The sequence below is a fragment of the Varanus komodoensis genome, unplaced genomic scaffold (genome assembly GCF_004798865.1).
Source record: "Varanus komodoensis strain SLA01 unplaced genomic scaffold, ASM479886v1 scaffold99, whole genome shotgun sequence".
In the NCBI taxonomy this organism is placed as follows: domain Eukaryota; kingdom Metazoa; phylum Chordata; class Lepidosauria; order Squamata; family Varanidae; genus Varanus; species Varanus komodoensis.
The window spans coordinates 485,161-616,434 of NW_025336676.1; the positions used below are offsets into that span (position 1 = coordinate 485,161).

General features: G+C 51.3%; 4 protein-coding genes across 7 annotated transcripts in view; 2 read left to right on the forward strand and 2 right to left on the reverse strand.

Moving 5' to 3' along the window:
* The window catches only part of LOC123017619 (retinal homeobox protein Rx1-like), a 12,733-nt gene extending 12,372 nt beyond the window's left edge, over positions 1-361 (forward strand). Inside the window, 2 exon segments of the mRNA XM_044419095.1 lie at positions 1-216; positions 218-361. The exon segment at positions 1-216 is cut by the window's left edge and continues 81 nt beyond it. Coding sequence (XP_044275030.1) covers positions 1-216; positions 218-361 — 360 coding nt within the window.
* A 6,994-nt stretch (positions 362-7,355) lies between these two features.
* On the reverse strand, positions 7,356-24,582 carry LOC123017606 (receptor expression-enhancing protein 6-like). Its single transcript, XM_044419064.1, has 5 exons — positions 24,468-24,582; positions 13,689-13,782; positions 12,687-12,825; positions 10,034-10,202; positions 7,356-8,235 (listed from the first exon to the last, which is right to left on the reverse strand). The coding sequence occupies exons 1-5, from the start codon at positions 24,580-24,582 to the stop codon at positions 8,213-8,215; spliced, it is 540 nt and encodes a 179-aa protein (XP_044274999.1). The 3' UTR covers positions 7,356-8,212.
* Positions 24,583-26,865: 2,283 nt separating this feature from the next.
* On the forward strand, positions 26,866-44,702 carry PCSK4 (proprotein convertase subtilisin/kexin type 4). Its single transcript, XM_044419058.1, has 15 exons — positions 26,866-27,048; positions 29,059-29,160; positions 30,530-30,625; positions 30,989-31,117; positions 31,981-32,057; positions 32,251-32,339; positions 33,117-33,289; positions 34,028-34,240; positions 36,369-36,469; positions 37,776-37,879; positions 38,870-38,987; positions 40,877-41,059; positions 42,851-42,975; positions 43,606-43,725; positions 44,188-44,702. Exons 1-15 carry the CDS (start codon positions 26,866-26,868, stop codon positions 44,700-44,702), a joined length of 2,328 nt encoding a protein of 775 aa, XP_044274993.1.
* A 7,723-nt stretch (positions 44,703-52,425) lies between these two features.
* Positions 52,426-103,904, reverse strand: CERS4 (ceramide synthase 4). 4 transcript variants are annotated; one of them, XM_044419084.1, is made up of 12 exons: positions 103,813-103,892; positions 97,840-97,967; positions 73,727-73,900; positions 66,614-66,731; positions 64,677-64,795; positions 62,056-62,113; positions 61,596-61,646; positions 59,400-59,492; positions 58,535-58,663; positions 56,684-56,790; positions 55,568-55,724; positions 52,426-53,008 (listed from the first exon to the last, which is right to left on the reverse strand). In XM_044419084.1, the coding sequence occupies exons 3-12, from the start codon at positions 73,897-73,899 to the stop codon at positions 52,748-52,750; spliced, it is 1,266 nt and encodes a 421-aa protein (XP_044275019.1). In that variant the 5' UTR covers position 73,900; positions 97,840-97,967; positions 103,813-103,892; the 3' UTR covers positions 52,426-52,747. The 4 variants fall into 4 exon arrangements, with proteins under 4 accessions (XP_044275019.1, XP_044275021.1, XP_044275020.1 ...); XM_044419086.1 differs by having other exon boundaries at positions 97,840-97,970; XM_044419085.1 differs by having other exon boundaries at positions 97,840-98,019.
* Between the last annotated feature and the right edge of the window lie 27,370 nt (positions 103,905-131,274).

The window sequence follows — 131,274 nt, forward strand, 5'->3', positions numbered from 1 at the left end:
ATGCTGTCCTTCAACCGGCCGCCCATCGCAGCCAACCTCGGGCCGATCGGCAACTCGCTCCCCTTGGACCCATGGCTTGCATCGCCCATCTCCAGCGCCACCACGGTGCACAGCATCCCGGGGTTCATGGGCCCCACGCAAGCCCTCCAGCCCGCCTACGCCGGGCACTCCTTCCTCAACAGCCCACCTGCCCTGCCCCAGGGCATGCAGCCGATGCCCCCCCCCAGCGTACCAGTGTGCCACGTTTGTGGACAAGTACCCCCTGGAGGAGATCGACCAGCGCAGCTCAAGCATTGCCTCTCTGCGGATGAAGGCCAAGGAGCACATCCAGACCATTGACAAGACCTGGCAGCCCATCTGAGTGCATACTGGGTCGCCACACCATCCTGGATGCCAGCAGGGAGGCAGGTAGGGGAGGGCAGGTGCACCAGATGAGCCTCACAGATGCCTCTTAGCTTCTCTCACCCCAGCTGTGGTGATGCCAACGTGGCCCATGGCACACCACAAACCCCATTCCCATGTTAATTGAGGTCCTGGCTAGAAGGTGGGTCTCCATGAGTGGTTTGCGGGTGCTTTGCCATTCACAAGGGGATAGTTTCAGAAAAAGGTGCGGGGTTGATCTCTTTTCTCAGAGATGGCCTCTTTCACTCTGAAGGATGGGGTGTGCCATGCATGGGATTAGAGGAAACCCATGCTGCATAGCAAGTCCTTCCTTGCATGGGGTGGGGGGGACAAACATGTGCAAAATTAAGCCAAAGGCTCTTCTGCACCCTCTGAAAAGTTCTCTTCCATTTCAAAGTAAAGAAATGGAAGGAATTTAGGTTGTGATGGTGACACTGCAAAATGGGACCAGGGCATGGTTGGCATCATTTAGGCATCATTCCAAGTCACTGGTCCTCATGAAGCCAAGTCACTGGTCCTCATGGAGAACGGGTCTGACACCAGCCCCACCAGTTTCTTGCAGGGGAATAAAAATGCAAATAATTGAATGGACCAAATTGACAGCCCCTAGGATGCCAGGGACTTTTGTATTCCGTTGATACATTTTTGTGTGCGTTTCAGTTGCTTGCCTCTTTCTTGGGTAGCTGCGTCTCTCCTCTGTTCTTTTGTCCTCAAATTACTCTGTGGTATGATTTCTAGATAGATGGCAGAGTTGAACCGACAGGAAAGAAAGAAAGAAAGAAAGAAAGAAAGAAAGAAAGAAAGAAAGAAAGAAGGAAAGAGGCCAAAAGATTTAGTTTCTCTGAGACTATCTTATTTTGTCAGGCTTTTCTGTTTTTCACCCAGGTCCTGTTAGAAAACAGTCCTGGGTCTCCTGATAAAACACACCCAGAATCTGTCCAGGGGTTAAAAAATGAACCACATCCAGGTAAAATGGGAACCCTTTAAAAGTTTCTCTAAGTTCCAGGGCACAAGGATGCCTCATTAGCAGGGCTGGGAAAGGTTCTGGGGATTTCTGCTGCTCTGAGCACATCAGTCTTCCTCCCCAGGTGGCATGCACTCCAACCCACAGGATCCTCGGCCAACGTAGCCAGGTGGGGTGGCGGGAGCTGTGTGCCAGCGCTTGTTAGTGCGGAGGGAAAACCTGTCCAGCCCGGGGACAGGAGCCTTTCCCGGGCGAACGTGGAACGAAGGAGGGACCAACATCTTGTGCGCTTAAGAAATGAAGACATGGGGATCCCTCGCCGCGAAACGGGTCCCACCTGCCGGCTCGGCGGCCGCTTATCATCCGCGGAGCTGGGCTGCGCGCGGGGAGAAGAGCGCAGAGGGCTGGATCTTCGGGGAAGGCGCGGACTGGCAACGCTAGGGCTGCGGGAGTCCCCGTGAGCCTTTCCTTTCCTTTCCACGGGCTGCGGGGAGGGTGAAGCAGAACCGGTAATCAGAACCGGTGAGGACCCAGATGTGATACAGGGACACCCACGTGCCAGTTTATTTTTCTCCAAATTTAACAGCGACCGGTATGGACCTGCGTTCCTTTGAGGGTGAGGGATTGTCTGCCACTAAGGGCCGCCCCTGCCCCTTCTGTGTCTGGACTGCACCTTGAGGCACACCGAACAGTTTCCCATTGTCAGAAGCTTTCCTTCCATGGCTGCTTTGCCCCAGCTTCACAGGCGTGCGTCAGACCCAATTTCATTTTGCGCGCATGGTTGCCCCCCAACAACCCCCCCCCCGCGGACCCCCTGTCCCAGTAGCTGGGATTGCTGTCCTGGAATGGATGCCTGCCTGTGAAGGTTCGCCACCCAACCTGTCATCTGGAGGGAGGCAGAAAGCCTTCACAGCTGCCTGCTGTGATGGTGGGGGGCAAGGGGAGGCGAGGGGGTGGGCAAGGGGAGAGCATGGCTGAAGCCGCAAGAGTCGCTTTTTTAAAAATGGGGCTGAGTCCCAAGCGATGCCCAGATTCCATTCTGGGGGACCCTCACCGTGGTAAAGTCAGGCCGAGGTGCCCAGGTTAAACCTTGAAGTTCAATTCTGCTCGCTCCTGTTCCCGAATGTGCACACCTCTCCTCTGCCCCATTGGGTGAAGTGTATATTTTGATGTGCACACTTTTAAAATAGCACACACCCAAATTTGCAGTGCTGCCATTCACTAACACATTAACGTGCTTATGCTTCTTCAGACTCTGTGTTCTTAAAACCCACCTTTTCTGAACTGTTAGGTTTTCAGGTGCAATCACCATGCTTGGGAAAATGTGAAAAAACATGTTTGCTTAAAATGCTTTTTTTTTTTTTTTTTGCTTTAAAAGTGCTTTTGGGATTGTAAACAGGGCAGTTGCTGATACTTAATGAAACTTAATGATACTTAATAAAAATTTTCTGCTTCTTTTACACAAAAAATGGGGCTTGAAAACAGAAGTTTCTTTTGCAGGGGGGATCCCTTTCCAGAAATGGAAGACTTCAGCCCAGTTCCAGGGTGTTAAAGTGATCTCAAAATGTTCTGCCGGGGAAACATGGGTTGGGCAGAGCAGTGAAGTCTGGAATACTATTCAGTTTGGGGAGCAGTAGAATGGGAAACACCAACTGCCACAAATGGAAGTTTTTGGGAAAACCCAGATGTTCCCCCGTTCTAAGAGCAGACTCTCATTCTTTGAAAGAAGCTGTTGCACATCCCCTCTAAAAACAGGGTTGCTTGAAGGTTGTGGCACTTGGTGGGAGGGTGTAGCATCTGCCCTCTTCTTGGCCGCTGGGACAAAATTAGTATCACGCCCAACCGAAAGTTAGTTTCCTGCAACCACAGTAGCACCAAAGCCAGGCTGTTCACATCGCAGCTCTCCTTGCCAAGGGTCAGTGTCGCTGGGCGTCTGCCACGCTTGGTGTGGAGAGCCCCCCACCCCCAATGGCTGGAGTCTGTGTTCTCTCCTCTCCGAGAACACAGGTAGAAAGAGGAGCGTGGAGCTGAAAGCAGCCCTTATTTAAGGGACATATTTGAAGAAAGAAGCTTCCAGGCCATTATTTCTCAAGTTCTTCCGATCAAGCTGAAGAGGTAAAAGCCGGGCGTGGCTTCATGAAACCGTCCCAGCCTTTGGACACTGGGGAAGTTTGCTGCATTGCCCTATTCAGCCTTTAGAATGCTCCTTGCCATGCCTACAGGACACGAGCATTTATCTTTGTAATATTTTAAGCACGGATTTCCCACTGTGAAAGGAAGATGGAAAATCCATTTACGGTGACAAAGTGGTTGATTAGGTAGATAAATTAAAAGAGTGGGCACATCTGGCAATATCATGGGCTGCACAACCAAATGAAACCACCATGCACACGGCCAAGGCATCAGTTTAAAAGGTGCATTGTGCTGCCCCAGCGAGCCAGTCTAGGCAATCCAGACCTTCTGGCATCCAATAGACTCGAAATGGGCGCTTTTGTTGAAGAGGAGACATCAGCGCGACAAAGCAGGACCTCTCGACTGGGCGTTTTGTGGTGGTTCCCAAGTGGTCCAAAGAGGTTGGGGGATCCTTGCCTTACCTGGTCAGGGACCGAGGGCCTGCCTCTTGATAGCTGTATCCGGAAAAGTTGGGGACCGCGCTTCATGAGCCTTGGAGACATGGGCTAAACCAGACACCCATGCCCCATTCCCCTCCACTCCCCGCTTCCCACCCCACTGCCAATCACTTGGGGGTTTTGCAGTTTGCATACTTTCTCACTCACCCCCATTCCGAAATCCTCACCAAACACTTGCGAGCGGCAGGAAGGGCTTTAAGCTCCAGTTTGGTGGGATTCGGGGCCAAAAGGTGCAACAGCCCCCGCCCCCCCCCCCTCGCAACACACACGCTTGAATTCCGCCCTTGGGCAGTGAGAAGGGAGCTGCTGTGCGGGGGTGGGGGGGGGGTTGACCATGGACGCTCCAAAACCTGGAGCTGGCAGTGGCAGGCTGAGGAAGGAGCACCCAGACCAGCTCCGAGACTGTCACACTGCCCTCACATCTAAATCCGACAGCCCCAGGGCCCTCCTCCTCTCCCCTTTTTCCTCACAACAGCCCTTTGGGGTAGGCTAGGGCTGGCCCCAGGGCAGTGCAAATAGCTTGCATTTAAGTCCTTCCCAGCTGCCCCTCTTTCAGGGAACAGAAGGTAATGCACACATTCATTTGACCTTCACGACAACCCTGCGAGGTTGGTTAGGCTGTGGGACTCGGATGGGTTCAACATGCTGCGGCCCTGGCCGAGCGGCGGCAATTCGAACGCGGGTCTCTCAAGCCGCAGTCAGATCCCAATTCTGTCCTGTCCTGGCTCACGCCTCTTGTCCAACACGGCTCGGGAAGTGGAGGTACGCTTGGCTGGCCAAGGAGCGCGGCCTCTTGAGCAACGGCCGTGTCCGACCCTTGGCCACTGGATGGATCGTAGCTTTCCACACCTGTCTCACACTGCTTCCTTCAAGAACCCGAGGCGTGTTTTGGCAGCAAAAAAGGCGGAAGACTCCCACGCGCCCTCGGTCTGTCTCGGGGAAACGCGCGGGGCGAGCGCCCGGCTCTGCGCTGCGCTGGAACGGAGGGCGCAAGGGAAGCCCCGAGGAACGCGGCCGCGGGGAATCGCCTCCCTCCGGCTGCTGGCCTTGACGGTTCTCCGATTTACCCGCCCCTGCGGGAGACGACCCCGGGGCGCAAGCGCGCACGCTCTGATCGGTTTTGGCCGCGCCTCGCGCCGTCTTCTCTATGCTCCGTGTCGGCTGGAAGCTGCATCCTGCAGCAGATCCCCCGGTCTGCTGGGCCCTTGCCGGGCTACCCAGACAAGTCCTCGAGCAAGCTCGGTCCGCCTTCCTTGCCCAAGCGCACTGGCTCTGCACGCACGGCCCCTACCCTAAATCTGCCGAAAGATAGCGCAGGGGGTGGGGCCCTTTCCAAACCACTTGAGGTCCCTGCTGATCGTTCTGGGTTCAAGCACCGGTTCGGACAGGCAAGTACAAGCCATGGGCAAGATCACTTCTCTGCCCGGGACTGTGCCAGTTAAGGAATACGGGGCTTAGATGGGTCAGTGGGCCTGACCTGGCATAAATCTGCCTTCTACCACCTCATTTAAATCAGACCCAGATTCAGAACCATAAGGTCTAGAACCTTGCCTTACCTGGAACAGAAGAGCCAGTGCTCAGGGGTACGTACAGTCTGTTAGCCTTTCCCAAACTGCTTGCTCTCCAAGTGCTTGTTCCAGCTTCCCCAGACAGCCATGCTCAGCGAACGATCCCAGCCCTAGCTGATCTCCAGGTACAGCCAGCGGGAGGAAAGGCAGGGCTGGCCGAATCCAAGTCTGGCTCCTTTTGAAGCCACTTCTCCACTGCCTTGCTCAGGCTGCTGACTTGTCCAGTGAGGCTGGGCAGCTATGAAGAGGAAGCCAATGGGAATCGGACTCCACCGGGTCACCACAGCCTCTGCCTGTGTTACTTGCATTTGCCAGACAAGAAGGCAGGATGCAGTCATGTTGCAAGCCAAGGCGATGATAGCACAGAGTCAACCACTCTCCCAAGGAAAACTTGGGACAACCGAGGTTCGGTCTGGGCAGTCCTGCTGGGGCAATGCTAGAGATACAAGGGCCAGGAAGGCTTTAGCTGTGACTGGCCACTCCGGCAGCTGAAGATGCTCCCCAGGACAGGTGGACAACTACCCCAGTGCAGAGATGTGGGCGGAAGCTGGAAAAGAGGACTTCACTTTTCCTCTTCCCTCCATCCTCCTCCTTCCTTGCATGCTCCCCTGGCTGGCTCAGCCACCTGTCTATCACCAACACCAGCAGAATTATCCCCCTGCCCAACACCTTTTATTCCATTTCTTTAAGAACAGGCTCTTTATTTAATCCTGCATAATCCCAGCTAATTTAAAATAAGTCTCAGTAAAGTTTGTATTTGTTTTAAATAAGAGAACCCACATACTGGATTTGACCCCCTCCCAGCTCAGTGGACTGTTTTGTGGTATTATGAAGCAGTTTGCTTTCTTCACACCGTTTTTTCAAATGGGCTGGGACAGAAGTGCAGAAATGGGGCACTTCCAGAGCATGCAATTCCCACCACCTCTTCCTTCACCAAAGGGAGCACCCCCACTCGGGATGGCCCAAGCAGGCCGTCAAGTCCACCGGGCGGGCCCTGTTGATACAGCAATTAAAAGCGCCTCCGAGACTAACCCCAGGTAGTTCTTCATAGGCCTTTACAAGGCCATTCTGCTCTGGCACGCCTGGGAAGATATGCAAGCTGTGTTCAGATGCCGGAGAGGACTGGGACAGTGCTGGGCCAACGGGGTCACCACCAGCAGCAACCCGCAAGCTTCCAGATTCAGCACTCCAAAACAACCCCCCTCCCTGCACACACACCCTGCAAGGTGGGGAAACCCTGCTGAACCCACCTCAGGTTGCTTTCCTGAAGGTCTCTTTCTCTGCAGTTGAGCGGGGGCTGATGGGGAACAATTTACGAGCACCCCCCTCTCTCTGGTTCATTAGCAACCCAGGTGTTTGGGACTTCCATGCCCAGAATCCTTCTCCACTGGCCATTCCAGCTGAAGCTTGGTGAGTGTTGGGGGCCGAAACATCTGAAGGGCAAGTTTGAAAAAGGCCGAGCTGCAGCCAGGGAGTGGCAGCCACCTTCCAAGCTCAGATCTGGAGCAGAGGAAGTGGCTCTCCGCCAGTCCCTGGCTGCACTGTGAGCAACACCAAACCCTGTGCCACGAGCAATGCTTGCCTCCAATGGCAAACAAGGGGAGGGGACAATTTTGTCACTTCAGCATCCCATGGAGGAGGCTGTAAGACAAACAGGAATGGGGGACTACAATCCCCAGCATCCCAACCCTTAGCCCTGCTGGCTGGGGTTGATTGGAGTTGTAGTTCAGAATGCCTAGAAGGCACTGGGGAAGGAATCCATTTGCCCCCTGTGTGTGTGTGTGTGTGTGTGTGTAAATATGTAAGATTTTTAATTCTTCAACTTTATAAAGTTTCAGTTCATACTTGAGGAAGAGACGGTTCCATGACATTTGATGAAATTTCCCTCACTCCACTCCCAGGGGAGGATGGTTACCCTGACTTCAAGAAGCTGAATTTTCTCAAGGAGGAAAAGAAGGTCCAGTCACAACAGACAAATGGAAAACATCTTCTTGCGACCCCATTTCCTTGTGGGGGAAAAGCACTCAAGCTTTACACAGCCCGCACACGAACCGTGTGGGTCGCCTCAAACTACGTGGGTGTGAAAAGATCCTCTCACCTGAGGCGGACCAAACGCACCCCTTGGGACATTTCCCCTTTCCTTGCAAGGCTCTGCTCTGCAAACAAAGCCAAGCCAAGCCGAGCCTCCCTGCCATCCCAGTATTTGCCGGGTTTTGCTCAGCCCTGCAGGTTCCCTGCCCCCCACCCCCCGTGCCCTTAGCTGGAAGTAGCGCAGATCACGGCCTCCACCACGACTTCACTGCCTGGGAGAGAAGCTGGCTTGGGGGCTGCTGCCCCAGCTGATGGCAGGCAAGCAGGCAGGCAAGGTTCTGCACAGAGTGCGATGCAGCGAGAGAGCCCCCTGCTGCAGCTCCCAAGCAGCACAAGGCCATCTTCAGGTATGGGCAACCAAATCACTGGTGCGCAGTGTGCCGTGGGGAGGTAAAAACAGGGAGGGGGTGGGGGGAAGAGAGAGAGAGAGAGCGCGTGCACGAGGAAGAGATTTCCAAAGGCTCCAAGAGTGGCAGGAAAAATAATAATCCACAATGGAAGTTCTCTTTTTCCTCAGCAGTTAACACAGGGGCCACTCAGTTCTCGATGAAAAGTGCTCATTTGGTGACTTCCTGGGACACTGCAAAAGCAAGAGGAGGACATATGGTTACAAGAAAGCTTGCTCTGAGCTGGGACAGGCGCATTCGCACCCTCCCAAGAGCCACCACATGGAGGTTTTCCGTTGTTCAACAGAGACGGCAATAATAGCCCACCTTTGCACCTGTCTGGGAGGCTGCTGGCGGCCAAACGGCACCACACCCGCCTTGCATGCAGAAGGTGGGTGAGCACCTTCCCGTGGAGCTGGGGAAGGTCTCCTTGGTCTGAAAGCCTGGAGGGGCCCAGGACGCCCATCCGCTCCAGGCTGGTGGACACATGTGGAATTTGGAGAGAAAGCCGCAAGCTCCTTCACAAAATGGCCCGCCCCCCCCGTCATGGGGGCGGGTCAGCCCAGTCACAAAATACCTGCTTCCCAGAAGTTCACACTGGTGAGGTTGAAAGAAAAGTAATGTTCCCGAGAACCTAAACAAAAGTGGGGGTGTGGGGCTGAACCCCAAAATGCAAAATGCCTTCAGGGACCCAGCTGCGAATAACCACACTCTGACAGCATTATTCATTATTATTGCAGCTCTGCAGTTGTTAAAGTACCTTAAATAATGCCACTGTTGAGACTGCAGGGATAAAGCAGAGCCTGCCTTGCTGTTCCCCACAAAGAATGGGGCTGGGGCGGCCCAGGAAGGCAGGAGCCCCAGAACTGCCCTGGAGGGACCCTCGCTGAAGCACAGGGGGCCTGAGTGCGGCCAAGGCAGCCTCCGCGGCACCCCACAATGGATCCCTCCACATTTCCTGCCTCCTGCCACCTCCCCGTGCACCTCTGCCTGAAAGTTTTCTTCTGAAATCGCATGCCTCTTCCCCCAGTCCAGACTGCCCTTTTGAAAATTGGGGCATCCTGCCAAAGCACAAACGGAGGCGCCCGCACCCGTGCCATGCAAACTCGCCCCTGCCCACCTGTGTGTTGTTTTCCCTGAGCTCCAGATCTTGCCAGGCACGATCCACCATGCCCAGCTTGCAGAGACTGGATCTCAGCCTTCTCCTTTCCTCCTCTGAGTAAGCCCTGGCTAGAAACACCCATTTGCCTTGGTTTTAGCTTGTGGCTGCTTGAATACGTGATGGCAGCACTTGTTACGTTACTAGAGAATTCCTTGCACAGTGGACAAGAAGGAGCTGCACGCAGAGTTTTTGGTACCCTGTCCAGAGGCTTTTAGTATTGGGACAGCATTTAAAATTGCTAAATAAATAAATAAGAGCCATGGAAGGAAAAAAAGAACCCTGCAGAAGGAATACTAAGAGGGTGCCAAGAAGCAAAAGAACCAGGCGTCCAGGGTGTTTGTAGCGGGACTGGGAGGAACCCAGAGGAATTTGTCCCTCTCATGTTCACCGACGCCCTCCCATGCTTGGACTCCTGCCTCACAAAGTGAGCTGAACCAAGAGGAAGCCTGCAAGGCTCACATGACAAGCCATCTTCTTCCGCATCAGGCGGTGAGGACGGGGTGGGGAGGGGCGCTGCTTGCAGGCACATGGGGCTCCAGGGGGTTGGACTCAGGACTGCTGCAAACAGACTAGAGTCCAGGGAGCCGAGCTTGGGGATTCCTGCCCCGGGTGGATTCCCCACAGAACTCTCCTGTGTGGCACAAGGATGGGAGAAGGGAGAAAGCGCCCGTTTTCAGGCAAAAGTACCTGTCTGGTTCCAGGCTGACCTGTTTGCCCCCCTTCCCGCCCCAGGCCACGCCCCAGTTCACACCCCCAGAACTTCCCCGAACGTTGTGGCCAAGTGTGTGGCCAGAACCCCACACCCCGCCCACCCGCCTGCCCCAGCCTACCATCCTGGGATGCCATGGAGGCAGCGCCAGCAGCCCGGGCACTCAGGTCGTTGAGGACGCCGTCCACGGTCTGGTGGTGCTTGAGGAACCAGGGGCGGATGAGGCTGCGGTAGAGCACACGGGAGCCATTCCACGGGAAGGGAGTCATGCACCACAGCAGGAAGACGCACTGGGCGGGGGAGGCAGTTCCGGAGAGGTCAGTGCCACGGCGGACGCTTGAAGTCCTGCGCCTCGACCCCCTCCCGTATGAACCGGCCTGACTGTAGACACTCCAGTGGGATGGCTCCAGCTGGCATTCAGGGCAGGCTGTCGCCCACGGAGTCAGCAGGGCCTGGTGATGGAGGGCTGGCCTGGGGCTTGGGAGGCCCAGGTTCTCGTATGCACGCAGCCATGAAGCTAGCCAAGAGACTAGGGCCAGCCCTGGACTCTCAGCCAGGCCTACCTCACAGGGCTGTTGTGAGCATACAGTGGAATGGAAAGGAGTGTTATGCAAGCTGCCTTTATTTCCTTGCGAGAAAAAAGGGCAGGATGCAAACATAATCCAGAAATTAATACGGTTATACGGCAGCTGCATCTAAGCGCCATCGGTCTGCTTCACTCTGAGTATCCATCCTGCGGATAAGCCACCCTCCCACCCTACTTCTTAAAGGTCTATTTCATTCTGTTATTAATGTGCAAGAGATAATATAATACACACTAGAAACAGCAAGAAAGCTTTTAGCGCTTCAGCAAGTGCCGCACTTCCTTCCCTTGGTATGAGCTTTTGCAGACGCTGGACTCTTCACCAGGTGCTGTGCCAAACTCACACTAGCCGATCTCCCGACACATGTGTTGTGGGGGAGATGTGACCCCAGGATCCAAACCCCAGTGTGGCCTCCAGCCCCTCTGAAATATGGTGGGTCCACTTAATATACTTCTCAGGAAGGGGTGAAGGAGCGAAACTAGCTTGTTTCCAAACGAACAAGCACCACTAGGCCCAGGCAGCCCCGTCAACAACAGGATGACAGCACATTTTGGTTTTATTTGGATTATCTTACCCCTCTTGGAGTGGTGAGCATGGCCTGGGGTCTAAGTGATTCCCCACCAGTCTCCTGGATATCGCCCACCCTGATGTGGCAGCAAGAGCCTGAATCTCCATTCAGCTCCCTCCCTGGTGCAATTTAGCATTTATTATTAACAATATGTCTCTCCGTGCTGTCAGGAAGCAATCCTGTAGCCCCTTGAACAGTGTGTGGGGCTGCAGGATACTTCAGATTCCCAGATCCAATATCACAGACAGCTCTGCAGCCTCAGAGATGGGGATCAGTGCTCTGAACCCCCATTTCCCCCTCACAGCTGGTGTAAAGAACCACACAGGTCAGAAAAGAAGCTTCAGAGACAGGTAAAAGGGGCTGTTGAGGTGGTTTGTGGGGGGAGTGTGGAAGCCAGGAGATGAGCCATCCAGGTAACACCCCCCCCACCCCACACCAGGGAAATCTATGCCAGAGAAAATACATCTGTTCATCCTAAAGGGCTGTAAAACTGGCGTTGTTTTCACTGCAACAGTCTAAACGGCTGCGGTTTCTCTGGAGAATCTAACTGGGGGCTTCAGTGAACCCTTCCTCCCAAAGTGTCCATATTCCCATGGAAAAGCACTCCAAGCAGGCAGGCCCTCTCTTGCGAGGCAAGTGAAGAAACGAACTTAACAGTGATGTGGTCTATCTAAAAGGGGCAACAGTCACAGTTCGCATAGGATTCTAGAACAGAGCTGGAAGGGGCCAGCGGGTCCAAGACCCTGCCCAGGGCAGGCGCCAGTGCAACCATCCCTCCCAGAGGCCTGTCCAGCTGCATCCTGAATGCCTCCAGTGGGAGAGCCCGCCACCTCCCTGGGTCTCGGTTCCAGTGCTGCAATGCTCTAAGAGTCAGGAAAACCTTCCTGATACCTAGCTCCGACCTGGTTTGCTGCAACTTGAGTTCACTGCTTCTGTCCTACTCTGTCGGACAATCAAGAAGAGCGGTTGCCCTTCCTCCTTGTGTCAGCCTTTGAGCTCCTTGTCACCACATCTCCCCTCAGTCTTCTCCTCTTAAAGCTGGACTTGCCCACTTCTCTCAATCTCTCCCCATAGGGCTTGTTTCCAGATGCGGCATCATCCCTGTTGCCCTCCTCTGGACCCTCTCCAATTTTCTGTATCTTTCTTCAGCTTTGGTGCCCAGAACTGGATGCAGGACTGTAGATGAAGCCTAACCAGTGCTGAGTAAAGGGGAACCAGCAGTTCTCATGACTTGGCGGTGCTGTTAATGCATTTAAAAAGGGCATTTGCCCCTTTGGTGGCTGCATCGCATCATTGGCTCACATTTACGAGTAGCATGTTGTTCACAACAGCTCCAAAGTCTTTCTTATCTGCAGCACTATTGAGCCAAGCATTCCCCTTCATCTAGTGACGAATGTGGTTTCTGCTCTCTGAGGTGGAGGACCTGGCCCTTGTTCCTACTGAATTTCATTCTGCTGCTTTCAGCCTAGTGATCATAATGGAAGAGAGCAAGCGCATCCATGAGTCAAGACTCACTGTGTACCTGGCCCTGGTATAAGCCAATGAATGGGGGCCAGGCATGAGCAAAACAGCAAAATATTTTTGTCAACTACCTCCTCTGATTTTGTTTTGTTCTGTTTTACCTTGCTGATGTAGTAGAAGGGGAACCAGTAGAGGAAGGTGTCGGAGAAGAACTCGGCAACGCTGAAGATGCCGTAGACCACCCAGTAGGTCAACCAGAGGGTGTCATCCTCTTTGCTGGGGCTCTCGATGGCCTTCATGCTGGAGGGGGCAACGGAGGGAAGAGCAGGGCACAAATCAGCCAGATCACCGATTGCCCCTCTCTGCTTAACCTCAGTCCTTGCCTCAGAGAAGAAAATGCATCTTCCCACCCAGCAGCACTGAACCTGGTAGTCGTGCAAATTATGTCAGGCTGGCTTGGCCTGAAATGGGCAAAGGGGACCCCTTTGACTGGCAAAGAACCCCCCCTTGGGAGGCAGAGCGGCCAGGCCAGCATTGATTACAGCTACGGTTCAACAGGACAGCTTGGACTCTCCTCGGGGGGTGACGCTGGGGGGAACCATAACGAGGCGTGTCTATAACTCATGGCTGGGCCTATGAGCCGTGCATCACAATCTTCCCCAACCACCCACACATGCAAAAGACCCCTCCCTCCACCAGTGGCATGAACTCCTTATCAGACTGGCACAACCCTGCTTGAAATAGGACGGCCTTCCCTTTGCAACCAGGAAGGAAGTCAAGACACATCCTTTTAACCTGGCTTTTAAAAAGTGCGGTTATGGAATTTTTCCAATTTAAAAAAATCCAATTATTCTGAACTTTTTGTAAGCTGCTTTGGTTGGTGCCAGGGAGGCTGCATAGAAATTCATCCCATCAGCCCATCACTAAACCCATAATAAATCTGCTCTTCTTACCCTTTTCCTCTCGGTACTGCCAACATGGACAGTCTTAGGGAGCTCACCCCAAGCCAGACGGGTTGGCTGACAATTCCCATCATCCCCAGCAAGTGTGGTCATGGCTGGTGAAGGAGTTGCTGTCCAGACAATCTGGAGAGCCCAAGTTGCAGATGGCAGGTTCAGACAGAGGTCAAAGCAGGAAATCTCAGTCCCCAGAGGGCTACTTACGAGGCATATGCTGGATAGACGAAGCTGATGAGGTCGCAAACCAGGGATGTGCCATATCCAAGCATCAGGTAGAGTGTCAGGGAAACAATGGAACCTGCACGCAAGGAAGAGCCCAGTCAATCTGAGAACAGATACTCATGGCCAGATTCCCACTAGCAGCAATTCCGTGACAAGACGAGCAGGGACCACGTAGCCTATGTTTTCCTATCTGCCCCTCCTCCATCAAATTAACTCTTTTTTTTTTTTTTTGCTACTCAGTCATAGCTTTTAATGGTAAGATCGCAGTCTACATGTTTAAATCAGGATTCCGTCCCAACTGCTGATGTACATTATATGCAAGTCCCGTGCAAGAGGCTCGCGCTGGGACAGGACGTATACGCACACATCATTGAGCGAGACGGTAGCCACTCACAAAGTCTTCAGCGAACTAGACAGAAGTCCTCCAGAACTTCTGCCATGGTTTTCTTTTCTTGCTTTACAAAATCCTCAGGATGATGCCTTATGTACTCTGAAATCTCTCTGTCTCCCCTAGTATGTACATAAGTGGCTTGTTTAACAAGGCAGTGGCCAATATAAAAGCCCACTGATGCCCGCAGAATTTGACGATGAACACCCACAGCCGGATAGGCCTCCTGTTGAGGCCGTTCTCGATCAGGGCGCCAGTCCAGCCATGAAGGCCATCCAGACCGAGGCGAAGCTGAATGGCGGCACAGAGGAGGACAAGGGGTCCCCACAGAGCTGCATGAAGTCGCGGTGGTGGCACAAACTCCCACAGTCTGACCACGGTTCCCATCAAATTAACTCTTTATTTGCAAGAACAGAGGTGATCCTAGAAGCTCTGGCAACAAGCCTTTGCACCCAAAATAACCACCACGGTAATGGATGCGTGTGCATCTCTGTCCAGCCACGCCGTACTGCCAGGTCCATGAAAAGCCTGGCAGGTGTGCTAATGGGGCCATGGGGGGCAGCTGTTCTGCTTTTGGATTGCATTATACCCTACAAGCTTCCACAGGTTGAAACATGCAGTAACATGCTCAGCCACTGGATGGCGGGCATCCCAGGCCAGTACACTGCTTTGCAGCCCATTCCCCCCCACCCAGTTTCTTCAGGACAGACCCCTTCCCTACGGAGCCACATTTACAGCCCTCTTTTTTCCCTCCTGGAAGAATGAAAAATGAAATAGGGAAGCAAGAAGGATTATGTAAGTCATCTTGGGGTGCTTGTGGGAAGAAGGGCAGGATGCCTACAAAGCAAGTGGCCCAAACACACGACATGGCAGCCCCCAGGTGACCTGGCTACTTGTCCACTTTCTCTGCCCCAGGAAGTCCCCTTATATACTCCTTCCTGCCCAGCAGGAGCCAAAGAGCAGCCTGAGTGGGTGGAGTCACTCCAGAAGGCTCCTCCCCAGGGAGGCACAGTGCTGGAGCTCACCACAAAGGGCGGTGCTCAGTTGTTCTTCTCTCTATACAGAGTGGCTGCAGTGCAGAGAGTCACCACAGGGGGCAGCATCCCCAACACAGAAGTCCTTTCTCTATCCAGCATCGCACCCACCTACCGGCTTCCTCCCACAGAAGTTCACACCACAGTAACCCATGGGGCGAGGTGCTGCCAAGATGCAGAGGACACCAGGGAAAGCAGGAGAGGTGTAGTTTTTAAAAGTTTATTCTTGCATTTATGCCCCACCCTTTTTTCCTTTTGATAGGGACCCAAAGTAGCTTACATAATCTCTGTCCTCTTTTATCCTCACAGCAGCCCTGCAATGTAGGCCAGGCTTAGAGTACATGACTTACTCAGTCACCCAGTGAGCTTCATGCCAAAAGTGGGGACAAGAACCCGGATCTCCCAAGCCCCCATCCAGCACTGTCCCACCACACTACCTGGCTTTTTAGAGGTGCAGGGAGGCATGAGCAGAGCCAGCTGGAGCCGGGGATCAGACTAGATGGCCTGGGAGGACTCTTCTGACTCGCTCTGTTTCTATGTCATCACTCAGAAAAGGTGGGTACAACATGTCTCTTTCTTTGGAAGTTTGGGAACCCACCTACCCACTTGTTATTGCCCTCAGTGCAAAAATACAGGAATTTTTAGTCAGCTTTAGATTTTTAGTGAGCTGCAAAATCAGCTGACCACCGAGTGGAAATGCACAAGCGGAGCTATGCATGTTTGCCTTCCGGCAGTTCTTGGGCAGATGATAAATGCCATAAATGGACATAATGTTCAACACAGGCCAAATGTAAATATCACTCACCCTAAAACACTCTTAATTACCAATGCAATGTCACAGGTATGGCTACTGCTGTTTTCTCCTGCAAATGACATTTTAAAATCTCAACCTGTTCCCATCCTGAACATGAAAAGAACTGACAATTTAAATACATTTCAAAAAGGAACAGAAATGAAATTCTCCCCCATCTGCACCAGTCAAATTCAACAGGTGCAGTTATTCTTGCAGGAAGAGCCAGTGCTGGCTGGGGCCTGGTAGTACAGTGTGCCTTCAGCCAGCCCAGCTACACCCGCCTCTGGGCAAGGACAGCCTGGCGTCAGTATTCTGGTACTCTCGTAAACTGGACTATTGCAATGCCTGCTCTGTGGGGCTGTCCTTGAAGACAGTTTGGGATGGCGGCTTGTGCAAAATGTTGCAGCCAGAGGAACAACAGGGATCAGACCATCTGATCACGTAACACCAATTGTGGTCCACTTGCACTGGTTGCCTCTATATTTCTGGGCATAATTCAAGATAGTGCTTGCAACCTATAAATCCCTCTATGGTTTGGGGCCACAATGCCTGACGAAATGCCTCGACCAGCTGCAGTCTACCTGGACACTACACTCTTTGCCTGAATGCCACTTCCACGAAAGGCTTAGTTGGTGGCAACAAGGAGAAACAGGCCTTCTCTGTGGTAGCCCGCAAATTCTGGAAGGATTCACACTGAGGCCTGCCTGGCACCATCTTCATGAAATTTAGAGGCATGGGAATATTGTCAGTTATTTTAGTAAGCCCAGCAGTATGACTGGTATGGGTTAAGATATTAACACTTGCTTTTAAAATGTACAAAGTGATTTTACAATGTTTCTACTGTTGTTTATGTTGCATATTGCATTTATTCATTGTTGCTCACTTCCAGAGAGCTTAGAATATGGGGTGGCTTGGAATAAAGTGAATAAGCATGAGGGGAAAAAGTGGGGCCGCCATGAATGTGACCGAGCATTACAGGCATTCGAAGTAGACCTTGCACTGCTTAGCATCCAAAGCTCCCGTGGGTGAACTGGATCACTGGGGGCTTGCTGACCAAATGGTCCCATGCCCAGCTGCGTGTGTGCCCAAAATGCACAACAGGGGAAGCTTTCTTTTAAAAGATTTGTTCTTCAGAATAGTTGCTGGCCAACGAGTCACTCCAGCTGTCACCCTGAGCAGTCCTTGGAGGCCCTTTTCATATTGATCATGAAAGGGTTAGGCAGTTAACACTTTTCAGTAGGTTACAGAAGTGAAAACTTAGAATAGCGTGATCTTTCCCACTTGGATACCAAAGCAGAAAGAAGAGGCTGGGAAGGAGGATGAGGTGGGTTGGTGTGAGTTGCCCTTGTTTGTGCTGCTGTTATCTTGAGAATCAAATGGCCCTCTCTGGAATGGGACTTGGTTAAGTTCAGCTCCATTTCAAGGATGCATGAAATGAGTTTCTCTCTGGCTGAGCTATGCGCCAATGATTACATGATTTTACCAAGGAAAGTTATACCTATTGATCATCAGGCTAGTTTTTCATTCAGTTTTTAAAAATTAAATTAAAATCCCAAGGTGTGGAAAATGGAAGTTATTTACAAACATCACTAAATACTGACCAAGAATGAACTGAACCGAAATTCTCACTGTCCCTTTGTTCAACCGCGTCCTCTCGCCTTGTCTTTTCCCTGTCTTGCATCAGCTCCAACTGCCCCTTTTCAAACGGTCCCCCTCCATTCCAAACCCTCCCACCCTCCAAAGGCTCAAACACTGGTCCCCTAAAGTGGGAAACCTTCAGGTGCTGTCAGAAAATTCACATCATGCCAAGGAAAGGCCAAACTGGGGCACAGGTTCGCATGAAATCGGCACATGTTAATTTACATGTGGAGAAGCAAATTTAGAAATATTTCATTTTAAATGGAAAGGAGTCTCACCCTCAGGGGGAAAAGTCTGACCAGGCGAGCTGTCACATCTCTGCTCTCCAAATACTGTGAGTGGGTGATGAATAACTTAAGACAAATGCACCCAAGGTCCTTTTGCAAGCCTGCTATTTCCCTTCCCTTCCCTTCCCCTCCCCTTTCTCCCCAATCCCACATCCTTTAGTGGTTTCTGAAATTCCGAGTCAGTGTCATCCTGACTGAAAGGCTGAATGTCTCTAAGACACTGCTCCTGGCAGAAGCAAACTGCAGCTAAAAGATACTTGTATTTCTGGCCCTGTCCCTTTGCCTTTGACCCTGCCCATCACTAGACCGTGGTCCCTAGCACCTCCACAGCTGAAGCAGGCCGATGAGCTGAAGCAGGCCCAGCACCCCATATGAGGCCAGCGACGCTGACTCGGAGCCCTCTGGGTTTGTCGGCCACGAGTTCCACCTTGGGGGTCCCACATGAGAAAAAGTCTGTCTGAACCTGAGTTGCGTGTAATTGGCTCTCTCACTTCATGGCAAGGTCCTAGATTTTATTTTGTTGACCATGTATGAACAGCATGCCTTTTCGCGGCATAGTGGTTAGAGTAAATGCCTAGGACTCAGGAGACCTGCTTCATTAGGCCACGAAGCCCTCTGGGTGACTTTGGGCCAGCTACTGACCCTCAGCTTAACTCACAGGGCTATTTTGAGGATAAAGACCAAGAAAGCTGCTTTGGGTTCTTTGAAAGAGGGGGAAAAGGGGATATCCTCCCAACTGGGAAGGCCAGGCTGAGACTGAATGGGCTAATGAAAAACTTGGACCAGATATGTTAATCTCCAGTGGCTGGGGAAGATGGAAAGTGGAGTCCAACACATCTGGAGAGTGCAGATGGGGGAATGCCGCTCACATCTGCTACGGAGAGAGAGCTGTGCGGGACTGGAAAGGCGGAAGGAAGTTTGTGCCGCATCAGCCACTGGAGTCAGGAAGGAGCGGGGAGACCTTCCTGCAGAGACCCATCCCTGGTTGAGGTTCTGACGTGCATCAGGTTGTCCCCATCTTACGTTGAACCTGTCGACGAACAAGGACCCTTCGCAACAGCCTGCCCCCACAGCACTCCTCTGCTCCCGCAAGCTCAGGGCTCCGCCTTCCGATATGGGAGAACTGAGCCGCCCCAACATTTGCTCTTGGTCCCCTCCGCCTTCAACATCCTCCAGTGCCAGGGCCCGCTCGCGATGTGCCCAGCGCACGGCTGCCTCAGGTTCGTCACTTCGGCTTCCAGGAAAGTCCCGCCTGGCTTTGATCCAGGCCCTGGTTCATGTTCCTCTCAGTCCAGGGTATGCGCAAAGCTCTCCTCCAGCATCGTGTGGCAGGAGCACACACGTCCCACCGGTCAGCTTTCTCCACTGCCCTCCTTTCACACCCATGCGCTGTGACTGGGAACGCAATCGTGTGCATGATCTTGGCCTTGGTCCCCAGCAAACGGTCTTGTCCTTGAGGATCTTTTCTAGTCCCTTCACTGCTGTCCTTCCCAGCCTCAGCCTTCTTCGAATTTCTGGGCTGAAGTCTCCACTGAATGCATGACTAAGCCAATGAATTCAAGGGACCTGAAAACCAAAGTCCAGGCCAGCATGCCTGGTGCAAAGGCCGGTGTGAGCCAGGCCAGAGGAATCCTGGGAACTTGGCTTCCCATTATTTCACCATTACAAAGAGGAGGAGGAAGGGAGAGCAGGGTGGGTTCTGGAATGAAGCACTGGATCTTCGTAAAAGGAAATAAAGCAAACCTTTTCTTGCTTTTTAAGCACAAACTGTGTTCACAGGAGCGAAGAGGAAGGTGAGTCCCCTCCCTCCTATCTGAATCCTTTCCAAGGAGTGTCTTTCAATGACAGATTTTAATCTCATTCCATGACCATTAACAGCATTCACGACGGTCCTCCTGGATCAACCAGAGACCTCATGGCATCATCATTGAACCCTGTGCTATGCGAAGGAGGTGGTCACCCTTTTGGGTTCCCAGATTATGAGACAGGGAGAAAAATGTCTCCCTTTCCTCACACCTGGCATCACTCTGTGCACCCTGATTACACCTCCTTTCATTCATTTGTTCATTTCATTTTTTATACCGCCCAATAGCTGAGACTCCTGGGACATAGAAACATAGAAACAGAGCGAGTCAGAAGGGGTCTCCCGGGCCTTCTAGTCGGACCCCCGGCTCCAGCTGGCTCTGCTCATGCAATCCCAACATGTGCTTGTCCAATCTTTCCTTGAATGCCCCCACTGATCCCCCCCACCTGCTGAGGAAGCCCATGCCATTTCCTAGGGGTCCTAACCATCAGAAAGTACTTCCTGACATCCAACCGGAAGCCTGGTTCCTTGTGCTTTGCTCCACTGGAACACATCCTGCCATCCTCTGCAGGGAAGAACAGGTCATGGCCCTCCTCCACATGACATCCCCTCACATACATATAAGTTGCTAAAAGATTCCCTTGGAGTCTCCTCTTCTCCAGGCTGAAAAGACTCAGCTCCCTCTATCGCTCCGTGTATGTCATCCCCCACAACTCGGCTACCATTCTCATGACCTTGCACTGCACTGAACCAATTCTAACTTGGCTGTGTCTCTCCTATAATGTGGTGCCCAGAACTGGACACAGTCCTCCAGTTGTGGGTGCACCAGAGTCATGTGAAGCAGTATTAACACCTCCCTAGATCTGGAAGCCACGCTTCTGTGTATACATTCAAGGGCAGTGTTTGCCCTCTTAACTACCACGTCACACTGCTGGCTCATGTTTAACTGCTACCAACAAGTACCTGCTGCCTCCATCACTTCCAGGAAGTGACAGGACCCAGCTGCGACTCCCGAGTGCATCTCCTAACTAGTAACAGGAAGGTCGAACTCTCCCATTGTAACCGTGTCCCTTCCCTGGGATATCCTTCGGAGCATCGTCCGGGGTCTCAAGTTGACCCGGTGGGTAATAACATACCCCCCACTATCAGCTCCCACCCCGTCTAGACCCATCAGTCATACGCAGATCGCCTCCACTGGGTCCGCTTCTACCCGCCCCCATCGCTCTGCACCCTATCCCTTCCCTGTCATATAGCAGAGCCCCCCCTTCCCCTCCTGTCCTTCCTAAACAGAGTCTATCCCTCTACGCTGACATTCCAGCCCCGCTTTGCATCCGCACCATGTTTCCGTGATCCTCTCTAGGTCATACCCACCTGTTCCCAGGAGAGCCTCTGGCTCCTAGGACTGGTGTATGTATATCACAGCTCTTTCCCATGAACCCCCTTGCCTGGCTCCCCCAGTTTCCTTCCTCCCTGGCACTGCAAGGACACTCCGTGCAGTAGCCATGCCAGCCCCTGCAGTCCCTATATTGCCCCACCCCTGAGACCTTGATCTAGTTCTGTCATCTGATCAATCTCAACTGGTTTCTGGGCTCCTGGGGGTTCCCTCCCCCCCCCCCCATCAGTTTAACTTGGCAAGAATGAGGTGGACAGCAGTCCTGGGTTATGACTTGCCAGCCACTTTCTTCATTCACAGGTATTCTGAATAGGCTGAAATGGAGGCAGGGGAGGAGCTTCAGTCCAGAGCAGGGGCGGGAAACTTGGGGAGTGCTGGGGCCACCTTCTAACCCCTCCCAAGCAGGCCTCGCCAGGGACAAGACTCCTGCCTGCAGCAAGAAATGAAAGAAAGAAGCAAAGTGGATTTGCCGCTCACGCTACGGTGGCTACTTCAGTTTGGAAGGGGCCCCACGTGATCTGCACATTGCCTGGCCCTGCTCTAGCTTGGTGGAAACGGGCTAGCTTGGCTTCTCATACCAATATTGCGTCTCTTGCACATTTGGTTCCTGCCTGAGCCACCCAATCTCAGCAGGTTCCCACAGCTCTCCATCCCAGGGTGGATCTCAGGTGACCCTTAGTGCCCCTGCAAAGGATTTCAAACTTCCTTATGGGCAGGTCTCAGCGCCCCTCAAGTTCCAGCCCCACCAAGCTGGGACCTTTACATGCCCAAACAGGGTTCTGTGATCCCAAGAGTGGGCCTCCACAGGAGCAGCAGGAGAAGTTTGGGAGAGCACCATTCCCCCGAGGAGGTCAGGTGGGTGGTGCAGTCAACCAAGCCTGAGCATGGCATCTCATGAGACTCCACTGCCCAAACCTCACACGATTCCTCTGGCAGCAGATGGCAGCTTCACTGCCCGCTGCACCAATATCCTTTTGCTAGGCTACCTCCAACAGGCAGGAACAAGCAGTGGGGAACAGTCAGAAGAGAGAAGTGAATAACTTCAAAGAAGGGGCACAACTGGCTGAGGGAAGCTGCGCAAGAGCCTCCACAAGCTCGGTGGTTGCAACACGGTTTCTCTGCGGCAAACCAGACAGACTAGTTTAGGATCAGCAGCCCCACAGGCAAAGACGCTGTCTTCAGTCGTCCTCATTGGCGTGGAGAGCATGGAGCCCAGTTGGGCCACTGTCAGATAATGCCAGGCCATTTTGAGCTAAGAGCAGTGACTTGAACTGGCTTTTCCCCACAGTTGCCTTTCCAGCATCCCCGGCTTTCTGCAGTTCCCCTCCCATTATAAATGTTTCTTTCCCATTACTGGAAAGCTCCCATATTCCAGCAAGGTGCCCTAGGGATGCAAGCCCCATTCACGTGCAGGGAAATGAGCATGCCCCATGCAGAGAGTCTCTGATGGAGGGACCTGGGGGGCACAGAGAGAGAATTCAGTGGGAGGGAAGAAAGTGGAAGCAGCAGCAGCAGGATGAGTTTGGGGACGAGCAGCACAAGTGCTTCACCACGGACTTTTCCCATATTATACTTACATTACATTTCCAACCTGCCTGCCTTTCTCTGGCAAGGAACCCCTGTAACAAGGTTACATTTAATCCTCACAACAACCCTGTGAAGTAGGTTACGCTGACAGCCTGTGCTTGGCCTTAAGGATGAGCGAGGACTAACTGCTATGCCACATCGGCTCTACACCATGTCTTAGGTACTAACAAATATGTTTCCACAGCAATAGTCCTGGAGGTAATTCATGGAGAAATGGCATGTGTGAAAAGTGCCTTTGCTAACTGGGGTACTCAAAGGAGCAGAGGACAGGTATATAGCAGGTACTGGGGGCACCTGGGCAGGTCTGCTAGTCAAGCTTAGCCACGAATATGCTTCAGCTGGCTGACTGGTCACGGCATGATGCACAGTGCATTCAACAGATGACTGGTCTCAGGGACTGGTTTCTTCCCACTCCCTGCAGCTGGTTCTGGCACCCCTCCCAGAATCCTCTGCAGCAGAATCAGACCTGTCTCCCCTTCCTCACTCTAGGAGCTCTCCTGTTATGTTCACTGCCAAAGAATCAGGGCACAATTTTATCTATTTATACACTTATTAATAGGCCATCTACTGCTGAGGCCTTAGATGGCCGGGTCCCTTCCCTTCCCTTCCCTCCTTGGCCCACTGGAAATTGCAAACTTTGTTTCACAGCTGGGTAAGTGTGCACTGAGGATTATCTGATACAAGTGCTCTGCCTGCACTTGTATCAGATAATAGAACCTGACTCCCTATAGGCTAGTTTGCTCAAAGCTAAAGGGCAAGTGGTGTGCAAGGAAAGCATGGGCACCGAAAAGGGGGGTGGCAAAAAATACCACCGAAGATGGGCCCTGCTCACCCAGGGTCCTTGCATGTAAAGGGGGGGCGCTTTGCCAGGCTGGCGGGGGGGGGGGCACACATGGCTCCCTCCTTGAAAAACCTTGGATCCAGGAAGAGGGGGAGCTGGCTGCAGTGGAAGACAGATAAGCAAGTGGCTGGGAAAGGAAAGGAAGAGGGAAGGACCTATTTTTCCAACCCTGATAATGTATGCATGGAATCCCTCCAATGGATACTCCTCCCCCCCACAAAAAATCAACCACCCTTTACACTCATGTAAATTGTACAAGGGATTGGGGCAGCAATGTTGTCACTGTTTGTATGAATGTTACACCACTCCAGCTTCCATGACTATGACTAAAACACCAAACCGAACGAAAAGAACCTGAAGCAGCACCCCAGCTACTTACAATCTAAAAATAGACAGTGCAGCTAATGGCCACTACTCTAAGCTGCAGGATTCCCAGCAGCTTAGGATGCCCGGGCCAGATCTTGACCCAGCCTTCCCCCTCACTGCAATTTTTTTTTTAAATTAAAAGAGTAATTTTAATAATACATTGAAAATGAATTAATAATAAAAATGAAAGTAAATATACTGTCAAAGATATGTTCACAAAATGTAGCAATTTCAGTCATAAATTTAAAGTCCCTATAATATTTTTAAGTTTAGTAGGTTTTAATAACAATAATTCAACTTTTAAAAGACCCTTGCACCTGCAAGGATTAACTCATATAAAACTTTTGAACAGCCAAAAACAATTCAAAGAAAAGGATAATGAAAGGAAGAATAAAGAATGAATCAACCAAATTAAAACAAAAATAGAAATGAAAAGCAGGCCTGCCTCCTATTTGAGAATATTAAGACTCCAATTGTTTTCTCTCCTTACTTCTGAGTAGACTCGGCTTGCAGCGCTAAAGTTTTGCCGGTCATCTAGTCACCACCTCAACGAAACATCACATTTAAAAGTGCCTCTGAGCATGGGCAGAGTCCTCGAAGACATGTCCGAGTCCAGAGGAGGCAACCCACCTGTGGCCAGGTAAAACCGCTTGACGCCCGTGAAGTTCTCCAGGCAGCCCAGCAGGTCGCCCAACCAGCCGGGCTCGTCCAACAAGGCCTGGAAGCGGCCCCGCTCGGAGCCCATGGCGAGCACGGGCCACGGAAAGAACCGAACCAACCAGTCCGCGACCTCTACGCGCCGAGCGCTTAGCGAAGGGGCGGAGCTACCAGGTGGGTAGACCCCGCTTCCTGGGACATGGGGCCAATGGGGAGCGGCGGCGGGGCCGCAGGTAGCGAAGACGTTGTCACGGCAGGCGGCTGCGGGCAGGTGCGCTCTGGAGGCCACGTGGAAAGGGGAGGAGGAAGGAGCGGTTTGTCTGCCTGCCAGCCGGGAGGCCAGCGCGGGAGCTCTTCCTCGGGGAATCTTCCCAAGCCTCGGAGCGCCAGAGCCTGCTGCTTTTTAGATCTATGCGGGCCTTCTTTTGGAATTAAAATTTGTTTTCCAATTTTTAAGGTTTCCTTTTAAACATAAATTAAAACAATACAATTAATATAGTAACAATACATATAATTGAACATTATTAATAAACATAGTTAAACAATACATCAATGTTAGTGCTACCTCCACCAGCACCAACAACTCTAGTTGCTTAATCAAAGATCATTTATTCATTCAGGTTATCCCACTTCATTATTCTTGTAATGAAGAATACACCCCCTTTCTTTTATTAAAACATATTCAGGTCTCCAAATATTTTCAAATTTGTTTTCACTTACCAAACCTTTTTCCATTTAATATCACAAATTAACTTATCATTAATAGCTATATTCTCAACTTCTTCATACCGGTCAACTATATGATATTCACCTTTTATTTTCTAATTCCTTGCTATCATTTATCTTACTGCTCTTAATAAATTTATCATCAATTCTTTAGTATTTTGTCCCATCTGTGCTCTAAATAATGGCAATAATGCTAATCCAGGATCAACTGCAATATTTAAATTCAATATTTTACTAAAGTCTTTAAAGAACCTTTCCCAAAACCTATCCCAAAGCACCTTTATATGTTTGGTTCCTTTTATATATAGTAAGGTTTCCTTTTAAAAGTGTCTTTTTAACATGGTGTTGTGTGTGTGAGCTGGGGCGGGGGGATCTTTTCTATTTTGAATAATGCTCATGGGTTTTATCTTATTCCTTATGTTCCAAGTTGCCTTTCTTCCTGCAAGGAACCCAAAGGCTGCTCACAACACCTTCTCCTCCTCTCCAGTTTAATCCTCACAACAACCCTGGCAGGTAAGTTAGGCTGAGAGTCAGTGAGTGATGAAAGCTGCACCGTAAGTTCCACAGGCAAGTGAAAACCAGGACTCAGATCCCCTAAGCCTCCATCTAGGACTCCAGCCAGTACCCCTCAATCAGTGTTGTGGAAAGCACAAGGCAATCTCTGCCCAAAGGATTGTGAGCAAAAAGACACAACATGCAAGGAAAACAGGAGGAGGAGGGAAGAGGGAAAACATTAAGATCTTCACATCATGTCTCAATGGCAGCCATGAAATCAGGTTATACTTATTTTATAGCTGGTGCAAAGCAGAATGTCTGACAAGTACTAGGGAGATGCAGGTGCAGCTCCCCAGTCAGCCACCAAAGCCAGAGGGCAACCTGGCACCAACCTCTTAGTCTTAGACCACACTACCTTGCAGGGTTCTTCTGAGGAGAAAACGAAGGACCATGATGGAAACTCTGCATGCCAAAATGAGTTTCAGAGATGAAAGGGCTTTCTATCTTTAGAGTAAATAAGTAAAGATAAATTCATTCAAGCTTGGAGCATGGTAGTTTGGAAAAATAATTTTTGTTGTGAGGAGTTTTCAGATCTAAATGCAACAAACATCTGCTTTGATTTTATGGTATACATTTTTATTTTACAATTTTATGATATACAAATATTCTACAGATAAATGTGTGTCTCCGTATGTTGCATGCTTCTCTCTTTGTAGGCACATGGTTTCTTTCACATGTTTTTAAGGTTTTAACCTCGGTAAGCCACCAGGAGAGCTTCGCCCCCTGGGAGGTATAGAAACGAAGTAAATGAAATTGTGCAAAAATCAAAAGAAACACGTGGTTTTAGTGTTATAAACGAATGCACAATTAATACCTCCTGGTCGCTGCCGCGGGAAAACCGCAATTCCCAGGAGGCCTCGCGGGACAGCCAGCTGTTCCCGCAGCGGCGCGCCTGCGCACTGCCCCGCGGGATGCGTAGTCCCCCGCCGGCTTCCCGTTGCCGTGGCGACCGCGCGTCCTCCGAGCACGCCGCGCGCAGGCCGGGCGGGCGTGGCGCGAAAATTGAGGGCGCGGGTCGGGGCGTGGGTGCGAGGGCGCGCTCGCCTATAAGGGCCGGCGCGCTGCCGCGGCGCCCCGGCGACGAGCGACCATGTGGTGCGGGGCGGCGGCGGCGGCTAGTCTGCTCTTGCTGCTGGTCCTGCTGTGGGGCCGGTCGTGCTGCGAGCGCGCGAAGCCGCCTGTCTACCTGAGCAGCTGGGCAGTGCACGTGCCCGCCGGGACGCAGGAGGCGCGGCGCCTGGCCAGGAGGCACGGGCTGCAATATGTGGGCCAGGTGAGGGAGGGGAGCGGCCGCCCACTACCGTTGCTGCGGAGCAACAGGTGCAGGGGCTCGTCTGAGCAAGGACGGGGAGCTTGGCTCCTTTCGCGCCTCTTCAAACCTGACTAAGCTGCCTCTGTACATAGGCAGAGTGCCTTTTTCAAGTTCAGAACAGGAGGCACAGTGCCCGAAGCGCAGGCACGGGTGTTCTACCAGGGCCAGGTGAGGGAGAGGAGAGACAAGCCCCAAAACCTGTTGGAGGAGCAACAGGTGGGGGGCTCACCTGAGCAAGGAAAGGGCGTGTCTGAGAACGTATGGGGAACAGCCTGGCCAAGCTTGCTCTACCGTTTCGTTTCTGTATTCCTTTAAAAAGCCTGACTGGGTAGCATCTGAGGATATAATAAATGCCTCCCATAAAAATAAAAACAGACTGCTTGGGGCATTTTTCTGAACTCACATGGTCTCTTCTCTGTTCATATGCCTCATTTTCCAAAGAGGGATGATCGTAGGAGGCAGAGTCTTTTAAAAAGCCCCCTCCAGCCCCACACACTGGCTTTAGGGCATATGTACATTAGCAAATACAAACTTGTACTTTTTTGCCCTGTGGGCCTTTTCAGTACCTAACCTGTCCCTGCCCACAGGCTAGCTTTTTGCATGGAGAAGGAACAACTGGGTGGAATGCAGTTGCATCCCCTTCTGGTGTTTCAGGATGAGGGCAGTTTTCAGAGTTGTGGGATTGCCGCTCTGCCTGTGCATTTTAACCTTGCATCCCCGCTGAATTCCAGGCCCTACCCAGGACTTGTGATTGGAACCCAGAGCACATCTGTAGTGAACATACATTTCTGGTTCCCTGTGCTGCAAGTGCTCTTCCTTCAGCATTTGAATTGAGAGAGACTGTATGTATATTTTTGCACAGGCATATTGGTAATAAGATGGTTATTCTTACTGGTTGATATGGCCGATGCACTGTGGGTTAGGAACCCATTGCTGCAAACCCAGCTCAGCCCCACGTTGTCCTTATTTGGGTGTGGAACCTCTGAGCCCCAGGGCTGAAGTCACATGAAATGTGCTTGGGAGCCTCATTCCCATGGCGGGTGGAAGAGGATGAAGCTGAACAGATGCCTATTATAGGTTCAAACCCTTGCTGCTAATGGCTAAGCCTTAGGAGAGGCATTTCAGCCATTTCAAATGTGTGTGTGTGGGGGGGGGGGTAGCACAAAGAAGCCCCCAAGCAGCTGGTGGTTGGGGTAAGGCAGGCAGGGCTAAAGGAAGGGGCATTTGGAGACCCCTGGGGGGTTGGGCCTTGCCTCCTGCTTTTAATGGCATTTTTAGAACCTTTAATAGTTTAAAAGTCCCCCTCCTCCCTGATTTTCAGCTTGGTGTTGCACACAATGCACCAATTGGCAGGGCTGCACTTCTGTAATGCCTTTTTCCTTTAAAAGATTTATGCTTCACTCAGCTCATCAACCCAGGGAGGGCAGCTTCAGGTTATTAAGAGTGTGCCTATTAAATATACATCCTGTCAAGAAAGTTCCAAATAGCCAATCACCCGCCAGCACTCTTAGCCACTGGCCACGCTGGCTCCTCCTTTGCAGAGTCTGCTGGGACAGCTGCAACAGAATAAACCAGTGAAGAACGACAACTCATGAAAAGCTATTCCAGGGAGCTGGGAGTGGCTACTGCCTTCAGAAAGCAAACCCATTCTTCCAAATTCCCCCTTTTGCTGTTCCTCTTCTCTCATCCAGCCTTTTAAAAAGACGTCTTCGTGAAGTGTGGACCTATCTTCCCCGTCTTTTCTTCAGGGCTCGCGGCAGGGAGTGCTGATGTGCCCATGGATGCCTCTCTCAGTGCCCATCTGGGATTGCTGTTTTAAGGGGTCTTTAAAAGTCTGCTGAGCATAAAAGAGCCATTTTTATGAATGGGCAAGCCATTTTGTGAAAGCACTCTCTTACGATTTGCTAGCAGACCCAAAGGTCTGGGGAAGCCTGCTCTGAAACCCCATGCTCCTTCCTTCTGCCCTTGCAGGTAATTGACGGGCAGCCTTACTACCACCTGAGGCACAGAGGCACCAGCAAGTCTCTGAGGCGGCACATGGGTTGGCATAGACGCCTGAAGAGAGAGCCACAGGTCAGTTCATAGAACCCCAGACTTGGGGTGGGCAGCTTAGGGGCCCTCTAGTCCAGCCCCCTCCTCAATGCAGGCCAGACCAGAGTGAGAACCAGCCCCTGCAAGGCCCACAGCAAGCACAAGTTGAGTTAGTGGTCCTGCTTCCAAACTGTTCGGTCAGGAAGAATCGCTCTGAAAGCATCTGAAGTCCATTCAGACAGGCCTGCTCTGCTGTCCTTAGCCATTTTCTCTGAGACACAAGGACTGTTTCCTGTTGTGGAGAGCGCTGATGCTTTCCCCCACCACTGCTTGGTCATTTGCTGTCTGGGCTATGCAATACCGGCTTTCTCCAACCATATCTCAGAGGGCTTTTAGTAATTTATTTACCAGTATTCCCGCCCTCCAAATCCCCAGCCAAAAGAAGGCTCTCATAGCATCCAAACGCATAAGCAGTAAAAGAAATCCAGGCCCTGCCTACAAACTTTCAATCCAAAAAGACACAACAGGCAAGGAAAAGGGAATGAAGAGGGAAGAGGGGGAAATTAATTCTTTTGGCAGCTGGAGGGGCCGATTTCTCCCCTTCTGCTCAATTTCCTTGCTGCCGACTCCTCGCTGTCCTCCACTGAACCACTGGCAAAACCAGTGTTGGGCACAAAGGAGGCACAATCCTTTGTTTTATAGTTTTTTAAATGTTTGCCATTGTTATTACGTTTTTATTGCTTTTTGTTGTGGTTTTATCTTTTCAACAAAACAAATCACTGCATTGGTTTTTATTGTGTGTTTGGTTGCTTCTGTCCTGGAAGGTGGCCAAGAAATGTTCTAACTTATAGTACAAAGTCTGACAACTGCCAGTATGCCACAGCCAGCCTTTCTCGCCCAAAATCCTGTTTGCAGAGCAGCTGCCTGCAGGAAGCCCTCCAGCAGGGCATGAACGCACACTGCCTCTGATCCTGGAACCATCAGGACTAGCCACCATGATAGCCTTCTCCTCCTCCAGGAATTTGTCCAGTCCCCCTTTAAAGCCCCCTGCAATTGGTGGCTGCCACAATGTCTCAAGGAAGCGAGTTCCAGAATTTAGTTATGCACTGGATGAAGAATGTCCAGTGAGCCGTGCAGAGACTCGGAGTCAGTGGACTGCCTAGAAGTATCCCAAATAAATAAAGTCTCCCCTTTCTGGGTCCTGCATTGTCCCACCAATTGCCTCAAGAGATGACCCTGTGAGCTGAGAAAGCTGGTCCCCCGAGGAACCCGTTGGGCAGACTTGGAGAAATCCGGACCCGTTTGCCTCCATTGCAGCTTCTAGTTGGTCTGCATATGTGGAGAGTGCTGGGTTGGCTAAGGTGAACAGAGCAAGGGGGAAAAGGTGTGCTGATGTGCCTTTTGGCTTTAGATCACCTGGTTTGAGCAGCAGACGCTGAAGAAGAGGCAGAAGCGGGAGATCTCGGCAGTCCCCACTGACCCATGGTTCCGCAAGCAATGGTACCTGGTGAGTGATGGCAGGGAAGGAAGGCCCGGGGGTGGAACAGGGCAGGTAGGAGTGGGTTCAGAAAGGGTAGACCAGGAGGCCGGAGCATCCGGGGATGAGCTTGCTGACCCCCCCCCCCCCCCCCCCCACACACACACAGTACTTGGAGAGATAGGTTTCAGTTGGCTGAGGCTTTCTGGGAAAGACCCGTGACTCCTCCCAGGAAAAGACCACAGCCCCTTCTGCCAAAACTCTGTCCCTTCACGGGCCCATTTTCTAGATGTGCGAATAAGCTTTCCTTTCCTTTTCTTGCCTCTCGCGGCTCTTCAAGCGATGGGGAAGGGAGAAGCAGTGTCTCCCAGAGTGCCGCTTTTTCTGTTGCAGAACGACGACGTGCTTCCAGACCTCAATGTGCTCAGTGTGTGGAGCCAGGGCTACACAGGTGCTGGGGTGGTCGTGAGCGTTCTGGATGACGGGATTGAGCGAGACCATCCTGACCTTGTGGCAAACTATGTATGTAGAAATGGGGCCTGGTATCTGGGGGGCACAGGTCTGAGGCCTGTAGAACAGCAGTGCCCAGTTGCTTTCAGAAAGTACTTGGGGGCTTTATTCCAGTGGAGGGCAGGCCCAAGAAGAAAGTGTGGGGCTAGGGATAGAAGATGTCCCAAAATTAAGGACAGCTGAACCGGCGTGGTGGTTAGAGTGTGGTACTGGGGTTCAGGAGATCTGGGTTCGACTCCCTCCTGCACCCCACAGAGTTCAGTGGGTGACTTGACTTAGTGCCAGCCTGTGACCTTCAGATTTGCTTGCCTCTCAGGGTGGTTGTGAGGATAAAAGGGTAAGCTGTCCTGGGATCCTGGCAGGAAAAAGGGTGGGGTGCATATATGACATGCACATACAGAGAGGCTCTGTTGTGGTCCAGTAGGCGTGCCTCGAATTGGTGGGTTCAAAAGTAGGCTTTGACTGGTTGTTGAGTCCTGTGGCAGAGGGATGTGTTCAACTGGGTTGTCTCGGGGTTGGTTGCCTACCCTTTTCCGGAGGCTTTTAAGCACTGGCAGGGCAGCCACCTGAGGGCTGGTTTCTGAGGCCACGTTTATCACATGTGGATGGGGTGGGGCTGCATGACCTTTGCCCCGGGAGTCTTTGATTCCACTTTAGCTACCTTGTACCGTCATCGATTCTTTGGCTTTGCTGCTGTGAACCTCGGCACCTTCAGCTTGGCTTCACAAAGCAGTGCCATAAAACATCCCAGAGATACAGACATGTGGGATTTGCCAGGTTCCTCTGTACATCAGTGGGTCTGCTTTGAACCGAGTTTTCTTCGCTCTGGAGAGGAGTGCTCGTGACCATTCCCAGTCTGTGTGTTTCGCTTTCAGGATCCCAAGGCAAGTTACGACTTCAATGACAACGATCCGGACCCCCAGCCACACTACACCATTGAGGAGGAGAATAGGTAAGTTTTCCTAGTTATGAGAGTTTCAGAAAAACAAAACCATGGAAAAGAATTTGATTTGAATGTATCAGTTATCCACATAAACATAGGTGGACCAGCGATGTTGGACTAGATCCAATCCTGTTTTTACATTGTTCCTACAACTTCCAGCATCCCAGGAGCCACTGCCCCATTGCTCTGTGTTTCTTTCCAGGCATGGGACACGCTGTGCTGGAGAAGTGGCCGCTACAGCCAACAATGATTTCTGTGGCGCCGGCATTGCTTACCGGGCGAAAGTTGGGGGCAAGTAAACTTTTTCCCTTTCCAGGAAAGCCTGGCCTGTTTCATACTTAGGGAAAATGCAGGGTGTGTGTTCAGGGAAATAGCTGGAGCAGGTCAGAAATCCAGATTGTCTCTCTGAGGTTTGAGAATCCAGGTGAGGAAGGGTTCCGGGTTCCGGGTTCCGCACGGAGCTTCAACATGCCAGCCGGTGCTGCAGTATTCACCTGAACAGACCTTGTGGGCAGCACATCCTTCTTGCTGGCTCTTCCGCCCCTGCAGGCGTTAACAAGTCTGACAGCCAGTCTAATTTGCTCAGGATTATCTCTGGAGGGGGACAAACCCCTGGCTGAGGCTGGAGCCTGCACTCCTGTGTAAATTCTCCTCAGCAAGTCTGACCAATGGCCAGACTTGCTGGAAAGCAGGACGACTTGCCCTTGATGGCAAATAGTGTCCCTGTTCCAAGCACCCCCCCCCCCAACATGGCAGCCACCATGGCATGGTGCGTGGGGCAGGGGCCCGGGAAAAGTGGCGTCAGTGCTCAGCTCATTTCCAGGCTCCTATTTGCAAGGTGCTCTGGGGCCTCTTCTGCCTGAAGGGAACACAGGGTAAGGACTATCTTCCGGGAATGCAGGTGGGGCTGAATTAGACCAGGATGAGGGTCTGCTGCAGCCAGGGAGGACTGGGGGTTGGTGTCACCAGAAGGGGAGTGTGTCCTCAGAAACCAACATGGCGACCCCTGCCTCTTCCATCCTTCCTCCCCTCCGCCTTGCCTTCCTTCTTTCTTTCTCCCCCCTGCAGGAGTAAGAATGCTGGACGGTATTGTGACCGATATTGTGGAGGCCCGGTCCCTGAGCCTGCAGCCTCAACATATTCACATCTACAGTGCCAGCTGGGGCCCTGAGGATGATGGGAAAACAGTAGATGGCCCTGGATTTCTGGCCATGGAAGCCTTCCACAGGGGCATCACCACTGTAAGCTCAACCTCCCTGGCCCAGAGCACACCTGTTCTGAAGGAACAATGGGACAGTTTTCTTGGACTCTCCAGTTGTGACTTCCCTTGTTCGCCTTTTAAGGCTGAACCAAAGTTCAAAATGTGTGGCTCAAAACTAGGGTGAAAATAAAGGAAGGGAGAATTTTGTCATTGTTTCAAGGGGGAAGTTATTTCAGCACTCTTTAGGGGCTTAAAAAAACCCAAACCCCAACTCCTCAAAAGGGAATATTTCTGTCCTGGGAAGCTGCCATTCTCTGCTCCCAACCCATGTTCCTTGTCGTGGTGCCCAGCAAGTGGAGGGGGGCATGCAGGTTCCCGGGCTTGGTGGGATTAGGCTGACCCTGAAGTGCGTTGGGGGTTAGGGCTCGGGGCAAATGGAGTGCACCACTACTGCTAATGTTTGGTCTGTGACTTCCACTAGCCTGCCCCTCACCCTCCCAGGAAAATTCACCACCTTGGAAGCTGTCTTTAGAAGGCAATTAGGCAAATGCACACAGATGTGGCTGGAAAGTGCTGTTTCATGCCCTGTGTTGGAGGCAGTGTAGCAGGGAACACTGGGTGGGGGGGGGGTTGTTGTGCTCTTCTCCAGCCAGTGGGCCTCTGGTGGACTGGAGGGCCATTTTGGGTAGGGAGTAGGGCTCCGGCACAGTGCACCTCCTCTCCCCACCACCCTCTCATTGCTAGCTGGGGCTGGTCCTCACGTCTACCTCCGCCACAGGGCCGCGGAGGGCTGGGCTCCCTCTTCGTCTGGGCCTCAGGAAATGGCGGCCTGCGTCACGACAACTGCAACTTGGACGGCTATGCCAACAGCATCTACACCTTGTCCGTGGGCAGCAGCACCCAGAGTGGCCGGGTGCCCTGGTACACCGAGGCCTGCGCCTCCATCCTCACCACGACCTACAGCAGCGGCTCAAAGGGCGAGCAGCAAATTGTGAGGCCTGCTTCTGTGCACTCGGATTACGGCTCCGGGAGAGCTGGGCTGGATCAGCCAAAGGCTGGCCCCTCACTTTCCAAAGGTGGCTGACCGGGGGTCCAGCAGGAAGGCTGTAAGCCGGGCATGAGGCCAGAAGCCCTCCGCCACTCCTCGCCCAGCCTTGTGTTTCCCTAGGAAGTCTGCTCCTGTGTGCGGAGGTTCTGCTTGACTTTCGCAGCCAATTGTCTTCCACAGAGCTCTGTCAGAGGCTCCCAGCATAACTGCCAGAAATTGACACGTGGGGGTCTTGCAGGCTTTTCCATATCCAGGATAAGTTGCTACCAGTTCCAGGGAGCCCAGGTGGGAGGGAGGCGCTTCACTCCCATAGGTGGTCTGGCCTCATCCAGTCCAGCTCTGTTCTCATGCAGGAGTGCAGAAACTCTTTCAATCCCAGGGCGTATTTCTGTTTTGCGGGGACAAAATACCAGTATGTTGTATTGGAAAGCTCTTACTGGCTTAAGCCTTAGGCATTTTGACCTTTTAGGGTACAGGGGTCAAAAGCTGGAAAGGCATTGAACGAGTGCTGTTCAGTGGGAAAGACAGTGTGGCCATCTGGAGAAAGCCCCTCAGGATGGATTGCAGCCCCAGGAGGGCTGGGTGTGCCACCCCAGGCCTGAGTTTCTGCACCCCTGTTCTTAAGTGATTTAGTACTGCCATCTGCTGGAGGTGAAGGGAATAACCATGATGGCTTGTCAGGCACTAAAGGGTGGTTCCACTTGTTTTCCGAATGTAGACTTGGTATTTTGCATGTGTCACTTTTAAGTGCTTTGGATCCCCCTGCGGTTGGTGTGTGCATGTAGAAAGTGTTTTAACTATGCTTGTGCTGGGTCACAGACCAGTGACCATGCAGGTAAGCGGTTTTACCATGGTGTTTATTGTGTCATAGATTAGTAGGCTTGGAAGGGGCTGGGAGGCCGTCCCTGGTATCACAGGACACTAATTCCCATTCAGATGATGGTCCAATCCTGTCTCTTGTGAGCCTGGGATCCTGGAATGTGAAGTGGTTTTTCCCCCTCCATGGGGTGCGGGGGCAGATCTTCTAACTGGAAGATCCCTGAGCAGTAAGCACTGGATCAGCTACAATTTCCAACTCAGTGTAGCTTGAGAAGAGCAGCAAGAACTGCTCCCAACCATTTGTGTGCAGGGAAAATGCATTCTGTTCAGCTCCGGAACACAAGGACCAGTCCCTTGGCTCTGAGCTTTTTAAAGATTTGGAGTATGTGGCTTTTTGTGGTTGGACTGTGGTGGGTGGACCTTGGGGCAGGAGTTTTAAGTAAAAAACCAAAGTAGATCCCATGTCCCTGGTGTGTCCTGGGTCTCAACAAGACTCATTTCTGTCTTGTAAACAGGAAAAACAGCACAACGTCCGAGCATCTACCAAATGTTTGCTAGCTGGGGGAAATGGGGGGAGCCAAAGAAGGAGGGTGACCCTTTAAGAAACCTTGAGTTGGCTGCCAGGTGCATCAGATCTAGGTTTCCCTGCGCCAGTTGGAAATGAAACTCCTGCTGCCAAGAGCATGATTGATAGAATTCCCCCTCCCACCCAAATCCTCTGCTCTTTGACACCTGTGAGCAGTAAGGAGGATTTTTGCCTTTTCCCAAGTTACAGCACTTTAAAAATGCTCACACTGTATATGCCTTGAGATGCAAAAACAAACCAACCAGCCTGCATAGTCCTTTTGGGCCAGAGCCACCAGGAAGGCTCCATCCCAGCAGAACTCGGCAGATTTTCAAACGCCGGGTATTCCTTCATTCTCACCACCCTTTCCCATTTAACAGCTCTGAGGAAATACGTCTCTTTACTTCCTTTTGTCTTGTATGTTTCCTCCAGGAAGTCACATTGCTGAAGGAGGGATGAGGCCATGGTACATAGTTGCTGAGCATGTGCTGACTGGAGGAAGGGCAAGGGTAGTCAGGAACTGAGAACTAGATGCCCAGAGATTTGAAGTGGGGAGGACAACACGACCTGCATCACAGGACTTGCTGGGAAGGGAGACACGAAAGTCACAATGAACAGAAAGAGGAGGTGTCCTGAGGAAGAGGATCACTTGCTTTTAGCTGATTAATGCGCCTTGTTCCTTTCTAGGTGACCACTGACCTGCATCACAGTTGCACCAGCCGGCACACAGGCACCTCTGCCTCGGCCCCCTTGGTAGCCGGCATGATTGCTCTCGCGTTGGAGGCCAAGTAAGAACGGGGACCTCACAGCGGTCGTCTGTTCACACACTCTTGCAATGGCCCCTTTCAAAATTCCTTTCTTTTTCCCCCCTTCTTTTCCCTACTCCAAAGGAACAAGTTCCTAGTCCTCACAGTGGGAAAGAGGCTTGAAAACTGTTCAGCAGGAGCTGGATCTTGTACTGTATCTTGCAAAGCCAGTGGAGAGATGGAAGGTGCTGCAGGGGTACTGACTGGAAGACCTGCCTGGCCAATTTCCATTTCCATACTTGTTTGATCAACTGTCAGATTCCTTGCTTTAACAAACTCTGTCTTCAAGTAGTTGGCAGAATCAAATTCGATACAAGCTTAAGAGCCAGTGTGGTGCAGTGGTTAAAGCAGGGGGCTAGGATTCAGAAGATCTGGGTTCTAGTCCCTGCTTGGCTGTGATTGCTATTGTAAACCGTCTTGAGATTTTTATAAGAAAATATAGGCGGTATAGAAAATTTTAAAATATATAAGCTTCACTGGGTGGCTTTGGGCCATTCAGACTCTTAGCCCAAACTGCCTCACTTGTTGTGCGGGCATGATTGAATAGCGGAGGAGTCCTGTTATTAATCTTACTTCTTTTGGGCTTCCCGGGCACTTGTGCATTATGTAAGCTGCCTTGAGGGTAAAAAGGTGGAATCTGAATGTGATTAACTCATCCTTTAAACCCTAAAGCGAAGTAGCCCAGTAAATCCACATTTTCAGGGTCCTTCCCCCCACCCCCTCCGTGGCAGCTTTGCACCAGTGCAGAGTGCAAAGTTTGGGCCCAGAAGGGCACCTGACTTTCACAGGCCCCAAGAAGCCCTCTCAGTGGGCTGGGGAGCTCCCCAGAACAGTGGGCCAATGGTACGGAGCACTGCTGCATGAGAAGAAAGGGAGGCACGGTGGATAAAAGCACCCTCACTCACACACATACACACACACGTGTGATGCACACACCAGCTTGTGCTCACAGGAGTGGCTCCGCAGGTGGGCAGGCTGCATTGAAAGGGCAGTTCCACCCCCACCCCCCATCCCCGGGGACCTGAGGAAGCTCGTTTCAGCCTCACTGGAGAGCCGAGTGGCCAGGGGGCAGCAGTGGGGCAGAAACAGGCCTGGTGGGGGGGGGGGGCACCCAGCGACTGGGGAGGAAGCAGGCTCCTGTCCCTTCCCAGGACCTTCTTCCTCTTTGCCTGGCCAGGGCTCCTGGGAGGTGCCAGAGCACCGCACGTGGGGCAGCAGAGGCTGGTGGCCTGCCCGCTTTTCGCTCCAGAACTGACCAGTCCTCTTGCTCCAATTGCCTCCTTTTCAGCCCCAAACTGACCTGGCGCGACATGCAGCACCTTGTGGTTAGGGCTTCGCACCCTGCCCACCTGCAGGCGGATGACTGGGCTGTCAACGGCGTAGGACGCAAAGGTAGGCGGCTGAATCAGGGAAGGGCTGTATCACCTTGAGGTGGTAGAGGCTGCTCTGACCTGCACCTGGTATTTCGCAGCTGACTGGTTTTCACTGGAGTTGTTTGCCCACCATTGCAGCTTGCAGTTTGGTGCATCCATGTCTGCCAGAACCATTCCAAATCCTTGTTACAAGAACACCCAGGAAAGGGCTTTGCGGGGTCTGTTTTCTGGGGAGGGCAGAGTTCTGAAGAATTAAAGTGTCCAGGGTACATTTTGTAACTTTTCCTTCTTTGCAGGGGTACAGACACATGGAAAATAGAGCTTGTATCTGAAGCAGCATCCATCTCCCTGTAAAGTTACAGCCTGTGCCTACCCACCCCCCAAAAAAGCAGCAGGACCTCTGTAAATCCCCAAGGAGGGTGCTTGCAAGGTTTCTCTCCAGAGCCTGTTTCTGACTGAAATCGGAAGCACACTGTCCTTGGAATTGCGGCTTCCCTGGCCTGCAGCTCCTAGGAAGAGCCGTAACCTTAAACCCACCCATAATCCATATCTGTGTTTAGCAGAATGGCTCAGTTGTTCCATTGTAAGGCATATTTGTATTTCCCAAAATTCAATGGATTTTCAGCAGAGACAACTCAGACCTACAGAGTCCTTACTTTGGACATAATTGGGGTGGTGGTGGGGCAGGGGGGAGGAATACTTTCATACATGCCAACTCTGAATGGTATTTTTTTATTTGAAGTATTTTATCCTAGTCCATAATTTAAAAAAAATGCTTCTGGAGTTGATTACACTTAAATCTGTAAACCAAGTCTGTTCCTGGCTGCAAACATACAGTTAAAGGACACCACAGCAGAGGAAAGATAGCAGAGGAGGGTAGAAGGAAAGAAATGAGCAGGGCAGCTGGAGCTGGCTCACAGCTTGCTCATCTTGCTCAGCATCCCCACTGTTCTCTGCAATTACAGGCGGGAGCATCTCTCTCTCTCCTGTGCGTTTTGTTTCCTTTCAGTGAGCCACTACTATGGGTACGGACTCTTAAATGCAGCAATGCTGGTGGATCTGGCCAAGAAGTGGGACACAACGAAGCCTCAGAAGAAGTGTTACATCAAGGCCATTCACAAGCCACTGTAAGAGAGGCAGCAGGGGAAGGAGGTTCCCATGTCAGTGGGGCTGTGTAGCTACACGGGGTCTTAGCCTGAACTTTTAAGTACCCATCCACACTGGGTGAGGGTGACATCGAGCTAGGCAGACACATGTCTGTGCATGCACATGGAGCCTTTCTGCTCACATGGGTGCACACGCCTGCCCAGATCAAGCAATCGAACTGACTCCCATGAGAAGATGGCTTTAAAGTGTGGGGGAAACCACCTCAAGGAGGAGAGGGTGTCCATCAACTGTCTTCTCTGACAGCTGCAGGGAGACTCCAGATTTGGGGACAGCTCACCTGTGAATAAGAGCTGATGGAGAGCAACTGAAGGGCATATGCCCCATGTTTGGGGTGCCCTGGAATCGCAGGCCCATCAGCAGTACACGAGACGGGCTGGCCACATTCTTCTTTGCATCGTTGTAAAGCAGGCATACAAAATCGCTCAGCTCAAGGGCCAGGTTCCATTTTGGAAGAACTCTTTCTGGGGGAGAGGCTTTGCTGTGGGGGTGGAACCAAAGGGAAAAAAAGGGGTGCGGTCAAAATACAAAAGGAAGCCCAGTGTGTTTTAGCACTTCCTACCAGTAGCTAAACTGCTCATTCAGCGTTTTAGAATGGGAAGACAAAAGTGTACCACACCTGACAGACCATTGGCAATTGAGGGAAAGGCGTGAAAAGGAGCACCCCCTTGAAATGCCTGGGCAGCTCCCTTTGGAGGAGAGAAAAGTGGAGCTTTAAGGTGTCTGTGTCATCTTTTGATCTGTTTGGAACAGCTGAGCATAGCAGAAGTAAGGAGTAGCTCTTTCACCTACTCCAGCCCGCCAGCCCCTCAAGCCCTCTTTCTAAAATGCTCAGTGAGTGGATTCATAGCCAGAAGTGTGGCTTCTAGATTGAGAGGGGTATTACTGCCACTCTATACGACTCTGGTGCGCCCACAACTGGAGTATTGTGCTCAGTTTTGGGCCCCTCGTTACAGGAAGGATATAGCCAGGTTGGAGTCAGTGCAGCGTAGGGCCACAAGGTTGGTGACCGGTTTGCAGGGGAAGCCGTATGAGGCGAGATTGAGGGAACTGGGTCTCTTCAGCCTGGAGGAGACTCAGAGGGGATCTGTTGGCGACATACAGGTATGTGAGGGGGTGTCACACGGAGGTGGGTAGAGACCTGTTCTTCCCTGAAGAGGAAGGCAGGACGCGCTCCAACGGAGCAAAGCTCAGGGAACCCAGGTTCCATTTGGATGCCAGGAAGCACTTCCTGAAAGTTAGGATCCCAAGGGTATGGAATGGGCTTCCACGGGAAGTGGTTGAGGTCCCATCAGTGAAGGTGTTCAAGGATAGGCTCATGACATGCACATGGCAGGCATGTCATGAGCAGAGCCAGCTGGAGCCAGAGGTCAGACTAGATGGTGTGGGAGGCCCCTTCTGACTCTCTCTGTTTCTATGAAATTCTGCCCAAGTGCTTTTTCTGATCTGCTTGGATTTGTAAGGTGTACGCAGTCCGAAGGTATGGCAACCCAAAGGCCTGGCATGTCCCTTACATTAAAGCAATGCCTCTGTTGGCTGTTTTGTGGGAACCCAAGAAGCCCTGAAGGGGGGATTTGGTCTCCACAGTGGTTTGGAAAGTGCAGCTCCTTTTATAGTGGAATAAAAAATTAAGCTACTTCTTGTTCTGAGTTTCAAGTAGAGCATGAGGTCCAGCAAGACCCTGCCCCTTGCCTGGTGTGAGTTGATACAGGTGAGAAAGGACACCCCATGGACAAACGCTGGCTGTCTAACCCAAGCTGACCAAAATCCACAGACCCCAGGGCTCCACTGCATACAGCGTCTGCATTTTGGTCCTCCTTTGCAAACTATCCTTTTCCGGGGTTTGTGGCAGGCGTCTTGGCTCAAAGTTTGTGATCACAGAAAATGTCACGTCTGCCTGCTGTGGGAAGAGCCGGAGCATCCGTGCACTGGAGCATGTCCAGGTCCAGCTCTCGCTCCGTTACAGCCGGAGGGGAGACCTCATCCTCACGTTGACCAGCCCTATGGGGACCAAGTCCACCCTGGTGGATATCCGGTAAGTTCCTAATTTTTATCTCTACATTGCCTAGCAGCCAAAAGTGCTCTGGGCAGCTTAGAGCTGTTCATACAAGACACTATTAAATAGCAATTGCAAACAATCAGTTGAAACAAATATCTAAGACAGCTTCATCTAACCAGCCTTGTTAAAATAGCTGGCACAACTGCCCCTTGTATGTTGTTTAGAGCTGCTAAATGCCTCGGCTTGGGGCCGCCTTCACCAGCTCGGGAAGAGTAGTGCTGCTGGTGCCAGGTCACTCCCAGCTGTGTGGGCAGCATGTGTGTTTATGCAAAACTGTAAGTAGGAATGGAAAAACCGCGGTTTCCATCCTCTGTTTTTCTCCCAGTGCCAGTTTGCGAAACTGGGAAAGGGAAAATCCATGGATTTTCCTCTGCTGTGACCTCCTGGAATCTCTGCTTGGCTTCCTCTTCTCAGATGGAGGAAGAACCTTTGGGGAGTTGGAGGGCAGCCCTGGCAGGGGAGCTGCATCCTCCACCGGCACTCCTAAAACCCTGCACCTGCTTCCAGTGCCCCAGTCTCCCGAGAGGCTTTCTTGGATTGTGCTCAGAAGCAACATGCTGCTGTCCCTACAGGCGAGGCATGGGTCTTGGAGTCTCTGCAGTGGGTGCAGGGGAACCCCGCTCTCTGCCCTGGGGAGCTCTGGCTGGGGAGGGCACTCTGGCAAGCCCATCCATGCAGTGAGAGAGAACTGTGGGTCTGCGACCTGTGAATTGTGTGTGTGGAGGCTTGTCTGTGTGGCAGAAGGGAAACCTTTCCGTGGGGCGACTGACCGACCCAGATAGAAGTCTTGGGGTTATGGCGGTCAGCTGGTTGAAGAAGTGAGCCCCGCACGCAGCTGCTGTGAAAAAGTCAATCCCCGGTTAGGCAGAATGAACTAGAAAAGTCAGCAAAGACAGAACAATCCCCATACAAATCTCCAGGGCAGCCACGGTTGGAAGACCGTACAGTTCCGATCAGAACCTTGGAAAGAATGTGGAGAGGTTGGGAAAAGTGCAGCTTGGATGAGCAGGGGCTGGACTGACCCCTCCATGGAGAAAGGTCACAGTGGCTGGGATTGTTCAGCTGAGAGAAAGGGCAAGCGAGGTGATCAGTGCAGAATTATGCAGGGAGCAGAGACAATGGACAGGGGACTGGTGCTCTTCCATGAGCCTGCAGGAGTCATCCCGTGAGCTGAACGGCGGTGCAACTGGACAGAGAAGGCAGGACAGCTGCACCCAGCACATGGCTAAACTATGGAATTTGCTTCCTTGCCCCCAATTTTGACCCTTTGGCTCTATAATCCTGGGGAGAAAAATGTCCCTCTGTCCACACCATATGCAATTTTCGTGCACCACTCCGATCACGCATGACCCCTTCACTCCCTTTCTTCCAGGCTAAAAAGCCCCAGGCCCTGGGACCTGTCAGTCACTTGGGTTGCCCTCTGGGTAGTTTGGCCTCGTGGACACATGGTCGTGTCCTGGCAAACGTGGAAGTGCAGCCCATGCCCCAGGGAATGTCCAAGAGGGCAGGCGGCTGGGCGATCCCGTCAGCAGACTGGTCCCAGCAAGGCCTTTGCTAAGCACAGGGATCCCGACGGCCCATTCGGGGTCAAGCCGCAGTGGGAACAGTTTTGCAGCATGGCAGGGAATGATGTGTGGTGACTGGGGAACCTCTTTCCACCCAGCTCAGGGAGGGGGAAGCGGCTGCAGACCCAGAAGTCCCACTGCTGCAGCCCCACTGCCCCTGCAGATGCCGCTTCAAAGCAGTGCCCCTGTCTTTGCCCACCAGGCCTTTTGACACCAGTGACCGGGGCTACAGGGACTGGACTTTCATGTCCACGCACTTCTGGGATGAGGACCCGAGGGGTATCTGGACTCTCCTGTTTGAGAACAAAGGGGACCCGTTCAACAGTGGTAAGCTCATGGCCGCCTCAGCTGCGGGGGCGTCAGTCTCTCTCCACCTTCAGCGGCTTTCCAGCAACATGGTCAAAAACCCTAAGCCGTCCTCATCTTTGGATTGCTCATGCCTGTCACCTGCAGAACCAGGGAGACGGACAAAGAGCCTGAGCGTTCTTTGAGCAGTAAAATGGACAAGCTGCCCTTAGCCACCATTCCCAATAACTGTGCTGACCCTGCTTTATGCGGGCTAGATGTAATGGATCACAGTTCCCAAAATCCCACTGTGGAAAGTACCAAATGCGCATTGGTTGGGCAAAAAGAGGAAGTTGATATGGTCACCTGGGGAACCCTGCCAGATGGCTGCTGGATGATGCTGTGAGTTGCAGTGACAATGACTTCTTTTTGTCTTAACATGCATAGGATTGTATCCTAATGTCCATTTGTCCTGTTGTTCACCAAAGAATGGCTCTCAGAGCAGTTTGCAAGTATTCAGTAGCTAAACAGTCCCTGCCTGCAGATTTGCAGTCTAAGGAATAGAGGAGGAGGAGGAGGACGACAGACACAACACCCAAGGAACAAGGGATGGGGAGGGAAGAGGAAAAATGAAGTCAATTTGATTTTGCCTTCTTCTGCCACCTTCTGAAGGATTCCTTGACAGCCTTGTGTTCAAACTGTATGGGACAGAGGAAGACATGATGGCAAGAAACATCAATGCCCCTGTGGTGGGTGAGTGCATGAGGCGAGACGCTGACGGGACATGCCAAGGTATGTTTCTTGAGGGCTATGTTCCATGCATTTGCCATGGCGGTCTCCTTTTGATGGTCAAGCAGGCTGCAGGGCTTCCTAAGAAGGGACGTTGCAAAGGCCAGAGAGAAAAAATGCAGGATCTCCTCAGGGTGAGGAGCCTCAGGCCAGGGAAGGGGGTGCGATTCTGACCCTCTGAGGTTGCCCATCTCTGGATTAGGCTAAATGTACCAGGGCTGGAAGTAGCTCCTGTGAAGTAGCCTTGATGTGTGGAGGCTCCGGGTTGGGAAAGGGAGAAACAGAGCGGCCTCTGGGTGTGTGAGGGTCACAGACACTCAAGTGTAGCAGGGCAGTTTGTTCCAGGCTTGGGAGGTCACTGTCCTTCCCTTCAGTGGATTTTGGACCCAGGACAAGCGCCCCCTGACAGGGCGCAGCATATCCTGCCTGACTCATGCTAACCTCCCTCGCCTCCCATCCTCCCAGGATGCACCAGCCCCTTCTATGCGTTCCAGAACCGCTGCCTCTACTACTGCCCACCCAGGTATTACAGCGTCTCCCGACCTGCCCCTGGCCACGACGGGGCCATCCGCACCTGCGCCGCTTGTGACTCGTCTTGCTACACCTGCCAGGGGGGGACGGCCCACAACTGCACCTCCTGCCCAGCCTTCAGCACCTACAACAAGCGGGCCCACGTCTGCTCCCAGCAGCCTTTCTACGCCTTCCTGCCTCACCTCTTTGCCCAGGGCCACTGGCAGCTTCTCATCCTGGCCCTGCTTGCTGCGTTCTGTGTGTGCCCAATCTTCTGCGGCCTTTTCTATGCGCTTTACCGCTGGGTAGCTCTCAGGGTTGCTTTGCAGAAGCAGGCAAGAATGCGAACTGACACCGAGGCTGCTGGCCTGGAGCTGCTGGACCAGCAGCAGCTAGGAGCTGGCGACAGCTTGAGGGACCACCTGCAGAGATCTGTTCCAGCACCCGAATCCAAAAAGCCCACATCCTGAATCACTTGAACTGCACTTCCACTTTAGCAATATTGGTTGTTGGTTGCACAATGAATCCTGGTTTGCTTGTCTATGCACAAAAACCATTGACCAACCCTCGTTCCTTGTCTTGTTTGCAGTTCAGGTTTGTCAAGCTTCTGGTCCTCATAGTTTGGAGTACTGGGCTGATTTCAGCAGGCTGCAGGGCCATCTTGCGGGCTTGAGGCAGGGGCTGGCCCAGCCCTACTGGGAGATGGCTGCCTCCCCGGCCCACGTGTTGTCGATGAACAACCAGCGCAACCCCCTTTTAGTCCACGGACCAGATGAGGAGCTCCCAGTGGACGTGTTCCAGTGGCAGGTAGCTCTCCTGTACCATCCCAGTGTTTTGCTTAACACCATAATGCAGTCTTAGCTGAAGCATTTGAGCCTTTTCAGGAACTGGATGGAGCTGCACGAAAGCTGGGAAGCCTTCCAGTGATCAGTGGCGGGAGGAAAGATGTGGGGCCTGTGGCAAGGGGCATGGCTATTTGGGGCACTCCCCCCGCCCCGCAGGACTGGGCTGGGACCCTCCTTGACCCTGAGTTTCTGCAGCCCTGCTAGACCCAGTTCCTCAGGAGTAAAGTTTTGAGCACGCATGTACAGGACTGCGCCCTAGACTGATCCATCCATGGCTTAGCTTGACTATCATGAGCCCTGTGGAGGTCTAGCCCCACATCGTGTTCCTGGCAGCAGCCTCTGCATGCTTCCCATGCCCCACTGGGTAACGCACAAGTGTGGCCTGAAGGCAAAGCCCCCTCATGGTTTGCATCCTGTGTGTCCCAATATTCACAGCTGCCCTTCTAAAAGTACATCCGGTGGGAGATATCCATGTTCCCGGAGAATTTTCTCTGCTGGGGGGAAGTGACGTTCAGTGTTCCTCACTTGCACCCTTTCACTTTTGGATTTAACACCCCCAGCTGACTGTGTCCAGCTCTGCAAAGTGTTTTGTGATTTTTTTTTTCAAACCCTGCATGGAATTTCAGGTGTTCCATACCCTGTCGGGAAAAGAGTGGCAGTTTATGCATCTCCTGTGCTTTTAGTTCCATGTACTTCCTAAAATAGCCTTCTCAATGTATTGGGGTTCCATTCCCAGCAATCTGTTGATAGGAAGAGCGTGAAGCTCTTATATCCTGGCATTTGCAGCCCCATCCCTGTTGGTGAAAGCACCCCTCGTGGTCCACCCCATCTAAGACTGAGATGTGGTCCTTGAGTTTTGCTTGAATTTGGTCCTCGGGTTAAAAGGTTCTCCATCTTGAGACAGGCAGACATTCCATACGTGGGCACACAAGTGGCAGGCGAGAGTGATGTGCTTGTTCGTAAAGCCATGCAGGCAGGTCTCTGGAAAGCCTATTTGAAACAAATTGCTCATCTCAGTCTGTCTGAAAGTCTTTGCTTCAGAGAGCCCCCCCACCCCGCCTGCCCACAGCCTCTTTCAAGACGGTTCCCTTTGTTGGAGTTGATTGCTCCATCATCTTTCAAGGTCAGCCAGTCTGAGTGTTGGTGCGGAGGTGGCACAAGCATCCCTCTCCAGAGGAGATGAAAAGGAAGCCAAATGCCAGCCGATAGAGGCAGAAGAGGTTGTAGGCGGTTGGGAAGGTCAGGTCCAAGTCGCAGCTGCAGCCAGCTCTGCAGAAGGGCAGCAAGGCCCAGTAGCGGCATTTGTGTGGCAAAGGAGGGAGGGGAAGCGCAGGCTGAGCATCCCAGTGGAGATGGCGTGCAGGCTGCTGTTGTAAGTCGGCATGGTTGGGAACCTGCCAGGAGCCCAGATGCCCGACGGGTCCCTCTGACAAGAGCTCTCTGGAGCTGCTTCTCCTCTTCACCCCTGCTCCCTGCCCCTCACTTCGACCCCAAGTGAAGGGCTTCTTTCAATGGGAGCACAGGGCTGGAAAAGTGCAGAAGGAGCAACACAAATGATCCGGGGGCGGGAGCAACTCCCCCTGTGGGAAAGGAGACCACTTCCTGGACAGCTTAGCTTAGACAAAGGGGAGGAAGGGGAGGCAGCCTGGAGGGGCACAGAACCATGCCTGGTTCTCCAGATATTGTGGGAGCCCGGATGCCCCTGGTTGCCACCATCTGGCATCACTGTCAGGTTCGATGCTAGGAGCCCATCAACCATGGAGCCCGGAAGCTCGCTGGCTGACCGTGGGGCAGTTGTGGCCACCTCTCAGGCCAGCCAACCTCACAGGACTGCTGTGAGGACAAGACAGTGAGCGTCAGTGGTGGAGCCCAAATCCACACTGTGCGAGGAGCAGCAGAGGGGGGCATTCAGCTCCCCGGGGCCACCTGAGAGCCATCCTGCAACAGCTGAAGGGCTGCCCTGCAGAGGACAGTCCATCCTACCTGGCACAAGCTGTGCTCACATAATGCCAGGAAGTCCATATGTGACCACATGTGATCCAAAGCAAAAGGAGAGGAGCATGCGGTCCACACTGGTAGCTGAATCAGCCTCCCTTGGCCAGAAGAAGTAGGCCCACTGGGTGAACAGAAAGTCAATTTCCAGAAGACTTTGACACCCATATTCAGATCACTAGATGCCCACTTACGCCTTCAGAGTCCCATTTTTAAACACTTCTCTAAAGATATTTAGATGCCTTTCAGGTGGACAGAAGGTAGATCACCAGAAGATCTTTAGATGACCATCTTTAGATACCTTATGAAAGATATTTAGATGCCTATCAGGTGGGCAGAACTCTAGATGCTCATCAACTCTAAAGATGCCCATCCAAAGATCTTTAGATGGCCATTTAGACTTTCAGATTCCTGTTGGGTGGGCAAATCTTAAGTCCTTTCAGCCCCTTAAGTCCTTTTGGGATGACCGTCCAAAGAGCTTCAGGTGCCCATGTTTCTGTGCCCATCAGGAGGGGAGAAGGTAGATCTATAAATGTTTGACTTCAATTTCCAGCATTTCTGACCATTAGGCATGCTGGTAGGAAATAATGGTGGGAGCTGAAGTCCACAGTTTCTCCAAATCTACCTCCTGCCCACACTTGGGTCTCCATAGCTTGCTGATCTGAGGGTCACCAGGCATAAGCAAAGGAGATGTCCATCCCTCATCATCTCACCTTCCAATGGAAAAGAGCCTCACAAGTACTGGAATGCGGCACAGGTGTTCCTGAGAGAGGAAGGTGCCATCACCACCACACTGAAGGTGAAGGTGAGGGTGACAAACCGGGCAACAGAGTCCATGACAAATGACTGTTGGAGCTGAAAGGACTGAGAGCAGGTGCACAAGGGGTCCGGGTACAAGATGGAGATGGCCCTCAATGCGATGCTACAGGAAGGAGACAGAGCTTCAGTTTTCTGAGGACCTAGTTGGACATTCCCTGGAGGACACCTGGTCCTGGGTGACTAGCAGGGGCTGATGAGCTGATCTGGCACTGATGGTGACACCTTGTCCTTTGGGTCCTGTGCGATTTGGGTCAGAGTTGAGAAGATACCCTGGGAGCCATAAGAAGGTAGTCCAGCCTTCCACGATGGGCTGCTCCTTGGTGGGTCGGACTGCAACTCCCAGAAGGCCCAGACAATATGGCTGCCACTCCCTCTTGTAGATTTTTGGACTACAGGTCCCAACATTGCACCTTTAGATGGGCTAATGATCTGGCTGGGTACTACACAGCTTTATACGCTCCTATCCTAACCAGACCTTTATTTGGAACCCTGAGAACTGGAATCTTAGCTTTATTAAGGAGTAGAAACTAGCATAGGGCCAGACCTCTTGCCTTGCCTGCAGGAGGCCCTGAGTTCAAATTCCAGCATCTCCTGGGATAGGGATGGAAAAGACTTCTACCTGGAAACCTGGAGAGCACAACCAATCTGTGAACACTCAGTGCTGATGATGGGTACAATGGCATGCCTGAAGCCAGGGCTGGGGGTGAGGAGGCCCGGGGACGGTTTGTTTGGTCTCTTCCAAGCCTTCGGATGCTGCAAAATGCGCACCGTGCGCACTCTCCGCTCCCCACAGCTGTGGAGGCAGCTCCATTCTTGAGAACGGAAGAACATGAGCACAGCTGTGCTGAACTGGCCGCAGGGGTCGGTCCCACCTGAAATCTGCTCGGCCAAACAGCCACGTGCAGGAAGCCCCACCATGGTCCCCAGCACACAGCCTCTGATCCTGGAGGCAGCCTATAGCCACCAGGCAACCAGCCAGCCTTCCCCTCCAGAAAGTTGCCCATTTCCCTTCCAAAGCCATCCAGATGGGCATCCCTGAATCCCATCATTTAACTCAGCAGAAGGCTTTCCTTGGATCTGCCCTCAGTCCCCACCCTCTGCCGCATTTGCTGGCCTCCTTCCATAGGACGGGAGAGGGAGCACACCTTCTTTCTGCGTGGAGCCTTGCTTGGTGCACCTCTTGTTGATGGTGGGACATGTGCCCTGCCTTGCCCAAATGGGCACATGAAGGTGCTATACCCGCTCCAAAACCCATCATGACAAAAGGGGGGGCCAGCCTACCCCATACATCGCTTGATTCATCTTTTCTTGCCAGAAAGCACATGCACATAGAAGTACCTTGAAACTAAGCAAGGGTAGCAAGGATCTGTTGGCGACATGCAGGTATGTGAGGGGGTGTCACATGGAGACGGGCAGAGACCTGTTCTCCCCTGCAGAGGAAGGCAGGATGTGCTCCAACGGAGCCAAGCTCAGGGAACCCAGGTTCCATTTGGATGCCAGGAAGCACTTCCCGACAGTTAGGACCCCGAGGGTGTGGAATGGGCTTCCATGGGAGATCATTGAGGCCCCATCGGTGCGGGTGCTCACATCCAGGCTGGACGTCCACATGGTGGGCATGTCGTGAGCGGAGCAGGCCGGTGCTGGAGGTCAGACTAGATGGCCTGGGAGACCCCTTCTGACTCGCTCTGTTTCTATGTACCCAAGTTTTGCATTTTTCCTCCTCCCTCCCAATTATTTTTCCTTTCGTGTTCTGTCTTTTAGGCATAAGCCCAAGGGCAGGAACTGTGCTGTTATTATTAATCTTTGAACGTCTTTTTTGGCTGAAGGGTAGGATAAACAATCCTGAGAATATGTTCAGGGGCATGTTCCATGCCATAGGACATTCCCATTTGTGAACCCTGAAGTACACATTTTGGCTAGTAGCCATTGGCCAGTGTGCACCAACTCCCTTTTATCACAGCATGACTTCTGGGATGGGGGGCTAGCCCCATGTTAGCTTCAGCATGTTGTGTGCGCACATATTGAATAAGAACATCATGATCTTGTCAGTAGAAAAAACCCTTTAATTTTGCCTTCTTGGAAAAGCAATCAGTTCTCCCAGTAGTACAATTTTGTAAAGATGAGTATTAGTCTCCTAGGAAATAAATAAGTCAACCAACCAACCAGTCTTTCTTTGAAGCGATCACAAAAGCTGGTGCAGCGTTTCATCCTGTGAGTTCACTGGAAATGATGTACTTTTTGTAATATGTGGTTACATACATTCACCAACACAGAACAGTATCTGGTATTTTTTGGGAGGAAAACAAAACCTGCTGGGAAACGGTGCGAAGGACGGTTGACATGTAGTAGCAGTCAGCACTTGACCATTCTGTAAACAGCATCTTGTAAATTTTCCATGACATCTCTGTCACCCCTCCAGCATTTCTTAACACAGCTGAAATGTATTTATTATCTTTATATCCCTTTTCCTCTTTAAAGGAACTCAGAGTGACTTACATAATTCCCCTCTTCTTAGTCATATCCTCACAGCAACCCTGTGAGGTAGGTTGGGCTGAGAGTCTGTGCCTGGCCCAAAGTCACTCAATGAGTTCCATGGCTGAGAGGGGACTTGAACCGGGATCACCCGAGTCCCAGTCCTGTGCTCTTAACCACTACACCACACTGCCTTTTGTGACATGATGCCCAAAGCATGTACCTGGGATGAGATACAGAGAGATGGCCAGACAGTGGCATGTTTCACTGAGCCCTGGAATTTCCAGTTTAATGAAAAAAAATCCTACATGCTCACTTTGGAGCCACGAACAACTGAACACGCCCAATATATTTTGGAGCCCGAGATGAGTCACCTGGATGGCAACTGCCCCTTAATAATTCACACTGGGAGATTCCCCTGTATAGGCCTGGCTGATACGAATGGGGTGCTTTTTCTTACTGTGGCCACTGCAGGAAACGGGGTGGGGACCTTGGTGGACCATGTCTCAGCATTAAGTCATAAGCATGGCATTAAGCTGCAAGAGTGAATGTAGGCTTCCCCCGTCAGCCTCCTGGACACGGAGGATCCATCCCCATCATGCTCAGCTTTGGTCTTCCCATTCAGGGATCAGCTGTCCCTTGTTGGAAACAGGATATTGGGCTCACCTTGATCATGTTTGATCTGGTGCACCTTCCAGGAGACCAGAAATGGACTACTCTGCCCATTTCGACCTTTCCCACCTGAAATTCATTCCTTTCTGCCTAAGTTTGATATAAGTATTTTTTACAGTCAATTCATGCCTATTTGTTTCTCTCAATATATGTGTTTTAATGCAGTTTTGGTGATGTACACAAGAAATTTCCTCTTATGGGATGCATTTTTGTAATGTTATTTTCACAAAATGATTTGTTTCTGCACATATTTTTCCATGAAAACATTTTTGTACCAGTTTTGGATTGGGGAAGTTGCAAAATTTGGAGATATGCAAATGCAAAAGGATGTTTTCATTTGCATGTTGCATACCCAAGCAGGTATCCTCTAGATGTTTGTGACTACAACTCCCACTGTTCCAGAACATGGGCCATGCTGGCTGGGGCTGATAGGAATTGAAGTACAAAACATGTGAAGAATACCAGATTGAAGGAAGCTGGCAAATTCATCCCGGAACGGTGAATGAGGCAGTGTTCTTATCAAAATGCAAAGCAAAGACACTGCCTCCTGTCTTTGAGGCCATCCTGGTGGGTTTGGACCAGGCCTGGATCTTATTCAGGCCTTCCATAGCACTCCAAACTGCCACCTAAAGCAGCCCAAATATGTTAAAAAGAGCAAGTGCAGGCTGCATTTTCTAAAAAACGAATCAGGCTCATGGGGTGTATGGAGAGAGCAAAAGCAACTCCATCATCTCCATTTCTCACAAACAAAACCTTCTGTTGCTTCAGGGTCTTTTGCAGAGATGATGGGGCAATCTAGTTAAAATAGGGAACAGCAAACTGATGGGTTTTGTGTTTTGGAATCAGTTATTGTTGCTGCCTCCAGCAGCTGGTTGAGGTGCTGTCCAGGTCACTGGGGCGTGCCACAACGGGAAAGCTGAAACCACAACTGGAATGGGGCCCACCCCAGTCCTCACCTGGGAGAAGGTGCCGTTTCCCCAGCTTTTCAGGCATGGGGGTGGGCTAGCAGGGCAACCTGTCTCCAGGCCAGTGGCCCACTCAACAACTGATTGTGCTTCCCACAAAATAGGCCACTAAAAATTAACTGGCACGTCCTCCTGCCTCCTCCCCCTCCCCCATCATGTTCCAGAGAGAAGCAAGCAGCTCGCTTGCATCCCAGGTGGGATTGGAGCTGCAAGCACCCAGCAAGCCTTCAAACAGCACCCACTGACTTCTGGGTCTGGCCCCTCTCTGTGAATCCCACACCCTGCTCTCCCAACAACTGTGCCACTTTAAGACGTGTCCCCTCGGCAACCAAAACGGAGCCTCTGCCCTTTCCGTGGGCATCATTGTCTTCCAGTTTTGCCTTTCCCTCCCTCCCTCCTCCCTCCCGCCCTCTGCCCCACCCACCCACATTCTCCCAGATTTGTGAACTGGAATTGCTTGCATTTGCATGTCCACTTCTGGCTTTTGGGCTGCTGGAAAACCCAACCGACCAAACCATCCCAGTGATTATTTGATGGGCACTGTGTGTTCAGCCTGGATCAGGGCCAGACGACAAAGACAGGTGCCATGGTCCTCATTCTTCAGGATTCATCTTGCTGCCCCTCCGCTCCCTCAACCTCAAGACAGTAGGAGTAACAGTGACTATAACAGGCTCCAAAACAGCACAATCTCAGGTTTGGCTTAGCTGTTCCTGCGGGGAGCCAGGAGGCTCAAGTCGTGCCCTTCCAGCACTACGAGCAGCAAGCTTGCGGCGCAGGCGCCGTCGGGAGTGCAATGCAGTTGGTGGAGCCCACTGGAGTGGCCTCGCTTTGGTGCGCCTGCTGGCCAGCCGGTGTCAGCCACTCATCTACAGCGGGGCGTCTGGGCCGAGCGCTGCTGTTGCGGCCAGGCTCACGGCGGAGGGTCCCGTTTCTCTTGGCTTCCTTCTGCTGCCCTGAATCCTCCTCACTCTTCTCGCTTTCCTCCAGGTCACTCCTCAGATCCCTCTCCATCTGCAAGAGAAAACAAATGCCCGACACTTTGGCAGCTGGTTCCTCTTGTGGCTGCCCTCCCTCGCCCCCACATGCATCCCACCGCTCGCTGGAAAAACCAGGGGAGAGGAAGTCAAGTGGATCTTGGGGCCAGTGGCCAGGAGGCCATCCAGATCCCTGCCCACTGGGAGTGTCCTGGGAGTATGCCACTGTCCCCCAGGCCAGAATGCTCAGGGTGGTCTTAGGATGGGAGATGAAATCAGAGATTCAGCTACCCACACATGGGCTGGCGAAATGCACCTTCCAGCTCTGGCAGGTGTCAAGTCCTTCATGGCTGAGCCCTGGAGGAGGCGCCATCTCCCACACAGTTTGTGCCCAACCAACCAGGGCCTGTCAGAACCTTAGGCAGCTTCAGGGCTCCGTCTACTGGTTAAAGGCCTGAATAACAGCCCTGGGGGTTGCAGGATTGGACCGTACTGCAGCCATCAGATATGAGCCACACCTGGGAGCCCTGAGAGAAGAGCTGTATAAGAATGGGCTCTTCCTTCTAGCACTGCCTCAACAATGCAGGGCTCCTGACTTGAGCGACACTTCTGTTCCTATGCAACTCCTTGCCTGATAGCCCTGCATTCTGGGCCTGCCCTGCGCCTGCGCCTGGACCTGGACCTTGCTCCTGCGCCTGTGCCTGCACCTGCGCTTGCTCCAAAGGTGCCCTCTCCTTGTATGGGCCTGTAACTCCTGGTTTGTGCTCATCTGCTATCAGCTTGGAATTCAGATTGGACATTGCCTAATACTTTGGATTAAGGTGTCTGGGTCCTGCTGCTCAGAAGTTTAACCTGCTGCCACATCCTGAGTGCTCAGTTTGCTGAGACTGCACTCTGCACCCTGACCCAGGCAGTCATGAGTACAGACTTCAGCAATGCTATTCAAGCCCTGCTCCAGTTTGCTTCTGCTCCAGTTAGCTGCAGCCCTGCTATCTGTTTGCTCCTGCCCTGCTCCAGTTTGCTCCTACCTTTGCTCTGGCCCTGCTCCAGTTTACTCCTGCTCCAGTTTGCTCCAGTTCCTGCCCTGCTCCAGCCCTGCTGTTTGCTCCTGCCCTGCTCCAGTTTGCTCCTACCTTTCTAGCAGGAAGACTGCTCAAGAGGTCAAACCCAGTTGTGTTTCACTTCAAACTAGGAAACTTCTCAAAAATTAGGGAACTCGCAAAGAAGATGCTGAAGAGGGAGATCAAGAATAGACTTCTGAATAGAACGGAATCATCTCTAAGCATGTTGAGATTACTCAGGAACACTCTAATAGAGGCACAAAGAACCTGAATCCCACAAGTGAGACTGCTGTGAAAAAGGCAAACTCCAGGCTAGGCATAGTTAGGAAGGGAACGGAAAATAGACGTGCCAAGATCCTACTTTCCCTGTATAAATCCTGGCTGCAGCAACACTTAGAGTATTGTGCTCTGTTCTAGTTGCCTTGCCTGAAAAAGGACGTTACTGAGTTGGAAAAGATACAAAAAAGGCAATGAAAATGGGCAGGGGCTGGAGCAGCTGCCCTGTGAGGAATGGCTGCAAAAACCAGGATTGTTCTGCTTAAAAAGAAAGCAAGGAAGGGGAGACAGGACAGAGAGGTTTAAAATTACCCACAGAGTGGAGAAAGTGGGGGAGGAGTCATTTTCTCCCTCTCTCAGGGCACTGAAACCCAGGGTCATCCCATGAAGCTGACTGGTAGACGGTTTAGAAGGAAGTTCTTTCGCAGTGCATAGTTAAGACTGTGAAATTTGCTGCCTGGGTGTCATTAACCCGGGTTGGGCCTTCTCTGCAGTGGCGCCGATTGTGGAACGCGCTCCCCAGAGAGGTTTGCCTGGCGCCATCTTTATGCCCCCTTCGGTGCCAGGCAAAGACCATTTTATTCAGCCATCATTTTAAGCATTGGGGGATTTAAATGGTTTTAACATCAACAGCTGCATTTGTTGGGGTTATGAATGCTATTTATCATTTTGTTATTTACTGCCTTAATAATTGTAACTATTACTGTTTTATTGTAATTATTATTGTTTTAATTATTGTAAGCCATCCCGAGACATTTTTCCATATCAAATGGGGTAAAAATCGTATTTATTTATGTGTTTATTTATGTATTTATTAAATAAATAAATAAATAAATAAATGGTGACTGGGGAGCTTCACAAGGGAGGAGGCTGCCTGGACTGGATGGACCTTGGCTCTGATCCAAAGTGCCTTCTCTTGAGTTCTAACACAGGTCAGGGTGTGCCAAGCAGCACAGCTTTCCCTGGTGGCCAGGCGGAGCAGGCAGCCCGGTCCTCTTGCGAGTCCTTGCAGGTTCGGTTTCAGTCCTGGTGGTGCATGCGGGGATTGGGACCCGGCAAATGGGGAAGCTAGGGAAAGGGGTGCAAAAGGCCCCTTCCATCACTTGAGTGATGTGCATGAGTGCAAATGAAACCAAGAATCAGCAATGAGAGGTGGCTTGGACAATTTGCAAATGTTCTGGGGGAGCTGCACACTTACAACCATCATCTCAAGCAGGGCACTGGCGAGGAAAAGCAATCCTCAGAACTTCTGTCCTTACCGTGCCGCACTGCGAGAATTTATAAACCATGTGAATTATGAGGCCCGACCAGAAGACGTGGAGAAGCTGCAAAAGTATCAGGAGCGCATTCATGAAGTAGTAACCAAAAAAGGGCTGGAAAATCTCCATGGAGTAGTAGTATGTGTTGTAGAGGACCCTGGAGACGGGGGAGAAAGTTTTCTTTTAAGGAATCAATGAACACCTGAAAGACTTTAAAAACACATTCATAAAAGTTCTCCAAATTCCATCCTAAACTTAGGTTTGACCCAGGTCTGTGCCAGATTGCAAACAATATTTTAAAATTTTCTGTATTTTTCTATATTTGCATAAAGTTACAGCAAGTTAAACATAAATGTCGACAGAATCCATGAGGCATGGAAAAAGTGATCCACTGTGGAATCTACGATTCTTAGAAGTCTGAACTCTTTTCTCTGATATCCCTACTTGGGCATGCACTGAAAAGAACAAAATTTTCTTCCATGTCTTAAAACACATTTATACACACTTTAAAAAAGCATTTTTCACATGGATTTTTCTCGCATAGACATTTTTGAACATATCTTTCTCTCTGTAATGTGGATTACAAGATGAAAGTTTTATGGATTTTGGTGGCAGTTTCCACTCACATTTCGGATTAAGGGGAGCAAACAGAGTAAATTTTCTTCATCAGTGAACTGAAACAAATTTCTCTTATGCTTCTCAGTTAAAATGACTGCTTGCTTTTAACCCTTGGATGCACATCTCGGCTTTAGAACAGACGTTCTAATGCACAAGTGTGTCCCCAAACTAGGGATGGAAAACCCAGGCAGCACAGTTCCAAACTGGCCCATACGGATGCCGGATTCAGCCTTGGCCCTTTCCAGGAGGTGCTGGCACTGCTGTCTTTCCACCTCTGTTGCACCTGCTTTTTTGAATTGCGGGGTTTTCCACTTTCTAGATGGGCACGTCTAATGTCCATATTGACATTCTCTTTCCCTGCTTTGGCACAGAGGTTAAGGGACAACAAAAAGGTCCACAATCTTTTCCATTTCTCCGTTCACCCCAGAAGATGACTGGACTCCTGCCAAGAGTCATGGCCCAAAGCGAGTGGAATAAAACCCCAGAGACAATACTTACATGTAGGGGAAAATCGCCAGGCGTGTGAACAGGAAAACGGCTGAAAAAATTAAAAACAGAGTGTCGCAAGTACGTTGCCACTTCAGGTAGTTGAATATCTTAGTGGGCTGTGGAAAAAGAAAGGAAAACAGTAAAGGAGAATGAAGCACAAACCAAAGTTTGTGCCCATAAAAAACTAATTAGAATGAACCCATAATTGGAGCATTTCTTCTGCTGCTGCAAACAGGCAATTCAGAGAGTCTCTCTGAGGGGCAATTCAGTAATAATTTTCTGCCTTGTCTGCTGAACCCCATTGGAGATCAGAAAGAAGCTGAAGCTGGTCAAATATTAGATGACAGTGTTAGAAACCTTTGCTGAAGACCACAGACTTAGGAGTAGATTCAGTCAAAGGATACGGTTATTATTTTGCAGTCAAGACTGCAAAATTCTGACCAAAGAAATTTTGTAGTGCTGGTTTACATCAATAAAGAGAAATAATAATCAACTGGAAAGACGGAACATCACAGTTCAGACAAAACTCAAAGATCTGGGAGGCTCTGCTGGTCTGAGGATGACCCCAACATTACTGTCAGGTCAGCATGCCAGCGTCTTCCAGCTCCAGGACCAGACTCAATTCTGGCACGGTCCTTGGGGATATGGGAGGGGCCAAAGGAAAAAGGAGTGGGGCCAGACATATAAAAAGCCATTGCGCATTGGACCTTTCAGCAGAGAGCAAGCTTCATGAGTTCAGAATGAGATGGGGAAGGCACTGAGACCAAGAAGCCATGAAACGCTTGGTGCTCCAGGACAAGGGAATGGGCCTCCCTGGGAAAACCCCAAAAGCTGAGCCAGGACTCCAGAAGGACAAAGGCTGGGTCCGGGGTTCTGTGCCCTCGTGCTAAACTGCAGCTCAGCATTGTAAGATCTATTGTTCCCAAGCAAGAACAAACCACAGTTAATGTTTCATGCAAACTAGCCCCCTTCAAGTGTCATTTGCAATCCTTGCTTGTACGGATAAACCACGGTCTGGACTGAGAGCCCTGGAAGTTTTGGGTGCTTCTCCACCCTTGCTCTGGACTGCAGAGAAAAGGGAATGTGGGGAGTAGAAGCTGAAACTAAAGTGGGGTTGCAAGGAGCACAAGAGCGCCAACATTTCAAAAATTCTCTCCCGGAATAACTGGAGGCCATGAAAGGGGGCATTAACGGGGTGTTATTTTTCTCGTGCCTCCCTTTAGTTCCCCTTTCCACTTCTCATTTTCTGCTGCAAGATTTGCTGGAAATGTTCAAAGCTAGGAAAGGGTCTGTAAAGGAGCCATGACTGTTGGAATTTAAATAGAGACAGTAGGAGGGGCCAGACTTTTCTTAGTTCAGCTGGAAGTACAATGAAACTGCAAGTTCCACAAGTTCCCCCTTCAGTAGACAGATCACCAGCGACTTCAGTGAAAAGGCGACTGATTTCTGGCTCAATGTGTGGCACATCGATCTTGCTGAAGCTGCTGGGGAGACTACACGGAATTGTTCGGCAAACAGCCTCTGGACAGCCCCCCCGCCCCATTGCTGGCATGGGAGGGGGAAAGCCTTCATTGTTTCTCTTCTTTAAATAGCGAAATAAGAAGTCATGGCCCAATTGAAACTGATGGGTGTGGACTGAGGCATTCACTGCACCCAAAGGGGAATGCGCAGGTTCTTCTTCACATTCAGCACAGGATTAAGGGCTGTCAGAAGAGGTGTTGGAGCACTGTGAGATTTGGGGGCCTGAGGTCTGGTGCTCAGGGCTTTTCTTGCATTTTTTGTTCAAAGAAGGGGTTCACGGAATGCACGAAGAAGGGCTTGGTCCCCTGGGGTACCTGGGGTACGGGAGGCACCACTCACCTCCAGAAAGCAGTCAGCAGTGTCGTGGATGATCATGACCAGGGTGCCGATCCGGAGGTAGTTGGCACAGTAGGAGAAACTGATGAGGAAGATGGTGATGGCGTGGTGGGCCACTTGCTCACGGAAGTCCTAGAATGGCAGGAGGAGGCGGCTGTGGAGGGAGGCAAAGCTCGCCCTGTGCAAATGGGGGTTTAACTGAGAGGCACGGGGCGGGGGGGTCCGCCTTTGACCTGGCCTGTGAAAGCAACTGCAGGGAGGAGGTGCAAAGGCCCAGATGGAGGGGCAGGCAAGTTTTGTGAGCTCTGAATTCTCCTCCAGCTTATGGGAAGAACGATTCCCAGCCCATCTCGGCCCCCTCATCCAGCCCTGAGCACTCTCTTCACCAACCTGATCCCATCAAGCGCCTTCTGTCCTTCCCCTTACAGGCCAATGCAGTGGTGGAGGGAACCTGGGGCAGGGGGAAAGTGAGGAGGTCCCCTTAGCCCCCCCATTTCTCCCTCCCCTCTCCCATCCCCCTGTGTTGCATGCCGAGGCCTCTGGGATCTCGTCTGGGCACTGCAAGTAGCCCTTGCAAAGACCAGACCTGACAAGACCCTGCCCCAGGATGGCGGGAGGGGAGAGTTCTTAATCACTGGGCCCACTGCCAGCAGCCCGGAGAAAGAGGAGTGGCCCTGGCGGGATGCTTTTGGTGAAGGGGGAACATTGGCAGGGAGCATTTTCTGAGCCTCCGACTGGGCCAGGAAAGAAGGTGTGGTCTTTCCTCCCGCCTGCCACCAACACCATGCCTTAACGGGATGCCCGGCCGCCATTTTCCAAGCAGGAGCTATGGGGTTGCATGGGTTGCACGGGGTCCAGGCTGACTCACTTTCCGCTTGACATCAAAGGGCAAGGTGAAGACCAAAGAGCAGTAGAAGGAGAGCTGCAGCATGTAATAGCCGAAGATGGAGGGCAGCAGCGGCTGCAGTGCCAGAGAAAAAGAAAGGGGTTTGAGGAAGGTGCTACATGTGAAGACCAAAAGCCTGTGGTCATGGGGTGAGTGAGAACTGAGGTGCCCCACAAAGCCACATTTTGCAGACTAATCTTATTACGGCCTTGCATTTCAAGCAAGAAAATGGCACTCAAGGTTGCCTGAAGGAGAAATACAGCTGATGCCACATGGGAACTGAAGAACTGGCTGCAAGCACTCCAGGAAGAACAATGATCTCTTTTGGGGAACTTCATAAAAACCCCATACACTACACCAAAGCTGGAAACATCTGGTCATTCCCCATATATGATACCCTCCCGAAATACTGAACAGGCCTAACGGTTCCTCTGCAGTCCTGGGAACTTGGTCCAGTAATCTATTTCTACCCAACCCATTTGTTATCCAACTTGAGCTATGTTTTAATATATTTTTAAAAATATTGTTTTAAATAATGTTTTCTCGATTTTAATGCTGCTGTCACTCATGTGTAAAAAAAGTTGCTGTTTCCTGATCTCTTCCTTCTTCCTCTTTTTGGTTTCCATGGGCAGAAACATCTCTCTCTCTCTCTCTCTCTCCCTTGACCCTGGACTACAACTCCCAGCATTCCTCAGCTAGACTGTCTATCTAATTCTGCACACCTGGAGGGCAGCAGGTTCCAGAAGGTGATTCTAACAGCAATCCTCAGCAATATCTTGCTGCAGTTCTGCAAACCGAAACCACTCATGCACGGCTCTCCTGCAACATTCCCTTGCACAAAGAATTCTCTGCCACGCTCCTGCAAACAGCTGTGCGGCAGAATAATAAAGTGCGCATGTGGAACATGCCATGGTTGTACCACTGGGATTACAACTGGCTGTACAAAGCACAATGCACAACAGCTTTGCACCAGCAGAATTCCGCCACCGGCCCGCGCTGGTTATCCTCCCATTGCACCACGGGCAAAAGGGAAGCACCCGCAGGTCTGGGCCCGCCTGTTGTCCCATGCCATCATCTCCGAACGTGCCCTCCCAGGCGTGCTGCCCTCAACAGCCCTGCTCAGCTCGTGTACATTCAGGGCTGTGCTGGGCCAGGGCAGTGCATTCTTCTCTTGCGTGGCCTCCCCCGCTTCTTCCATGAAGCTCTGTTCCAGCACTATGTGGGGATGCATCCATTCTCTGCCCATCATCTTTCTGTGCTGCCCACCTTCCACATCCACACAGGTGATCAGGAACACAAGATGATCTTGAGTTCACACCACACAGCTTGCCTGGGTGTGTCTCACCAAGTATTCCGACGACAAGAAGCATCTCTGAAAAGATGGGATGCTGGTGCAGGAGGCCGGGGAGCAGGAAAGTGTAGGGAGGGAAGGAGGATCAAATGGAACAGAAGGCTCTGCAGGTGGGCATGGCCACGTTCTCATCTAAATTCCAGCTGTGACTGGAATGTATGCTCTAGGTGGAGCAAGGCTGGACAGCCAGGGCTCCCATAACTAGAGAAGCCCTGGATCAGATCCACAGCCTTGCTCGACCGGTGTTCTTCTCCCATGGGGCCAAGCAGATATGCCCATGGGAAGCCCACAAACAGGACAGGACAGTGCCCTCCCACATCTGTTTCTCCAGTATACTGCCTCCGATGAAAACCACACCACGTGAAGCTCCAGGATTTGCATGATGAGAGCTCTGGAGCACAAACTCCACACTGCAAAGAAGGCCTTCCTTGGCTCTGCCTGGAACCTCCCCACTCCTGAGCTCAGCTTTGAGGAGTGGCCTCCCTGGAGTGGCAATATGAGCAGCAAGAGAGAAAGTCTGTACAAGGGACCGACATTTGCACTCCCACCATGAGTCAGAAAGTCATGGCACAAGGCTGCATGCGCATGCCATTCTTTGGTGGCATGCTGCCTTCCCAGATTCATCAGAACTGGATGGTAGTCTGAACTTAAAGAAGCCAGCCAATGTGCCAAGCCCATTTTGGGGGGAAGGGGGGAATCAGAGTTGCAGTTCAGCACCACAGACAGCTCCCCAAATCCTGAGACGCATACAGGCGTGCGTGTGCCCAGGTATCCCTGAGGCACACCTTCATGCAGGTTACCTTTCACAGTTCCCAGTTGCTACATACCTGCTGTGGGTAGCCAGTCCAGCACTCTCGATGGTCCCAGAGCCAGGACTTCTACAACGAGAGACAAGGCCTTATCCCAACCTGCGTGTGATGGCAAGGCTCTGTCTGTCAGGTTTCATGAATGTTAAAACCAGGAGGAACCCAGTTCTTCGGGGAGGGGCACAAGGAGGGGGTGTGGCCTGCTGGGGAACCCACCTGGCACCCACGAAGGCTGGATATTGCCCCTGGGGTCTGAGGCTGCTCAACCCTGCTTGGGAGAAAGCTACCATAGCTGCACAAGACCCTCTTGCCTTTGGTCACTGCAAGATTCCCCCAGCTACCCCCCAGCCCCCCACAAGTTCCTGCAACCCCAAATGGAAAGCACCCATGCAGCGTGGCAGGGATGGGGGTGCTTGGAGCTGTTAAAAGTGCATCCCAGCCCTCTCTTTTTGATGTAGAACTTAAGCGTTTGGGGACTCACATCAAACAGGACAGCCAGGCCTGTGCAGAAGGAGGTCAAGTAAAAGGTGAAGCGCCAGCTGGAGAAAGAAACAGAGAAGAAGGGTCGGGGCATATCTGGCAGGGAGTAACAGGACCATCAAACCCGAGAGTGGAAAGGGAACGCCAAAGGTTGTGCGCCCTGAGCCCCACGGCAAAGCAGCAGCACTCATTTGTTGCCTGTTTAATTATTTCTATGTAATTATAACATGGATCCCCGGCCTTGCCCTCGCAAGGAACCTGAGGCAACGCCCATCATCTCCTCCCTCCTCTGCATTTTGCTTCCCAACAACCTTGTGGGGAGGTTAGGCTGCAAAGCACTGACTGGCCCTAATTCCCCCAGAGAGCTTCATGATTGAGCGGGGATGCAGGCCTGGGCCTCCCGAAAACCAGTCCCAGTCCAAGATCTGAATTGCTAGACCACATTGGCTCATATCACATTTCTAATCCATGCAGGAACTCAGTTTCACTGGGAGGACTGTAGTTCCACAAACCAAAATTCCTCAGAAGAGGTAAAAATATAGAAGCGCATTGCAAATGCTTAAAAGAATAAATCTACCCCAACAGGCAGACACAGAAGTCAACTTCCTTCCCTGTCCCACCCCAGACCCTGCAGCCCTTGCAAATTCGGCAGTCTGGAGATACAGCTGAATGGGGCACTCATGTGAGATTTAGGGGTGTCCAAAATTGAACTGGACACTTACTGGACCCTTACCCATCGTGGCTACTTAACAAAGCCAAGGACGGGATTGGGACCTGGATCCTGGAGGTTGTCAACGCCTCTCTGAGGGACGGCCGGGTACCTGCCCCTTTAAAGGAGGCGGTAGTCCGGCCAGTCCTAAAGGAGGCATCCCTGGATCCAGAGGTGGCCACCAATTATAGACCAGTGGCCAATGTCCCGTTTCTGGGCAAGATGTTGGAGTGGGTGGTGGTGGGACAACTCCAAGCACTCTTGGATGAGACTGATTATCTGGACCCATTTCAGTCCAGCTTCAGACCCGGGTATGGTACTGAACCTGCCTTGGTCGCCCTGTACGATGACCTCTGCAGGGAGAGAGACAGGGGGAGTGCGTCCCTGTTGGTCCGCCTGGACCTCTCAGCAGCTTTCGATACCATCAACCATGGTATCCTTCTGGATAGGCTAGCAGGAATGGGGGTCGGAGGCACTGCTTGGCAGTGGTTCCGCTCCTATCTCAATGGCCGGTTCCAGAAGGTGGTGCTGGGGGACTATGGCTCTGCGCTATGGCAGCTATGCCATGGAGTTCTGCAGGCATCCATTTTGTCCCCCTTGCTATTCAACATCTACATGAAATTACTGGGAGAGGTCATCAGGAGGTGTGGGCTGCAGAGTCATCAGTACGCTGATGAGACCCAGCTCGGCCTCTCGTTTTCAACTAATCCAGGTGGGGCAGTGGCTGTACTGAACTGGTGCCTGGCCAAGGTAATGGGCTGGATGAGGGCCAATAAACTGAAGCTCAATGCAGACAAGATGGAGGTCCTGTTGGTAGGTGGTTCGGGCTTCGGGGCAGAGGACCTGGACCTTGTCCTGAATGGGGTTGCACTCCCTCTAAAGGACAGGGTCCACAGCTTGGGAGTGCTCCTCAACCCAGAGCTGTCGTTAGAAGCTCAGGTGACAGCGGTGACGAGGAGTGCTTTCCTTCAGCTTCGGCTGATCCATCAGCTGTGTCCCTATCTGGAGAACGACTGCCTGGCAACAGTGACATGTGCATTGGTAACTTCCCAGTTAGACTTCTGTAATGTGCTCTACGTGGGGCTACCCTTGAAGACAGTCCGGATACTTCAATTGGTGCAGAACAGAGCTGCCAGGTTGCTGACAGGGACTGGGTGTTGTTATCATATAACCCCAGTCCTCCGTCAGCTTCACTGGCTCCCCATTGAAGTCCGGGCTCAATTCAAGGTGTTGGTTATCACCTATAAAGCCCTTAACGGCTTGGGTCCTGGTTATCTAAAGGAGCACTTGTGTCCATATATACCCTCCCACCCCTTGAGATCAGCGGCAGAGGCCCTCCTCCAGGAACCCTCCGTGAATGATATTAGGAGGGCGAGTACCTGGAGGAGGGCCTTCTCTGTGGTGACGCCCATTCTATGGAATGCACTCCCCAAAGAGGTCTGCCTGGCACCGTCATTATTTGTTTTTCGGCGCCAGGCCAAGAACCTTTTATTTAAAAGTTATTTTAATTGTTAATTGTAGATTGTATTTATTTATTGGCTTTTATATTTATGCCGAGATGTCTCCGGATTTTTAAACTTAGTTGTACGATTGTTTATTTATTTGTTTTGTAAGCCGCCCCGAGGCTTTTTGCAAATGGGGCAGCATAGAAATGTTCTAAACAAACAAACAAACTGGGGGACTGCAAGCAGAACCCTTCCTCAAGAAGAAAGCAGATCTTGGATCCAACCCTTTAAATATAAATAAATGCGTCTTTCTCTGTGCAGCTTCCCCAAAGATACACATTTATTTTGTTAGCAAAGTCCCCTGTGAAATTTGCAGAATTGGGAATTCTGACGGAACACGGAATTGCCGCAAGCAACGAGCCAGGCACACATTTCCCGCCTTCCGGTTTGCATCTCCACCAGAGTCACCTGGCTTCAGAGAACTTCTTGGTCAAGCTGGGACGGTCCTCGATCTGGCGATGTCGGAACCACCTCTCCACTTGCCTCGGCTGCAGGTCGCACTGCTTGGCCAGGCTGCTGAGCTCCGCCTGGAAGAGACCACCGCAGCAAGTGGGACAAACCATATCCACAAAGCACAAAGCAAGCACCTCACTGCTGAAAGGCACCAACTCCTCTTCGCAGACCATCGGGAGACCTCTGGGTCACTGGGCACACTGGGAATTCTGAGTGCCCGCTGTGGGCACTCTCACAAGATGGCTGACATGGGCAGGGGTTGCAAACACTCCTTTCCTGGAAGGCAAAGTGAGAAGGCTAAAAATAAAGCACTTTGGCCAAGGACTTAAGTCCCTTCACTTCATACCATGCTGGCTTCCTAGAAAAAAACTTCAAAGTTACAAAAATTAAAATTAAGAAATACAACAAGGAGGGAGAGGAAGACTGCTGGATGCTAAGAGAGGTGTCCATAGGAATAGCACTGGAACTTGCAGAGGTGAGATTATTAAGGTGGGCCAGCACCACCCCAAACCATGACGACCTGGGAGCCAGCGTGGAGTTGCAGTTAAGAGCCAGACCTGGGACTCAGGCAATCTGGGTTCAAGTCCCCGCTCAGCCATGGAGCCACCTGGTGATTTTGGGCCAGTCACAGACTCTCAGCCCAGCCTACCTTGGAGCAGCATAGAAGTCAAGCAAGTCAGGCAGCCAGCCAGGGCCCAGTGGCTTTGTTAAGGAGAGAGACTGATGCAGATCCAGGGAAGTTCCTAACAGAAGGATCAGCCTGGGACCATAAGCAGATCCTGATGGCATCAGGTGTGAAATCAGCACCTTTGTGGGCGCCAGTTCCAAGGAAGGATGCAACCCCTGCCTCTTCCTAGCTCAGCACAACACATCTCTGCATTATGTGGGAGGATAAATCCTTGCAACACAAGCAGGCAGAAAGTTTGTGCAGCTCCAGCACAGCACGTGGCTACGACTTGATGGACAGCTGCCCGGCCCAGAAAACATGCCGAGCAAAGCAAGGAAAGACTCAGGCCCAATGGGCCTGGTTGCAGATTGTGTGTGGGTACACGTACACACCCCTTCCCAGAGAAAACTGCCATGTCAGGATGAAGGAAGTTGTTTTACTGGAGGGGCTGGTTTTCGGTCTGTCTTTTCTCCAAGCCTCAAGCACTTGGTTCCCACTTTGCTCCAAGGTAGGTCCCAGTTACTGAGGGAGCTGAATGGCTGGGTGGGTTTTTTCCCCTGGCATTCTAATTAATGGCTATTGTTCAAGGACATGTGTATTACAAATTTTTAAAAACTATGCAATTTGTCTCCCTGTATTAAAGTCTAAAAATGCAGGGCTTTTTAAAAGATTGCACATTTCAAGTAAAGATTTAAGTACATTTCAAATTTTCCTAATGTGGCTGCAGGTTTGGGGATACACAAACATTTTCTGAAACAACATTTGGGTCTGCAAAGGAGGCAAATTTTAATATTTTGCAAAGAGATATAAATGCTTACATATCTCCCTGACTCAAGTTCACCACTTCCAGGAGTGCTACCCCTCAAAGGATGGGGGAGATGAGCCATCCATCTTTCCAGGAACAGCTTCTATTTATAAGCCCAACAATGACTGGAGTCCCAAGGGTCAGGAAACCAGGAGCAGGAGCATTCCAGGAAAGTGAGCTTGTTGCATGTAAGTCATTCTTTCACTGCAGCTGCAAGCTGTGCTCTGAGCAGAAGGCTGAGCAGCTATGCCCATTATTGTTGGAACTCACTGCTGCAGGTCAAACAAAGAGGAAACAATGGGAGTTGTTGTCTGGGACATCTTGAGGGCAATGATTGAGAAAGGCTATGCCAGGGATTAGCAATCATTAGCATATGCACATCTTTGAGTGAGTCAGTGAGAGCAAGAGGAGGGCACTCACCTCTTTGGGACCTTTCTTGTGTGTGGCATAAAACACCTCCAGCACTGGGTTCGGAAGCGCTTTCCTTTGTGCCTTTTCCCTCAGTCCCATCTTTCTGCTCAAGGGCACAGCAATGTTCCTGCAAGAGAGTGGCGGGGGGGGGGGGGTGGTCAGGTCAGCAGAGCTCCCCTGTTTTCAGGTTCTCCCACAAGGACAAGAAGGCCTTGCAGCAAATGCTGAGAGCTGTCTCCTCGCAGTGCGTCTTTTGCACTGCACACCTGTGGGACCCCAGAGGATAAAGGCGGCCTGGGAAGGCAGTCTGCAGGAGGGAAATATTGAGCATTGAGTGGTCCTTGGAGACCCAGTCTTCTCCTATAATTGCCCCCAACAAATAGAGGCACAGAAATTTCTCTTTTCTTAAATCTTTGGAAAGCAGTTTGATGGTCATGAGCTAAAGGACGTGCTACTCTGCCCTGGGATAAGGCAATTGACCTTTAACTCAGAATCACAAGGACTAGAATCCTAGTTTATACTTAAAGAAAGGACCACAACTCAGTGGTCCAGCATCTTCATCAGATTCAACAGTTTCAATTAGGGATGTTTGGATATTGTACCTTTTATTCCATCTGCTCCTTGTGGATTGAAAATAAAAGCTGTTGTTTTTGTGTGCTCACTGATGGAATTGGATTGTTGCACAAACATATCTGTATGCCTTTGTGCAAATTCAGAGTTCTGCAAACATATTCCTGAAAGTACCCAGTTCCCCCAATGGCAAAGGCAGGAGGCCAGCTCCATGACCCCGGTTTCCACAGCAAGGAGCAGCACCCAGCAGCCGGGTGGCCAATTCTTTGCTTTCTTTTTTTGGCACAGAACATGGTGTGTCCCTTTTTTGTATTATTGTGATTATTGTGGCCATATTTGTACGTAACTGTCAACCCTCACAGTTGTGATAGCGCAGGGATTTGAAGCCTCAGCTGGAATAATGTCTGGGAGCGGGGACAATGTATCCCCTCATGGGGCAGCAGGTACCAGTCCGGGACAGTTTCCAAGAGGCTGCAAATATACGTTCTGTTCACTTTTCCTGGCATCCCAGAAAGGGAACTCCCAAGAAACCCAATGATGCAAAACAACCCCCTTAGCAGCCAGACCCTCAACTCCCCCCACAACTCCCCCCCTCCATTCCGAGGCACCAGGGGAAATGCAAGTGCCTTCAAGGAAAGGGAATGTCGACAGCTTGACCTTCTTGCTGTCAAGACACTGCATCCCTGTAAAGGGGGTTTTCAGTCTGGGGTAACTTTTTCCCCCTAAACATGGGTTGGATTGTGACTTAAACCCAAGACAGATGGGGCAGGGATGGCACTAGCATTCATGAACAGAGAAACAAGGAAAAAGCAGGTTGTGATGGGCTCTGTTTTTAAACCAAAGAGGCAAACAATTCTCAGAACTCATTTGGGCAGGATATATGTGGGGCATTACACAGGATGGACTACAGCCCCCATCATCCCCAGGCAGTACTGAAGAAGTTTGACATAGTTGCTATTAATACTGCAGACAGCTCAGAAAGCTGGTTATTGGGATGAGTCTAAAGTAAGCTGAGGAGGAGGAGGAGGTTGTGGTGGTGGTGGTGGTGGTGATGATGATGATAGCAGCTACTAAACAAGCCCTGCTGAGTGAAATAGGACTTCCTCTCAGGGAAGGGCAATCCCAGCAACACAATCTGATACATGCAAGAAAATCCACTGAAAGCAGCTAGCCACATTTGCAAAATAGCATCCATGAACAGTAATAGTCTATCTCTGGCCAGCAACTTGCTTGTTTGGGGTTCTCCCACTGGAATATCAGAAAAGAAAAAGATAAGACATGGATGGATGCGAAAGCTGGACAGTGAAGGAAACTGACAAGAAGAAAATGGATGCATTCGATCCATGGTGCTGGAGGAGGGTTTTGTGAATACCCTGGACGGACAGCAAGACAAACAATCCAGATCCAATCCATCCAGAACTTGTATTGAAAGCAACAATGACAAAACTGAGGCTGTTGTTCTTCAGACGCACCATGAGAAGGGAAGACTCCCTGCAGAAGACAATCATGCTGAAGAAAGTCCAAGGCGGAAGAAGAAAAGGAAGGCCAAATAGGAGATGGACTGAGCCATCCAGGAAGTCAAAGTCCTCGTGTCAAACCGTGGAATGCCGATGCCCCAGACGGGACCACTTGGAGGGGCACATTTTGGAGGGGATGCCATAAGTTGGACAAGATGACACATCACAACAACTATGGAGCACCACAGAAACCTAGGATAGTAGGGTCAGAAGGGGCCAAAAGGCCACCAGGTCAACCCTGATGACAGAGTGGAGGACACGGAAGAACCAAGTCAAGCTGGGACAACCCAGATTCAGGCTGGACATCAGGAAAAGCTTCCCCACTGCCAGAGCAATGCAACAGTAGGAATAGCTGCCTGGAGAGGCGGTGGGCTCTCCCATGCTGGAGACACTCAAAAAGAAGCTGGGCAGCCACCTGAGTGGGAGGGTGTACCTTGTGTCCTGCACTGCAGGGGGTTGGACTCGATGGCCTCCATGGCCCCTTCCAACTCTACTATTCTAGTATTCAACCCCTCTGCTAGTGCACCAGTTCACACCATACCACTCAGATTTGAAATCTGTTTCATCAGATGTTCATCACCCCACCCCACGCAGAGGGCTGCCGTTTCTCCTTGAATGCCTCCAGTGTGGGAGAGCACCCCACCTCTCCAGGCAGCTGGTTCCTTTGTTGTTTGTTTTGTTTGTTTTTCGATTTATATCCTGCCTTTTTCCTACAAAGGGCTCAAGGCAGCTTACATCATCTCTCCTCCCCCATCTTATCCCCACAACAACAACCCTGTGAGGTAGGTTGGACTGAGAGTCTGTGACTGGCCCAGAGTCACCCACTTGGCTCCATGGCTGAGCGGGGACTTGAACCCAGATCGTCTGAGTCCCAGTCCCATGCTCTTAACTGACAGTGAAGGAACTTTTCCTGCTGTCTACCCTGAACCTGGAGTGTTGCAGGTTAAGTTTGTTGTTCCATGTTCTACACTCAAGGATGAGTGAGAAGAGGTCTTTTCCTTCCTCTTCATGATGGCCCCTGAGGTACTTGTCAAGTGCTATCATATCCCCTCACAGTCTTCTCTTCTTGAGGTTAAACATGCCTGGTTCCCTCAGCCTCTCGTCATGGGGCTTAGTTCCCAAACCCTGGATCATCCTCGTTGCCCTCCTCTAAGCCCTTCCTAGTTTTTCTGAATCTTGTTAAAACCTGAGTGCCCAAGGGGTGCTAGTGCCCCTCTTGTCCTGGAAGTGATGCTTCTGTTTATGCATCCCAAAATAACACCGGACCTTTTTGCAGCTGCATTGCCTTCCTGGCTCATGTTGAGCTTGTTGTCTACAACAATTCCAAGGTCTTCTTCTTTTTCATTGTTGTTGAGCCAAGTATTCCCCATCTTGTATCAATACATTTGGTTTTTTGCTCCCCCCCCCCAAGTGGTGAACTTGTTACCAGTTGTTGCCTCTCCCCAGCTTGAGAAGGTACCATCAATGAGCACTCTGTGACCAGTTTTGTAGCCAGTTCTGGATCCACCTAACAGCAGGTCTGTCGAGCCCCTTTTTGCTAATTTATCAGGATGTCATGGGACACTTAGTCGAATGCTTTGCTAAAGTCTAGATAAACTATGATGTCCACAGCATTTCTGCTGTCCATTTGGGAGGTTGCCCAGTCAAAAATTGAGATTAGATTAGTTTGGCATGACTTATTCCTAAGAAATCCATGTTGGCTTCGTTCATCACTGCATTTTCTACAAGGCTCTTGTGGACTGATTTTTAAAATAATTTCCTCCAGTATTTTCCCTGGGATTGATGTTAGACCAACTGGTCTATAGTTCCCTGGTCCATCTTTGTCCCTTGTAGATGGGGACAACACCAGCTCTTCTCCAGTCATGTGGCACTTCCCATTTTCCAAAATTTCTCGAAGATGATAAAGAGTTCTTCTGTCAGCACCATTATGACTTTAGGATTTGCTCAGCAGGTCCTGGAGATCTGAACACGGTAAGCTCATCAAGGTGCTCCCTGACCATTTGTCTGTTGATCTGCGGCTGCCACACTGGTCTTTCGCCTTGTACTTCCTCCTCTCTGCAGGTCATATTTTCTCTTGTGGGAGAAGACTGAGCCCAGGCAGGAGTTTAAGCACCTCTGCCTTGTCCTTGTAATCTGTAATCTTTTTGCCATCCATGTCAAGTTGCCATCCACTCCTCTCTTCCTTTGTCTTGGACATAACTAAAGCCAGCTTTTAATTGCTGTTCATAGCAAGCTTCAGTTTATAGCAAGCTATTTCCTCAATATTCCTCTTGGCTGTGCCATTCATTCCCACATGGACAGGAAGGAAGGGGTTCTCGTCAGCGGGTTGTGTGAGTCGCATGCGCCTGTTGGTGCGATCATGGTTCTAGGGAGACGAGCACGCCGGGCACCTCTCCGGGCTGGCTCAGCACACACTGTCCCATCCCTCACTGCAGGGAGCCTCCCATAACAGGCGCCCTTCTCCTCTCGGTGTTGCTGCACTCTGAGGGGGCATTTGTTATGCCGGGTTCATGCCTCAGCAAGCCTGGGGCAGCTCTCTCCTGTTTTGCTGTCCTTCGGTCTGGGCAGCGTATCGTGCTGGGCTGTTCTTCTGCCTGTCAGGGTTTCTCAGTGTATTTCGCCATGTCTCTGCAGCCGGCTGCTCTTGTGCCTCTCCTGCGCGTATCTGGAAGTGGTTTGAGATTTTCACCACGTCCTCCTTTGCAGCGTGTCTTCCATGCCCTCCGCCAGTGATCACTGCTCTTTCCAGGGTGTTTTTGTGTCTTTTGTTGCCCCAAAGAGTACACAGTCTTAGATCGTTCTTGGCCCTCTACTATCTTCCCTGGGTCAGCTGAACGTGGCCAGTCATAGCTTAATTGCCCTCAGCTTGTCCTCTAGGAGGGCAAATTGCCTGCATGTGCTGCCCTGCAGAGCAGGTTGGTGTCAGCGTGTGGCACAAACTCCTTGCAGCCATCACAGCTCACCGGCACCAGGGCCCGCCCTGCCTGACTCTCTGGGTGGACGCTTGCTTTCCCCACAGTCTCTGCTGCAACCTCTGCTCTCCATCCTCCACAGGGCAGCAGAGTAGACACAGAAGAAGCATCTTCAGCCCCACGTTTGTCCTTTGGGATGGCGGTATGTGCAGGAAGCACACCTCTTGTTGTTGTGGCTCAAACAACAGTGGGATTTGCCCAAGAGAGCACGCGGATCATGCAGCCTCACATTGGCCAGTCTCCAACAGGGAGATGAGGGGAAATGCTTCAAGGTTTGCAATGTGAGGCCTCCCCATACCCTGAAATGGGGTCCAAGAAGAGGCGAACTGCCCTGCTGCGTCAGAACGCAGCTGCCAGCCCAGTGTCCCGGGGGAAGCTTGCAAGGAGGCCCAGGCACAACAGGACCATCCTGCTGAAATGCCCCAGTATGCTGCCTCTGATAGCGGAGGCAATTCATTGGCATTACAGCTTGTAGGGGCTCAATTTCCCACAAGGCTCCTGAGTGATGACAGTTTCGAGTAATGAAAGAAAGAAAAATGTGGAAAAGTACAGAACTGGATGATCTGGGAAGGGTTCTTTCAATACGACATCTCCAGCAGAAACACACTGGAGCTGGGTGAGGGAAGTGGAAGGAATCCAAGAGTGGGGGAGAAGCCAACAGCTTTTCACAATTTGGCCTTCCAATTCTGCTTTGTTTGCCGCATGTTGGAATGGACTTGCCATTGCGCAACTCAAGGCAGTCTGTGAGCTCCTCTAAGGCAGGCCAGAGTGTGAGCAACTTTTAAAACATGAAAGAAATGCACACAGCTGACATGGCTTGCTCAAACTATTTGTGCAAGGGGAAGCTGAAAACCCCACCATTCTGGAGTGATTTGCACAACCCACCCTAGAAGTATGTAGTTTCCAGAGACTTCCAATCCCCACAAATAGTAAACATTGAATAATTTGTACACATTGCATATATGTATGCATGTGCAAACTGTGCAAAGCACAGTTTGTCTGAACGGCAAGAGCCCACAGGAAAAACAGAACTCTGCTTGGGAAATCAAAGTGGCAGGAAGTCTTCTGAGCAAAACCAAGTCAGCTTCCCAGCGCCACTGGCCATGCTTCTCTGTCCAGATGGAGGCCAACCTGGAATATCGCCCTAAGCTGATCAAAGGCGCTCCATGCCCCTGTACCTCCAGTAAAAACGCAGGGCCTTGCAGCATCCCCCAACTACAAAGCATCCCGAGTCTTTAGCAAAAGCATCTCTTTCCATTTCCTTCTCCTCCATTTTTAAACACTGTCTCAAATGCAAGCAGTGTGCACATTTTGGTCAATTCCTGTGTGGAGAGTGGTTGGTGTTGGACTAGGCTTGGGACATACTAGGTTCTAATCCCACTTGACCAGAAGCTCACTGGATAATTTTACGCCAGTCACTCCCTCTCAGCCTGACCAGCCTTTCAGGGTTGTTGAGAAGATGAAATAGGCAGTAGGACTATGGGTTCCTCCCAAGAGGAAAAATGGATTTAAATTAGGGATGTGGGAGGAATCTGCCTGGGAGTGGGAATCCATCAGATTCTCTGGGCTTGGCTCCCAGATTCCAGCCCACTTTGCAGCAGGGTCTGAAATCCCGGAGCGTTCGCAAGGTGCTTGCCAGGAATTGAGTCCCGAGGCTCCTCTTCTGTTCCAGCAGCCCAAATGGCAGCTTCACATGGCATGGAAAAGGGATTGTTTGTGGGCATGTGGTGTGGGCCCACAGACTGCTAGCAGTGCCCTCCTCCTGCGCCAGCCACAGAAGTCTCCAATGCTGGAAGCAGGGTCTGCTTGCACCACCTTTTTTCCACGTGCGTGGGGACTTGCTCCGGCTCAGCTACTTTTGCAAGACTGGGCGCTGAGCATGAGAGGATGCTTGTGCATTCTGGAGGAAAAGGTTCCACCAAAGTTAATCCCAAGCTTAATGTAGATGTAACATAATCCTAATGCCAGAACTGAAATTCTGGCTGATCCTTACATAAGATGCAATTGTGTTTGGGGTGGGAAAAAAGATTATTTGGAAATGCTTGCCCTTTCAAAGAGCATACCTTTCAAAGGCAAACCGGAGAGCAATGAGCAGAAGAGCCAATGGCAGGCAGAGTAAGAGGTGTTGGGGCTGCGGGTAGCGGATCTCTTCTGTTTCCTTCATATCCTCCCAGGTGATCCCTGGCGGTAGCCAGAATTTGTGCTGCCATAGCCACTCATTCAATGGAAGCAACATACTAGGTCAGGGAAGGAAAGAGAAAGAGGTAAGATGAGCCAGTCTCAGCAACAAAATAAGTACACAGGTTACTGATCAGCGCAGGATGCATTGGCAAAACACTGGCAGTTGACCAATATACATGACCCATTCCAGACTTTTTAGTGGTCCGTTTTGCTCATGCACACCCGTCCCCCACTTGTGGGGAAAACGCTACACAAGAGAGACTCTTTTCAGCTGGACAGAGGATCATATGTGCAGGAGGACTTTTGGAAAGCTATACCTGTCACACATAAAGTTGCTTAGGGTGAAGGCGTGGACATCTCTAGACAGCAAGTCCTTGTGCCCCCTACACACGGGCCAGGGTATTATGCTGAGGCACATGAAAATCAAATGAATGAAAATCAATCGGCCAGTAAGTGGCCAATCTTCTGGAACGATAAATTTGCAGGCGGGAGGCACCTCTCAGGACCGGGCTTCGCACCAGTACCCTGGTCCGGCACTCTGCCTGCCCCAGCCTTGCAGCACCCCAATCCATGGCGGATGCTGGCACAAGGAGTTGTTTTCTGCTGCAAGTCCTTGGTTTGGCTGGTGCAGCTGCGGGGAAATCACTAGTGCTCTTCCAGGAATGTTTACATTTACTCAGCTCCTTCTGGCAATTTTAATAAAACATAGTGCTTTAAAAATAATAGAGACAGCTGTAATAGATGTAATCTAAACTTGTTCCAGAGAGATGGCTTTTGTTGGCGCTGGGGATTAGCTGTGCACACAGAAGGAGCCTGAAGACAAGGACAGGAGAGTAAAAGGATCCATGCTGACATGAACGAGCTGCTCACACCTTTGTGTTCCTGCTGATTCGGTTTTCTCTTTGCTGTAACACCAGACTGTCAGAAACAGGGTCAGGAATCTGGGGAGGCTCCCTGAAGCGGGAATGGGGACTGGCTCCAGGCAAGGCACAGGTTCCGGTCAGCAGGAGGTCACATCCCCCACAGAGTCCAGCCGGCATGGTCACCAGAGGCAGAGTGGACACAGGGGCCCCAAGTGCCTCTGGCCACCCTCCCTGGCTGGACAAGGAAGGCCTGGCAGGTTACCCATGTTGGGTAACCCCACTGACTGTAAGGGATTGACCATCTTGGAAACAGCATCCAAGCTCCAGCTGGTGCAAATAGTGATGAGATTGTCCACAAGGAGTGGCCAGTGTGCCCATCTTGGGCCAGGACTTTCTTATTTTATGTATTTATTATTATATTGATATGCTGCCAAGTAATCCAAAAGGCTTTCTAGGTAGCATAGAGCAATCAAAACAAAAAACAAAACAAAACATAGAAACATAGAAACAGAGTGAGTCAGAAGGGGCCTCCTGGGCCATCTAGTCTGACCTCCGCACTAGCCAGCTCCGCTCACGACATGCCCACCATGTGGATGTCCAGCCTATCCTTTAACACCCGCACCGATGGGGCCTCAGTGACCTCCCGTGGGAGCCCATTCCACACCCTGGGGGTCCTGACTGGCAGGAAGTGCTTCCTGGCATCCAAATGGAAGCCTGGTTCCCTGAGCTTGGCTCCCTTGGAGCACGTCCTGCCTTCCTCTGCAGGGGAGAACAGGTTTCTATCCACCTCCATGTGACACCCCCTCACATACCTGTATGTTGCCAACAGATCTCCTCTGAGTCTCCTCTTCTCCAGGCTGAAGAGACCCAGTTCCCTCAGTCTCGCCTCATACGGCTTCCCCTGCAAACCGGCCACCAACCTTGTGGCCCTACGAGGAACTGACTCCAACCTGGCTATATCCTTCCTGTAACGAGGGGCCCAGAACTGAGCACAATGCTCCAGTTGCGGGCGCACTAGAGTCGCGTAGAGTGGTAGTAATACCTCTCTCGATCTAGAAGCCACACTTCTGGCTCATGTTCAGCCTTCAGTCAACCAGCACCCCGAGGTCCCTTTCACAAGTGCTGCTCTCCAGCCACTTGTCACCTAACCTGTTCTTATGACTCCCATTCCTATGTCCCAAGTGCAAGACCTGGCACTTATCCACATTGAATGCCATCCTGTTGTCTCCTGCCCACTTCCATAGTCTGTCCAGATCCTTTTGTATCTGGACTACCTGCTCCTTAGTTGTGACCACTGCCCCGGTTTTAGTGTCGTCTGCGAATTTGATCAGCAGACTGTTCACCCCTTCTTCCATGTCGTTAATGAAAAGATTAAACAGGGTCCAGTGCCCTGAGGAGCCCCTCGATTTCAAGGGGGGCTACTCTAATCTGTTCCCCAAAGTCCCCAGCCTCATCTAATCTCCTATGCGGATCTCCCTCGTCCTGCTTTGGGGAGAAGACAGAGGCAAAATAGTCATTTAGCATCTGTGCCTGTTCCCTCGTATCAGTCACTGGATCTCCTTCCTCCTTATTTAGTGGTCCCACTACTTGTCTCCCCTTCCTCTTCCTATTTACATGCTGAAAGAAGCCCTTTTTGTTGCTCTTGATATTCTTGGCAAGTCTCAGCTCGTAATCAGCCTTAGCTTTGCGAGGAATCCTTCTGCAGTGGGCCTCCTCCCCCCGGTATACCCTTTTGTCTATTTGCCCCAGTACCCATTTCCTACGGAGGTTCCTCTTTCTTCTAATCCCACTAACCACCTCCTTTCGCATCCATGGCGGCCTCTCCTCCGCCTCCCCACCTTACTGACTAGAGGTATCGTCAAGGCTTGCGCCTCCAAAACCTCCCTTTTGAGTGTCAACCACCTCTCCTCAACTCCTTTGCCTTCCAGTAACCCATCCCAAGAGACTTTCCCCAGTCTGGCCTTCAGTTGGCCAAAGTTGGCCCTCTTGAAGTCCCAGCTTCTAGTGCTCGACCTGCTGCACATCCCCAGTCCCCTGATCTCAAAGCAAAGGATGGAGTGATCACTCGCATCCAGAGCTCCCCTAATCTGAACTTCATCTATCAGCTCCTCCCTATTGGTCAAGACCAAGTCAAGGATGTTTCCCCCCTCGTTGCCTCTCAGACCCTCTGGGTGAAAAACCCTCCCTCTATAGGAAGTGACATGACCTGGCTGTCACCGCCGTGTGAGTCTCCCAAGCAAAACAAAACACACCATGATCTTTAAAATCACAAAATACAAAAATCAATACAATTGATTCAATCCATCAATTAAAAATGTAAGTAGCAATTATAATTTAACAGTGATCATTATAAATCATGTGGAGAGTAGAGAACAACTGTGAATAATCTATTAAATCCTTTAAAGATAATAAAAGCATCTTAAAATTGTTAAAATGGGTGGAGAAATGTTTTTGCCTGGTGCTGAATGAAAGCTAAGAGGGTGTCAGACAAACTCTGGAGAGCCTCCTCCACAGGTGGGGATAGACACTGAGAAGGTCCTTCTCCTATTTGCCATCCCTCTCACCTCCTTGAGGGTTGGCTCCTTTAGAAGGAGACCTTAATGGGCAGGTAGGTATATCTTCCACCCGTACTGGCCACCACTCCATTTCCAAATGCTGCTGGTTCCAAATGTCGCCGGCAACATCCAGAACCTGGACAGCTGGGGTCCAGGCTTCCTGATGATCGCCCCCCCCCCACCCCCATATCTACAGAGACCCAGACCCCACGGCCATCTGCCGTAGTCATTCTCTGCCGAGCCTGGTGAGCCGGGCATCTCCTGAGAGAAGGGCCAGCCATCCCAGTGTGGGGGGGCAGCCGGTTGTGAAGCCGGCGTCATGCCTGCTGCGTGCTTGGTGGAGGCCCTCTTCTTACAAGGCCATGCAATTTTTGTCTGCTTTCTGCAATTTAAGTTTTCTGCTGCTTTCCATGTGTGTTGCACTGGCTTGCCCGGCTGCTACTCTTTATTCTGCTTTTGTTTTTCCCTGGATGCGGCAATCTTAAACTCTAACATGGCAAGACTGCTGTGAAGCACCAGGCAGCTCTGCTGCCTTGGAGGTACTGAAGCGCCATGCTAGAAACAGCGCAGTGCCTCCCTCCTTTGAACTGCACAGACGACACTCTGGCCCAGCCCAGGCGAGCTGTGCCCTGAGCCGCTCCAGCATTTGTCCTCGAGCAGTTCCTCTGCACAACGCTCCGTCCTGTGGGAACGTGGTGCCAGCGCTTTGGCAACCGGTGGCGGGGGGCTGTGGCAACGAGCCCTAATTGCTAGTTCCACACACCCACAGGCGCTGGGGCACAGACGCGGCAGGAAAAGGAGCAGGAGCCAAGCCAGGATGGGCGAGAAACAGGGCCCCCAGGCAGCGGCGGCCTTCCCCAAGCTGGTGCCCACCAGCTGTTGCAAAAAATCATTCCAACAGTCCTGATGACCAGCCAGGCTGGCCAGAGCCTGCTTGCAGCGAAGCCCAGGCCTGAATGCAGTGGTGTTGCTTGGCCGTTTTAGGCTCCTGCACATTATCCCTACACCTTTCTTCCTCTTGCAAAGAACCTACAAGGTTCTTCTCTCCATTTCATCCTTCCAACAACCGCCCTGTGAGGGAGGATAGGCTGAGCATCCATGGCAGTCCAGCGTCACCCAGGGAGCTTCCTGGCTGACCAGGGACCCAGACCCAGCTCTGCTGAGCCCCTGTCCAGAACTTGCATTTTTCCCCACCCACTACATGACCCACAGCTGCTTTTCCTTTCTGAATGCTCAGAGGTCTGCCAACCCAGACAAGACATTCTCTAAGCATGTGCAGATGTCAGCTCACTAAAGTCCCGGCTCATGAGCACAGAAAGAAAAGTGAGTTTGCTTCTGCTGCCATGATGCCTCATCTTCTGCCCCTCTCTGGGGAGGAGGGGGCTTGGACAGTGGGGCCAGGGGTCCTGGCCCTGGGGCCCAGCTTGCTGACCACTGCCATCTGGAGGTCAGCCGACTGACAAATCCTGCTACAAGCAGAGCTATTAAAGCCAATTTGCTGAGCAGCTTCAAGTGGATGTTGCTAGGAGTGACTTTAGCCATAAATAGAAATGAGGCTTTAATGGGATTAAAAGGAACACTGGAGAGAAAGGGTAAAAGGATCTGGAGGAACAGCACTTCTCTCGAGAAGCCCTGTCCACCCCTGTAATCGCTAGGTGGATTCTCTAATGGGAAGCATCCTAGGCTGGGGTTTAAATCAGCCATTTATGCAGAACCATGAGGCCTAGAATCTTGTTTAACTGTTTCAAGGAAAAGATGAATAAGCCCCATTTTGCATGCTGAAGCTCCCCTGTTCAATTCTGGCTTCTCCCAGGTAGCTGCATCCAGGGACACCTGTTGAATATTTAGCAACCTTTCAAGAACAAAAGCCTTCCGGGGCACCGTCAGCGCACTCCCACAGACGATTATGAAACGCACTCCTCAAATAGGTTTTTAATCAGGCCAAAGCAGGACCATGATTGGCTGTTTCTTCCATTTGTTTTTTTGTAGCTATCTTGGTTTGATATTGTGCATAATCTTGTACTTCCATCTTGGGAAACCTGCTTCACTAGGCAGGCTTTGGCTTGAGGTACAGAGGGAAGGCAAACGGAGAATGTAAGAACAAGCAACAAGGCATGAGGAAAGACCACCATGATAAAAACAGCAGGAGAGAATGACGTTGATACAACAGATCCAGAAAGCACTCTAAAAATATTCAAGGCTGAAAGCCTTGGAGAATAAAGTAGCCTTCCTCTGCCTACTAGAAGACAGACCCTAGGCAATCCCCATTGCACAGATGGGGTGCCACCACTAGAAAGACCTTATCAGGGGCTGGCCAGGTGCATCTGGAAAGAGACGCACCGTTCAGGCTAACACCTGCACTTGGGATTTGGCCTGGGAAAGGACTTGTGGGCAATGCAATCACAAAGCCGCGTCATCAACTGATTGTTGTGAACAATGTTGTTGCCCTGTTGAACCTCCAAACCTCCAAATCCTGTGAAGTGTGAGTTCCCCTTTACTCAACACTGGCCAGGCCTCATCTGGAGTCCTGTGCCCAGTTCTGGGCCCCACAGTTTAAGAACAATGCAGACAAGCTGGAAAGGGTTCGGAGGAGAGCAACAAGGATGTTCCGGGGACAGGAAACAAAGCCCTGTGAGGAGGGATTGAGAGAGCTGGGCATGTTCAGCCTTGAGGATATGATAACACTCTACAAGTACTTGGAAGGCTGTCACAAAGAGGAAGGATAAGAGCTCTTCTTGATCACCCCAGCATGCCGGACAGGGAATGCAGGACTTAAATTAAGGGAACACAGATTCCAGCTGGATAACAGGAAAAACCGTCTGACTGGTAGAACAATAATGGAATAATGGAACCCATGACCCAGGGAGGTGGTGGGCTCTCCCGCACTGGAAGCATTCAGGATGCTACTGGACAGCCCTCTGGAACGCCGGCCACAACAGGAACCAAGCTTGGTCAGATCCAGATAAACATGGGCCCTCTTAGGCAGGGCTTCTACCAAAGGTGCCTCCAGCATAAGTCAAACCTGGCCTTCCAGTGACAGCACCATTTGGTCAGGTCGCAGGAGAAAAAGCTTGTCCCAAAGCCAGCTCTTTCCCACCAACCAACAGCCCTGCTTATGTGTGCTGGTTTTAAACAAACAGCATGAATGCAGACGTATCATATGCGTCCACGTACTGATGTGGCCGTTGACTTTGGCTCTTGCTCCTGGTATTTCCAGTTTTGGGATACAATCGGACCTGTCTCTTCTGACACAGTCCTGGCAGGGGAGTTCAGGCACCGCATCTCCAGATAAGACAAAGGTGCCATTTTGCTCAAGAGAAAGCTGCTAACCCCGTGGCTCATGCCAGAGTCACTGCCGTGCATGCAAGCTTCTTCCAAACTTGAGAAATTTGGGGCGGGATTGCACAGCTTTCCCTGTAACACCTTTGCAATCCAAAAATGAAAACCCCTTGCTTCCTTCAGGGATCGGGGATGACTCCACAACCAAACGTTGGCCTCCCTAGCTTGGAAAGGATCCCGTTTCGGCAGATTTCGATGTGTTGAGTCACTGGGCTGGGGCTTCCCTAAATTTCCTGCTTTCCTTTGGAATGCTGGTTGTGCCCAAGTCCATGCGCAAAGGAGTTTCTTCTGCCTCTTCCCCTTAGCTGTCAGGTTATGGTCCTTTGGCAAGCCGGCAGTGAGCAGGGGACACCTGCTGCTCCCTTGGGGAAAGCCTACTGTAATATGAAAGCCTCTTGCATTTTGGTCTCCTGGAACTGTACAAGGCCTGTGTCTTGTTTTCTATGTCGTAACAGGAAAAGTGCTCCTCAGATGTTTCCTGACACAAGAACTGCCAATAAACTCTTCAACAACTTCCAATCAAATTTCAATCCAATCATATTTTGAGCTCTCTTCCATAAATATATATCGTGGGGAGAGGGTGGAATTGGGCACTAACAACCTGGCCTGTGTACATGTTTGATTCAGAGATGAGGCAGTTCAAGCTCTCCATTACAAAGGATTCTGCCCTGACAACCTTGAATTTAAATATCTAGACCAAGATTCTAGACCTCATGGCTGCAAAACTGTGATTGGATACATACTATGGGAAAATGCAGAAAGTTTGAGTGGTAGCTGATGCTATCTGGACTTTCCATTAAGGAGGCAGAGCTGAAGGCTTACCTGAGGGCACATGCAGTGCTTTAAATCAAGCAGGTGTGTTGGATTGCAACTCCCATCTCGCCCAACCAGAGTGGTCATTCTTGCTACTTCCCTCCTGCTTCCTTTGGGCTCCCAACAGGCCAGCACACTCCCACATCCTAAAGAGTAGCAGATGATCTGGAGATCGCTGATCTAGGTGTATTGGACTACAACCCCCATAAGCCTCAACTCTGACAGAAGCTTTAACCCCTGATTAGAACCAGAAAGACCTGGTTCAGATCACTCCACTACCCATTATCCATGAAACCCTCTGGGACATTTTGGACCAGTCACCATTTTTCTCAGCCTAACCTACCTCGCCGGGTTGTGCAAATCAGCCACTCCACACTTGCTCTCTTAAACTCCCCAGACAAAAAATGAGGTAGAAATGTTAAGAAATAGTACTTAAAAGCCAAGAGCTGCAGCCCCTGGGGACGCATCCAGCAGGACGCTTTTCCTTTGCAAGCCCCACGGGGATAATGGGAGCTGTAAAGGTGTTCATAAGATCCTTTCCCCAAATCCTTCAGGGACGGAGTGACGCAATTTAATTTCTTAAACTGAGAAGCTGCCTTTGGATATGGATGGTGCTGCGGAGCTTCCACTGAGGATCTCTTCTTGCTTCTATAGACTAAAGCAAGGCAGAGAGGGTGGTGGGTGGGTGTGACAACCAATAAAGAGAGGGGGTCTTATTTTCTTTGGCCCCTTCCCGCTTCCTATGCCACCTTCCTGATCCAAATCTTTTGGGGAAACCACTTTGAGATGGAGCAGGCAGCACAAAGGGGAAGAGTTGAGCCCCCACGCCTTCACCTCTGATGTAAATATGGGGTTGGGGGAGCAGGTCAGTATTACCCTTAAAAAATGGACTGCACAAGATCACAACTCTATTAAGGCAGCTGTCTTACTCGAAGATGCTGGGGACCAAGCCCAGGACTTTCTGCAGGCAAGGCTGGGCCTCTGATTGGCCTGTATCCCTGAGTTCTGGTCCTTCCACTGACACAGAAGATTCTAGTCCTCGTGGTTCCCAGTCAAGGACTGATTTTCAAGGGGAACATAGGAAGCTACCTTGTATTAAGACAAACTATTGGCCCATTTAAACCATCTACATGACCTGACCAAAAATCTCCAGTACTTCCAGGTTCCTTTTTGATGCTTCTCTATGCAAGGAATTGAACCTGCAGCTTCTGTGGGAAGAGCATTAAGGGTAACCCTCAGTGGCAAGCACCCAACAGAATCTAGCCCAGCTGCCAAAAGGAGAAAGTCTTGTGGACTAGAAGCTTTTGTGGACTAGAGTCCCCTTGGTTTGATAGAGCTCATGGCAGAGATAAGAATGTTTCTGCCTAAAGGAGAAATCAGGGCCCCAGTTCCTCAGATGGCGAACTTAGGCAGTGCGCACTGGTGGGACCGGAGCTCAGAGGGGAAGGAAGCTGCTCTCCCAGGGGAATTCCTTGGGTCCAGCAACAACCACACATCATATACTTTAGTGTATTTTCTGCTAACATGTGTACCTCTTTACAATTGCATTTGTGTACCATTCTGCAAAGCTGGAGGGAAAAAGACCCACCTGCAGCCTACAGAGTCCATACAACCCCAAAGAGGAGGTTCCACTGTGGAACGTGCAGGTGCTAGTTTGTCAAAACCCAAAGTCATTCCATTCATTTCCAGATTCCCTGGCATCCCAAGCAAAGGTCTTCTGCAACCTTTTGATGCAGCTGGGTTGTCCTGGTTCTGTGCACATTCCCCAGAATGGTGTCTAGGGTGCTGTGGAGAGGGGCAGGGGGCCACAGACCACTGGGTTCGTGGCGATGTGGGTTGCCTTTCCAGCACCTGCATGTCAATCGAGAACTGATGTCCTGAGCAGTGGAAGCCTGTGAGGGGAGGGGCACCGAAGGGAAATGGCACTGTTGGAAGCATGCCCATGGGAAGCATGGGCCACAGAGAGAACAAGAGGAGCCCAGAGGACGGGCAGAGTGCCAGTCCCTTCCTCCCCTTCCCCACTCTGCATTCTGCCCTTGTCCATGCCCGTGCCGCTGGCTGGGAGACAAAGGAAGCAGTGGAATGGGAAATGCTGTGGGCCAACCAAGCTGCCCCTCCACCCAGCGAGGCTGGGGGCACCACACGGTGCATAAAAGATTTGGGCCCAACTGCTGGCATGAGGTCTGCACATGCTCTGCTCATACCTCCCGTGAGGCACGCAGCTTGAAAGAGCTCTGAGGATTGGACGGAAAGCCTCCGAAGGGCTTCATTTTTCATCTGAATTGTTTCCAGTGGAACCAAATGAGTCCGTTCACTGCCACGTGTTCACTGCCACCAGTCCGTTCACTACCATGGATCCTCACAAAGAAACGGGGCAGGGGGGTGTTTTTCCTTCCTCCCCTAAGTGTAAGAACCTGAGGGGAGCCCTCAGGCTGAGGGCCTGTCCAGTCCATCACTCTCCCGGCAGAGACACTGGTAGGCTGCCCACACATGGGAAAACAGGAGGATCCACAGGTCCCTCCTGCTCATATTCCCCAGCCAGTGGGGCACGTTGGCCCATTGCCTCCCATTGATGCTGGAGGTAGCCAAGAGCCACTGGGGCCAGTAACCAAGCACAGCCTCATCCTTAGGCATGTCGTGAGCGGAGCTGGCTGGAGCCGGGAGTCAGACTAGATGGCTTGGGAGACCCTTCTGACTCACCCTGTTTCTATGTTTCCTTTCCGGATCTGTCTGATCTGCTTTTAATGCTGACCGAATGGGTGTGAAAGGGAATGTAGAAGAAAGGCAGTGTAGAAGGATGCCCTTAGCAGCTATTCAGAGGAAAAGAAACACACCTTCCCTTTGGTGCCAACAGACATGGAAGCAAAAATCCAGGGAAGCAGAACAAGGACTCAGGGCCCCAACCCACCCTTGGCCACGCCACTGGGTCTGGCCTCGCATTTCTGACAGTGGCAGAGAAGGTGGTTCTGGCAGATCCCCAACCCAAGACCCCCAAGTTGGTTCTTTGACCCAGTCAAAGCAATTCCACATTGCTGAGGGGACTCGATAGCCACGCTGTGGTGCCCTGGCCACGTGTGGGGGCCGGGGAGCCGGACAGAGAGAGACGCTAGCAACGGCTTCTGGGTATCTGGGCTGCAAAGACAGCCTCATGGGGGGGTGGCTGGGGGTGTTGTGGGTTATCTGAGAAGGATGGCTTAATTTGGAGTCCTGCCTGGAGCAGGGGCGCCCTCTGGCCCCCTCCAGCACCACATTATGGATTCTACTTACACAGGACTGCTTGTCTGGTTCCTCAGGGAAGGGTGTTTGGGCTTGCATTTGGCTGCTTGCTACCACCCCTGTTGCTTCTTCCAGTGCTCCTGTTACTGTGTTTATACCCCACTTTTTTCCCTCCTGCAAAGAACCCAAGGTGGCTTTCATATTCCATTTTGTCTTCACAACAACTACCCTGTGAGGTAGGTTTGGCTGGAGTCTATGATGTGCTCAAAGCCCTCCAGGGTACTTCATGGCCAAGAGGAAACTCAAACCGGTCTCCTGTCTCCCAGGCCAACTCCGTCTCCACTACACCTAAGCATCTGGTTTCCCCACAATGGCATATACTGGCTTCTATGTCGCTAGTCCTCTGTGAGTTTCCTCCTTCGGAAAAATCCATCATGAGTGCCTGGTGGGGCTGCAGCCTGCAGTCAACCAGCCACTTCTCCCACTCCAGGAATCCCTGTTCTGCAACACGTGGGCTGCCTCTCCAGACGTAAAGAGAGTCTTGAGCCACTGTGGCCAACAGCCAGCTAGCCACTTTCCAAGGAACAGCAGCCCCATTGCTGAATGCTCACAGAATGACACTTCTCCAGCACAGCTGGAAAGATCAAGAATATTCTGTGCCCCAACACAAAGCTCAGTGAAACTGCCGGGGAGCAAAACCCTGTGTTTGCACACAGACTGTGCAAGCAGCAGCAAAGGATGATCATGCAAATGTGAATGTATTTCATTAGGATTCCTTGCAAAACCCAACTTTCACATCCATTCCCTGAAAACAGAGCTGACTGCAGGGCCAGATGGCAGGGGCCTGGCGTTGCTGGGTTGCTGGGTCCCCCGGGCCATGTGGAGACAAAAGCCCTTTGCTTGCGGCCTGGGCGGATTGCCGCAGGCTCTGGCTTGGTAAAGGTCAAATCTGCATACTACAACAATGTGTTGAAAGCGCAGCGCCTTCCAGGGCTGTGGGCCTGTGGGCCAGACTCGTTTCAGCCTGGAGGTCACTTTCACACACTGGATTCTGGATCTGAGTTGCATGCTATGTCAGGCGCATGCGTGGTCCACACTGACACCCCACTTCAAAACTGCATGCGTCACCCGGCAAACATTTGCTCAAACATGGGTCCTACTGAGCTCAGTGGGGCTGACCCTCGGAGCAGTGGGTATGGTCTCTGTCCCTACCAGTCATCACTGCCAATCAAAATTCAGACCTCATCATGGGTAGGAAGGAAACAGAACAAAAATTCCCAGGTCTTGTCTATGAGATCCGGCTGCTGTAGCCAAGAAGCATTCTGCCTGCACCCGTGCTAGTGCACACGTGAGTACCTAGATTCTCAAAAACTGAGACGTGCTACACCTGGCTAGGCTTTCCCAACCCCGAGCTTGCCGGTTTCCAGGGGTGGCGGGACAGCAGACCGAAGAAATAGCCCGGACTGAAAAGGAAGTGGCAGCCAGTGAGGCATGATGGGTCCAGTGGTTCAGGTGGAGTCTGGAACGGGGAGGCCCAGGATCTGGTCCCCTCTGACCGTGAAACGACTGGCTGACTTTGCCCCATACTCTCAGCCACACCTACTGACCTCACAGGGTTGTTGTGAAAACCAGCAGGATGAAATAGTTGAAGTGCCACACTGGGTCTTGGGAGCCTAGATTTCTGGCCCCTGTTGGGCCTGGCACTGTAAGCTGAGACGGGCGTTTCAGTTTTTCTCAGTTTCTCATTCTCCTAATCCTAAATTCTGTACATCCCAAATTTTAACAATTTTCTCAGTATTAAATTTGGTTCTGCTAAAGCTTAGAAGTTATTTAAGTTGACTTGAAAACTTGCATATTTTCAATTTTGCTTTATAGACATATTTTACAAGCTAAAAGAATGCACTCTGAATATTATGCAAACAGAGGCATGTTTCTGGGTAATCCCCCACCAACATATACAAACCCCATTACAAGTTAATCAGAGAACTCTGCTGCACGTTCTGTACCCCAACTTGGCTATGGAACTTACTCAGCCTGACCTACCTCATAGGCATGTCATGAGAATAAAACAGAGAAGCGGAGGAGAAAGAAACTACAAGGGCCACTTTGGCTTCCTGGAATATACATGTAAGGATGGATGGATGGATGGATGGACCGGAGAAGCTTTGAGCATAGGGCTGGGATCCAGGATCCGATTTCCTTGAAAGGAAGGGAACTCCCTCTCACAGAAGTTTTGGAGATCTCTCCCCAGTACATGTTCACGCATGCTCGCACAAAGCTCACCCCATTCAGCTGGGTCTCCCTGTCCCAACTCTGTGTGGTACTTTTAGGGGGTGGGAGAGGCCATTGTGGGACGGTGTGAGTAAGGAATTCCACCTCCTACCAGCCAAAGTGGATCAAACCTGTGACAGATCAATGCCCTGGATCCCTAATGATTGCTTAATATCCGCATCCTCTGCCCTGCGCAAGCACACATGGAGAAAGATGGGTTTCCTCCCATGACTTGCTGAGTGGAAGCAACGTTCAGATGCTCTTTCCTGCGCGTGCATGCCTCCCTTGGCCCAAGGATGAGTGTGTGGGTGGGGGGCAGGTCGACCTGATTCGTTCTCACTGGAATTTCATTTCCGGCCGGCAGGCTTTTATCAGCCTTGGGTGTGTTCCCAGCAAGGGAGAGCCATGCCAAAGACCCAAAGCTCTCATGCAGCTGTGCAGCCACCCCATATTCCAAAAGCTTATTTTGATTTTTACAAAAAGCTGAATCTGGGGAAGGTCTAACAGCTTTGCAACAGAGTGGTGACTGAGCACATGCAGAGTGCCTTTCTCTTCTGGAAGCAGCCTTTTAGGGCACAAGCCTATTCAAGTCTAGATAGAAAACAGGGCTACAATTCCCAGCCTATTCCCCCATCCAAACATGCACAGGATTGCATCCTGGCAACATCTTCTGCAAGCCCACTTCAGGGCACAGCCCTCAGATCCTCATGAACTCCAGGGGCAGCTGGGAAACACTCCCATTCCAATCACCCTGCGGAAAGAATGATCTTTGCCTGTCCTCCCTCCCCATTCTTCCTTTCATGTCGTGCTGTTTCAGATCCTAAGCCTGCAGGCAAGAACCGCCAGGGGACGGGTCGATTCATTCTGTGTAAGCCATTCTGGGGCCCTTTGGCTGAGCAGCAACATAAAATGCTGCACATAAGAAAGAAACAAACCCAGTCATCTGCGCCTAGGCCAGGAAGCAAACATACAGCCCAGGGGAATCGTCCGAATTTATCAGCTCCCTGTCCAACTTTCAATGGCCGTTTGAGACAAACAGGAGGCAGATTTTCAAGAAAAGAAGAGGTGGCTAGCGAGATCCCAAGCGCTGCTGGAAGTGAAAACATGCAGCAGCTGTTTTGAGTCGTGCCTTTAAAAATAAGCACAGCCACATTCCCATCGCCATCCAGGCCACGTCCTGCACCTGACGGGTGAGCCAGTGTTCCAAGTGCCTGGCGAAACGGCGTTGCAAAGCTCCCCCCCGCCCTGCACAGACTCTATTTTTTGCCAGACAATCCGCTTTCCCAGCCGTCATTGTAGTCTTGGAGACGGTCCACCCGGCCTATGGGGCAAACTATAGATCGCACAGCTTTAAGAGATTCTAGGTTTGGGGCAGGTTTGGAGAAAGAATAGTGAGCGCTTAATCTCAGAAGGTCAGGCAAGAGTGGGCAGAAACTGCGTCAGTGAGCCAACCAAGGGAGTGGGAAAGGAAGCCGTCCTCTGCCTGCTCAAGATGAATTAAAGGTTTCTCTCTTTCCTTGGCTAGGCAGAGAATCGCCGTGTTGCTAGGCTAGGATTCCAAGGGAGTCCAAGACCTGAATTTATGTCTCAGTGCCCCAGATCTAAGTGTACAATGCAATTTTCAAGGGGTGTGGTACCTGCTCTCCTCATATTGTAACACCCACCCACCCCAGTGGGAGTCCTGCATGACAGTTAAAATTGGGGCAGGACAAAGTTTCTCTATTGGTTTGAAATGATTTGGATTAGCATACAAATGAAATGAAGAGCTTATTTATTGGATATTGGAGGAGGAATAAATTGGCTGGCTTTGCTACCTGTGAAATTTAAATAAATCCATGAGTTTACATTAACATCTGCATATGCAGATAGAGGGTAGCATCTGCATTTTTATCCAGATTTGTGTCTTATGGGCAAGAACCGGAATCTTTTAAGTTATTAGCAACACCTCTAAGCGAGATGGGTCTCTCTCTTTCCACTTCAGGTCATCAGTTTAGCTTGCATCTGAATGCAAACGGACTTTAATTGGTGCATTTAAACCAACATGCAGATCAGTGCTCAATTATCCTTTGAAATACTTCCAACTTTGCAGTGGCATTCTCTAATTAAAGATGTAGCCCAATATTGGGGGAAAAGCACACTCAAGCTTTGTGTCAACATTACTGGTGAAAACAACATTCCAAATGTTGAGGAAATGGCTTTGTAAGAACATGTACTTTCCACAAAATTGCATTCAGAAGCTCATAGATTTGGAGAAACATGCTGCAACCCCATTCAATTCATACTGTGCCAAAAATGTCCTTCACTTTCAACCATTCCCACTCAGCTGGGTAGAAACAAATGCTTTCAAACGTGCAGAAATGTGTAGAGAACAGATAAAATGCACACTGTACCTGCCGCCACTTTAAACTTGGGTAAACTCAAGTGCACAGCCAAACCAATTTTGAATTAAAGGATAAAATCCCTGGAGACTGCGGCAGGAAAATGGAGGCCTTTTAGCAGAGGAAGGAAACTTTCAGGAAATTGGAGGGCAGTTTTTGGCACAAGGCTAGCTGCACCTGTCTCCTGCAGCTCAGGGAAGGGTTTCCCCCACATCGCTGCCTAGTGAGAGAGACAGAATGGGGGCTGCCAACCAGGGACAGCCTAGCTACCAAAAAGATGCAAGGCTTGGGCCCACAGGGCAAACATAAAGCATGTATGTTGACAGGCATCTGCTCTAACATCTCTGTGTTGATTTGTCTACAAAGGTCATGGCTACGAAGGACTATTTGTCCCTGTTTGTAAAAATTGGTGTATGGACAGGGGAGAGAATGGCATGTGACTTCAGGAGGAAACCTCAGGCAGAAGGATTTGTGCACACAGCAGCAGCAGGACAGGAAATACGTTTGGGCCAAGAGCCAGCTCAACGGGGATGAGATGCCAGGGAGCAGGGAGACTGGGCTCGCCCTTTGCAAGAGGCGACATTCCGAGGTGGTCACCTCAGGCTCTGAATCAGAACAAGAGGGGGCCGAAATGCCACGGCCGGACAAGCCAAGCAGCTGGGAAGAACCGGCTCACGTCTGGCTCGGGGGAAACACTGCTGAACGGGCAGAGCTGGGGCAGCCCGCCATAACACGACGCCTCCCGTGTTCCCACGTCAGCAGTGCCCGATGATCCCGCTGCCTGGCCCATGAGCAAGGGAGACTGACTTGAGGGTGGGGTAAATCTGCCTGCTTGGGGAGGGAGGAGGCGGCTCTGATCTGAAATGAACTTTGCAGCCTGACCCCCTTCCCTTAATCACTGTTATTCTAACTTCACTGGCATCTTTTGATCATGACTTCCACAATACTCCTTTTGGGTCAAAGCCAACTTACCTGGCCAGCTTTAACATACCGAAGACCCATGCCCTCGATCTGCCTGGAAGTGGGGGGAAGACCACCCTCTGACAGAGCGTGTATGTGTGAGTGCCCACAGAGAGAGGAGTGGGGAGGCAAGCTCCAAATTAAAAATTTGAGGCTCCAGCCAGGTCTTGCTGTTGTAGGGGCAGTGCAAAGAAAACTCACCAAGCCATGCCCCACCTCTGCCAGCTGAGTGTCCACCCTGTGAAAAACAGCTGGGGCATTTCTCCTCCCCCTGAGAAATTCACCTACATTCAGGGGTTAAGTATGGGTTGAATGTGGGTTTTTCTAATTGTCAAAACATGGGTTATCAGAGCCCAGCCATTCTACCAAGACATAGCTTATTAGCCATGAAGGCAACCTGTAGCTTTTTTGTGAGCTGGGGACTGCTCCCCTGGTTTTTTTGGTTGGGTTACTCCACCCTTGTGTGTGGCTCAAGCCACACTGAATCTGTGTCCAAACCCACTTACTGAACTTCTCAAGCGCTGCTGAGGCAGCCCTTGGTTTGCCTTGGAAACCTTCTCCTCCAAATTTCACTCCAGGTTCTGGCATCCTGAACTACCTGATCAAGTTCTGGATCGATGTGTTCTGGCATTCTCCATTCTTTGGTTCTGTTCTGTTTTTAAATTTCCATAGCTAGACCTATGCCCAGACTGAAATTCAGGCTGAAACTCATGAAGTTCTGTTTAACTTAGACAGAAGACCAGTGCAGGACTGTGTCTCACAGGAAGCTTACAGGCATGACCTGTGCTCACACCCATTTTTGCACAAGAAAATACATTTCTACATGCTGGCTGATGATCATGTACTCGAACATGCAAGTTAGCAAAGCTTTCACCATAGTATCCCATGGCATTCTGATAAGCAAATGAACAACAAGGTGGATGAGGCAGAAAACTATTACGCAGATCCAGAATTGTCTGCTAACTTGAATACAAGAAGTGCTCATCACTGGGACCTTCTCAAACTGGACAAAGGGTTCTTCAACATTTTAATTAATGATTTTGATGAGGAAGTACAGGGAAAGATAATAAAATTTGCTGAAGATACAAAACTCGGTGGAATAGCAAACACCCTGGAAGACAGAATGAAGATTCAGGGCAATCTTGATCAACTTGAACCCTGGACTGAAAGCAACAGGAGGAGATTGAATAGGGACAAGTGCCAAGTCCTCCACCGAGGAAAAAAAAACAAAGGCATCGATACAAGATGGGGAATACGTGGCTCAACAGAACTGAAAAAGACACAGAAACATAGAAAACAGAACGAGTCAGAAGGGGTCTCCTGGCCATCTAGTCTGACCTCCGTCAATGCAATGCAGCTGCAAAAAGGGCAAATGATATTTTGGGATGTACTAATAGAAGTATTACTTCCATATCACAAGAAGTAGAAGTTCCCCTATCCTCTTCATTAGTCAAACCTCATCTGGATTACTGGGTCCAGTTCGGGGCACCAAGGTTTAAGAAAGATGCAGAAAAATGATCCAGGGCAACAAAAACGATCCAGGGTTTGGAAACACTGCCCGACTGAGGGAACTGGGCCTGTTCAGCCTTGAGGAGACTGAGGGGGGACATGTGATCCCTCTAGAAGGACCTCGAAGACTGTCACAAATAGGAAGGTCAAGATTTCTTCTTGCTGATGCCAGAGTCTAGAACACAGAATAATCATTTCAAGTTGTGAAGTCCCAGATTCAGGCAGGACATCAGGAAAAGCTTCCTCACCATCAGAGCAATACGGCAGTGGGACCTGCTGCCTGGAGAGGTGGGGGCTGTCTCACACTGGAGACAACTGGACCATCACCTGAGAGGGAGGCTGTGAATCCGTGTCCTGCAACAGCTCCGATGGCTTTGTCAGCCCTTTCCAAGCTTACTTTTCATGACTCTATGATCCCTTGAGGCAGGGAAACTCGCTGATACTTTCCCACCATTGCACATTTTACACAGAATTGCATGTGGGAGAACTCGGCCAGGAGTATTTTATGGGTATGCCCCCCCCCCAATCTCTTTTCCCTCACTGGTTCCTGAAGAATCCCATAGGAGCAAGGGCCACACCCCCTTCCCTGGGCAACCAATCATTCGCGGCCTCCCAAATCTTGTGCAGCGTCTCCCCCATCCTAACAGAATGGGGACAGCTCCCAGTCGCATAAGCGGGGCCCTTGCTTTCTGTCCTCAACAACTTTGCCCTGCCCGCCCTGGGAGCAATCTGGGCCTGGGCTTTTGGCTTCATCTCTTCCCTGCTTCTCCAGGGGAGGCAGTGGACAGCTCTCCCGTCCCATCCCACTAATGGGAGGTGAAAAAATTCATCCTCTTAAAAGCTCAATCTGATGTTTAATATTTAATTTTGCTCCCTGACTGTTTGGATTGATTTTTAAGCCACACGCGTGGAGCCTGGAAAATCAAGTAAAAATGTAAGCCATGCCTTGAGAAGATTTAAGCACAATTAGGTCACGCTCGTGCCAAAAGTCCAGTGAGGATGGAAGACTGCAGACTTTTATTATTTATTATTATTTTATGTAATATATTTTTATCCCACCTTTTTTCTTTTGAGGAACTCAGGGGGCTTACACAATGCTTGCCCTCCTCTAAATCTGGTCCTCACAACAACAGCCCTGTAAGGTAGGCTGGGCGGAAAGTCTGTGACTGGCCCAAAGTCACCCCTGGACCTCCAGACCTCCAAGCCCAGCCCAGCACCCTCACTGCTGTGCCAGTCCTGGCTCTCGGGTTCCCCACAGGTCCTGTGCTGACTGTACTGCTGATCGTGCTTGACGTGGTGTGTAGGGGGTGGGGTGTTTTAAAACCCAACAGTCCAGGATTCTGCAGCAGGTATAAATGTGAAGGCTACAGAGTTCACTCGGCATATGTTTATTTCCTCCAGTGTGACTAGGGCAGGGGTCCTTAAACGTTTTCAATAGGGGGGCAGTTGAAAGGTGCTGGCGATGGGCGCAGGCTGCCAAGGCGGTGCGAGTGGGGGGGGCGCAGACTGGGACGGGATGGGGGGGCATGCGCGTGGTGAAGCAGGGGCAGCCACACACAGAGATCCTTTTCTCCGAAGGTCCAAAACAATCTCCTTGTGAGCGAGCCCCTGCATGGCAACACCGGCTTGCTCACAAGGAGATCCTTTTCTCTGAGTGAGTCCAAAACAGTCTCCGCACGAGCAAGCTGCTGCCTTGGCACATGCGTGTGTGCACCAAGTCCAAAACCTCTGGTGGGCCGCAGTTTGAGGACCCATGGTCTAGAGCAGGGGTCTCACACTCACGGTCCGTGGGCCAACTGCAGCCCATGGGACGATATTTTGTGGCCCCCACTTGATATCAAAGTTTAGTGATAGTGCGGCCTGTGCGTTTTTCTCACACGCACCTGCGTGAGTCGTTACCCTGGGCGCAATGTTCCCTCTAAGCTGCGCGCCAGGACGGGCTGGGCACGGGGAGGGGCCCTGCGGCCTTCAAAGCGCCGGCGGCGCCCGGGCCGGCCTCTGGGAGCGACGCGGGGTGAGCAGCCCCCCACCACCGCTTGATGTGGCCCAGCCTCACCCAGACTCTACTTCCAGCGGCCCCCAGGTAAGGTGAGTTTGAGACCCCTGGTCTAGAGGAACACAGACACCGAAGTCCTGATTCCCACATTGCCCAGGTATTGGATTCGCCCAAACACTCTCAAGCATATGTAAAGGAGCAGTAAGTCACTGTGCACATGAATTCTAAAAAGGAGAAAGTCCCACTTTCTACATTGCCAAGTTATCAGCCTTATTAAAATGCTTTCAGACATAACTAAAGAACAATAAGGACTAGAAACTTGCAGGGAGGGTTAGGGGTGCTTAAGAGGAAGAAGGTCCTGCTCTGTGCATTACCAAATTATCTGGTTCACCCAATGGCTTTCATGCACGTCTATATGACAATTACAGTTAGGAACTTGGTTGGACATTTAAAAGCAAGGAACTTCTGATTTCCAGGATGCTGCATCCTGGACTGGCAGTCTTTGTTTGTCCTTGCACGGGACCGGAGCAGCCCACAGCTCTCCACTGCAGAGCCTCACATGCTGCACCACAGGGGTGCAAACCTCTCTTGGCTCCAGAGGAGTCTGGCTGGGGGTCTGTTCTAGTGGCGGGTGGGACGGGAAGCATAAGGGACATGGCAGGAAGCAACAGGGGAAGGCCTGACTTCCAAAAGAATACCAACCTATTTTAATGCTCCTGCTGCAGGCGAGTAACCTTATCCACGCAAAGCGGGGTAATCTCTAGATAATGGGGGCTTGGGGAAAGGGAGCCTGGTCTTTGGGGCCCCTGGAAAGCCAGACTGAGAAGCCCAAGTTGCCAGGTTTCCCACAGGCCGAGGTCGCCCACCCCCAGTCTAGGGCTGGAAATAGGATGAAAAAGTGAAACAAACCTCCCCGAAAGCCAGTCGACATTTGGCAAAACAAGGACGAAGCCACCAGCTCCTGAAAAAGCGATTCTTCCCTCTTGCCTCTTGGCATAAATTGCATTCTCCATGCAGAGCCCATTTGTCCAAGCCAGGACACGCCGGGGAGCCCGAGAAAGGGCTGTGGGAGACTGAGGAAGCAGGAGAGCTTCGAGTAGGGCTCGAAACAATTGTTGTATGGCATTTATACCCCGGCTTCCTTCCTCTTGCAAGGTGCCCCAGGTGTTTTACAAGGCTCTCCTCTTCACAACAATAACCCTGCAAGGCAGGCTGGGCTGAAAGAGAGGGCCTCACCTGGAGCCACCCCATAAGCTCCATGGCTGAGTGGGGCTAGGACATGGATTTCCCAAGCCCCCCTCTGGCACTCTTGTCACAGAGCCATGCTGGCTGAGCCATGCTGCAGCATCACAGGGAAAAGGCAGAACAAGTCCTGCTTAAAATCCTTTTTGAAAATTGGCTCTTCTACCCTGATGCTTTAAGGCAGCCTTTCCCAATCTGAGGCTTTCCCATTCTGAGCTGCAGTCCAAGCCATCAAAAAAGGCTGCATTAGAGAGCCTGAAAGGGGACAGGTCCCAGTCCCCATTCAAGCTGGCTGCTTGCGAGATGACTTTGGGCCATCTGGACTACCTCACAGGAAACAGGGAGCTCCTGCCCTCGTAACCATACGTGCTGCCCAGGGCTCGAGCAGAACAGACATTCAGGAAGTGCTACATTTTGGTTTGCTTCTAGAGGTATCCAATTGAGCCCCAAATCAGGGGCAGTTTCTGGGTGCACAAATGCCCAGAAACTGCCAGGGAAAGGGGGGTTGGCTGGGAAGGGGCACAGCAGCCTGGGGAACCCCGGCATGCCAAGCTAAGATCCCTGGGGAGACAGATATGGCTCCCTGACCTGGTGTTCTGCACCTCTGCTGTAAAACATGACATGGCATGGCTCCTCCTTCCATCTCCCCCACTCTGGCTTCAGGGAGTCCCCAGTTTACTATGGTTTGCCATTACATCCAAACCAGAACAAACCATGGTTTGATTAACATTTTGGCCAGACCAGCACACCTGGGGTTTTTGATCCTGGCTTTTCTGGGAAATCCACTATTAAAATCTACCACAGCAGCTGGATCAGATGCAACAACAAAATCCAGTCTGTTGAATGTCAAAGCAGAAAGATCCAATTTCTTTCTCGCTGCCAAGGTGGCAGAGGAGAGGGAACATTTCCTATTATCACCAAACTACGTATTATGAGCCTGGAAGGGTTGTTTTGGGCCCCTCATTACAGGAAGGATATAGCCAGGTTAGAGTCAGTGCAGCGCAGGGCCACAAGGTTGGTGGCCAGTTTGCAGGGGATGCCGTATGAGGCGAGACAGAGGGAACTGCGTCTCTTCAGCCTGGAAAAGAGGACACTTAGAGGGGATATGTTGGCGACATACAGGGATGTGAGAGGGTGTCACACAGAGGGGGGCAGAGACCTGTTCTCCTCTGCAGAGGAAGGCAGGACGCGCTGCCAGGGAGCCAAGGTTCAACTTGAATGCCAGGAAGCACTTCCTGGCAGTCAGGACCCCGAGGGTGTGGAATGGGCTTCCACAAGAGGTCGTTGAGGCCCCATCGGTGCGGGTGTTCAAGAATAGGCTGGACGTGCACATGGTGGGCATATCATGAGTGGAGCCGGCTGGAGCCGGGGGTCAGACTAGATGGCCCAGGAGCCCCTTTTGACTCGCACTGTTATGTTTCTATGTCTCCTCAAAATGCCTGCTCAGACCAGAAGTTCATTTCGGGAGTTGCTTCCCAAGGTGCCCCACTGAACAAGGTGAGATGAGTGGCTATTAAGCACAGGGCCCCACAGTTGTGAAACACCCTCTCCAGGGAGGCTTTCTTAAGACCACTACTGTGATTTTCCGGCATCAGAAGAGCATTTTACAAAATAAATAAATCCCAGGCCTTGTGCATTTTTGATTCTTGAATGTTTGATGAGGAAGAGAATTTCTGTCTGGCTTACTTGTCGGATCCTGCTGCATTGTTTCTTTGATCTCAAACTGTCATTGTGACATGACCAGAAGTGGCCCAGAAAATGTGGGCAATCAGGTGGCGTTATAAGCAGTGCCCCTGCACCCCAAATATCTAACCAAGGAAGCCTGAAGTGTGTTTGGAAGAGAGCGATTTAGAAATCTCTGAGTACCAAACAGTCTTGTGTCCTCCACTCCCATTATCCATGGCAAATGGAGCCTGCTGGGTGAGACTGATGGGAGCTGTAGTGCCACACTTCTAGATAGCACCAGACTGCAGAAGACAAGTCTAAGATTAATACAGCACTGGATGAGAAACAAGGCACTGCCCCAGCCCTCAGCCCTCGCTCGCTCTCTCGCACAGAAATTCTGTGATGAAGTGGGGCTCCTGTGGCCAAAGCAAGAGTCCAGGCACTGTCCAGAAACACAGGAGCCCAATACTTTTGCTGGGACGGGGCAAAACCCAAGAAGTGTTATCATCAGGAATGGCAGGCAGAACAGAGTGGGCCAAACCATCGAGCTCACGACCCGCAAGCTGAGACCGACCTTCCAACCTGGAGTCCTCCAGATCTTTTGGCCACCAGGAGATATGCGAAGCATCCAGAGGCAGGCAGCTTGGGGTGGGACGGTCTAAGACTCCCCAGCTGGCAGCATTTCTGGCTGCTCAGCACAGGAGTCTCCTTCTTTCTTTGGCACAAGCAATCCCACTTGCAGGCGTGGTGAAGGCTCAGCTTTAAAGGAGTAGATAAATGAAGTAAATTCATGCTGTCCAAGCCAGTGCTGACATGCAGAAGGGACAAGATATGCTCACAGCCGTTCCAGAGTTGCACGAGAACCAGCAGGCACAAACTACACTGAAGCAGATGATAGCCAAATGTTGGGAGAAACTTCCTTCCAGGAATGTCTGGTGGTGGAACCAATTTTCCTAGGGAAGTGGCAGGTACGCCTTCACGAGATTTGAGCAAGGCAGGAATGCTGCCATTACAGTATGCTTGTGTCGCATTGGGTTAGTTTGTATATCACTACAGTCCCTTTTGGCTCTAAAATTCTGAAATTCTATCAGCAGAACCTCCATGTTCAGGGGAGGTCCACCTTTGGATGCTGGTATTCATCCAACAACCAGAAGAGCCACAGATTGCATGCCCTGCTTGAGGACTCACCTGGCTGGCTGCTGTGTGGGACGTGAGTGCTCACCGGATGGACCTTGGCTCTGACCTCATGAGACAGCTCTCCTTAGGCCTTCTCTCGCCAGATGATCTGCTTCGTTTGGCATGCAAAAGAGAACGCTCTGCTGAAGAGAAAGGCCAGGAGTCCATCAAATTCACTCTGGCCAGTGATCACTGGTGAAAGAAACACACGCTCCTTGAGCCCACGGGCTTCTGGTTTATTGGTCACAATTATTTCCAGTCTCCTGTAACTCGCTTCTCTGGAACAGACTGTCCAAGAAGTCCAGGTCAGCTCCCTGTTGTCCCTCTGCCAGTTGGCAAAGATGTTTTTATTCACATGAACCCTTTGGCTCTTGAGCTGTTTTTGTTTTGGAAGGATTGTTTTTAAACCGATTTCTAATGTATCTCTTTTGTCATTGTGTCCATCAACTGTTTCAAATGACTATGAAACTATATTGAAATGTTTGAAATTCCCCTCACCTTTTGTGTCACTTTCTCGGTAGACATGCAGGGAACGAATCAAAGCAAGCATTTGATCAACCGATCGATTGATCAATCAATCAGTCATAAACAGACTAACAAACCTACCTATCTGGAAATTCTAGCAATAAAATTAGGATATGCTACTGAAGTAAAGATCTGCCATGGACGTAGCATCCCTTCCCCGCAACAGCTTGCGGCACGGTCCCAACCAGTTCGCAGCTGCAGTGCTCAGAATTCAACCCTCTGTTTCGCCACTGTCTAAATATTAGACCAGCAAATGCCCCTTTGTTTGATGAACAAGCAGCTTGGCCAGGCCTGCTCCTTTGTTTGGGGGATCATTGAACCCCAGAGGTGGAAAGGGACTTGCATCTCCCACAGAAGGTCATCCACGTCTTTCTCAGTTACTATTTTCTGCCTTCCACAGCCTGTTGCAAAACATCTGTGGCTTTTTCGATCAGATAGAAGCAGATAAGGGATATTTGTCCAATGGCATTGAATGGTCAGACAGTCAAAGCGGGAAAAGACAGTCCTCCTTCACACAGAGGAAAGGCAAACAGTGACTAATTTGATCTCGTCTGATCACTTTAATATCAGACTAATTTAATCTAATTTTTTGATGGAGTAAACTCCCAAACGAACAGAGGAAACAATGCGGGCACAATCTACCTTAACTTTAGCAAAGCTTTCAACATAGTGCCCACAACATCCTGATAAGCATATTAGCAAAAAGTGGAATAGATGGAAAAGCTGTTAGGTGGATCCAAACTGGCTGCTGAATCAGACACAGACAGCGCTCATCAGTGGCACTTTCTCAAACTGGATGGAGGTAACCAGTGGGGTGCCACGGGGTTCAGTCCTGGGCCCCGTGCTCTTCGACATCTTCATTAATGATTTAGATGAGGAAGTACAAGGAAAGATAATTGAACTGACAGAAGATGCAAAACTGAGCAAAATAGAACACCCTAGAAGACAGAATGAAGATCCAGAGTGATCTTGATAACTTGAATCCTGGAATGAAAGCAATAAAATGAGATTCAGTAGGGACAAGTGCCAAGACCTCCACCTAGAAAAAGAAACCAATGGTTTGCTATAAGATGACTGTACAGAGCTCAACAGAACTGAAAAAGAAAAAGACCATGGAGTTATTGGCTAACAGCCAATAATATGAGCCAGTGATATGGTGTAGCTGCAAAAAGGGCAAATACTATTTTGGGATGCATTAATAGAAGTATTACTTCCAAATCACAAGAAGTTGTAATTCTCCTATATTCCTCCTCAGTCAGACCTCAGTCAGTTCTGGGCACCAAGATTTTAAAAAGATGCAGAAAAACTAGAACAGGTCCAAAGGAGGGCAACAAAAATGATCCAGGGTTTGGAAAGTCTGCCCTGTGAGGAGAGACAGAGAGAACTGGGCATGTCCAGCCTTGAGAAGAGAAGACTGGGGGGGACATGAGATCCCTCTATAAGGTCCTCAAAGGCTGTCACAAAGAGGAGGGTCAAGATCGCTTCTTGCTGATGCCAGAGTGCAGGACATGGAAGAATCAATTCAAGTTGCAGCAACCCCGATTCAGGCTGGACGTCAGGAAAAGCTTCCTCACCGTCAGAGCAATATGGCAGTGGAACCAGCTGCCTGGAGAGGTGGTGGCTCTCCCACACTGGAGGCATTCAGAAAGAAGCTGGGCAGCCACCTGAGTGGGAGGGTGTAAACTGGTGTCCTGCAACAGCAGGGGGGTGGACTTGATGGCCTTCCTGGTCCCTTCCACCTCTACTATTCTATGAGTCTGTAAAAGCAGGAGCAGCCTCATTTTATGCACAAGGACAGGAGACCTTTTCTTGTGTGGCTAGTTTTCTACTTGTGGGGCACTGTATTATTATTATTATTATTATTATTATTATTATTACATTTCTATGCTGCCCCTTGCCGAAGCCTCAGGGCGGCTTACAACACGATAAGATACATTGAAATACAATAGAACATAATAAATTACCAATAAATACAGAAATACAAAAAATACACTGAGATACAATAATATAAAATTAAAATTAACAGTATAAAATAAGTAAATAAAGAATATAGGAGGAGGAAAGAGAAGGAAGAGGAAGTTGCCCTGGCCAGATCATATATTTTAACAATTAAAATGATGTTTAAATAAAAAGGTCTTTACCTGGCGCCGAAAAACCAGTAACGACGGTGCCAGGCGGACCTCTTTGGGGAGTGAATTCCATAGGTTGGGCGCCACCGCAGAGAAAGCCCTCCTCCGGGTACTTACTCTCCTAATTTCTTTCATGGAGGGTTCCCGGAGAAGGGCCTCTCCCGCAGATGTCAAGGGGCGGTCGCGCATATACAGACATAAGCGCTCGTTCAGGTAGCCCGGACCCAAGCCGTTTAGGGCTCTGATCTGAGGCAGAGGAGCACTCAGGTAGAGGGCTTGCTTCCTAGCACCTAAAATGGTGCAGCTTAGATTTTTAGAGCAAGGGCATTTTGGAGAGCATTGGGTTAATATTTAGGATCATTCCACAGTTCAGACTCTTAACTACCCACTTTCAGCAGGGACAGAGAATGTTTCATTTCTTAGCTTGGAAAGGTGGGCTGGCAATGGTTGTGTCCCCACATCCCTCCCTAGAAGCCCAGATGGTGTGGGGCTGGGCGAGCAGGCCTTCACTGTTTGCTTGTCTGAAAAAGCACTTCGTTCATGCCCAGAGGTGCCCTCATGTATAACCCATAGAACCCTGCCACTGGGAAACAGTTTCCAAAGCCAAGCTGTAACTTCTGAGTCCTAGAATAAGCATAGGCTTCTCAGGATGAGAAAAGGATAAAAAATACGAAGCAGAGAAGGAAAAGTCTGGCACTGAATGAAAACAAACATTATGGCAGAGGCATGCCAATATTTAAATGTATCGGGGAGAGGTGGCAAACAGCTTCCCAGAACAGCTTGACCCAATTTTTAGGGGTGACAACAAGCAGAAGAATCAAACAAAAGCTGTGTGTATTGGGGTGGGGTGGGGGAGGGGCAGAAAGCCACAGGTCTTTCATTGCAACCCCTCTAACGAAGACTAGCCTCAAAGAAAAAGTGTGCAGATTTAGGACCTGCTACAACCTGAAGGGGTCCCTCCTAATCCCAGAGGTTTAATTTTATTTTAAATAATTGTTTTGTTCACCTGCCATGGGGTGAAAGAGAAAGGGCATTCTGCGCATGTTTAGGGGCTGTGCAAGCAGCCTTCCCCAACCAGGCACTCTATAGAAACTGTCAGACTGCAGCTCCCAGTATCCCCAGCCACTGTGCTCTTTGAAGGGGTTTACAGCCTATCTCACCTGGTAGGCAACAAGCTAGGGAAGCCTAGCTGAACAGTGTCAGATTAGGGCTAGGGGGACTCGGGTTCCAATCCCCACTTATTTCCTCAGCCTAACCTACCTTGCAGGGTTACTGTGAGGAGAAAATTCAAGAGCGGGAGACAGGATGCCCTTTTCTTGGAGGAAAGGTGAAATTGCAGTTCAACTTTGCAAATAAATGAACAGGCAAATCTTAGGTTTTGGCAAGGTTATACTGACAGCGTTGAATCAATGAACAGTCTTCCGTTAAAAGCACCCAAGCACAGCAGCCACGGCTGCAAAGCCTGACCAGACAATCAATGAAGGCCCACAGAATCCTGTGTCAGTAACAGAACGTACAAAGCCAAAATGTGGGTTCTGCCAACCCTTTCTCGACACTGCAACAAAGCACAACCAACACGAAACAGCCACACTGGGCCCACCCTCCCTTCTGACTCTGCTCCTCCGCTTTGTACTTCAGCAGCAAGGCGGGGGGGGGGGGGTTATGGGATGCAAATCTCTGTAAAATCTACACAGGCCGAGCAGGGGCAGACTTCAAAGTAATACTAGGATTTATTTACATTCCATGGGAGGCAAAAGCAACAAAATATTTTCTTCTCTACATCACCTCAAACCAAATGCTAATTCTCTCTGGCGCGTGCTCTCTCCGTCTCTCCCTTCCAGCCTAATTGCCCTGCAGGGGAAAACGCGGGGGGGAGCAGATCCGGGGCCGCAGCTCCATGAGTAAGTGTTGGCAAAGCTTTTCCTTGCATGCTGCTGGGAGAAGCTTCACCTGCCCAGCTTCTCCCCAGTCCTGGCTTCATTTCGGAAGGGAGGGCAGGCAGCCTGTGGCCGCGATGGTCGACAAAGTGTCCTTGAGCCAAAGTGCAGTGCAGTTCAGGGCATCTCCCCACTTCATCTCCCCCCCATCCCAAGCGCGAGGGCCTGAGAAAACGGCCTGGGAAGGCTTTCTTCAAATTAAAAATGTGACACGGCTGCTCTTTCTTTGGCAGGGAGAACTCGCTTAGCAGGGGCTCCGCCAGGGAAGAGAAATTGGCGGGCTGGCGGCTGGCTGCAGAAGCGGCGAAAGCGACGCGGTGTGCCGGGGAAGGGGCGCGTGCCACTTGTTGCCCCCGCGCCTCTCCCTGCCTGGCTCAGGGCGGCGGGCTTGGCACCGGCCCCCGGCAGCCCTCACCCCGCCGGCGCCCATCCCCATCCCCGGCCACGGCCACGGCTCCCAGCCCCAGCAGACACCCTCAGCTCCCTTCGCGCCGCACCCAGCAGCTCTCCAGCGCCCGCTCGCCGGCCCCTGCGCCGTTCCCTGAATGCCCCCTCGCCACACGCAAAAGGGCCGTGCCAACGGCGCGCCGGCACCAAGCAGCTCCCGGCCGGCACCGCCACGCGTCCCCTCCCCGGTGCGAGCAAAGCTCCGCGTGTTTCTCGGGACTACGGGGCCCGGGCTCCACCCACGTGTGAACACAGTCCGTCGGGATGATCTGTGGGCGCCCCCTCCCCGTTTCCCGCGCCCGATTCGGGAGCCTTCTGGGCCTTTCCGGGCACCCACCGCCGTCGTGACACAGGACCCAGAACGCCAGCCCGCCCCCGCCAAGCGCCCCTGCGGAAAAAGGCCTCGATCCGCGCCCTCGAGGCAGCAGTGCGCCAAGTGCCTGCATTGGCCCTCTCAAGCCCTTCCCTCGCCAGCTGTCTGGATGCCCTCTGGGTGCCCCACGCCAGAGCCGCGACTTAGGCGCCCACCCTGAGCCTCCGCTCGGCCGGCAGGACTGGAGGGGTCCCCGGCCAGACCACCTGGATGCCGCCCCGAGAGGGCGTGGGGTGGGCTCCTCTCCAGATGCCCACTTCCTGGAGCCCCCGCCCGCCTTCCCTGGGCTCCAGGTTGCGCCCCGAAGGCGCCCTCCTGGCACAGGCGCCGCGCCCGCTCCCCAGAGGGGCCCGGGGAGAAGGGCAAGCGGGAAGAGGCCGGGGCCCCGACGCGGGGGGGAGCGGGGGCGTTCTGCCAAGCCGGCCCCCACGAGCGGCCGACTGGCAGCCCCACAGACGCCTAGCCTGGCGGGCGAGCGTCGCCTCGAAGGGAAGCCTCCCCGGGCACGGCAGAGGGGCCTGGGAGAGTCCTCCGAAGCGCCCCCGGGAGCCCGCCCCCCCGCCGCCCCTTATACCTGGCGCCGCAGGCTGCTCTCTGGGCGCCGTTCGAGGCTCCCCGGCTGGGCTCCGGACCGGGAGCGAGCGAGCGAGAGACGGCCGGGCGGCCCCGGGAAGGAGGAGCCCCGAGGAGGCGGGGAGAGGCGCTGCTTCATTCCCTCCCCGCGTGCCTCCTCCAGTCTGCCAGGCCGAAGAGGAGGAGCTGCCCGACCCCCGCGGGAGCCTCGCGCAGAACGCGCCTCTGCGCGCGTGCAAAGAGCCTTCCCGCTTTCCCCAGGCCGGGAGGTGAGCCCTTGCTTTAGAAAAGAGAACGGAAATGAACACTGTCCTGCCGAACGTTATTGGCTGGACGCGCGAGACCGTGAGAGTGGCACTGTGCCCCTGAGCATGTGCAGAGCGGATGCTAAACGAATGCATGTGCTACATCATAATACACAAGGGGCACCAAGGCGTTATTGCCAGTCCCCAGGGCTGGAGTACGTGGGGCTGTGAGTATGGTTGGGTGTCCTCTGAACGCAGGCAGAGTGTATTGTCAGCCCGCTTCCCATCAGGTAAATCAATGAAGAAACTCAGTGAGAAGACCCGTGAAGCCCACGGGGTGTCTCTGGGCCAGTCCCTGCTTCCCAGGCTCACCTCCCTTGCAGGGTTGTTGGGATAATAGATGAGCAAGGAGAACTGTGCAAGCACCGTGTGATCCTTGAATGAGGAAGGAACACCAGGTAGAAAATGCATTAAGAAAGAAAAGGAAGAACGTCAGCATAAACCCAAAGGTTTCATTCTGGCACATCTTATCCTCACAGCACAGAGCGGGGGTCCTGGAGAGTGCAAACACAGATCGTCTGAGCTTATGTAGATGGGCAATACCATGCTAATGGATAAGCACAAGCAGGTGTGCATGTGCGTGTGTGTGTTGGGGGGTGTTCAGTGACCCCAAGATTTACTTTCAGCATCCAAGCCTGGGCATCTGAAAATGGTGAATTAAGCTTGACGCAGTGTCCCGGAGTGCCTTTCCCTACCATGGAGGAGACATAAACAGGGTTTTTAAGAGCTCTTAGAATGCCTGGATGATGACAGTGTGCCTCTGAGCATATCCAGAGTGTTCTCCCATTTCAGTGAGAAGTCACAACTGGGTCTTTGAGCCAAGCGAAGGTTCAGTCCCTGGGTGTTTCTTCCTTGCAGTGTGTAGAAAATCCACATGCATCTCTGAGAATGTCCAAAATATTATCCCTCTGAGAAGCCAGGTCTAGCACCCCTCCCTCCCTCTCTTTCACATGCACAGACACATGCACAACAGTGCTGAGATTCATTGAATGGGCTTTACACTCTAGTTGTGTAAACCCTTTTATGAACAAGCCTTAATTCAAGGAAACCAGTGCTGTTCATTCAGGTGTAAGCACTTCCAGCAGTTTGGGGAGTAAGAAAAAGGGGTGATAACAGGAATCACAAACCTGCAAGTCTCTGCAAATTGTGGGGTGGGGGGAGCGGGAGGCTTTGGACTTCCATCCCATATGAAAAGTGCCCTATGCCCCTAAGTCACCCCATGAAAAGCAAGTCGATTTGTGCTTGACAGATGCTCCCTCCGCACACAGTCATTTTTCTGGTGTGTGACATGGTCCAGAGCGACTTGTGACAGGCATTGGGGGCAGAAAGCTCTCAGACTGAGCCAGGCTCAAGCTAAGACTAATCGAAGCTCACCTTTTGCATGTGTGTGGAGAGAGAGGGGATGTTGTAAAGTTGCACTTGATTAAAGGGCTGTGCAGGGAACAGCCTAGAGGCGAAGTCTCCAGGCCACTCCACCCACAATGTTCCCATGTGCATGGAAGTTTGCATCCTGGTTTTTTCAATGGAAAAAACTATAGACTGGCAGACAGGGTGCAGCTCCAAAGATTCAGGGGGAAGAGACTGTTAGAAAGATGTGGAGGCAGGTAGTCAAGCAGACGGCAAGAAATTCAGAGCAGAGTGGATGAGTGCAGAGAGCCAGACAGAAAAACTGGGAAAGATGCACTGAGAGAGAGGGTAAAAAGAGGGAGAGAGAATGAGGCTGGCAGACACAGGGAGCTGGGAACTGCCAGATACCTTTCCCCTGCAGAATGCCATGCCCTTGCTCCCAGGACGCCTGTTGATGCCAGAGTCAGCCATGTTCTCACTTTGCATTCAGCAAAGAGGGCTGAGCGAGTGTGTGCGGGGGGGGCGCCTGCTAGAGAGGTGGCAATTTCCACACCCTGAAAGTGCAGCAGACCATGGGATGATATCCAAGGCCTTCCTGGGATCCTCGCAGCCATTTCAGCATCCGTGCTGAATTGGGTGGATGGGGGGTGGAAGCGTGAAAGACTGTCTGCTGTGGGTTGAGTGTTCCAGCCATGCATCCGCCCCTGCACAGACTTAGCAGATCATCCTCTCTCTTTATTTGCTGCACTTGAATCCCAGCTTTCCACAACGACCTTTGGAGGTAGGGCAGATTGAGAGACGCACTTGTTGAGGTCACCTTCCCAGCTTCCTGACTTGCTCTGTAACTAACCACTATGTCACACCAAGATGGGCACTGATGGGCATAATTAATTGCTGCTGCTGCTGCTCCTGTTGTTGCTTCCATTTCTATACTACTCAATAGCCAAAGTGGCCTGGGCAATTTACAGTTCCTTCCCATTGTGTTTACGACACTCCTGCAAGGCAGTCCAGCACGGTGGCTTGCATGCTGGAGGCTGCTTGCCCCAGGCCACCAAACATGGTCACTGCAGTGTCCAGCCCTGCACAGGGGTGACTACCTCATGCATAATTGTGAGAGGTAAGTTGGAGTCCCTCTTGGTCCTGAAGCTCCCTGGGCAACTTAGGGCCCTCTGTGGACTGGACAACAGGGTGGTCGTGAGGATAAAATAGAGGAGAGGCAGATCATGGAAGCTGCCTTGGGTGGGTGGAGTGGGGAAGCCAAAGTCACGTGTTTCCTTTTCTTCTGCTTTGTTTTTGCCTGCCAACTCATTTCAAAACTGCAACTTGCAAAACTGCAGTTCAAAATCTCTCTCCCACACACACACTATCTGCCAGTTCCCCCCATTAGGTTATCATGTGTGATAACCAACACAGTTATCTCAGTCTGAGCAAAGTTTTCGTTTAACAGCTGAGACTTGGCAACGGTGCATTTCTCTTCCTGGAAAGAAGCTTGCTTGGCATGCCGTGGAGGCCTCATGGCTGCCTGCAAGGTTTGCTTGCAGCAAAGGCCAGACTTACTGTATTCTTCACCCCTGAGGAACACTGTTGCAGTAACTGATCCGGTCTAGGCAGCTGGGATGGCCATGCAGCTCAAGTCTCTTTTGTCATCCAATCTGGATTTCCTTCCAACACCAGCTTGGCACAGCTGACTCGATGGCACCCCTGTGTGGAATGTGGAGGCTGCTGCATGCAACAGGAGCAGCATGCTCTTTGCATGCAGAACCAGTTGGTTGCTGGGTGCGCAGATAGGTGTGAGAGGAGGATGGGGGTTGGTTTTGCAGCTGCCAGGGCGCCCCAAAGACCCCGATGTCTCTACAAAACACCTTCTTGGCCTGGTACCCTTTGATTGCTTTCAGCTCTCCTTTTATTGGCCCTGGCCAGCATGGTGATGGGAGTTGTAGTCCAAAACTGTGGGAGAGCACCAGGAAAGGCTGAAGGCACTTTTGCTATACCCCATCTCAGTTTCTCAAACCCGTAATCTGCTCTGTCAAGACTGGAGCACTGGGGGCACCTCCCTGCGCTGTTACCTCACATCTCTGCTGAGCTCTCCCCACAGCAAGGTCTCCAGCTGCCACTCCAGGGCAGATCTGTCCCGGGCAGGGAAATACTGGCTGTTGTGCATCCATTTGCAAACAGTCCTTCCTCTCTCAGATCTGCGGCTGGGGCAAATCTGTGCAAGGGAGCTGCAGGAGGAGTTCCATGCCTGCCCTCCATGCCCAGGCCAGTATTCCACAGGGGACTATCTAAATGGTGGCATATGGTTAGCATTTAGGCAAATGGTAAATCCCAGGACTCCTTGCAGGGGTGGCAGTGGCAGGAAGCAACGCAGGTCTGAGAGGGAGACAACCACTTTAAGCTCGTAATAGGATTGCATGTGCAAGGTGCCTTCTTGGAAGGACACATCACACCTTGCTCAGTCACACTGATATGCCATCAAGGCATCAATGCAGAGGAGCATAGTTGGGAAAAGTGCCTCCGTGGCCTCCTTCCCATCTGATTCTCAAATTTAGCTGCAGAATTTGTTGTTGGAGGGTGTGGTGCAGAGAAGAAAATTCTGCCTCCTTAAAGGTTACCTGTTTGTTATCACAGCAGCTCCATTCAAACCTGCCTTGGGGTGAGCCGCACCCCTTCCCTTGGCCACACCCACTTTCCCACAGCCGGGAATCATTGGTAGTGCTCCAATTTTATTTATTTATTTATTTATTTATTTATTTATGGATTTATATTCTGCCTTTTTCCTACAAAGGGCTCAAGGCAGCTTACATCTCCTCCTCCCTCTTATCCCCACAACAACAACCCTGTGAGGTAGGTTGGGCTGAGAGTCTGTGACTGGCCCAAAGTCACCCAGTTGGCTCCATGGCTGAGTGAGGACTAGAACCCAGATCCTCTGAGTCCCAGTTCCACGCTCTTAACCACTACGCCACAAGGATGCTTAACGATCCCCTGTAGGGTTCCATCTGAACAGTGAGCTCTTCAGTCCCACCTCACCAATTTTAACTCTTTCGTGAGAAGTAAAGCATAAGACCAAAAGAGACAAAACAGAGGCAAGGAAGGGTTGAGACAGAAATGTATTTGGATGCATGGCAGTTATTTTATGTGGGTTCTGGTGTCTGAACAGATGTAACACACACCCCTTTGGGGCAGGTCAGGTTATCTGTTTTGGGAGTCCTGGGGAAGGAGTACACATTCTTCTTTTCAAGCAGTCCCTGTGATACACACATCACTATTTACTCATTTATTTGTTGAACTTACAATAAATAGCCCTGCAAACCTCTCTGAACTTTGTCCAGCCTTTGGCCAAGGGAATGAGCCCCCCGGGATCACCCAAGAGGCTGCGTTGATAGAGCAGCGATGAGTTTCACGTTCCTCCAATTAGAGTTGAAGCAAAGTGCCCCCGCCCCTCCAGAAGCAACAGAATTTACTTGCCCTCTCCCTCTAATCCCAAAAAACACTTTGCACAGCAGATTCACACACAATGCCCCCACCCCGACACCACCAATGACCACCCCACGCTGTTCCTAATCTTTCCTGGAGCCACCAGGATGTCGCAAACAACTCCCGGCCGTTTCCCAGTACGCTCCAGTCTGTTCTCAGGAGCTCTGGGTTCTGCTGCCATGCTTGGACAGGAAATTAGTGGGCAGACCCAGGGGCTGGAAATTGTTATTTCCAAAACAAGTGGGGCCTTGTTTTAGCTTTGAAAAAGAGCTGACAAAAAAACAAAAACTGGGCTGGAAGCTGCTCCTGCCTTTTACCAAACCTGCTATCTGTTTGCTCTCAGCTACACAAGCGCCCCGCCTCCTTGTGATTGCCCCCAGCTGCTTTCCGGAGTGCAAGGGGAGACTTCTGCCTAGGCCAGGGGCAACTGAGCATGGTAGGTGTGCCCTGCAAATGTCCTGAGATGCCTCTGAGCATGTGCATTGTTTCAATCTGGCTCCCCATCGCCTTGAAAGGAGAACGGTGCTTCCCAAAAAGGGGCCAAACCACCCTTAAGCGTAACCAAAGTGGATGCAGATTCTCCCAGGAAGTGCATAAAGTTCTGGTGCATTTTTAAAGGTGCTTTGGACTGGAGAACAGGATGGCCAAATCTGGCCTGGAGCAAAAGTTAAAAGGACAAGGCTCTATTAGTTTACATCTCCGCTTAGAAAGAGAGAATTAGGTAGGCTTACATTAAAATACAAACATCTCCCCTCCTCAGAGGTGGTGCTATTCTGGGGCACCGGCCCTGCCTGTCCTACACGCAGGGATTTTTTTGTCATCGAACGAACACACCGGAATGGCGTTCCGGCACCTTTTTTTCCAATGGATTTTAGGAAGTGATTTTGAATCGCCTGTGGGGCATAGCAGGTCAGCAGCAAACATCCTTAGCATAGTGCCTGCGGGCTGGGCTGCTTTTGTGTCCGTGCCGGCAGGGACCTTTATGTTTATGTATGTGTAGAGTGACTGGCTTTACACTAAAAATCTTTTTTAGTGTAAAAGTGTGACCCCAGGATGTGACTTCTGGCACTTTTTTTTTTTTTTTTACAAAAAAAGCACTGCCTACACGCATTTGTGGCAAGCTGTGGGGGTTGGTTCCCATCGCAGCTAATGAAATTCGAAAGACAATCAAATTCGATGGCAATAAAAAACTGGGTGGAATAGCAAACACCCTGAAAGACAGAATGAAGATCAAGGGCGATCTTGATCAACTTGAACGCTGGGCTGAAAGCAACAGGAGGAGATTGAATAGGGACAAGTGCCAAGTCCTCCACCGAGGAAAAAGAAACCAAAGGCATCGATACAGGATGGGGAATACGTGGCTCAACAGAACTGAGAAGAAAAAGATCTCGGAGGATTGTGGACAATGGGCTGAACATGAGCCAACAATGCGATGCAGCCGCCAAAAGGGCAAACGCTATTTTGGGATGCATCAGCAGAAGCACCACTTCCAAATCACAAGAAGCAGTAGTTCCTCTATACTCCTCACTAGTCAGACCTCACCTGGAATCCTGTGTCCAGTTCTAGGTACCAAGAAAGAGGCAGAAAAATTAGAAAGGGTTTAGCGGAGGGCAACAAAAATGATCCAGGGTTTGGAAACTGCCCTGTGAGGAGAGACTGAGGGAACTGGTCATGTTCAGCCTTGAGAAGGCTGGTGTTGCGGGGTGGTGGGGTTGGACATGAGATCCCTCTATACATACTACAAAGAGCAAGGTCAAGATCTCTTCTTGCTGATGCCAGAGTGTAGGACACAGAATAATCAGCTGAAGCTGTGACAACCCAGGTTTAGCCTAGATTATCAGGAAAGGCTCCCTCACTGTTAGATCAATATAACAGTGGAAGCAGCTGCCTGGAGAGGTGGGGGGCGCTCCCACACTGGAAACATACAGAAAAACAGTGGGCAGCCACCTGAGTGGGAGGGTGTAAACTGGTGTCCTGCAACAGCAGGGGGTGGACCCGATGGCCTTCCTGACCCCTTCCAACTTTGTTTCTATGATTCAATTATTCTAGTTATGTGCAAAGCGCATGACTCTTGTTGTTGCCACATGTCTCTTGGGTTAAAGGGCAGGTGTTTCAGGAAATGTCCTTCACTGTTGGGAAGAATACAACTAGTTTTCCCACCCACTGGAATCCAAGAAAATGAAAATACACTACAAGCTTCCATTAGTTTGGTGAATCCTTTTGTGCTGGTGGAGCAATATAACATTCTCCCAACTTTCAGCCCTCTCCCAAACTACTACTCCCAGGATGCCTTGCGGGAAGTGATGATGGTTCAACCAGATGGTACAGTGCTCAGTGCCAAAGTGTGGGCGTTCGTGGTGACATCCTGCAGGCAGCTGCACTGACCCATATTAGCAACCAATGGTTTTCTTCTCTGCACAGATCAGATGTTTTGGAAAGTGAATCGCTAGTCCGTGCCTTCGGTGGGACTGGCACAAACGTGGGCAACCACACCTTGCATGTGGTTTCAGCAGACCTTTTCGGCTGCCTTGCTCTGACAGTGCTCCTCCCCTCCCCCCTTCCCCAAACGTCCTTCCTCCTCTGCTTCCTCAAAGTGCACTGAGCATAAAACCATCTGTGTTTCTGCAGAGCGAGGGCTCAAGGGCTCTTAGGATATTTTTAGTACCTTATCGTAGCCCTCGCTTATCAACAGCGCACTGAAAACAACAGGCCCCTAATTATCCCATGTGCCGTGAGCCTGCCCAGCTCTGCAAATGAAATCCCCGAGCACATGACACAGCAGCCGCATCAAGACTGGCAGCCCATGGAGGAGGAGAAGGCTGGCTTTGCAGGACTTCAGTCCGCATAGCCTGGGACGAACTGCCACTCAAGGGCTTCACAGTGTATGTGGGAGCCGTCTGGCCTCGCCACAGCTGTGCACCATCTCCCTCCGCTCTGTCCCCCATGGATTTCAAAGCCAAGAGGGCTTGCACTCTTTTGTTTCAAACAAAGCAAGGACGTGGTTCAGGGTTTAAAACAGGTCTTGGGCCTGGCCATGGCGCTTATGTGCATGCACAGACACTTCAGGAAATGCCTTCACCGTTTACTTACACAACCCACAACTGAAACTCTCTGTGCATTGGCAGGGCTACATCCTGAGGAGATCCCTGGCCCACGGGACAAAGATGAAGCTCAAACACACTCGAAAGTTATGCTCAAAAGTCTCCGTGTTTGCAGGTCTTTGAAAGTCCCATGTAAAGATGCACCTATTTGTAAAAAGGGGCTCATGGACAGGAGAGAGGTGGGGGGGAAATCTTGGTGGAAGCATGTGTGGATCAACCTCCCCCAGCTAATCCAAGAACTCGGATGCAGCTGAGATCTGAGGGCCCCTGGAAGGTTCTTTCTGCAAGTGCCCCCAGAAAGCAGCAGGGTGATGGGGCCTCCCAGAGGTTTGGGGCTCAAAAGGAAGAATTTCGAGCTCCAGTCACAGGAGGCTGCCCCATCATATCACTCCCACCTCTGTGCCAGAGACAAGAGAAAGGATCGGACTGGTCTACAGAGGAATGAAATAATCAGGATGTTGTTTTTATTCAGAATCAGCAAAAGTAATATTGGAAAACTTGAAACATGGGACATCACACACGGGTTGCCGAGCTCCATCTTCCAGCTTTTTGGCCCTCTCATGACTTTTCAAATTGGTGGGTAAATTTTTGAAAAAGATATCTAACTTGCCCTTTGCTTCAAAACAACCTCAAAGCAAGTGATCCAACTGAAGAAGGAAGACTAGGTAGCAGGGAATTGCAGGGATGGCATCAGGAAGGTTAAAGCAAGGAATGAACTGAGGGGCTAGTGGTGGATGCAAAAAGCAACAAAAAGCCTTTTTCATATAAACATAGAAACAGAGAGAGTCAGAAGGGGCTCCCGGGCCATCTAGTCTGACCCCCAGCTCCAGCCAGCTCCACTCACGACATGCCCACCATGTGCACGTCCAGCCTATCCTTGAACACCCACACCGATGGGGCCTCCACCACCTCCCATGGAGGCCCATTCCACACCCTCAGGGTCCTGACTGTCAGGAAGTGCTTCCTGGCATCCAAATTGAGCCTTGGTTCCCTGAGCTTGGCTCCATTGGAGCGCATCCTGCCTTCCTCTGCAGGGGAGAACAGGTCTCTATCCACCTCCGTGTGACACCCCCTCACATACCTGTATGTTGCCAACAGATCCTCTCTGAGTCTCCTCTTCTCCAGGCTGAAGAGACCCAGCTCCCTCAGTCTCGCCTCATATGGCATCCCCTGCTATATATGTCCAAAGTAAAAGAAAGAAGAAAGAAATAAGTGTTGAACTACTCAGTAAGGATGGCAAAATAATAACAAATGGCAAAGAAAAAGCAGAAGTGCTCAGTTCCTACTTTGGCTCAGTCTTCTCCCCAAAGACCTATGACCTTCCTGATTAAGGGGAAGTGCAAGATGAAGGAGCAGGATGGCATCCCAGGATTGAGATGCAAATGGTCAAGGATCATCTAATGGGGTGAATGAACTCCACACTAGAGTCATAAAGGAGCTGGTGGAAGAACTCGCAGAACCACTGTTTATTCTTTTCAAGAAATCATGGAAGACGGGGAAGTGTCAGAAGACTGGAGAAGGGCTGCTGTTGTCCCACCTTCAAGAAAAGAACTGGGAACTACAGAGTAGTCAGTCTGGCATCGATCCCTGGGAAAATTCTGGAGCAGATTATAAAGCCTCCTTTGGAAGAAAAAAGGCAGGGTATAAATCTAATAAATAAATAAAGTAGTCCATCTGCAAGCAATGCAGTGATTACTAGAAGCCAACATGCATCCCTAAGCAACAAATTCTGACAGACTAGTCTGATTTCGTTTATTTATTCTTTTAATTGGATAACCTCCCTGGTGGACTGTGGGAATGCCATGGACATAAAACGGCTTGGCTTCAGCAAAGCTTTTGACAAAGACCCCCATTACATCCTGATTAGCAAGCTAGTTAAGAATGGGCTAGCAGGTGGATCCACAGTTGGCTGCAGAATCGGGCTCAAAGGTACTCATCAGCAGCACCTTCTCACACTGGGGAGAGAGAACAAGAGTTGGATACCCCAGGGTTCAGTCCTGGCCCGGTGCTCTTCAGCATTTCTTTTACTGATTTAGAAGAGAAAGTGCAAGGACATTTGCATCAGATTTGCAGATGGCACAAAACTGGGTGGGCAGCATAGTTGATGCCCTGGAAGACAGAAAGAAGATTCAAGGTGATCTTGATAGGTTGGTGCATGTTGTTACAAACAGCAGAATGGAATTCAGAAGGGACAAATGCCAAGTTCTGCACCCAGGAAAAGGGACCAAATGCATCACTACAAAAAGGGCAAACTTGGCTCAAGAATCCTGCAGGTGAGAAGGATCTTGGAATTCTATGGCTCTCAAGCTGCATATGAGTGAACTATGTGATCTGAATGCAAAAAGGTCAAATGTTATTTTGGGCTGCATCAATAGAAATATCACTCCCAAATCATGTACTAGTCCCTCTTTACTTAGCACTGGTCAGGCCTCATCAGTCTAAGAAAGACGCAGGCAAGCTGGAAGGGTCCGGAGGCGGCAGCAAGGAGGATCCGGGGACTGGAAACAAGGCCCTGTGTGGAGGGAGTGAAAGAACCAGGTGTGTTTAGCCTCAAGAAGAGAAGAACGAGGGGAGATACGATAGCGCTCCACAAGTACTTGCAAGGCTCTCTTCACAGCCATCCCAGAGTGCAGGACACGGAATAATGGGCTCATGGTACAGGAAGCTGGGTTCCAGCTGAACATCAAGAAGAACTTCCTGGCTGTTAGAGCAGAACAACAATGGAAGCCATGACCTAGGGAGGTGGTGGGCTCTCCCACACTACAGACCTTCAAGATGCAGCCGGACAGCCATCTAAGAGGGACGGTTTAACTTGGAGTTTGCACTAAACAGGGGTTGGCCCTCTGGCCCCTTCTATGATTCTATAGGAAGGAAACCTGGTGCCCTAGCCATGCTTGTGCCCATCAGCCCCAGCTAGCCTGACCAATAGTCATGATTATGGGAAAAGGTTGTCCAAAACATCAACTGGGCATCAGATCACCCCCTCTGGCAAATAGGGAATCACATTTCAATTTGCCTGTGGGGCTTCTTGTGCTGAGGTCTGCAGCCACTGGGGGTCCAAACCACTGTGTCCTGGTGGTCGTGGATGTATCCCTCAGTGCCACCACACGTCATGCTTTTCTTTCTCTTTCCGGAGAACGTTTCCGCCGGCGCATGCAGCCAGGCCCTGGTGAGGGCCATGACCTCCCCAGTAAGGAGCCACTCTGCAGTTGACCCATTTCCCCAGGTAAAGGTGGCAGTGACTGTACTCAGTGATCCCAGTTTGCATCCTGTGCACTCTAAACTGCGGGATCAAACAAGCCATTTGTTGAACGATCTGCTCTGTCCCCTGGTGCTTTTCGAGAGGGCCACAAAACCCCTGATCTAGAGCTGGAGGGAAAAAGAAAGAAGGAAATGTTGGTTTTTTTGGTTTTTCAGTGGTACCCAACCTTCCTACCTTCCCATAGGGTCCTCTGCTGTTTGCTACCTGTCAGACAGAAATCCAGCAGGGAATACTTCCACACAGCACTGGTTGGGTTTCTGCCTGCCACACCTGTTTTTATGACGTGGAAGAGACGAGGGGGCCTCATTTCAGGATTTGAGTCAGGAGCCCCACTTATCAGCACCAAGCATAAGCTGCTGCCCTCTCCGTATCACACTGTCACTTCCAGAGCCTGTTGTTAGATTTCGTTTGCAAGCACAGCTAAGTGTCCTGGAATGCCAGAGGCCAAAGTTTATTAGCCGATGCCTGCTCCCACTGCTACTGGCGATCAAGGTCCAGAGCCCCAGAAGGGAAGGGCCAGCCAGGAGAAGCAAAAGATGCTCTTTGCTCAGAGAAGGAGTTCAGGCATGCTGTAATCTAATCTCCATCAGAAGGATTCCTGCAAAGATTGCATTGGTGCAGCCAAACGCTGCCTTGGAATTAAAATAGCCAGTCCTGAGCTTGGTGGACTCAAAGTCAGGTTCCTAAGTTGCTGTTTGAATCAGCCCTCTTTTCAGAATCATGAGGACTAGAATCTTACTTTGCTTTTTACTGTTGGAAGGCTCCCTGATATCTGGGAAGACTGGTAAAGAGCTCTCAGAAACCCTGGAGAGGAATGGCTGCATGGTTTGCTTCTGTCTATGGCAACTTCCTATATTCTGAACCATGTTCTTTATCCAGAATCATGAGGACTAGAATCTTACTTTCATTTTATTGGGAGGGTGGAGAAACATACTTAGAGAGAGGTTACATCTTTTTACATCTGAGGTGGGCCATTTGTGGCTTTGGAGATGTTTTGGCCTACAACTCCCATTGGCCCCAGTGATCACAGCCCAACTCAAGGTGCGATGGCACCTGTAGGCCAAGATCTCCCAAGTGCCCATCCCTGATTTAGGCACATGAAATCCCAGTGCAGCTGCAGGCATTTCCCAGCTGGAAAAACTCACCACGGAAACCCTGGGGAGGGATCTGGCCACCGTGGGAGATGAGGGGCTGGGTCTTGTTCACAGCAGGCTCTCTCCCCCATCCACAAAGCCAGCCCCAGACAGTCTGTGGAGAAGCATGGAGGACCCATAAAAGGAAGCCCTTCTTCACCGTGCATGGAAGTTACCTCCATGAGATGTACCAGTGTTCTGGTGGATACAGGGGTAGCACCATTCCCATCTGGCCTAGCCAGCATGGCCAAGGACCAGGGATGATAGGACTTGTAGTGCAAAAAATCTGGAGGCTCCAAAATGGGCTGGACTTAGTGGGTGCAACCACACAAGTGCCCTAATGCAAATCCAGCTTCTGAATGGAGCATCTTGGCTCCACCCCCTTTGCCTTCGATCACACCCCCTTGTCACTTTAATGGCCCCTCCCATCACTTTGGCTGCCCATCCAAAAAACTGCTGCAAAAAGGAATTTAAAGAACTTCCTTGCAGACTGGCAGGGTGGGGCAGGGGACCCTTAAGGAGTGGTTCTTGGGCTAAATTGCTGGACCTTTGGGTAACCAGCAGGGCAGGGGAGCCCCCTCCAGGCACCATGCCATGGTGCCTTGCAGTGATGCTCTGCCAGGGGATTGTGGGAAAAATTAAATCATCATAATATTCATGGTCACTGCAATGGAGACATGGGTAAGTGGGCGTACCAGCCCCTCACAAGCAGGGAGTGATGATGAAACCCCCAAACTGGCCACTGGAGGGCAGCACAAGCCTTTCCATGGGTGGGAGAACGGCAGAAGGCATCAGGGAAAACGGGAATCCAGGAGGAGCTGAACAAGTGGTTGGAAGGAGCCATCCAGCCCCTTTCCCCAGTGTATGCCCTTGCTTCTGCTGACCTGGATCAGTGCAGGTCAAACAGGTCACACAGGTTTGCCTAGTGTTCCCCCCCCCACCCCATCCGGCCTCTGCCAAAGCCTAACAAACCTATTTGATCAGAGGTAAAAGGAAGGCAAGAAGTCATCCTTCTTTGGATCCACTTCCAACTTTTGGAAGAAGCAGTCCCCAGCTCACACAATCAATGGAACAGCTTCCTCTGTTCCCTGGATTTCTTTCCCCTGAGCCCCAAGACCTTGAAAGCACGATTTTGAACGGTGCAGTTTGTGGGTCTGAAGTCCTCCATCTGCCCGGGCCCCTCACCACCACTCGGTTTACCTCAAGGACTGGGGTGATGAAACCGAGCCATAGTGGAAGTACACATTCTGTCCTGCAAACTCTGCTTGCAAGGAAGGGCAAGAGGCCATCCTCACAGGTCACAGGGAATTCATTCTTGGAGTTCTTTCTCCCGAGAAGATCCCAGAAAGATTTCCCCAGAAAATCCATCGGCCTGCTTTCTGTGGGTGGGGCTGTTCAGGAAGGGCCCAGCATGGATCTGTGCCTGGCCGAGAGCAGAGTGCATTCAGTTCTGCGATGAAAGCAGTGCTCCTTGGGGTCCCAAGATGTGGGTGTCACCCTGCCCAATCCCTCACTTTGCAGGCTTGATCTCCATGCTCAGTTGCCTCAGTTTCCCTTTTCTGCTGCTGTGAACCGGTATTGCTTGGTTCAGTTTACCTCACGTTCCCTGTCTTGCCACCTCACCAGTTCCAGGGGGCATCGCTGCCTTGAATCCATCCCTGCATGCGCAGGGTGGGCAATTTATGGCCCGTGGCCCCTCCCTGGCTGTTCCCATCTGTGCAGTGGAGGACCTACATGTCACTCGAGGGGGCTACAGCGCACTGAAGGGGGCAAATTTAGCAAGCTGGCCACTCTCACTTCCTGAGCACTACAGAGAATCAAGCTGGCTTAAAAAAAAAACAGCAACAACATGGCTTGGTTTTCTGTTCAGGACAGCCTGAAAAGAGGTGGGTAAATGGTTGCGGGGCAAAAATGGTCCCAGGGCCTTCTGTAGTTGCCCATCCCTGAGACAAAGCAATCAATTGATTGATCAATATATAGACAAATTGATAAAAGAACCAGTGCAATGTCATGGTGAGATGGTTGGATTGGGACATGGGAGGCTGAAGTTCTCATCCCCAACTGGCTGTCAAACTCTGAGGGTGATTTTGGGCCTGCCCTGACTCTCAGCCCAGCTTACCTGTCAGGGCTGTTGTGTAGATAAAATGGTGAGGAGGAGGATTATGCAAGGCAGTTTAGGTCCCTTGCAGGAAAATGATCTCTAGAAGGACAGAGACTGAAGCTGAAGCTCAAATACTCTGGCCACCTCATGAGAAGGAAGGATTCACTGGAGAAGCTCCTGATGCTGGGAATGATTGAAGGCAAAAGGAGAAGGGGATGGCAGAGGTTGAGGTGGCTGGATGGGGTCCCTGGGATGGGGGGTGTGGGCTTGGAAGGACTCTGGGGGATGGTGGAGGGCAGAAGAGCCTGGAGGAATGTTGTCCATGGAGTCACAATGGGTCGGGCATGACTTCGCGACTGAACAACATCAAGGAAACTGTATGGTATAAATGTAAGAGAAGGTAGGCTGAGCATAAGAACATCAGAAGAACCAGGATCAGGCCACAAAAAATGCACAGCCTGATGGAGAATTATTCAGGGTTCGGATCCCTGCTTAAGCTTGCTACGAGTCCCTTGTACAATATTGTCAAAAGGTCACAGAGCACAACTGAAAGGCTGGGATCTCTTCTCAGTCATCCCGTGGACTCAGGAAAATGGGCTCAAGTTACAGGAAGCTGGATCCTGGGAGCGGATCCGAGTGTTGGAGCAGTGCAGCAAAAGAACCAGCGGCAGGCTCTCTCATTCTGGAGGCACTCAAGATGCAGCTGGACACCCACCTGAGAGGGACAGTTCAACTGGGGGTCCTGCGCTGAGCAGGGGGCGGCACCTGATGGCCTTCTTGGCCCCTTCCAGCTCCGCTATCCTGTGAGTCATGCTGGCTCTTACTGTTATGTACTGGCCTGAGAAGCAGGGAAAGATATGCAGGAGCTGCTTCTGTCGGATCAGAAGCAGGATCCTTCTCCCCACTGGTCTCCAAGAAGCTCTGTCACAAGAGGCCCCTGAAGCAACTGCCTGCCAGTGTGGCCACATTGGTGTTCCACCTGGGGCAGGTGCCAGGTTGTCCCTTCTACCTGGGTGCAAGTATGCTAGCCCTGTAAGCAGGCAATCTCCTGGACCATGGTGAGCCGATGTTTCGCTAAGTCTTCCCCAGTGAGAAACGGCCAGCCCTGTTTCGGCTCCCTGAAGCCGTGACTCACAAGCGCCCCCACCCCTCATCAGCTATTCCTCGATTCTGAGGAGGGGTCCTTTCTCAAAAATGCCCCCAGAGGGGAGGATCAGAACTCCAGCCCACTGCAAGTTTGACATCGTTTCTGGCACAGTGTCCTCTCATGGAAGCAGTCCTGCTGTGATGGAGACGGCCCCCTCCCCCTGAGCCCCCTCCCCAGTAACAGACACAACAGGAAGGACCGTGGGGCAACCGAGGCGCCGGGAGCCCCCCTTCCACGGGGCGAGGGGGCCTGAGTTGCAGCGTGTCCCACCCCTCTCTCCCGCACAAATGAGGCTGAGGGAGCAGCTGCAGAGACAAATATGGAATTCCACACCATGCCCAGCGGCTGGAGACTGGGCCAGACAGGAAGTGATGTCATCTTTTCTCCTCCACCCAGACTTCTCCCTTGGCACATGACATCACTCCTGCGATTCGAGTGTTGCACGGACTGTAACAAAATGCTCTTTTGCAGTGACTGATGCTTTCCCAGCACCCTCTGGGGCTGGACAGTATTGGAAAACTGTCAGACGGGACTGATCTGTCCATTTCTGGCCCCCAACAACTTCTACTGCATTTGTTCCATCCTGTTTCCAAAGCCATCTGCAAACTTCTATTTAAGTAGGTATTTATTAACTGCCCAGAGAGCCTTTGCTATGGAGCCATATAAAATGAAATATTTTTTCTGTACCTATCTTTGAATGTGTTGCTCTGCACAATGTACCTTCCTGCACACATTTGTGCTCAAGTGAATCGCCATCATTTTGCCTTGCAGATGTGTTTTAGTAAATCGTCAAATTTGGAGAAGGGCAAAACCAGAACAATCATTGCCTCCCAACCTGCCAGTGCAGTTCACTGTTGTTGGGATGTGCAAGGAGCCTGTCCTTTGGATGCTGAAGGATCCCCACTGGTATCTTGGCACTCCTCACACCCGACCGCTGCTTCCAGGCTTAAATGCCACATGGATTATGATTTCCAAGAGGGATCCTGCCTGGAGAGGAAAGCCCTCCCCTCCAGGCCCCCATGCCCCAAACTTCTTGCATGGCAATCAAGCTTAGAAGAAAAACTTCTTTTAAAGGGACAGGCTGCCAGTTAATTGAAGAATGCATTTTGCCAGAGAATTGGCCTGCATCCTAGTAGAAAACCTTCTGACACCTGGCTGGATGGATACAAATCAGATCTGATGTGGACTTGAGTCCAGAGTCTTTGAAAGAGCCTAAGAACACAGCTGGCTGTCCCAGTCCCTTGAAAGGAGAACAAAGCAGGTGCCCAACATCTTCCTGTTACACAAGCCACTCAAAATGTCACTGTTTGCTGTGAACAATCAGCTCTGCTAAATTGCATTCCAGCCAGAGGAGGGGAGGGGAGCCAAAGAGGTCACCCAGCCAGGGAAGCCAGACCCAGTGCCGCCCCAGCCGCAAGACAATGCCTGCAGAACGTGTGTGTCTTCCTCCTCCCCTTCTTAGTGGTGCGTGCAAAGCATTCTGCCCAGTTATGCATGAGTATTTGCAGATTCAACCCCTACAGATTGCACCTTTTGATGCTTCCAGGCACAAAGAAAAATCATGCTTGTTTCCAAAATACTCCTAGTCGTGCATTAATCCATTCGTGCATCCCAAAATGTGCAGTCAAAATTACACACGAGTGCCATACATTATGACAATTAAAAAAAACAAGCTACAAAAGAAGAAGGGGACGGCAGAGGATGAGGTGGCTGGATGGAGTCACTGAAGCAGTCGGCGTGAGCTTGGGTGGACTCTGGGGGATGGTGGAGGACAGGAGGGCCTGGAGGAGTGTTGCCCATGGGGTCACTGTGGGTCAGACAGGACTTCGTGACTAACAACAACACTGCTAAAACGTAGCAGCCAAAGCATTCTGCCTGGCTTGGAATGGGCATGGCTTTACATGTGGAATTTCTTTTTTTTAAAGAAAAAGAACCCCGACTACAACCATTATTTATTTACTTATTTTTTTGCCCTGCTCCTAAGCAAAAAATAGTCTTACAATGTATCAGTAAAATAAGACAGCCCATGGGTAGAAGGCAACTTGCCACATTCTTATTTAAATTAGCTCTCTGGCCCAAAATTCATGAGGACTAGGAACACATGTCCTTTTTGAAAAGCATGTGGAAGCTCCCAGCCAGATTCAGTCTCTTTTGCAGCCCCAGGGAAGTCTGATGGAAATGCAGATCCACTTGAACCATTGCCAGCCAGTGTAAACAGACTCAGGTGAGATAGGTTGATGTTCTGGTTCATGGCAAGGCAGCTCATGATCTTCCCAAGCAGGTACAGAGTTTCCTTCCACAGCCACTAGGGTTTTGGGTCAGTGAGGCCATGACCACCAGCCCTAACACTGCTGTCTCCACCCCCACCTCTCTGATACACGGACCACCAGAGGTTCACCCCCCCCCCCCCGCATGTGCACATAAAATAAACCATTCTTGCAAAGGCACATACAAAAAACCATGAATAGGAGGCTTGTTTGTCTGTTCTTGAAGAATGTTTACAACACATGGTTCCATTTTGAGCAGATCCCTGCGTTTCCTTGATTTTTGTGCCACAGGCATGGCTTTGTTTTGTTAGTGGCAGTTTCTTCCACCGCCCCGCCCCCGCTTAAGGTGACAGAAGTTTCTTGGATGCTCCCTGTGAACAGATGCTCCAAGAGATCATCTGAGCAAGACAGCAGCTGGTTCTCATCCCGATCTGCCCAACGGCGGTGGAGACAGTCGCGGTGAGCCTGCTGCGCTTGGCAGGAGGAGGGGCTGCAAGTCGAGGAGGATGCCCCAAATGTATCCATTTACTGAATGAGTTTATGATTTAATGTGTGCATGTGTGTATTAGACTGTCTCTCAGCCAAAGAAATCAATCACCCTCTAAAAATGCTCACCATCTAAAAGCAAACAACACACAAGGAACAAGGGATGGGGAGGGAAGAGGAAAAGTTTCCCTTCTCATCTCCTGCTGGTGGTGTGGAAATCCAACTGGAGCAGGCCCTGAAGTTCCCTCTCCTCATTCCTTATTTGCTACCCAAAAATGTTGTTGCAGGTGATTACACAACATGAAATAATAGTAAAAACAAAACCCAATTAATAAATAAAAATCTTTAAAAAAGCAGGACTGCGAGCGAGTCGAGCCGAGCCTTGACGCGCAGCCCCCTTCAGGGGCCCAGACGTTGCTGGGTCTCTCTCGTCCCCAGCAGGCATTTCTTGGCCCAGCCATTCTCTCTCAGCCAGAGCCTGCTTTCCAGGGCTGTCGTGACATTCAAGGCTCGTGTCACAATGCCAGTCTAGAGGAAGGCTGGGAGAGAAGTGTGAACTAACCCCACATGTAAATCAATAAAATCTCCGAGATCAACCAGATTCTGGCAGAATTTAAATTATGGGGAGGGGGGAAAGGGGGGCTTAGAGAAATTCTAAATGGCTGCATGAGCCACTCCCACTTTGGCTCAATCATGGCCTTCTATAATCAGCATTTGCTGGCAGACCTGGCTGGCATCCCATAACTGAGCCACTTGATGTTGCCATCCGTTCTCAGTGTTTCTGGGAGGAAGGAAGAGGGGACTCACACATGCCACCAAACTTCCTGATTCTTCAGCCACTTGGGAACATTTATCTTTGGCCCGGTGCCTCAGATCCCGGAGGGCCGCATCCCCCTAGAACATTTCCTTATGCCAATTCATCTTCAGCTGACCAGAAATAATCTGGACTTCATTATGTTTGTTTTTGAGTCTGGCCTAAAAGAGGAACATGGTGAGAGTGGCTGAGTTTTGGGTCTGGACTTGAGACATTGGGGGCAAATTCTGGACTCCCGCAAAAGCTCCCTACCAAAGTGAAATGGAGCCTTGGTGTCCTTGGTGAGGACTTCCTTCCGGTGCAACCTGTGGCCACTGCCAAGGCCACGGAGGTCTCCAGGTTCCCTCTGCATCCTCACCCTGGGTGTGGACTGCCTGTGCAACGAGCCTGGGAGGGGGAGTGAAGGAGGCAGGGCACCGAGTGGAATCAGCCCCCACCCCTGTGCACCCCTTTCCCCCTCCCCAAGGTACATTTCTTCTCTTGGAGGTGCAGCCAGCACGGATCTTTCCGCAGCGCTACATGTGGCAGTGCGAGCCCCGAGGTCGGAGGACCTGGGCAGCGGGATGTGGAGGATTCCTGTGCCCCCCAAGACAACTTCAGGAGGTCACAGGATGGCACCCAAGTTTGCCGCTCACATGATTCATTTAGGATCCAGTCCTGCAAATTAACAATGAAACACATGGGAGCCTAGTTCAATTAGCTAAGATGAAATAAAGTACTCCGGCATTTGTCAGCTATCAAAGAAATGGGTGTATAATTAATTCACCAATTAATTAAAGTTATGAATCCATGGATTAACCAAAGCAATGCATCAGTGTGGACGTGAGGCAGAATGAATGGATCCTTTAGTAAATTGTGGAGGTTGAAGGGACTAGTCACAAAATTAATGGGTGGAGAAAGGCTGGGGGTCAGCCACTGTGCCCAGCTCCCAGTTTTGTTAGGGTACAGCTGAGACAATCCAAAAGCTGGCAGGAGAGTGAGAATGGAGGGGTCTGGGTAGCCCCATAAGCATCACCCTGCAATGAGTCTCTCCAAAGCAGGCATAGATTTGCATACATTCTGCATGTCTTCATTTCTGTAGGGATAAGCACAGATTTAGGAACAAAACCTGTGATTTTAAATGATGCTTCAGTCCGTAAAGGGTGGCACCCTGTAGCAAGATGGCAGCTCCCCACAGATGGGCAACGGGGGCCCCTCTCCTAGAAAACATTGCAAGTTTTGAAGCATTCCACCAACCTGCCCATTTTGGCCACTTCTGGGGCCGTGACCTGCGCGTGGGCATCCCAGGCTGAATTTCAGGCCCCCGCCAACACTGCTTCCAGTGCCCCGATGCACAATGGGTCTCCCCTAGAAAATGCCACGCTCCTTTCCAGCTGGGAACTCCTTTGCAGAAGGACCGGCGCCGGCTTCCTATGTGCTGCTGGCTGGTTTCGGGTTCTAGGCATGTTTTTAAAGCCATCCACAATTCGCATTCCAAGAAGCCTTCCATGGCTGGCCGGCCAGGGCCAGCCATGTTGCTGATGTCATGTACGTTTTTTACTGAGACTCTGTTTTAACATACTGTTTTATGTTTTAGTCTTTTGATACTACTCCACCCCAGAACCTATTGAGAAGTAGAGCAGGATATGCGTCTTGTTTCTGAATCAGTGCACAGAAATAAACGTCAAGGTCTCTGGAAATCTTTTAATGAAAGAATGTCCCCAGTTTACTTTTAAAGGCCATCCTACACTTGAATGAGGGCTTCTCAGACTAGTTCTGCTGTTCCCAGGCAAAGAATTCAAGTTTGGAAAGCAGGCTAACAAAATCAAATAAATGCTTGCATTCAATCAATCATAGATCGAATGGTGCGGCACTTTTTTTTTTAAGGAACAGAATGGGCATGGCTTTTGAACATGCCTTCATCAAAGCAGACACCCAGCTTCTTCCTCTGCCGCTCCTGCAATTTTCTCTGCATCTCCAGGCAGCTGTTTATGCACAAGATCTCTGCTAAGCAGCCCTGGCAGAATCCTTCCCCCATTTGGCTTTGATCTGGACAGGGATTTGCAGCTGCTGCCAAGCCAAGGGTGGAAAAAAGAATAGTGTGTGTGGGGGGTGGGGGGAAGAAAAGGGGTAAGATTTTCTTTGAGTTTGGAGGAATGTCCTGGCCCCCATTCTATGGGTTATTCATCATCCCCCCCCCCACCAGCCCTCTCTCTCTGTCCCAGCCAGAGCCCAGACTGAAGTAGTTTCGCTGCGGTTTCCCCCTCCTTGCTTGGAGTCAGATTCCTAGAAAACAAAAGGAATGTTTGCAGCATGGCCTGCCAGGGAGAGGAGCCCATGAGAAAGGCCACAGAAGGGCTGTACCGCACGGGGGAATGCTGGCTGCAAGAGAGCCCCCCCCCCACCACCACCAGAGGAACCATCTTTTGAAACATACCTGACTGTAAACAAAATCCTGCAAGAGCAGAGTGGAGGTGACGGCACGTTGCAGCTTCTCTTGGAGGGATGTGCGAGAATTATCAAACATGCCTGCCTGTGTCACCCAAATTCCCTCTCACAGCTCAGTCCCATTCCAGCTCGGACTCATATCAGGTGGCGAGCTTCAGGCTTTTTCCCTTTCAGCTGAGAATCTGCTCGTATTTTTCCAAACGCACACATCTGTGATGCATTTCTTTGAGAAGTGCATGTTCCTCTCCCATTGATGCAAGTACATGTGCGGGTCTTTTCAGAAGTATGTGTGTGCTTTTATGAGCATTCTTCAAATGCAAGCATGCTATCTAGTTCCGCTTCTGGGGGCGCAGTGCAGAAATTGCACTGCAGGTTTGGAAAGGTGCAGACTCCTGCTTCAGATTATGTCCAAGTGCTTATTCAGCCCAGAAGGTGGGACTCTAGTGAATCCTGAACAAAGACAAACAGCAAAATGTTTCTCATGGTCACAACTCCCTCCATGTGCAGACATAAAAAACAGAAAGGCACCTGTGTCTCCAGAACTAAGCGATGGTTTCTGCTTATGCTCAGAGGCTGTGTAATGATGGTCATTTTCAAAGCTGGAAGGGATGGCCACATACGACAGAGCACTGAGCACTGCTTCAGCCTTTCGATGGCTTTGCCCTGTGCCAGGCGCAAGCACTTGCATTCTGCTCAGAGTACAGCTTTAACTTGGCAAATGAGGGCATTTTTCTGGGCCCCACAGTGCTTCTCTTGATAAAGAGAAGGAAGGAGAGGAGGAAGTTGTCACTGGTTTCCCGTATCCCCATCTCCTGCACATTTAAAGAATTCCTGAAACATATCCCAGGTGCATGAAAGTCAAAAACTGCAGGATTGAAACCCTTCGCATAGATAGATTCATGGTCTGTTTGATAGAAAGCAGCTTCTCATATTCCTGTTTCAATCAGTGCTTAATTTAGAACCATGAGGACTAGAATGTTACCTTACTCCTAACAGAATGAACATAGCTCAGCAACTTCTGCTCTGCATAGCCAAGGTTCCTGGTTAAATCCTCAACCTCTCCAGGCAAGGAAAACTCTAGTGCCAAATCCTGGACCACCATTGCAAGCTGGCATCAACAATACCGGCTAGATAGACCATGACTAGACCTGAAGGAAGGCAGCTCCTTATGGGGGCTGGTTGTGTTTTTTGCCCAGTCCTTCCTCCAGGGGTTCAAGGGTTCCAACTTGAGGAAAGGCGGCATGAAACCCCCAAGTCTTAGATGCACCAGGAAGCTATTTTTTTCTGTGTCAGGAAAGCAGAACGCAACCACTGTGGAAGGCTGTGATTGAGTACTGTTTCCAGCAGGGTGGAGAAGGCCCGCATCCAACACCTGGAGAGCAGCTACAGAGAAACCAAGTTGGGCCAGATGGAGTCCAGGGGGGTTCTGTGCAGCCCCCTCCACACACACACTTCTCATGGTGTGCAAAGTATTTCACACGCCTCATGTGGCGTTTTTCAGGGCATCGGCATTTCCGATCCTGCTGGGCTGGCTTCTGACATTCACATACCTGGGTTATAGGGTGGGGGCAGGGCTAGAGAATCCCCCACACTGGGAGTCCCATCCCAGTAAACCACTTTGGTGAAAGTTAGCCTAAGAGAGCTTGGACGTAAGAAGGAGAGTGCCCCCTCTTCAGATGTCGCAGTTTGCATCCCATTCCTAGCTGGCCCTGGACTGCGGCACTGCTGCTTCCAGAGCAATCCGATGCACCGCTCTTCAAGGAATGCCACGAAATGCCAGTGCTCCATCCACGAGCAGCCATGCCTCAGTCCCGGTTCTTCAAAAGCAGAGCTAGCAGCGGAGCAGTGCTGGAGGCATGGCACGCCTCTGTTACATTCCACCTGGAGGCAGACCTCCGAGGCGCCCCCTCTGTGACAAAGCCCCCTCCTCGGAGGGAGGGGGGAAGCCTGTCCCCTGAGCACGGACTGCTCTTCTGGCTGCCTGTCGAAGCCTTGGCATGGTGGGTGGCCTGTTGCACCGGGAAGTGATGGCCAAGGGACCCCGCCAGGCATGGCTAAAGCATCGGACCAAGGGCGCAAGGCCCGGATCTGCACGTGCTGCAAAGCCTCTGTCTGCAGGGCAGCCCGATACACAAAGAGACGCGTGGACAGGACAAGGAGGCCACTTGGCTCCAGAGGACCCACAGGCGGGCAGAGTCGAAGGAGCAGCAGCAGACCGGGCAACCGGTGTGGGTTGGAGAGGCCACCTGGAAAGGCAGATCCAAATGCATGATTCAAGGCTCCGGCCCTAGTGGGCAGCCCCCAGTGCTGTGGCTGGAGGCGTGGATTTTGACCATTGTTTCCCAGACAGTCAGGCACTTTCTGCTCATGGGCAGAATCAAACTTTTGGATGAGAACTTTGTTTGGAAATGCACATTTGCAAATAGGCGCAATTGTGCAAGTCCCTTCCCACCAAAAAACCAGCGGTGCTAACAAGCTCAGGCAACTCTTGAAGAGATCCCACGGTGTGTTGGGGACTGCACGTGGTTAGCCGTGATCTGCTATCTGGCTTGGGCTTCAACAGGAAGAGAAGCCACGTTTTCACCACCATCCATGATTCAAGGGCAATGCACCTCCACCCCCATGCAACCCACTTGAGTGTGGGTTATTGTGCTGTCTGAACCCAGCTGTGGAGCCGAGCATCCAGGCTTCTCAAACCCAAGAAGCTGGGAGAGTAGGAGCTGTTATGGAAGTTGTAGCCCAAGACATCTGGGGAGCGTCAGTTTTGGGAAACACTGCCCCAGCCTCTTTGTGGGGGCACAAATGTGTCAGGAGCCTGATATTCCTATTCCTGGGAAGTGTGCTGGGTGGCAGGTGTCTGGCTTTCTAATGTTCAGCTTGTGGAGAAGTGAGGGAGCAGCTGGGGAGAATCCAGCTGGGGCTTTCCTGGGTGCAGCGCTTGCACTCCAGCCAGCTTTGCAGCAGTGACGCTGCTAAAGAAGCGGATTTCTCTGGCCCGCAGGGTCCACCTGGTTGAGCAGGTGATCTGTGGGCCTCCTGCACAGGTCAGGGCTTGCCATGACTTCATTGCAAAGTGCTGGAGGAGAGGGGTGCTGCCCTTCGGCCAAGACAGCGATGCTTCCAAGGGAGCAAGAGAAATCTTCAGGTGCTTCTGACATTCTGCCTGGTCTGGGAAAGGGCCATGGTGAAGTGGAACAGGCCATGTGCTTTCCATGCAGAAGGCCCTGGGTTTGCGTGATGGCATCTCCAGGTACTGCTGGAGAGGGTCTGCCAGGAACCAGAGAAAGCTGTGGGCTGTTTGGGCTGGGGAAGGGCTCCGCATGTCCCTATTTAAATTGCCCTTCTTCAAACCCCTAAGGACTGGGACCTTACTTTACTTTTAGGGAATGGAGACCCTGCTTTGTGTGTGGAAGGTCCCAGATTCAGTGATGTGGCCCCCTCTGAAACCTAGAAAGCAATTGCATTCCAGGACAGATGAGAAGCTGCCTGTCAGCAGACTCAGCATCCTCCATCCTGTGTGTGAAAGTCACAACTTGGAGGTCACCACTCAGTTCTGCTCCTGCCTCCACTTCCTTCTCTCCTTCCCATTGCCCCACTGGTGCCAGCATGTGCAGGTTTTGCGACTTCACAGAACTCCTTGCCTAAGTCAGAGCTCTGCTATTCCTGATACCTGACACTGATCTCTGTCGAATTACTCAAGGATAAATGCCTGGCCATTATCCTTGGGGTTTGCGGTCAGCACCACAAGAACCATCCACCAGAGTTTCTCAATGGACGTGTGTGCATGTATGGGAACAATGGATGAGAATCGCCCTCTGTCTGGCTTTGCCAGGCCTTCTGCTGTCTTCGCTCCTACATTTTCGGCCACAGCCTGGAGACAAGCTCTCACACCCCTCTCGGCGCCGTTTAATGTCTGGTGCTTCATTTTGCTGTCTGCACCACACAGCTTTCTGCCTCAAACTGGTGACAGAGAGGTGGCATCCATGAGGGCAGCGAGAAAGGCCAGGGGTCCCGCCTAGGCCCTTAGCTGTATCAGCCTGCGAAGGAGCGAGTAGGTGATTCCTGTGTCCGCATTGGGGAAAAGTCTCCTGCTAAACCCAGCCCCGCTCTTTCTCTCCCACTGCCTCTCTCCCCCCTCCTTGAAGTCAAAACTTTTGGCTGAAGAATGCGCAGGATTCCCCCCCGCCTTTCCCCCAGCACCCCTTCCCATGTTTCAAGGCCCACCCCCTGCCCAAATTGGACGAGGGTGTACCTTTTTCCTTTCCTTTTTCCCCCTCTCCCCCCTTTCTCCTTTCCTGCAGAGAATTTTATTCTGCCCGGCTCTGCACTAAACAAAAGGAACCTAGGACTCATCTTTGGATCCCGGAACCAAAAGGTATTTTTAAAAAACCCAAACGGCAAAACTTCTTAAAAGAAACAGGAGGACGGGGGCGAGGGGGGGTAGAGTCCTGCAGGCGTGTTGGAGGGATAGCTAGATAAAGTGGTGGGATTCTTTCCCCCCTGGTGGGTGGCTTTTGCTTTAGACCGTCCCCCACCCCAGTGGCTTTCTTTGTTTGGTTCTGACATTTGCTGGAGGGGGTCTTTCCTCACATTCAGCCCAGAACCACCCAATCCTATTTCGCTCACTGCTCTTCTTCAGACAAAGGGGGAAGCCTTTCAAAGGGCAGGGAAGTCTCCCCCCGCATTCTCTCACCCGCAAACGGCGCCTAAAACCGGATTCCTTGTGATTCATTCGGGTGGGAGATTCTCCACCCGCGAAGAAAAGGACCTCCCAGGCTCGCCTGGCTCCTTCCAGCGCTCCAGTTCAAGCGGAGGCTGCCAGGTTGAGAATGACCTTGCGGGCGCCCCTTTCCCCTTCCCGCACCAACCGCCCCGTTCTTGCAACTGACGAAACCCCTCCGTTCTTCCCCTCCTTTACAGGCTCGGCGCAGGCGAAGCTGGACTTCGCGGGAGGCGCGGCGGGGCACGGGCCGGCCGGAGGCTCTCCCGCGCGAATGAATGAGAGCCGTGCCGGCGCGCGGGGCGCGCTCTCATTCATTCGCGGAGCGGGCCAGCGCGCCCGCGGGCCGCCTCGGCCGGGCTCGGCTCTGGCGCGCATTCGCTTACCTGGCGGGCGGCGGGCCACCGTTCGCCACCCCTTTGGCCGGGGCCCTGCGGGTGCTGTCTGTGGATGAGTCCCTCCGCCGCTCAGCCAGGCCAGGGCGAAAAGGATCCCATTTTCTTTGTTCGTCAAACTTCCTCCCTTCTGTTTCCTGTCCTCCCGTTCCCAACACACCCCAGCCGCACTTCCAACTTTCTCACAGTTGGTTCTCGACTTAACAGCTTGCGCGCAACACACCTCCGGGAGAAGCCGAACAATGGGGGGCGTTCGCCTCGCCCTCGTACCTTGAGATTTCCGCGCTCGCTTTGCGCGGGGCACGCGCGTGTTTTGCCTGTGGGGTGCTTTTCTTTGTGACCTAAAATGGAAGGTTTGGGCACGGCAGAGTGCGCGCGCGGGGGGGGGGGGGGCCCCCCTCTTCCTTTTTTTAAAGGGGAGAAAAAGGGGGGGGGGGCACACCGGGGGGGGGGGGGGGGGGGGCGGGGGGGGAAAGCCCAGGGG

Excerpts from the sequence above, each read along its gene's own strand:
- LOC123017606 (XM_044419064.1), bottom strand. The coding sequence starts at position 24,582 with ATGGGCTCCGAGCGGGGCCGCTTCCAGGCCTTGTTGGACGAGCCCGGC. Across the intron at positions 12,826-13,688 it reads GTCTATCCAGCATATGCCTC|CATGAAGGCCATCGAGAGCC; the intron begins GTAAGTAGCCCT and ends TGCCCCCTCCAG. Across the intron at positions 10,203-12,686 it reads CCTTCTACTACATCAGCAAG|TGCGTCTTCCTGCTGTGGTG; the intron begins GTAAAACAGAAC and ends TCCCCCGCCCAG.
- PCSK4 (XM_044419058.1), top strand. The coding sequence starts at position 26,866 with ATGTGGTGCGGGGCGGCGGCGGCGGCTAGTCTGCTCTTGCTGCTGGTC. Across the intron at positions 29,161-30,529 it reads GCCTGAAGAGAGAGCCACAG|ATCACCTGGTTTGAGCAGCA; the intron begins GTCAGTTCATAG and ends TTTTGGCTTTAG. Across the intron at positions 36,470-37,775 it reads GCTCTCGCGTTGGAGGCCAA|CCCCAAACTGACCTGGCGCG; the intron begins GTAAGAACGGGG and ends CCTCCTTTTCAG.
- CERS4 (XM_044419083.1), bottom strand. The coding sequence starts at position 73,899 with ATGTTGCTTCCATTGAATGAGTGGCTATGGCAGCACAAATTCTGGCTA. Across the intron at positions 66,732-73,726 it reads CTCCGGTTTGCCTTTGAAAG|GAACATTGCTGTGCCCTTGA; the intron begins GTATGCTCTTTG and ends ACTCTCTTGCAG. Across the intron at positions 55,725-56,683 it reads CTGGCGATTTTCCCCTACAT|GGTCCTCTACAACACATACT; the intron begins GTAAGTATTGTC and ends CCCCGTCTCCAG.